Genomic DNA, 144,179 nt, shown 5'->3' with positions numbered 1-144,179 from the left:
CATTCCCTCTGGACAAGCCCTACGCATGCAACAGATTTGCTCAGGTGCGGAGTAACGTGACGGACACCAGGAAGTACTCAGGGATGCCCTCACGACAACGGGGTATGATGCTCAACTCATCGACCGCCAGTTCCGACGTGCCACAGCAAGGAAACATAATGACCTTCTCGGGAGACAGACACGTGTTGCAACTGACAGGGTACCCTTCTTTGTTCTGTCCTTCCCCGGAGCTGAAAAATTAAACCATGTTATTCGTGACCTGCAACACATTATCAATGAGGATGAGCACCTCATCATGACCTTCCCCACACTTGTCTTTAAACAACCGCCAAACCTCAAACCGATAATTGTTTGTAGCAAACTGCCCGGCTCACAGGACAACTCCATACACCCTGTCACGGTGGACGCTGCAAGACATGTCAGATTGTGGACATAGATACCACTATTACGCTTGGGAACTTCTCCCACCTTGTACATGGCAGGTACTCATATGACTCAGCCAACGTTGTCTATCTTATATGTTGCAGGCAAGGATGCCCGGAGGCATGGCACATTGGGGAAACCGAGCAAAGGCTACATCAACTGATGAATGGGCACCGCAAAACAATCAGCAGACAGGAGGGTTTCCTCCCAGTTGGGGAACAAGTCAGTGGTCCAGGACATTCAGCCTCGGAGCTTCTGGTGACCATTATCCAAGGTGGACTTCGTGACAGGCAGCAGAGAAAAGTGGCCGAGCAGAGGCTGATAGCTAAGTTCGGTACCCATAGGGAGGGCCTCAACCGGGGCCTTGGGTTCATGTCACATTACAGGTGATCAGCATTGGACTACACACACACACACACACATATACACACACACACACACACACACACACAAACACACACACACACAGATATTCCTACACACACACACACTCACATACACACGGACACAGGTACACACGACATGCACACAGACACCCACACACACCCTTATAGAAACACATACTTCCACACTCAAACATGCACCATCTCATAGACTTAAGACACTCTGCACACACTACACACACACACACGCACACATTTCCTCACACTCACAACTCCCACCCCAGACAGTCACACACACACAGACAGACAAAGACCCACATGCACACATATATATCTTGTGGGGTGAATTTGTACTTGCAGAGTTCAATTGCACTTTGTTCAAAAACTGCATGCAGTCATGTAGAACTCTGAACTCAAAAACTGCATGAATTTATGTAAAACTCTGTGATCTCACTTTCTAGACTAGAATCAATCTAAACATCGTGGCATAGACAGAGAACACAGGAGGCCAACACCTTCAACGTATTGTCTAGCTATCATCATTGTTAACAGCTAACCCGAGAATGCAACTTTAAAAAAAAGGATTTGTGATTTACACATGAAAGAAGTGAAACTTTCACTGTATTCTAACAGATGAAAGGCTTAACAGACAATCAATTTTTCAATGTATAATGTCAGTTACATCACACTGTAATTTTTTGCTACAAATTGTGTGTTACGATTGAGACCTCCAGCTCGGATATCATGGAGAAACCACACATCATCCGACTTGTCATATTTATTTGAGTCAACTTGTATTGAGTGTGTTTTATTTTTAACTGTTTTTGTATCTCTGCTCACACAATTTGGAACAAATGAATTAACAAGATTCAGCTTATCGCAGATTCAAATTTAGAAGACTCCTTATTTGCCAATCAAATCACAGCCCTATTTCGTCAGACCTGCTCATTAACCTAAAGGATTCAGGCAGACCTGTCACGTGGGACCTCTCCTTGACGAAGCCATGCTGACCCATCCCCATTTTACCACACATTTCCAAGTACTCTGCAAACTCATGTTATAAATAATGGACTCTAAAATCATACTAATGACTGATGTCAGACTAACTGCGCTGTGATTTCTCATCTTCTTCCTTCCTAACTTACACAAAGATTTTGTAATACCAATTTTCCACTTCTCTGTGTCTCTCCATGACGAGAGTTATCCTTGAAAATTCACCACCAGTGCATCTCCACAATCTCCTCCGCTGTCATTCGGAGCCTTAGGTTACCATCCTTCCATTCTGTGTGATTAATTTATCTTCCTCAATGCCTATCACTGCATTCTCCTCTAGCCCTTGACGCTGTTGAAATCCTAAATTGCTAACCGTTTCTTCCATTAGGACTAATGTAAAGTACCGATTCAGTTCATCTCCCAATTGTTTGTTCTCCCTTTCTTTGCAATCAGCCTCGTTTTCTCGCTGTCCAATGTTCATTCTTTCCTCTCTTCCTTTTATACATCACAACAAAAGTCTTCAAACCTATTTTCTTCAGCAAACGAGCTGACATGTTTTACCTTCTCCTCCTTCTTGCTTTTCAATTGTCCTCTGCTGTATCACCAAGGTTTCCCAATCTTATTTAGTCAGAGTGAGAGTATTTCACTGAAGTGACTGTCGAAAGCAAGCATATAACTATTTTGCACCATTAACTCATTTTGTCTTTCCACAGTATGTGTATGCATTTGTTTCAGATTTCTACCATCTGCAATGTTATTGCTTTTGTCCGATTGCAAAATGCAGCAAATGTGACAGGTTATTGTAAAAAACGGCTGTGGTGCTCGGGCTCAACTGGGTGTTTGGGAATCTTGCCCGGCCACTCGTAAGAGGGCAGTGTCCCTGACTACACACTCCATCTCTCTCAGTCCGTCAGTCCTTCCGCCTTTGCATGAAACCTTTATTTGTGTCATACATGCGACTCCCCACACCCCATCGCCTGGCAGTGCATGATCCCCATGCAGATACGACGACACTGGGCACTAACTGACCAGCCAGTGTTGATGGGTAAAGAACCTGCCGGTGAAATGAAGAAAAACAGCTAAAATCCAATTGAACAGCAAAGCAGAGTCAGCAGGCTGAATGGGGTCCATCTTCTCTGACGTTTTCTGGTATTTTGAATTAATTTCTGTTTATGCTTGTCTGTCTGCAAATAGATGTTCTATCTGCTTAACTTATTCAACAGGTCTGGTGGAGATGATAGCTATTAGATCCTGTGGTCATTGCTCCTCTTTCCTGTTTATTGACGCCACACTTCAGTTTTTGACATGAAATCTATCCATTTTAGAGAAATAAGATATTGCCAGAGAAAGGACATATACATTTTGGAGCATTTAGAATATGTCACGTGCCAGTGAGGTTAGGAATAGGAGGATAGTACGTACAGTAGCTCAGTGGTTAGCATTGCTGCCTCACAGCATCAGGGAACCGGATTCACCCGCATTGGGTGACTGTCTGTGTGGGGTTTTCACATTCTCCCCGTATCCGAGTGGGATTCATCCGCTGGTCCAATTTCCTCCCACAATCCAAAGATGTGAAAGTCAGGTGAATTGGATATGCATAATTGCGCACAGTGTTAGGTGCATTTATCAGAGGTAAACATAGGGGAGAGGAGTGGGTCCAAGAGGGTTAATGTTCGGACGGTCACGTGGACTTGTTGGGCCAAATTGGCTGTTTCCATTACGTAGGGAATCTAAACTAAATACATGTTCAAAGAGCTGGTAGAAGAGGTTGGGCTCCTGATATGTGATTTATTGTGGTCATAGATTGGTACGATGTACACAAGAAAGACGGGATGCAGCTGAACTGTCAGCAATCTCCCTGCCCGCAACTTTGTTATTGTTACACAGGATGCTTTAAACTAGCGTGTGGATGAGTGAGAACCACACTGGACTGTCCACTACTTAATTGACGGAGGAGAAGATGAATATCAGGACAGATAAGACCAACAACAAACAAGCAGAGTTTACTGAACACAATGGGACTGACAGTCTGAAGTGTGCTTATTTTAATGTGAGGCGTCCGGCAGGTAAGACAGATGAAAGTGGAACGTGGATGAGCTTATATATCTACAATGCAAATATTACAGAGTTGATTGAGAGAGACAGACAATAAACAGATCCCGAGAGATCCAGAGAGAGTTGCAGAATGTACAATAAGTGGCAAGAAACATCTGCTCAAAGCAAAATAATTATCCAGCACTTTATTAGAAGCAGACATTGCAATGTATAGATTGAAGGGACAAGGGAAGAATATGGAATTGTCTGTTTCCATATTTATCTGCTTTCTTCTCTTGTCATTTCCTGTCACCGGAGAATAGAAGAGAATTATTTTACTTCAGGAAACGTAAATCAGGTCAGTATTTGATGGAGTAGAGCTGAAATATGTTTATGTCAATGAAAGGAGCATTATTGGTAAGGCAGATGAACTGAGAGCATGAATCCGTAGATGGGACCATGATGTTGTGGCCATTACAGAGACTTCGTTGAGAGAGGGGCTGTATTGGCTGCTCAACCTTTCAGGATTTTTTTTTCTTGTTTTGGACGAGTGAAATAGGAAGGTAAAAGTGATGGCAGAGTTGCATTACGAATCGGCTAAACATGTTACATCTGCACCCAGAGAGGATAAAATTGAGGGTTCGTACACAGCAGCAGTACGGTTAGAGCTCAAAAATAAGACGGATGCAATTATTGTGTTCCGATCCTAATGTAGGGTCCTCCAACAGCCACCGAAATATTGAGGGACAATTGGCTATATGAATTATGGAAAGTTACATTAAAAACAGAATTGCCACAGTGGATGAGTTTAACAAACGAATGTAGATTGAAACTCCCTTAAACCAAAAGGCTCACACGGGGCAGGATTTATTAACGCATCCAATCCGCGTTCATGGAACAGGATGTGGATATTGCCACACGAAGAGGGGCTTCACTGGTTCTCGTATTGGCTAATGAGGTTACCCAGGTGACTGACCTTTCAGTAGAAGAGAATTTTGGTAACAGTGATCACAACTCCAGAAGTATTCAGATAGCTGCGGACATGGATGCGTCAGAAAATTTTGGGAAGTTTCTGAATTAGTGGAAGGCAAACGACGTCAGTATCAGGCAGGAGCTCGGGAGTGTTAATTGGGAGGAGCTGCTATCAGGCAAATCTACATTTGATATTTGAGGAGTATTTGTTAAATCCTGATTGCAATAATATCTGGTGAACATTTTTCTGACTTTTCCAGCTTTATTCTATTTTGTTTGAACACGAAAACAAGGGCGCTGCATATCAGAGAACAAGAAATGATAAAGGCAGATTATGCATTCTGTCCTTCACTCGTCAGTTTGTCTCTTCAGGCACCTTTATCTTATTGTGCGTCACAGAATTTCATAAATGTTACAGCACAGTTGGAGGAAATTCAGCCCATCGTGCGTCGACGAGCTCTCCAACTGCACTATTTTAAAAACGAGCAAGTGGAAATCGAGTGAGAGTCAGTGAGACAGTGAGACAGACTGAGCGAAAGAAAGTAAAGGTAGATTAACAAAGTGGAGAGAAAAGGGAGTGACAGGCTGGGCGAGAGGAAGTGGTGTTAGACAAGAGTGAAGCTAGACAGATCAGGAGACAGCAGGAGAATATTGAGATATTGTTTTGTAATTCTCATGGACTGCCATTCTTTTGTCTACTGACACACTCTGTGAGCAATACACTTATATTTGCTGTCATCCCACATCGTTTATCTCCAATAATATCACAGAGCTGTGTTGCTGACAGCTAAACAAAATCCAGGAGGCTTATGGATTGGTTCTAGGCATAAGCTGGATTAATTAAAATAGACTGGGCCAATAGCAGCAGGAACTGTATACCCCGCCACAGATGGTGTGTGAGAGACTGCAGCAGAGGCCTCACTGAGGCGGATCACTGACAGAGAAGAAATCACGATCTCAGCTGTGTATCAATTAATAATTGATAGAGTTTGCACACCACTTCCATGATTTTGTAAGACATTTTTCGATCTATATAGCTCAACATCATGAGTGCATTGCAACTATCTTATCGCTTTGTCCTTACCATGTTTTCTTGTGCACAGGGAGTCATTTCGTCCTTATACTTTGTGTTCAAGAAACACATTTCATTACAGGAGAAGAAGTGAACTGTTTCGATGGGACAGTCTTCATTTGAACGATGCTTGGTGACTCCCATAGCTAGGGCTGCAGGCAGGACTTTAAACTAAATAGCAATGGTTGGGCTGAGAATTCTAATATTGGGGAAAATAGAAAAACCGAATGAAGTAGTGGGGAAGAAACATGCAGAGATGAGGAGAGGATTTTTTTTAAATCTCCAGCACAGACACAAATAGGGCTGAATGTTTTGAAAGGGAAATTAATTAAATTTTAATTATTAATAAAAATTCCGTTAGGGCGGCACGGTGGTACAGTAGTTAGCACTGCTGTCTCACAGCGCCAGAGAACAGGGTTTAATTCCTGCCTCAGGTGTCTGTGTGGAGTTTGCACATTCTCCTTGTGCCTGCGTGGGTTTCCTCCGGGTGCTGCGGTTTCCTCCCACAGTCCAAAAAAATGTGCAGTTTAGTTGAATTGACCGTAGTGTTAAGTGAAGGAGTAAATGTAGGGGAATGTGTCTGGGTGGGTGTGGAATTGTTGGGCCGAAGGGCCTGTTTCCACACTGTAAGTAATCTAATGTAATAATCTAATAAACGTAAAGGATACTGGATAAATAAATGACAATGAGGAGACGGGTCCTAAATACAGGACTGAAGGTGTTATATCTAAATGCACACCGCATTAGGAATACGTTAAATGAGCTTATGGTGCAGATCAAAACTAGTATGTATAAGGCGGAGGGAATAATGGAAACGTGGACGCAAGTGAATTAGGACCGGGAGCTGAATATTCAAGAATATGCATCCCATCGAAAAGATGGGCAGATGGGCAAAGGGGGGCATGGATGACTTATTAGCAAGAACGGAAATGATATCAATAATTAAAAGTGAAGTAGGGTCAGATCGTGTAGAAACTGTGTGGGTAGATTTGAGGAAATGCAAAAGGAAAAAAGAAATAAAAATATACTTAGACTTAGACTTACAGTGTGGAAACAGGCCCTTCGGCCCAACAAGTCCACACCGACCCGCCGAAGCGAAACCCACCCATACCCCTACATTTACCCCTTACCTAACACTACGGGCAATTTAGCATGGCCAATTCACCTGACCCGCACATCTTTGGACTGTGGGAGGAAACCGGAGCACCCGGAGGAAACCCACGCAGACACAGGGAGAACGTGCAAACTCCACACAGTCGGTCGCCGGAGTCGGGAATTGAACCTGGGTCTCAGGCGCTGTGAGGCAGCAGTGCTAACCACTGTGCCACCGTGCCGCCCACTAAGTTATGTATAGGCCTGCAAATAGTAGTCTGGAGCTCGGGCGCAAGATACACCATGAGGTAGAAATGAAGTTCAGCAAAGACAAAGTTACAATCGTCATGTGAGATTTCAATGTGCACGTCGACTGGGAAAAACAGATTGGCAGTATTTTGCATGAAAAGGAGTGTGTGGAATATCTACAAAATGGTTTTCTGAAATAATTTGTGATGGAGCTTAGCCAGTGAACATGCAATACTGCAATTAATGTTCTACAAGGAGGTAGACTTGGTAAGGAAGCTTAAAGTGAAGGAACACAAAGGAAGCAGTGATCATAACATGATTGAAATTGAGAGAGAGAAGATCGAATCAGAGGTAATCTTATTCCATCTGAATAAATGCAATGACAAAGATACGAGGGAGGACCTGAGTAGAATTGACTTGAAGATGGGCCCAGCAGAAAAGACAGTGGAGCAGCATTTGGGAGGGTATTCTGGAACAAAATCAGGAGACACAGCAGAGAATGATCCTGAAGAAAATGAAGCATGGTATACGGAGAATGAAGTAACCACGACTGACGAAGGAACTCAAGGATAGCGTAAGTCAAGGATAGGTCGTTTCAAGGGGAGGTCATGCTTGGCAAATCTGTTAGAATTGTTTGAAGGAGTAACAAGGAGATTAAATAAGGAAGAACCAACGGATGCTATCTCCTTGGACCTCAAGAATGCCTTCGACAGCATTTCACACAGGAGGTTACTGACTGAGATAAGGGTCTAAGGTGTGAGATGCAAGGTGCGAGCATGGATAGAAACTTAGTTGCCTGGCAGAAAGCACAGAGTAGAGACAAAAAAAGGTCTTTCTCAGGATGGCAGCCAGTGACATGTGGTGATCTGCAACGTTCAGTGATGGAACCAAACTTTTCACATTGTATATTAATGATTAAGAGAAAGAAACTGGGGGCATTCTTTCGAATGTTGCAGATGATATAAAGACAGGTACAGGGACCTGTAGCATTGAAGAGGCAGGGAGGCTGCTGCAGAATTCTAACGGTTAAGGAGAGTAGGCAGACAAGTAGCAGATGAATTACAATTGTTAGGTCACGCAATTTAGTAGAAAGAATAGGGGCACAGAGTATTTTCTAAATGTGAAGCAATTTCAGTAGTCTGAAGTCAAGAAGACTTGCGAGTTGTACTCCAGGATTCCCTCAAGGTAAACTTACTGGTTGATCCAGTACTTTGGAAGGCAAATGCAATGATGGCATTCATTTGGACAGGACGTGATTATAAAAGCTGGAATGTACTCCTGCATCTCGCCGAGGCTCTGGTCAGACCACAACTGGAGTAATTTGCGGAGTTTTGGGCCCATTATCTCTGGAAGGATGTACTGACCTGAAGAGTGTTCGGAGAAGTTACACGAGAATGGTTGCAGAAATTAAAATATTAAAATACAGAGTCATAGAATCACAGAGATATACAGGATGGAAACAGATCCTTCGTCCAATCCGTCCATGCCGACCAGATATCCCAACCCAATATAGTCCCACCTGCCAGCACCAGCCCCATATCTCTTCAAACCTGTCCTATTCATGTACCCATCCAAATGCCTTTTAAATTTTGCAATTGTACCAGCCTCCACCTCTTCCTCTGTCAGCTCATGCCATGCATGTACCACCCTCTGTGTGAAAATGTTGTCCGTTATGTCTCTTTTATTAGGGCGGCACGGTGTCACAGTGGTTAGCACTGCTGCCTCACAGCGCCAGGGACCTGGGTTCAATTTCTGCCTCAGGCGACTGACTGTGTGGAGTTTGCACGTTCTCCCCGTGTCTGCGTGGGTTTCCTCCGGGTGCTCCGGTTTCCTCCCACAGTCCAAAGATGTGCGGGTCAGGTGAATTGGCCATGCTAAATTGCCCGTAGTGTTAGGTAAGGGTTATATGTAGGGGTATGGGTGGGTTGTGCTTCGGCGGGTCGGTGTGGACTTATTGGGCCGAAGGGCCTGTTTCCACACTGGAAGTAATCTAATCTATTTCTTTCCCCTTTCAGCTTAAACCTATGCTGTCTGGTCTCCCACGCAGACACAGGGAGAATATGCAAACTCACACAGTCAGTCGTCTGAGTCTGGAATGGAACCCAGGTCTATGGCGCTGTGAGACAGCAGTGCTAACCATTGTGCCACCGTGGCGCCCATTTATCCTATCCGTTTCACATATCTTTTGTAAACCTCTATTAGGTCACCCCTCAGCATCCAGGGAAAAAAGCCCCAGTCTGTTCAGCCTCTGCATATAGCTCAAATCCACCAACCCTGGCAACATCTTTCCAAATCTTTTCTGAACCCTTCCAAGTTTCACAACATCTTTCCGATAGGAAGTCGAGCAAAATTACATGCAATATTCCAACAGTGGTCTCAACCATGTCCTGTACAGCCGCAACATTACCCGAACTTTTGAAAACTCTTTAGTCTATACTTGGTGGATTTTAGAACTATGAGGGGAGATCTAATTTAAACTTACAGAATACAGAATGATCTGGACAGAGTTGAATTTTGATGAGATGTTTCCATTTGTAGGAGAAACAAGAACCCAAGGGCACAGCCTTTGAGTAAAGCCAAGACTTTTAGAACAGAAATAAGGAGACATTTCATTCGCCAGGGCGTAGCGAATGGATGGAATTCACTGCCAAAGATGTCTGTGGAGGTTAGGTCATTACATATATTTAAGACGGAGATAAATAAATTGACCCTGATTGTCAAGTGTATCGAGGGTTAGGGGGAGAAAGCGGAAGAATGTGGTTAAGAAACGTATAAGCCATGATTGAGTGGCAGAGCAGTCTCAATTGGGTGAATGGTCAAATTTTAGCTACTATGTTGTTTTGGTCTTATTAATATTGGCTCTTGCCAGTCCCTATTGCATGTGCATCCCTGAATCTGTTCTTCATGTGATTAATGAAGTATAATGTTCCAATACTGATGACTGGACTATATCATGTTCCCTGCCTCCAGTCTCAGCAGCAATTTCCCCACTTAGCTCTGTTTTCACTCTCTTCTCCAATGTCATTGTAGTCCAGTAAATGATACTTCATCACAGATCATTGTCATCGACAACATCGCCAGCGTGAAAAGTGTTAACTGGAGTTATTTGTTCAGCGACTGTGATTAACGTCAGTCTCAGTGGGTCCTCAACGTGTCAGTCGATAGTTTGCCTATTCTTTAAATGAGAGATTCATTTTAATGTGTTGTTCCATAGTACGTGCGGGAGCATCACTGACAGCACTAACAGGCATCAGCAGGTCCAGAGTGAGCGGTAGAAGAGATCAGAATCTAAGAACATTAGACTGGAATATTCCAACAATCAGAATATGAGAACAATAGGTTGGAATGTTACAACTATGGAAAGGAGTTTATCCGAGGCACTTTCCTATATTTCTGTGCCTGGCTTATCATTAGCATTGCAGATTCAGGGTGTACTTTGGATTATTCAAGGCGGTTATTATCCCATCCTAGCTGTCGTTGGTGTTCCTGGTAAGTCTCTCTTTCTGTCTCTTAAAACAATTTGAACAGAATTGCTTCTCCTGATGTGTAAATTCTGGAAAGTTTGAAGTTAATGTTTTCAGTTCCATCAAACTTCCCTTATCTTATGAATTATAGCTGGCAATTTAGTCTTTGCAAATTACTCGCTGGTATGTGAGGAGGAACCAGATTGTTGTTCAACTCCACCATCGTTTTTCTCCTGCACATATTTACAGCTCCAGATCCACCCTGAAAACCTAACCCAAGATCACCATCATGATCTCCCAATGACCTTCTTAGCCTCACTGCAACTGCTGAATAAACCATCATTTGGGCATTTGTTAAATTCGGATCAATCTTTTTCAAGCCCCGTCTAACATTACTTCCAGTACAAAATAATCGCACTTGAGGTGTATAACTTGTTCCCTTTCCAGAATCTATCAGGCGAGAGGAAAGTGCGTAGTGGTCAAGTCATTAACCCATAATCTAGAGCCACAGAATAAGTAACTGTTAGTATGAGCACATGTGCTTGCCTTTAGAGAAGCCAATGGGTCATCCTTCCCTTGTAAAGCCTCCGCGTCATTGAAAACCCGAGGAAATTTGTTTTACTCTTTGCTGTCTGCAGCACTGCTGAACCAGCCACTTATTTCAAGAGAGGCACAACATGCTGGCCTGATCAGAACTACACAGCCATATACCGAAGAGCAAAAGTTAATATAACTCCCTTCCTCTGCTCATTTTCGATATTTTTAAAGCTCAATTTCAGTAAAGACGTTGGCCATTCCATATGTTAGGTGCATTCTATCCAACTGATTTTTTTTCCCCAAGAGCTATGTTTATCTCCATAGGCATCTCAGGTGCTGGTTTTATTGATGCTAAAATACAGATGTAAGGAACATTTAAATTCCACGTTAGTCGTAGTACATAGAAAAGGAAAGGAAAAGAATTGGTGTTATCCACCATGTGATTGTGGTTGATGTCGCATTTGGAGTATTGTGGACAGATCTTTTCTACATTATAAGGAATAATCTCCGTGCTAGAGAGTGCAAAGGTGCTTCACCAGAATAACCCCTGGCGATATGGTACCCTAGGAGTGAGCGTAGATTACTCTGTAGCGCTGTGACAGAGTAACAGGTGAGTGCATTGAAACTTGAGGGTGACGGATATTCACTCATTATGTTATAAACAGATAGTGATCGGGTCATAAAGTTCATGGCATTTGTTTCATTTGATTGACATTGCTCTGGATAGTTTATGTGTCTGTGAGAAATTTTTCCCTACGCAAGCTGACTGTAAATGTCGATTGAAAGAGGACAAAGTGCAGGCTTTGAGTAAGTTCTCCCCACATTAATACAGCGCATTTTGTGTGTGAATGTTATGATGCCTGCAATATTGACACCTGCCACAATGTCTTCATTCTGAAACTATTGATGACTCCTTAAGAGATGGGGAGTTAAGGTAAAATTCAGGGACCTAGTTTGGAAGCTGAAAGATAGGACTAACAGAGTTGTTTCCCTGGTTTGATAAACCATACCACGTGCCAACGAAGCGAGGAATAAGGAGAGAGAGGAGTTGAAAATATGAAGACAGGGATAGTACAGGAGGAAGTATTTTGAATTCCGGGATAATTGGGCCTCAGTCTGGGGTAGGTGTGACCTCTACAAACAGGAAGATCTTCATCTGAACCAGAGGGGCACCAATATCTGGGGGGAAGGAATTTGCTCATGATCTTTAGATGAGTTTAAAATAAGTTTTCAAGTGAATGGGAAGAAAAATTGTAATTCGAGTGCAGCAAAGTTTGAAAGTCGGTAGGTTCGAAATAACGTTTCAGGGCCACAAGAGGGCACTCGCAAGCAAAAGTTGGTTTGAAGTTTGTCTATTGTAACATCTGGAGCATCCAGAATAATTTGGGTGAAATTGCAGCATGGGTCGTGACCAGGGGTTTAGATGCTGTGACCCTTTCAGATGCATGAGTAGAGGAGGATCAGGAATGGTTGTTGCAGATTCTGGGAGTTAGAAGTTTCAGTCAGAATAGAGAAGATGGCAAAAGAGCTGGGGGTGTGTCATTGTAAGCCAAGGACATTACTACAGCTTTGAAGAGGACGTTTGCGGAATCCTCAATTGAGGTAATATGGTTCAGTTAGAATACAGGAAAGGAGAGGTCACACGCTTGGAAGCTTTCTCTGGGTGTCCAAATAATTCCAGAGTTGTAGCGGAAAGGATATCAAAGATGATTCTTGGTAGGAGCAATAGTGGCAGTGTAGGTTTACTGGCGGGCTTCGACTTCCCAAACATTGACGAGGAATGCTATGCTTCAAGTATTTAGGATGGGTCAGATTTTACCTATGGCGTGCAGTAGGATTTTCTGAAACAGTTTATATATAGGCCCAGAATGGGGTGAGGTCACATTAGATTTGGTATTTGGTAATAAAAGGCAGGTGTTAGAATTGGACATAGGTAATCACTTTGATAATAGTGACCAGAATTCAATTAAGTTTACTTTAGAGAGGGCAAGAGCTACAGCTGGGCAATTCTGATGCGATTCGGCAAAGTTTAAGATGCATGGGATGAGAAGGAAACTGCAGGGCATGGAGACAGCAGAAATGAGGAGTTCATCCAAGGAACAGCTACTGTGTCCTTGATAAGTATGTATCTGTAATCCAGGGAGGAGCTTGTCGAGCACAGGAGCCATGGTTTACGAAGGAAGTTGAATCTGTAGTCAAGAGGAAGAAGAAACTTGTATTAAGATGAAATGTGAAGGCTCAGTTCAGGCGATTGGCAGTTACGAGGCAGCAATAGGAGACATAAAGAGATAACTAACATGAGCAAAGACAGGACATGTGACGTTGTTACCCTATAGGATCAGGAAAAGCCCGAAAGGTTTCTCTCGTGATAAATGGCATGAACGTTTGACTAGAAAAGGATTAAGGGCATTCAAAGACAGTCATCAGAAGTTGTGTGATTTATCAGAGGGGATAGGGGAATCGCTAAATGAATATTTTTCGTCAGTATTTACAATGAGAAAAGACAGTACAGTCAAGGAGAAGACTGACTACAGGCTAGCAGACGAGATGAGATGTAGGCTCACATGGATGATGTCTTCGAAATTCTGGAAACTGTGAAATAGAAACGTTCCCTGGATCTGAAGGGATTTATCCTATGACTCCTTGGGAAGCCAGGGACGGGATTGCAGACTCTTTGACATTGATCATTTTGTCGTCATTGTCTGCAGGAATAATACCAGAAAGCTGGCAGATAGAAAATTTCATTCCCTTTTCAAGAAGGGGAATAAAGACAACCCTGGTATTTATAGACCAGTGAGTTTTACATCGTTTGTACGTAAAATCTGGAAAAGTTTATAAGAGGTAGGTTTTCTAATCATCTCGATAGGAATAAGTTGATTAGGGATAGTCAACATGGTTTCGTGAAGGGTAGGTTGTACCTCACAAACCTTGTTGAGTTCTTTGAGATATTGACCAAACAGGTGGAAGAGAGCAAAGCGATTGATACGGCTCTCCATGTTAGGCTACTGCAAAAAATAAAGTGGCAAGGAATTGAGGGCGATTTAGCGGTTTGGATCAGAAATGGGCTAGCTGAAAGAAGACAGAGTGTGGTGGTTAATGGGAAATGTGCACCCTGGAGTTCAATTGGTCGTGGTCGACAGTATGGATCGGTCTTGTGTCCACTGCAGAATGTCATTTTACGGGCTGGATTACAAGGATGGGTTAGTAAATTTGCGGACAACACTAACGTCGTTACAGTGGCGACTAGTGAGAAAGGATGTCATAGTCAATGGGGGGGGGTGTGGGGGCATAGATAAGCTGAGGAGCTGGGCTGAGAGGATGCAAATGGCTTTTAATGTAGAAAAGTGTAACATGATTGACGTTGGAAATAATATTAACAAAGCAGAGCAGTGGGCAAATGGTCTCATTCTTGGTAGTGCAGATGAGCAGAAAGATCTCGGTGTCATGCGCATAGACCCACAAACGGTTGCCACCCGTTTTGATAAGGCTGTTAAAAAGGCTTACGGTATGTTAGCTTTTATTAGTAGAAGGGTCAAGCAGCGGAAACATCAGGTTACAGCTGTACAACACTGTGGTGCGGATGCACTTGGGGTATTGTGTGCAGTTTTCCTTGACCTGTTATCATACGGGTTCAGCAACCAAATTTCGGGAATTCCAGTGTAATTCCTTTCCTCACTTAACCCCACGATGTGTCTGTTCTGCTGGTGGGACAGGATACAACCAGGGATGTTGATGGGGCTTCATGAAATATTATCCATCACGACTGATTCTGTGGATATGACTATGCCAGACTGGTTCTTGACCGGGTCAATGTGATTAATAGTGGTAACAATGGAGCAGAGAATAATGGGTTAAAAAGCAGAATGAAAGGCATTATTTCTGAATGCGTTTTGTAGTCTCAGAACACACTGAGGAAATTACTGCACACATTGACGACAATTGTTATGATTTAATGACATCAGAGAGGTATGACTACAGGGTGATCAATATTGGGAACTGAATATCCAAAGCACTTTATAGTTAGGAGGGTTAATCAGAATGGAAAAGAAGATGGTGGTAGGTGTGGGGGTTGGGGGGGAATTAGCTTAATAAGGGCTGGCATCTGCATGTTCACCAAAATAATAACAACTTAACATTTTGATCTTACATCAAAATGTTAAGTTGTTATTATTATCATTTTGTGTACAAAGTGCCTGTGGCGTTGAGTTGAGGAAATATTTTCACCAAGAGGTTGAGTGGGTCACACCAGCAGGACCTAACATCACCGTGAGCAGAAGGACCTTTTTGATATGGGTCTTTATCACACTGTCACATTCTGTATCTGACATTCCCGGGAAATTTCTATACCCGACATTCCCCGGAACATGCCATAACCAAAATTCGATCCATCAGATTACTTGTGTACAGACGGACATCAGCGAATTCCACAAATGACAAGATCCCGAGAGAAGAGATCTCGTTCCAGGGTGAAGGCGATACTATTCCAAAGTCCACGCAGGCAGTAAAAGGGTTGAATACATTTTCCCTGCGTTTATGTTTCTTCAAGAGAGAGTATCGATCACAATTTAGACTACAAGACAGAAATTTCCAGACTGCATTTACCTTCAAGGAAATGTGAGAGAATCCTTCAGGGCAGCAACCTTTTCACTCTTTATATTTTGAACTGGAAAGAAGTGACTTGGGTCTGTTCCAGAGTGATCGAGTCCGTGGGAAGTTTCTAGAAAACATCTATTCTTCTCGATGTGTCTCTGTGTGTTAGTGGAAGGAGGGTTCCTTGTACTATATGAGGCATGTTTTATTCGTAATTCAGACCTTCCCACGTGTTACTTCGGCTCCTATTCTTTCCATAAATCTCTGAATACAGTGAAACATTTAAACATCTGATTGGGCTCTGAAACTGGTCACTTTGCCTCCAGGGTGATGTATAATCTTTTTGTTTTCCTTCCTCCTAGTTAACATAGTGACGATCTACGTCCTGCTTTATAAAGATTGTGGATTGTCTCCATGCATCAGACGTTACCTGGGGGCCATGGCAGTGGCGGATTTACTGGTCATTATCCTCGACCTGATTTTGAGACATATTCCTATTGTTTATCGGGAACAGTTTTATTTTCTGAAATCCATCCCTGTGTGCAATATCCACGCCGTCCTGCTTTCTACAGCCATTGATTGTTCTGTCTGGTTTACTGTTGCTTTCACCTTTGATCGGTTTGTGGCCATTTGTTGCCAGAAGCTGAAAAGTAAATATTGCCGTGAGAAAACAGCGGCTGTGGTTCTGGGAGCAGTAACTGTGCTGAGTTGTTTAAAGAACATGTTTTGGTATTTTATGCTCACAGCTCGGTATTTGCTGAGGAACTTTCCCTGGTTTTGTGATATAACAGATGCTGTTGTACTTTCCCCCTTCTGGGTCACAATCGAGTTCCTTAACCAAATTCTAACCCCGGCTGTCCCATTTCTCCTGGTTCTGCTGTTCAATGTTTTCACCGTCAGACATATTTTAGTGACCAGCCGAGCCCGCAGGAGACTGCGGGGACACACCAATGGAGACGATCAGTCTGACAAGGAAATGAGAAATCGACAGAAGTCCATCATATTACTGTTTATGATTTCGGCCAACTTCATTCTGTTATGGTCAACCATAATGGTATATTCTATATGGGGACGGATGGGGGATATTGGTTATCGGGCTGTGTTTATAGATGCCTTTGTGCAGGAATTAGGTTACATGCTGCAGCTCCTCAACTGCTGCACGAACACTGCGATTTATGCCGTGACCCAGACTAAGTTCAGACAGCAGCTCAAGGATGTGCTGAGATATCCTTTAACACACTTTCAAAAATAAATCAAATTCACTCATTAATTAATCCATCCGGTTCTCATTTTAGTTCAATGTTTCAGCAATGAAGCAACCTGTCTCTATGCTAACAGCCTGAGGGTAGTGCTGGTTGGTCCCAACCTTAACCCACCGGGGCTTTCAGGGACATATTTCAATGTTTCTTTCAACTCAGGACCAGTGAGAAAAGCCACCATCGCAATGACTGTATTCAAATCTTCAATTTGTCAAGAATAAAAATGTTCATTAAAAAGTGACGAGTGGACGATTATGTTGTTTGCCTTTGTGTTGAGGAAGTTGAGCTGTACAGAGACAGACTCAGCCCCAAATCCGGGTCCACAGGGAAGAGGAAGGGACCGGGGCCTCTTTTAGGATTTGGGCTGAAATCACTCAGTACTTGCTTTCAACTCTGAGTCCCCCAGTCGACATTTTCTGCGCAATTAATCTCTCTACCACATTTCCCCACTCGACAGTCTGTCTCTCTTCTTCTCTCTCTCTCTCCCCGTCCTTCACTCTCCCTCGGTCCCACTTAGCCACTCTTTTGAATTCTCTACCAATTGCCTCTCCCCATTTCCCCTCATTTCTCTCCCTCTCACACAGCACACTCACTCTTTCTCTCACACTCTGCCTTACACACTCCCTCTTCCCTTTCTCTCTCATTCCCCGGTTTTTCGACTTACCTCCACTCGTCTCTCTCCCAAGCATTCTCGATCACTCTACTGCTCCCTCGGCCACCCTCCTGTCTTTCGAGCTCTCCCCTATTTTCTGTCTCCTCCCGTCTCTCTATCCAGTAGTCTTTCCAGGTGGAAAGGGAAAGAGAACCCAAAGAGAATGTACCAGACAATAAGGGAGTCAGGGATGGGACTGAGGCATGGGAGAGAATCAGGGAGAAGGGGAAAGAGAACGAAAGACACACAGACAGACAGACAGACAGACAGAGTGAGAGGGACCGAGAGAGAGTCATACATAGGGAGAGGGAGGGGGATAGAGACAGTCAGACAATGGGAGAGGTAAGAGATGGTCAGACAGAGGGTGAGAGTCAGAAAGTGGGCAGGAAAGAAGAGTCAGACGGAGGAAGCGAGACCAAAAGAGTCACACAGAGGGAGAGAGAGAGAATCAGAGAACAAGCGACAGAGCGACCGAGTTCGACAAAGTCAATGGGAGAGAGAGAGGTAGAGCGAGAGAGAGAGAGAAAGAGTCATTGGAGGGACAGCTTAAATACAGAGTCAGCTAGTACAGAGAGAGAGAGAGAGACAGAAATATTCAGGGTGAGGGAAAGGGAGACAGAGAGAGAGACGGATTCAGACAAAGGGAGAGAGAAAGATTCAAGTAGACCGAGATAGTGAGAATCAGGAGGAGGGAGAGTGAGAGAGAGAGTCAAGAGACGGAGGGGACAGAGAGAGTGGGAGGGAGCGGCTGACGGAGGGAGAGCGAGATGGTGGAAGAAAGCGATTCAAACAGAGAGAGCGAGTGAGAGAGAGAAAGGCAGAAAGCGAGTCATAGAGAGAGGGAGAGAGGTAGAGAAAGTGAGTCAGAGGGAGAGGGAGAGAGAAGGAGACAATGAGGGAGCGGGAGAGAGTCAGGCAAAGTGAGAGTCACTGATAAGGAGAGAGGCTAAGTGCGAGAGTCAGGGAGAGGGAGAAAGAGAGTGAGTTATTCAGGGAGACAAGGAAAATATGGGTGACATAGGGATTGGAGAGACAGAGTGATTCAGGCGGAGGGAGACGGAGGGAGGGAGAGAGTCAGACAGAGGGAGAGTGAGTAATAAACATGAAGTCAAACAAAGGGAGAGAGAGGCAGAGAGAGATTCAGGGAGAGGGGGAGAGAGAGAAAGAGTGAGAAACTCAGAACACAGGGCGGGTGAATGTGAGAACGTGCAGGGCAGAGGGAGAAGAAGAGAGGTAGAGATAAAGAGAATCAAGGAGAGGGTGAGCGACGGACGGAGAAAGGGAGCGAGGAGAGAGAGGGAGGAAGAGAAAGAGAGAGGGACAATGCGTCTGACAGCGGGAGGGGGCAGACACGGAGAGAGAGGAGAGAGAGTCAGAGAGAGTGTATGGGAGAGAGAGGTTTGCGGAGAGGGAGAGTTCGGGAGAAAGGAAGAGCCAGTAAGATGGACAGGGAGAGAAAGAGAGAGAATCAGTGTGAGGGAGAGTGTGAGAGAGAGAAAGAGAGATTCATGGGGAGACACAGAGAGAGAACCTGTCAGAGGGAGAGGGGTGGAGAGAGAGAGAGTATTAGACGGGGGGAGGGTATGGCGAGAGAGACAGAGTTAGACACACAGAGGGAATAGATAGACAGTCAGAGAGAGGGAGCGAAGGAGACAAGGAGTAAGGGAGAGTGAGAGAGAGAAAAGGAAGAGAAAGAGAGAGTCAGGGTGTGGGAGAGAGAGAATCAGACAGAGTGAAAGGGGAGAGAGACAGACGGAAAGCGAGAGAGACAGAGAGAGACCGTTGAGAGAGGGACAGGTGGACAATCAAACAGAGGCAGAGAGGGAGAGAGAGAAAAAATGGGGAGACAGAAAGTCAAGGAGAATGAGAGAGAAAAGGGAGCAAAGCAATAGAATGAGGAAGAGGGAGAAAGACAGGCAGAGGAAAACGGAGAGAAAGAGATATAGAGAGAAAGAGAGAGAGATAGATTAGAGAGATAGAACTGGTCAGACAGAGGGAGGAAATCCAGAGTGAATGAGAGAGGGGAGAGAATGTCCGACAGTGGGAAAGGGAGTGAGACTGAGATAAAGGGAAAGAGAGAGGGTGCCAGAGAGAGGGAGAGTGAAAATCGGGAGGGGGGAGAGGAAAGAGAGACAGAGAGTCTGACAGTGGGAGAAAGAGAAAAAGAGTAGATTCAGGGTGATGAGAGGGAGAGAGACAGGAAGAGTGCCAGAGAAATGGAGACAGAATCAGAGGGCGAGGAAGGGAGAGATTATCAAGGAGAACGCGAGAGCGATTCGGGGAGAAGGAGGGAGAGTAAGAGTGAGAGTCAGAAGGAGGAAGAGGGAGAGGGAGACAGTCAGAGAGAAGGAGAGGAATGGATAGAGCGAGAAAGAGAGTCAGGCAGTGGGTGAGAGAGAGTCAGACAAAGGGAGAGAGAGACAAAGAGAGATAGGGAGAGAGACAGAGAGATAGATAGAGACAGCCAGAGAGAGAGAGGGAGCGAGCGTGTGATTGAGGGAATGGGAGACTTGGAAACAGAGAACGAGAAATTTATAGGGAGAGAGAGTGACAGAGAGGGTGAGAGAGTTAAAAAGAGAGTCTGACAGAGGGACAGGAAGAGACAGTACACAGGAGAGGAAGAGAGACAGACATTCAGACAGAGGTAGAGGAAGGGAATCTGAAGAGTGTGAAGAGTCTGAGAGAGAGAGAGTCAGAATCAGACAAGGGACAGAGAACAAGAGGGCGTCTGACAGAAGGAGTCGGAGAGACAGGAAGACTCCAACAGAGTCAGTCAGCGAAGAGAGAGAGAGAGAGATAGAGAGAAGGAGAGGGAGAGAAAGAAAAAGTGAGAGAGGCAGGTTGAGTGATGGGGTGACAGAGAGAAAGAAGTGTCTTCCACAGTGCGAGAGAGGACGAGAACGTAAGACAGAGGAATCAGGTCAGAGAGGAAGAGAGGGGGAGTCACAGAGAGGAAGAGATAAGGCGTCAGAGAAACTCAGAGAGAGGGAGAGGATGAGGGAAAGAGAGAAAGACAGTCGGAGATGGATATGGAGAGATACAGAGAATCAGCCCCATGTGGGGTGGGAGAGACAGAGAGAGAGAGAGAGGGAGACTTGAGGTGCGGGAGAGGAATAGAGAGATAAAGAGAGAGAGAGAAAGAGACAAAGGGGAGAGAGTGTTTCAGACAAAGGCAGACGGAGAGAGGGAGTCAGACAGCGAGAGTGAGACCGAGAGGAAGAGAGAGAATCAGATGGAGGGAGGGAGAGGGTGAGAGGAAAAAAGGAGTCACGGAGAGGGAGAGGTAGAGAGAAAGAATGAGACATTCGGAAGCACGGAGCCGGACAGAGGAAGGAAGTGTCAGACAGAGGGAGAGGAAGATAGAGAGAAAAAGAGCCAGCAAAAAGGTGAGAAATATTCGTACAGTTGGGGGGTGGGTGAGAGACAGACGGAGGAAGAGAGAAGGAGGACACGTTTGATAGAGTGGGACAGACAGAAATATAGTGTCAGAAATAGAGAGTGGGAGACAGTGGGAGAGAGAGAGAGACGGGGTGTGGGAGAGCGAGAGAGCGAGAGAAGAGTCAGGAAGATGGAGAGGGAGAGAAAGAGAGCTACAGTCAGAGTGAGAGTGAGATTCATGGAGAGACAGAGAGCCAGTCAGAGGGAAAGCGCAGACAGAATCAGAGATAGGAGGAGAGAGAGAGCGAGAGAGAGGGAGAGAGAGAGATAGATAGATAGATAGATAGAGAGAGAGAGAGAGAGAGAGTCAGTGGAGAGAGATAGACAGACAGACAGAGAGAAAGAGAGATTCAGACAGAAGGAGGAACCGAATGAGCAAGTTCATGAGAAAGAGACAGAGACACACAAAACAGAGAAGGTGGGGGAAGAGTGCTCATAAGAGGGAGAGAGAGAGACAGTATGATAGAGGGGGAGAAAAGGAGAGAGAGAAAACGAGTGTGTTTGAGAAAGTGCAAGAGAACAGAGAGAGAGTGTATCAGACAGCGGAATACAGATAGAGGGTCAAGAAGAGGGACAGACAGTCAGGAGAGAGAGAGGCAGCATGCCAGACAGATGGAGGAGGCGGGGAGAGAGAGAGAGAGAGAGAGAGAGAGAGAGAGAGAGAGAGAGACTGAGATATAGAAATAGGGAGACACACACAGAGAAACAGAGACACACAGAGAGGACGAGACTGACAGAGGGAGCGATACAGAGAGGAAGAGACAGATTCAGAGAGAGAGAGTGGGGGAAGAGAGAGAGAGTTAGGGAGGGGAGAGTGCGAGAGAGAGAGAGAGAAAGAGTCATGAGGATGGAGAGGGAGAGAACGAGAGCGAGTCAGTGTGATGGGGAGTGAGAGAGAGATATAAAGTGCCAGAGAGAGAGATTCATGAAGAGACAGAGAGAAATCCAGTCAAAACGAAATGGGGAGAGTGAATGTCAGACAGATGGAGAGATACAGAGATACAAAAACAGTCAGGGGAGAGAGATGGAGTGATAAACACTCACACAATGGGAGATTGTACAGTAAGAGAGATTCAGGGAGAGAAAGAGAGAGAAAAGGGGAGAGAAAAAGAGTCAGGGAGAGTTAGAGAGAGAGAAAAGGGAGAGAAAGAGAGAGTCAGGATGAGGGAGGGAGAGAGAATCAGACCGAGAGAAAGAAAGAGAGAGAGAGTCAGACAGAGGCAGAACCAGCGTGAGAGAATTAGTGTAAAAGCGAGAGAGCTTCACAGCACAGAGCCGGACAGAGAGAGAAGGGGAGAGTGCCCTACAGATGGAAAGGGAGAGAGAATCAGATAGAGGCTGAGGCAGAGAAAGAAAGAGAGAGAAAGAGAAAGAGAATTAGTGCATGTGAGAGAGTCAGAGTACAGGGAAAGAAAGAGAGAGAGAGAGTGAGAATGAGTCCATTAGAGGAAAAGCGATAGAGTCAGAGACAGATTCAGACAGAGGCAGATGGAGGAAGAGTCAGCCAGAGGAAGAAGGATACAGGGTCAAGGAGAGGGAGAGAAAGAGAGAACGTCATGGTGTGGGTGAAGGGGAGAGAGTCCGAGAGAGAGACACAAAGAGAAAGAAAGAGAGACAGGAAGAGAGGGAGAACGTATTTGACAGAGGAAGCTGGACAGACAAGAAGAAAGTGAATCAGAGAGAGAGTCTGGGAGAGAAAGCGAGAGAGAGAGATGGTGTAAGGAAGATGGAGAAGGAGAGAAAGAGAGAACGTCATGGTGAGACAGAGAGAGAGAGAGTCAGAGAGAGGGGGAGAGAGGGTCTGGTAAAGGGAAGAAAGAGAGACAAAGAGTTAGCAGACAGAGAGCGTCAGACAAACAGATAGGGAGAGATGGACAGTCAGATCGAGGGAGAGGATGAGAGAGATTGAGTCAGGCAGTGTAAGAGAGAGGAAGGGGAGAGGGAAAAAGTCAGGCAAAGCAGATTGCCTATCTGTCAGAGGCAGAGAATGCGGATAAAAAAAAGTCTTATTGGGTGGACAGCAAGGGTCAGTGTTTTTACCACAACTTTTGTCCTTATGCATTAATGATCTGGATGAAGGAACTAAGGGTAATATGTCTACGTTGCAAATAATACAAATATAGGTGATGGGGAAGATAGTATTGAGGATGCAGGGAGGCTGCAGAAAGATTTAGCTTGATTAGAAAACGACCAAAGAATTGGAAGATGGGATACAATGTGGGAATGTCTGAAGCCATGCACTTTCGTGGGAGTATAGAGGCATGGATAATTTTCGAAATGTGAAGGAATTTCGCCCGTGTGGGCGGCACGGTGGCACTGTGGTTAGCACTGCTGCCTCACAGCGCCAGAGACCCGTGTTCAATTCCCGCCTCAGGCGACCGACTGTGTGAAGTTTGCACGTTTTCGCCGTGTCTGCGTGGGTTTCCTCTGGGTGCTCCGGTTTCCTCCCAGTGCTCCGGTTTCCTCCCACAATCCAAAAATGTGCGGGTCAGGTGAATTGGCCATGCTAAATTGTCCGTAGTGTTAGGTAAGAGGTAAATGTAGGGGTATGGGTGGGTTTTCGCTTCAGCGGGTTGGTGTGGGCTTGTTGGGCCGAAGGGCCTGTTTCCACATTGTAAGTAATCTAATCTGTAAGTAATCTGAATCTGAAGTGCACAGCGAGTTTTGTCCAAGTTTTCCTTACGGTAAAGTCGCTGATTGAGATGGTAATTAGAAAGTTACATACAATGTTGTCGATGATCTCGAAAGGAATAGAATATTAAGGTAGGGATCTACTGCTGAGACTTTATTAAAAAATGTTTTAAGATACTGGGTCTGTTCTCGATGAAGTTTAAAAGAATGAAGTGGTATTTAATTGAAAATTACGGAATGCTGAACAGACTGGGCAGAATGTAATTTAGGAAGGTGAATCCATTAAAAAGACCGCCATCCAATGGTACAGCCATGGAGTAAAGGGAAGACTCTTCAGAAACAAAATGAAGAGAAATTCATTTCTTCAGAGAATAGTGATTCCATGAATTTATTATTAGTGAATGCTGTGAAGGTGAGGTCATTGAGTATATTCGAAACAGCTCGACAGGTTCTTGATTGAGAAGGGGCTCAAACATGACAGGGAGAAACTGGGAAAATGCATTTGAAAACTTATCAGACATGCTTGATAGGCCGAATGGACTAATGTCTGCTCCCCTGTCTTATGGAACTCCACAGATTTACTATCCATTGAGTGATTAAATTCCTCCTAATCTCCATCTTGAATGAGATTTTATGCCTGCTGTATACAGATTCATACACATGGTAAATCATGGAACTGGCAAGAATATTAATTACAGACAAGCAAACTGGTGGATCTGTGGTCAGTGGGGAAGGATATCAAAAGATGTCTCAGGATATACATAAGCTAGTGAGTTGTCCAGAGATATGGCAAATTATGGTTCATGCAGACAGGTGTGACATAATATATTTTGGGAGGTCAAATTCAAGAAGAGTGTTAGGTGACTGAGGAACATTGGTACACAAAGGTATTCTGGTGCAAGTCTATAGCTCTCTGAAAACAGCAACACAACTAGGAAGGAAATAAATGGCATACTTGCCTTAATTGGCTGCAGCATTGAGTATAACTGTTTGCATGTCACGTTGCCACTGTTTGAGACTCTGGTTTGGCTATATTTGGAAAAGTTTTTGCAGTTCTCATTGCTACGCGACAGGAAGGATGTGGAATCTTTGGAGTGGGTGCAAAACGGGTTTACCAGCATTTTACCTGTGATCAGCAGTGCGAAGAGAATATTATCTATGAGGAGAGGGTGAACAAACATGGATTGTTCTTTTATAATATCCGAGGCTGAGGGGCGACCAGGTTTATGTCTCTAGCATACGGAGGTGCAGAGATAATGTGGATGTCAAAATCTATATTCCAGTATCGGAGAAACAACTACAAAGGCGCATGGGATGGAGAACAGACGAGGTAAGTTTAAGCGACGTTTGCAAAGCAAGTCGTTTTTTTTAAATGGAGGTTGGGAGGTGCCTCAGAAGGTGGTCAAATAAAAAAGGACAGCAAAGTTTTTAAGTGGCGTTGAAACATGTACATGATCAGGCAGAAAATAGAGGGATATGGACATGTGCAGATGGATGTTATTGGAATAGCATTAAGGTCGGCACAGCGATGGTCGGCTGAAATGTCTAGTACTGTGCTATGTGGTTCTACTTTCTATGTTCCCTGCATCTAACATGTCAAAACCACTCGGAATCTTTGATATTTCATTTAACTTCTCTCTCATTCTTCCAAATTGTACCAACCTCAACCTTGCTTCAACCTCAGTCGACTCAATATTGTCTCAATGCCTTTTATTAACAAAGCCTGTGATTCTCAAGAGAGTCCGAGTGAACCTTCTCTTGCCGGTCTTGAATGCAAGAATGTCTTTCCTTCGGCCACTCATACCGTTCATAATATTCTACGTTTTATCTGAATAGTACTTTGCATAGTTTGAGCAAGACCTCTTTGTTTTTCCTTTTTCATCAGAACTTGACTTGCCTTCTCGGTACCTGCTGAACCTGTAAGCTACCTTTTTTATTCAGATTGATACACAAGAAATCCCAAAAGCCTTTTTGAAGTCAGTCTGAAACAAAACAGTGTTCGCATGACAGTAATCAGAAATATGTGGATTGTATTATCAAGAATAGAAACATGGAGTCCGACATTATGGACATATTCTCTTTGCCGCAAAATGGAACATGCTGTCCAAAATGTCCATCCAGGCTAATCCCATTGCCCTGCACTTTGCCAATAACCTTTCAATCATTTCATATTCATGTATTTGTTCAACCAATTCCGCTGGCAGCTCATTCCCTATTTGTACCATCCTCTGCGTAAAATCGTTGACACGTATGTGCCCTTTCATTCTTTCCCCACTAATCTTCAAACGATGCCTTTTTGACCACAATTCCCCACCCTGGGGAAACGGGACTGAGTAGATTCACCCTATCTATGCCTTGCATGATCTTGTACACTTTTGTAAGATCTCCCCTCAGTCTTCTACGCTCGAAAAAAAAGGGCGAAATTGTCCAATCTCTCCCTATTATTCAGACCGTTGTGCCTTTGCAGCATGCTTACAAATTTCTTCTGCACTCTCTCCAGAATAATTTTTTCGTTCGTATAGAAAGCTGACGAAAACTGAACAAAATACTCCAAGGGTGGCCTCAGAAACATCCTGTATAATTGCAACATAAGTCCCCTAGTTCTACACTCAATGCCCTGATCGATGAAGGCCAGTATGTCAAAAGGTGCCCTCACTGCCCGTCTATCGGTGGCTCCACTTTCAGAGAACTGTCGGCCTGAACTCTTAGGTTACCCTGATCTACTACACTCGTTTAGGCTCTACCGTTCACCATGAAGCTCCTATTTTGATTGATTTTCCAAATGCAATACTTCCCAATAATTGTCTCTATTAAATGCCATTTGCCATTTCTCATTTCACTTCCACACACGATCAAGTTCCTGCAGCAATTTCCGATTATCTTTTTCACTCTCCACGATACCATCTATTTTAGTGCCATCCTCAAACTTACTAAACATGCGTTGCGCATTCATATCCAAATCAATGATAAAGATAAGAAACAGTGTTGAGACAAGCACCGACCACTCAGACAGTCTATTATTCACAGGCCTCCCGTCCCGCAAGCATCATTACACTATTACACTCTGCTTTCTACCTTCAAGCCAATTCTGTAACCTAGTGGTCAGCTCTCCCTGAATTCCATGCGACCTAACCTTCCTACGTAGACTGTCATATGGAAACTCATCAAAGGCCTTAGTGAAGTCCATATCATTTATGCATATTGCCATACCCTTCACAACTTTTCTGGTCGCTTCATCAAATAATTCTTGCAACTTTGTGATCTCCCTTTCAGAAAGCCATGCTGACCACTATTAATCAAACCCTATCTTTCCAAATGCATGAACATCTCATTTATCAGAATCTTCTAAAGTAACTTACCTCCCACATATGTTAGGCTGACTGGTCTATTCATCCCAGGATTTTCTTTGCAGCCCTTCTTTAATAAGAAACATTTGCTATCCTCCGGTATTCCAGCTCTTCACCTGTGCCTGACGATGATGCAAAAATATTAACCAGAACCCTTGCAAATTATTCTCTAACTTTTTGCAACGGTCTTGGGCATATCTGGTCAGGACTAGGAGATTTACCCACTCCATGCATTCTAATACACCGAAAAATTCATCTACTGAGATATTGACTGTTCCCAAGATATAACCAGTAATTTCCCCAAGTTCCAAGGTCTTCATGTTAAGGTGCTAGCCCATCTACTGTGGTTCCACAAATGCCAGTCTGCTTTGTTCCTTGACGGTTCCTATTCTCCCTACAGTAATTCTTTTTAATTTAATATACTTGAAGAGTCTCTTTGGATTAACCTCAATCTTCACATCCAATGCTCTCTGGTGTCCCATTTTCCCTCCTCATTTCCTTCTTCAGTATACTCCTCTTTCCCATATATATCTCTATAGGTTCTCTTGATCCCAGCTGCCTGTCGCTGAGACAAATCTCTTCTTTATTGCTGGCCAAAGTCGGGATATCTCTTATCATCTTGGGTTCCTTACTCCTGCCAATCATGCCCCTCACCCTCAGAGGAACATACAGACCTTGTAGACTATCAATCTCACATGTCACAGCTTCCTATGCTGGAGGTCCTTTTGTCTGCAAATAAACTACACCACTAAAACACTGAAAACTCCTGTGTAATAAAAGTCATTTTGTCGCAATTTAGAACTTGAAATTCTGGACCTGTTATATCTCTCTCCAATCTACTTTAAAATTAATAGAACTCTGCTCGGCATGGGTGGTGCAGTCTTTAAGTCGTTATCACTAGCCTCATAGCACCAGGAACCTGGGTTCGATTCCAGAATTGGGTGGCTGTCTGTGTGGAGTTTCCATATTCTCCCCGTGTCTTCTTGGGTTTCCTTTGCGTGGTCCACCTTCCCCCACATTCCAAATATGTGCAGGTGAGGTGTATTGGTCATACTAAAGTGTCCAAGGTCTTCAGGGATGTGCAGGTTAGGTACATTAGTCACGGCTACACAGGGGAAGGGGCCTGGGTGGATTTGTTTTCGGAGCATCAGTGTTGACTTGTTCGTCTGAAGGGCCTGTTTACACACTGCAGTGATTCTATTATATACTGTGGCCACTCTTCCAAAGTGCTGCCCGTTACCTGCATCAGTTACCTTGCCCTGTTTCCCAAGAATAGATCGAGTTCTGCCCCTTTCCGAGTAGAATCCTCTATATACAGCTTGAAAAACTTTCTTGAATGTACTTAAACTCCAACCCATCGAAGCCCTGAAATGCTTTGACACTCCCAGTCTACTTTAGAAAAAATAAAACCCCCATTGGACAAGCGTATTATTACCCAAAGGCTTACCAAATTCCAGCATGTTTGTGCCTCTAATTAAGACAATAAACGATACATACAATGAGACACACACACACACACACACACACACACACGCACACACACACACACACACACACACACACACACACACACACACACACACACACACACATTATCGTACTTGGAAAGGGACGGACTGATTAAGGATATTCGGCATGACTTTGTGCTTGAGAATTAGTATCTCATAAACCAGGGGCAATCCATGGGGTTCTCGTCTCTGGCACAGAGTCTGTCCCTGTTGCTCAGAAGGGAAGGTAAGGGAGGAGTAGAGCATTAATCATTGTGGTTTCCATAGCTGGGGGCAGATAGGAGATTCTGTGGGAATGAGACAGACTTGCAGTTGATACATTGCCTCCCAGGTACCAGGGCGCATGGTATCAAGGATCATGTTTTCGGAATCCTTAAGCTGGAGGGGGAGCAGCCTCAAGTCCTGGTCAAATGCAACAAGGACATAGGGAGGAAAATGGATGGGGATGTCAGGCACAAATCAGGGAACTAATGTGTAAGCTTGAAGCTAGAGAAAGACAGAGTTATTATCTCTGCTTTAATATCCGTGCATGTACTAGGGACAAGAGGAATAGCGTGAGGGACAGAGCAGTGATTGTACAGGAGGAAGTGATTGGGACACCTGGATATTTAGGGCTCATTTTGGGATAGATGGCAGCTCTACCAATGGGACGGTCTACACCTGAACCAAAGGGTTACGATATCCTGGAGTGGAAATTCGTTCATGCTTATTGGCAGGATTTAAACTAATTGCAGCATACTAGCCTCACAGCACCAGAGACCCGGGTTCAATTCCCGACTCAGGCGACTGACTGTGTGGAGTTTGCACATTCTCCCCGTGTCTGCGTGGGTTTCCTCCGGGTGCTCCGGTTTCCTCCCACAGTCCAAAGATGTGCAGGTCAGGTGAATTGACCATGCTAAATTGCCCGTAGTGTTAGGTAAAGGGGTAAATGTATGGGTGGGTTGCGCTTCGGCGGGTCGGTGTGGACTTGTTGGGCCGAAGGGCCTGTTTCCACACTGTAAGTAATCTAATCTACTCTAATCAGCAGGGAGATGGAAATCTGAATAGTAGCTCCAGTGTACAGGAGGTTGAGAGCAGTGAAGTCATGAAGAAGGTTTCAAAGTCGCAGGAGTTTACTAGCAGGCAGGAAGATGGCTTCAAGCGTATGAATAGCACGGCGGCTCAGAGTCCAGCGTTGTTGCCTTACAACGCCAGGGACTCGCCTCAGGTCACTGTCTGTCTGGAGTTTGCACATTCTCCCGCGTCTGCGTGGATTTCCTTCGGGTGCTCCAATTTCCTCCCACAATCCAAAAGTATGCAGATCAAGTGAATTGTTCATGCTAATTTACCAATAATGTTATGTGCACTTTGCAGAGGTAATATAGAGGTATCGGTCTGGGTGGTTACTCTGCACAAGGTCCGGGTGAACTTGTTGGGCCAAATGGCCTTTTTTCCACACTTAGGTAATTTAATTTACTCAACTCCGGGAATATCTTGAATAATGTGTGCGAAGTTACAGCATCGTTTGATACCTGGGATTTCGATGTTGTGGCCATTTTGAAGACATCGATAGAGCAGGGTCATGAATGGTTGTCGCAGGCTCTGGAGTTTAGATATTATTTTATTAGATCTTATTTCAGTAAGATCAGGAAAGATGGTAAAAAAAAAGTGTGGGGATGAGGCGTTGTGAGTCAAGGGCAGTATTCCGGTAGCTGAAAGGATGTTTGATGAGGACTCGTCTTTAGAGGTAGTATGGGCTGAGGTTAGAAACAGGAAAGGAGATAGCACCCTGTTGAGAGTTTTCTATTGGACTCCGAAAGTTTCAGAGCTGCAGGGGAAAGGATTGCAAAGATGATTCTGGATAGCAGCGAAAGGAATAGCGTAGTGTTTAAGGGAGACTTTACCTTTCCAAATATTGACTGGAGATATATTTCGAGTACTTTATATGGGTCATTTTCTCGTCTATTGTGTACAGGAAAGTTTCCTTACACAGTACGTAGATAGGCAAACAAGAGGCGAAGTCACATCGGATTTGGTACTAGAAATGAAGCTGGCCAGGTCTTAGATTCGGAGGCAGGTGAGCACTTTGTTGCTAATGATCTTAATTCGGTTCTGTTTACGTTAGGGATGAAAATGGATAGGTGTATACCTCAGGGCAAGCGATTTAGATTAGGGAAATGCAATCATGTTGCGATTGGACATGATTTAGATTGCTTTAGGGTGAAGAAGAAAATTGCAAGTGATGGGTGCAATTTAATTTTGGAGCTAGTTAAAGGAACAAATGCTGCTTGTCATTGATAATCAGGGAGTAAATGTTCGCGCGAGGGATCTGTGGTTTACCAAAGAAGTTGAATCTTTTGTCAAGAAGTGACTTGTGTAAAGATGAGCCATGAAGGCTCAGTTAAAGCGCTTGACAGTTATCGTATTGGCAGGACGGATCGAAAGAGAGACCGAAGCAGAGGAAGGAGGGGACATGAGAGGTGTTTGGGAGGTAGGATCGAAGTAAACCCTGAAGCATTATATAAGTATGTAGGAAGAAAAGAATGATTAGTACAAGATTAAGGCTAGTCACGGACAGTAGTGGGATTTTTTTTACATGGAGTCCAAAGAGATACGAAAGGCGCTAAATGGATATTTTTGTCAGTATTCACACAGGAAAATGATGCGGAGAATACTGAGGGTAAGCTATTAGACTAATTGGGATTGATGTACAAAACGACGAGTTGTTAGCAATTTGGAAAGTGTGAAAGTAAGTAAGTCCCTGGGCCATTTGGGAATTATCCTAGGACTCTTCAGATTGCTAAGAAGGAGATTGGAGAGACTTTGATCTTTCTTTCTTCAATGTCTACCAGAACAGTGACAGCAGACGGGAGGATAGCAAATGTCGTCCCCTTGTTCAAGAAGGCGAGTGGAGACTTCTTTAGTAATTATAGGCGACTTAGCCTTATTTCTGTTGTGGGTAAAGTTGAGGAAAGGAATATACGTGATAGGATTTATCATCATTTCGACAGAAATAAAAGGATTATGGATAGTCGACATTGTTGGTGAAGTGTAAGTTGTGCCTAACAAAGCTTGGTCTGTTATTTGAGCAGGTGAGCAAACAGATGGATGAGGGAAAAGCTGTTGATGTGGTAAGTTTGGATTTTAGAACACAATTTGTTAAGATTCCTCACGGTAGGCTATTGCAGAAAATACGGAGGCACGGATTTGAGGGTCATTGTGCGATTTGAATCAGAAATTGGACAGCTGTTAGAAGACAGATTATTGTGATAGATGGGAAATGTTCATCCTGGAGTTCAGTGACCTGTGGTCGACCGCAGGTTTTCGAGCCATTTTGTTTGGCATTTTTACAGATGACGTGGATGAGTGTGCAGAACGTTGGGCTATTAAACTTGCGGATGACTGTACAGTCGGCGGAATTTTGGACCGTGCACAACAGTGCTGCAGGTTACAGAGGGATATGGATAAGCTGTAGAGATGGGCGGAGAGGTGGCAAATAAAGTTTAAGGTGGAAACATGTGACGTGATTCATTTTGGAAGGAGTAACAGGGATACAGAGTACTGGGCTAATGCAAACATACTTAGTAGTACAGACGAGCAGAACGATCTCGGTGTCCATGTGCATAGATCTATGAAAGTTGCCACCCAGTTTGATAGGGTTGTTAAGAAGGCTTACGGTTTGTTCGCTTTTATTGGTAGATGGACTGACGTTTGCAGTGATGAGGTCATGTTGCCACCGCTCTTGCATTTATTGCGTACCATTCTGTCACCAAATTGTGGAAAAGATGTGGAATCATTGCATGTTTGCAGAGGAGACGTTAGTTAGAATGGAGGGGAGGTCTGATGAGGAACAGTTGAAGGACTTGAGGCTGTTTTCATTTGAGAGAAGAAAGTTAAGAGTTAATAGTGCCGTACAAGACGATCAGAGAGCTAGACAGGGTGACAGTGAGAACCTTTTTCCTCGGATGGCGACGGCGAACACGAAGGGTCATAAGTTGAGGAGTGATAGATATGGGACAGATGTCAAAGGTAGTTAATTCACTCAAAGAGTAATAAAGGCGTGGAATGTCCTTCCTTCAACGGTAGTCGACTCGCTAACATTGTGGGTATTAAATTTTAATTTGATAAACAAATGGATGATAATGGAATAGTGCAGGCTAGACTGGTTTAGACTGGTTCCACTGATTGAAACAACATTGAGTGCCGAATGGCCGGAACTGCACTCTCATGTTCTGTGTTTCATGTTCTGAAATCTGATTAAGTTTTTGAGAAGGTAGCCAAAAGAATGCCTAATGCAGAGTTTTCGATTTTGTCTATGTGGATATAAGCAAGACCTTCAATGTTTACATGGCTGACTAATTATATAAATTAAATCACATGGGATCAAGTGAGAGCTCGCCAATTCAATACAACATTGGCTTGTCAGTTGGAAACAAAGTATGGTGGCAAGGCTTTATTGCACTGACTGAAGGCACCTGGCCAGTGGTGTGCCACAAGGATCGGCATTTCGTCCATTGTTGTTCAGAATTCATATAAATGACTTCGATGCGTATATAAGGCAAGGCTAGGAAGTTTGTGGGTAATGTAAATTGGTGCAATAATGTGCAGAGAAGATGGCTATCTAAGATACCAGCAGGATGTTCTTCAGCTGTGCCAATTCTGGGAAGACAGAAAATGGCAGTACTTCAATCCTTAATGATAGGGCTCTGCTTAATGTTGTCGGGCACATAGTCTCAGGGCTGCAGGTACATACTTTGTTCACAGTGGCATTATATGTAGACAGGGTGATGATCAAGGCAGTTGGCCTGCTTCCCGTCATTGGTCAGAGTGTTGGGAACAAGATTTGGAATGTCATGTAGTGACTGTACAGAACATTGGTGAGGCTACCATAAAATCATTGTTGACTATCCTGAAAATCTCAACTGGGTCACTTATGCTCTTTAGCGAAGGCCATCTGACATTCTTCGTTTCGGGCATAAGCCCTAAACGTCGAATCCCCTGCTCCTTGGATGCTGCCTGATCTGCTGCGCTTTTCCAGCAACACATTTTTAGCTCTGATCTCCAGCATCTGCAGACCTCACTTTCTCCATCTGACATTCTTACCAGGTCTTGCCTACATGTCACTGCAGGCCCACAGTAATATGATTGACACTGTACACCCTTCAGGGAAATGAGCAATGTTGCTTGCCCATTCATTAATCTCTCACATGAGGGAAGACTTGTTCGAGACATATACATTAATCAGAGGATTGGATGGGGTAGAGAATGAGACCCTTTTTCCTTGGATGATGATGGCTAGCACGAGGGACATATCGTTAAATTTAGGCTTGATAGATATTGGACAGATATCAGAGAAAATTTCTTTACTCAGCGGCTGTAAATGCTTGCCTTCAACAGGTGGTAGACTTGCAAACCTTAAGAGTGTTTATACAATTATTATGTAAACTTTTTTAAAAGTGAAAATGGAATAGCGCAGCTTAGCTGGGCTTCAGATTGATTTTGCAGGTCGGGTGCGACATTGAGGGCAGAAGTATGTGTACTGCGTTTAAACGTTCCATGCTCTATGTCCTACGTGTATTTCCATTCCCTCCTTGCAAATACTTCCAGATATTGCTTTGTGGTAATAATGCCGATTTCATGGCTAGTGAAAGCACAGTGGGACTCCTGCATCCTAACAATTCTATTGTTATTACTATACTTGTTTGAATTACTTATTTGTGTAAAAACACTTACTCGAGCATACGAATTAATAGGTCATTGTTGTGTGTCAATGTGTGCTGTGTGGATAATGTGAAGATTCATGCGGCTGAATGGGCGTCGGCATGCGAATAATCAGGGCAGATACCATATCATGTGGAAACTTGATGGTTCCCACTTTATCAGATTTATTCGTGTGTGCTGTATTTCATAAACTGTAAGAAGTTGGAAAGGTAAGATATTATAAAACCCGAGGTGTCCTGCCTGTAAGCTGTTGATGACTAATATGCAAAAGCAATAAACTATTTTGGACTCCAGTGGACTGCTAAACTTTACAGTCAGAGGATTTAAGCACAAGAGGAGTGATGAGTTCGTTCAGTTTTTATAAGAGCTTGGATAGCCTTCAGCTGTGAGACTGTGCAGTTTTCACGCTTTATCTCAGTACATATATTGTTGTCACAGAGGCAGGGCAAGGAAGGGACACTGGGCTTCGACCAGGGTCCAAGCTATCAAGAGAAATTGGACAAATTGGGCCTGTATTTCCAGTAATATTAAAGAATAGGGATTAATTTCATTGGAAGTTGCATGGTATCTGCCTATAATTTATCCCTGTCTCTCGGTATCTCATTTATAAATTACATGAATCCATCGATTCCATTCCAAACTTTATCTCACTTCAGAGGATGAAAGGTTAATGTTCCTCCAAGCACAGGGGTCGTAGCAGACTGGATACCATAAAACACAAAATCTAAAGTATGCCAGTAACTCGCTGAGTCGGCTCTGAATTCAGTTAGATTCTATTTGTCCAATAATTCTTCATTTCCCGGTTTACCTTGATTCCCTGACTGATTAAAAAATATGTCTCTCTCAGCCTTGAAGACACTTATTGATCCAGTCACAACAGCTTTCAAAATCTTTTGCAGTTGTTTCTCTCCCACTGATGTGGGACTTGGTGCTGTTTAATCCAGTCGTTTATTTCTATCACTCTCTGTGAAATGTGAACTAGTAATAGATGCCATCCTGTCCTATCGTACCTCCCTGTGACCTGAGGAAAAATCGAAACAACAAGTTTCGAACCTGTAATTTTCTCCCTTGTCACCCACATCAGTTTAGGATACAGTTCATACTGATCTGAAGACTTATCCATTGTTTCTTCTACCAAAATCTACAATTCCTACTGCCTTTCTGCATCAATCTACTCAATCGTCACATTGTCACTCTCCCTGAATTCATTATCTGCTTCGCTAACTTTAATTCCGATATGAAGTCCATGTGCTCTGGCTCCGTCCACAATTTGCTGCTTTGTCTAGAATAGGAGCTATTGTTGCTTTTGTAATCCTCTTCTTCTTGATATACTGGTAGAATGTCTTGTGATTCTTCCAATATTAACTGCTAATGTTTTGCCACGCCGCCATTTTTCTCTTTTACTGACTTTCTTATGATCAGCCCTGTACTTCTATACTGTTCTATGGCTTCCATCGACCCGCTGACTTCATGGCTTTTTCACATTTGTCTTTACTTTTTTATTCAGTTGTGAATATGTGGAGACATTCAAGATTCTCTGGTTTGTTTTCGTAAATTTAACATTAGGCATAAGCTATTGTGCTGACACACGAATGAGTTCCATTTGGATATGCACATCCCTCCACCACACCACACTGGTCTGCTGCACTTCACGCAGAAGTATTTGTTCCCAAACCAGTTTGGCCAGATGTTACATTATTTTTAACAAAAAGCTGCCTTCCAAATCTGAAAGCCTTATATTTTGCAGACTTTTAGAAATCTTTTTCATAACAAACCTCGAATTCATGATGTTATACTCACTGATCCGAAAATGCTCTCCCACGACTGCCTGGAATACCTGACTGCTATCTTCCCCACTTTGAGACACAGCACTTCACCGTCCCTTGTTGTAGCTTCGTCTTTTTTAAATTAAAAACGCTCTCAGCAATAATCGTCAGGACACCTGTTCGCAATTAAAAAACACATGACTTCCTCCATAAATGTTGGGAATTGAAATGTTTAAATAGAATGACAATTTTATTATTTTGACACACCTCAGTGGATTCATTACACATCTGCTCCGGCACTTTCTTCCAAATGGATGTGCACACTATACCCCCAGCAGTTTGCATTTCACATTTTTGTTCCTACATTCTATCCACAAATTCATTCACTGTTGAATATCAGGCTGCCAATCCATGAAACAAACCTGCAACTCTGGGACTAAATGAATGCTTGTGTACTGATGTTTTTTTAAAAAAATGATCCATAAAATACAACTTTGCTGAACTGGGCATTCACTTCCTCATATCATGTGTTTATGGTGATTAATTGCCCGTTCAGTGTGCAGAGGGGATAGCTATCAGTAACGGACAGAATTGTTTGTTCTACAAGTACTCACATCGATGTGGATGGACACTACAGGGTCCTGAGTTGTGCAAAGGCTTTGTGAGCAATGACTACTCTCCATGGGTAGTTCAAACATGCCTCTTTCCAAATGGAACTTCTCATAAGAAAATGGTTGGTGACTTACCATATTTTCCATTCCATGATCTACAGGAAATTGGGAACAGTACTTTTTCAGAAAGGCCCCACTATATATAGCCATGAAATGGATAGCAGTCAGTCAGTGGTTTGAAGAGGGTTTTATAGAGTGGACAAGTTGAGTTGAAGCGCAGACTGTTTCACACAGCTTGTGGTTTCTCATCAATTGGTGAATGTGCGGGCGAATGAGGTGTGTGATATCAGGAAGCTGGGAAGCTGTCTTCGGCCAAGAATTTGTTGTAGTGAGCATTGTTAACCCCAATTGAGTGCCATTTCAGTACTTCTGTGGTGACCAGCGTCAGACAAGTTCGTTTGTGAAACTGGTTCATGGCTTGCCGTTCGCTGCTGTTTACTTCAGATGCATTCTGCAGGACCCGTCTGAATGTAAGCCCACTCAAAAGCATGTTGGCTAGCGTATGTAATCGACTTTGACCATCCACACGGACATACAGTTTTACTTCGATACCGGTGACTGTGAAGGTGACATATAGTTTTAGAGGGTTCACCGGGAGATACAAGTTGTTGCAGAAGGCTCTCAAATTGTTAATGTCGTCATCCGGTGTCTGATCAATTGCGAACTGTATGGAATTAGAAAGGCTGGCGAATTGTCATCAACAAGAATAACCTATTCTGTATTACTCAGGACTCTATTTCCCTACGTCTGCTTCCTGAAACAGGCTCTGATTGATGATAAATTTATAAGAGCTGCTTGCTGGCCAGTAATCTCGAACGAGTTTGAACAGCATTTGCAAATGCACTGAGACCATTGATCGCCTGCTGACTCAATTTCCCCCGACCAAAGTTGAATCAAAATGATTTGCTGTGATGTAATGTCTGAACGACTGCCCTGACCCAGGTTGGAAGCTCTCCGGTCAGATTTTGGAGCAGGCCAGTCTGTCACTCAGTATCATTGACAGCTGTGAGGTACAATAGCGCTTTGCCTGCATTCAGGTCTTTAGGAATCCATTTTCAGTGTAGTTCATAATTCCAGGTGATATGTTTACTGATCCGAACAATAATCAGACTTTTACGATGTTTGTTGTGAATTAGATAATAATAACAGGTGAACTACGAATATCCAACTGAACAATAACAGCATTATCTCGCAAAACAATTAAGTTGTGCAAAAATGTAACAGTATCAACACTTGATGAAACAAAAATGAATAATAACGATTTTTATATTAGATTATTTACAGTGTGGAAACAAGCCCTTTGGCCCAACAAGTCCACACTGAACTGCACCCATTCCCATACATTTTTACCAATGCACCTAACACTACGGGAAATTTAGCATGGCAAATTCATCTCACCTGCACGTTATTGGATTTTGGGAGGAAACCGAAGCATCCAGGGAAAAACCACGCCGACACGGGGAGAATGTGCAAATTCCACACCGTCAGTCGCCTGAGGTGGGAATTGAATCGGGATTTCTGGCATTGTGAGACAGCAGTGCTAACCACTGTGCCACCGTGGCGCCCACAAAGGAAAGATGAATATACGAAATAGGAACAGGAGCAGGCCATCTGGCCTGTCGAGCCGACTATGCCATTCAATAAAATGATGGCTGATATTTTCCTGGACTGAGCTCCACTTACCCGCCCGCTTCCCATACACTGCATTTCTTTTTCTGTTCAAATATCTATTTACCTTTGCTTTAAAGACATTAAATGAGGTCGACTCAACTGCTTCTCTGGGTTTGGAATACCACAGATCCACAACATTTTGGATGAAGACGTTTCTCCTCAACTCTGTCCATATGTTTTCTCTGACTTTTGTTGTGGTTATGACCCTCATTCTTGTTTCACGCATTAATGGAGCCACCTTCCATTGTATCTTATCTGTTCCCTTCATAACTGTCTATGTTTATCTAAAATCCGCCCTCATTCTTCTAAATTGCAAAGAGTACATTCCCAATCGACTAAATAAACCAAGCCTCTCATTTCCAAAATCAACCAAGTGAATCTCCTCCTGCACTACCTCCAGTGCCAGTACACCATTCTCCAAGCAAGGATACCAAAATCTATGCAACTGCAACGTAACCTCCTCATTTTAAATTCTATCTCTCCAGCAATGAAGGTCAATATTTCATTTGTTTTCGAAATTACGTTCTGCATTGACAAATTAACATTTTGTGACTCACGCACAAGGGCACCCAGCTCATTCTGCAGAGAAGCATGCTTCATTTTTTCAATATTTAATTAATAACTCATTTTGCCGATATTCCGACCAAAATAGATGACCACACATTTACAAGCATTTTACTCAATCTGCAAGACATTGTCCGCTCACCAAGGCTACCTATATCCCGCTGCAGACTGACATGGCTTCTGCATGTTTTGCTCCACTATTTTGTTCCCCGTTGTTCACCACACATTTAATGTCCTCAAAGAATACCTGTAAATTACTTGACATGATTTGCCTTTCATGAAGCCATACTGTGTGTGCCTGATAACACAATTTCTTTCCCGGTGTCTCACTATTTCTTCCTTGAGACCGAGTCAAGCATTTTCCTCAGTACAGAAGTTAACCTAACAGACCTCCAATTCCTGGCCTTTGATTTATCTCCTTTCTTAAATAGTGGAATCACATGTGCTTTTCCAAACTTGTGGAACCTACAAGAGTCCAGCAAATATAAGTAAATTACCACATTCGCTTTTCCCTATATACCCAGCCATTTATTTTTAAACCTTGGACTGGATTCCATTAGGGCCAGCAGACCTGAGTATCTTTAGCTCCATTAGTTTTCCCAACACTGCCTCTTATGATAATGATCGTTTCTAGGTCCTTTCTAGTTTCCTTTTCGTCATTTATTGGCATGCTGTTTGTAATTTCCATGACAGATGGACACTAAATACTTGTTTCTGGATTAGTGGTGCTGGAAGAATACATCACTTCAGCCAGCATCCGAGGAACAGTAAAATCGACGTTTCGGGCTGCTCCTCGGATGCTTCCTGAACTGCTGTGCTCTTCCAGCACCACTAATCTAGAATCTGGTGTCCAGCAGCTGCAGTCATTGTTTTTACCTACTAAATACTTGTTACAAGTCTAGTTTCAAATTATTGCATATTGTCTAAGAACATGTTGCCTGACTGTTGTGGTGATCACATTTACATATTCAATGTCATTGTTCAAATGAATACATACTGGCTCCAATTATCCAAACTGGTTGGCATCTGAACAAGCACATATTTATATTGAGCAAATGAATAAACATTGAAAGAGTTAGCTTACCTGCGAAGCCGGAGCACTCGGAGGAAACCCACGCAGACACGGGGAGAACATGCAAACTCTACACAGACAGTCACCTGAGTCGGGAACTGAACCCGGGTCTCAGGCGCTATGAGGCAGCAGTGCTAACCACTGTACCACCGTGCCGCCCACGAATGATTTGTATTGTAAAATTGTTCCGATCATTAACTTCAGAATTTAAAACTTTGATGATGTTCATTGGAATGAGAAGTTACATTGTTTCAAAGAGATTTGTGACAAAAATAATGAAAGTTTTATTTTGATACTTGGGATACAAATTTAAATTATTCAGGTTCTAGAAATACTTTGACTCCATAATGAAGCTGCCTTTGCAATATTTGTATTTTAAATGGTTCTGCTGACTCAAATATGATCAATTATTTGCCAACGTTTACGATAAGAAATAATTGGCTATTTGCTTTTATTATCATCTGGGCATAACAGAGCACAGAACTTTAAAGTGCAGAAGGAGGCCATTATGCTACAGTAAATGCATCTGTCCCTGAACCTTCTCCCCACCGCATCTCATTTGCAAGCCCCTATCTCCATAGATCTTAAACTCATAAAGACCATATATATATTCAATTTTCTATTATGTTGTCTTCCAAAACTCTCCCAAATGTGGCATTTCAAATCCTAATATCTCTCTGTATAAGTAAGTTTGTCGTCATCTCACTTCCAAGTGTTTTACAGGCATCCATGAAATTGGGATTCCGTGCTAATCTGATGCTAACTAACGGACATGGAATCTTTTACCCTAACATTGATTTCATAGTTTTCAGTACCTGAATAAATCCACATCATATTCTTTTCTTCCCTAGGAAGAACAAGCCCAGTTTTCTTTATCTCAATTCCTCATTGCAGTTATAATTCCAATTATTTAGAACGTTACTGGTATTCTTCCACAAATAAATTCAATGTTTGTGTGTATGTGCAAATTTGTGCATGTGCGTGTGTGTGTGTGTGTGTGTGTGTGTGTGTGTGTATGTGTGTGTGTGCGTGAGGTGTGTGTGTGTGTGCGTGCATGTGACAGAGAGAGAGGGAGAGGGAAGAGAATATCTGTAAGTGAACTGAAATGAAAGCAGAGAGATAATTGTTACAAGACATACTTATATTCCAATATGACTGAGAAATTATACAATATTTTCCAAGTAGTCTGATAGCAAACAGATCTAAATATCTCTTTAGTTCATGTACTAGGAAAGTGATTTTGATGATGCTAATTGAATGAACTACAAGTAATTCGACATTTACTGTAATCGTTGGAGGAACAGATATTCAGGTCGATCCTGAGAATTTAACTTCAGAATTATTTGTAAGTTTGGAATTGCACATTCTCTGATTAATGAACACTCATTATTGTTGTCATAACCAAAAATTGCTGAGTAGGTCTGGCAGTATCTGTGGTGAGAAAGCAGAATCCACATTTCTTCAGAAGTGTGGTCCATGGTATTGATGTTTCTGAGCATGCTCAAGACAAACTGAAAGGAGTGTGTGCACAGCCACAGGTCGTGGGAGACTTTGGTACGTGATGAGAGGAAGATCATGACTGAGGAGTTGTATTCCGAAAACATAGAAAAGAAGAAATAAGAGGTGGAATTGCTGTATTCGTTAAGGATCATATCAAGACTGCAATAAGAAATGATATTGGCACAAAGGATGAAAACTATGAATCAGTTTGGGCCGAAGTGGAAAGTAAGGGAAGAAACCCTTGGTGGGGCTTTACCGCCAATTACACAAGCAGGAAGAGTGAAAAAGTACTGGAAAGAAAATTCAGTGTGTTAGGCCTCAGTTGAAAAGCAGGATCACCAGGGTTGGAAACTCAAATTTATACAACGCAGAAGTGAGGCCTAAATAAGAAGATAGTACCGTTTCGTATTTGGCTGGTGCAGGAGAAAAGGTTTTAGATTTTGGATCATTAGGAACTCTTCCAGAAGAAATGGGACCTGTATAAAAAGGGCAGGTGCCATCTTAAATGGAAGACTAAAAACATCCATCTGGAGATGTTTGCTAGGGTAGATCAGGTGGATTTAAATTGATAAGGCAGGAGGGCGGGAACGAAAGCAGTAGGTCAGAAAGTGGGCAGAAAGTCGAAGTTAATATGATAAACAAAAGCCAGTCTATGGACCATGGTAAGGGAAGGAATCCTAACATTTCAAAATGTGACTTGAAAGTTGCAGCAAATGATACAGTTTCAGCTCAATACTATTAGTAAAGATTATATCAGAATTAATAGAGAAAGATGGAGAGAGCGGAAAAGATAAATTAGAACAAAGTATTAAAGGAGAAAATCAGATCAATGGAATTTATTTAAACACCTTATACCTAAAGTACACAGTATTTGGACTAAAGCTGATGAGCTGAGAGCACAGAGACAAATGGGTACACCGTGGTGTGGGTTAGTGTGACGTAATGACAGGAAGATCATGACTGGGGAGTTGTATTCCAAAAATATAGACAGAAGGAACAGGAGGTGGAGTTGTTGTATTGGTTAAGGATCATATCAAGCCTGTAATAAGAAAAGATATCGGTATGAAGGATCAAAATTGTGAAGCAGGTTGGGTCGAAATAGAAATCAAGGGAAGATCCCCTTGGTGGATCTTAACCTTTATTTTACCCGTCCACGGACACTGTCGCTCGATGGGCAGAACTGGTCTTTACCCTCAGCAACTTCTCCGTCGAATCCTCCTAAATCCTTCAGACTAAATGCGTAGCCATGGGCATCCACATAGTTCCAGTTATTGATGCCTCTTCGTAGGATACGTGGAACAATCCCGCTCCTGCACCTCCCTCACACTTTGTCTCTGATACATTGATGCCAGTGTTGGTGCCACTTAGTGCTCCCTCGAGGAGGATGAACAGTTCATCAACTTCACTGAGACCTTCCTCTGAGACATCCCTCTTCCCTTCCTGAATCTCTCTGCCTCCATCTTTGAATACAGAATTACATGGGCATATATTCCAAATCCACTGACTTCCACAGCTACCATGACAACACCACGTCCCAGAGCACACACCCCTGTGTAAACGAGATTCCTTACTCCTAATTCCACCACCTTCCCAGTTTCAGCTCCCAGTAATAGCAATTCCACTCCAGAAATCCCACTTGGCCTCCTACTTCAAGGACCCTCCCACGTGATCACCAATGCCCTCCAGCATATGTCGCCCACTTCCTGTAACTCCGTCCTTGAACCACACCTCGCTATCCTCCCCTAGTCCTCAACTTCCATCCCAGTAATCTTTGGTTGCAGCGAATTATCCTCCGCCATTTCTTCCAGCTACAATAAAACTCCACCATTAGAGATATATTTCTCTCCCCATCCCTATCAGCATTGTGCAAAGACCAGATACTCCTTTAATCCCTTAGTAAGTTCATACTCCCTCCAACCAACCCTCTACACACGGCTCCTTCCCTTGCCGCCACAAGCGATGTAAAACGTGCGCCCACACCTTCATCCTCAGCTGCATCCTGTGCCCCAAAGAAGCCTTCCACATCGAGCAGAGATTTTCCTCCGCACTCACCCATCTTATGGACTGTGTACATTGCTGTCAATGTGGTTTTGTCTACCTTGGGACGACAGGACGGCGACTTGTGGAGAGTTCCATGGAACTGTTCTTGGACACATGCTCCTAGCAAAACCATTGCCTTGTAAACAACCACTTCAACTCCTCTCCCACTCAGCCCCTGTACCTACAGGACATGGGCTGCCTCCATCACTAAATCAAAGACAGCTGAAGTGTGGAGGAAGAAAGCCTCATGTTATACCTTGGGACCATCCAACCACACGGTATCAACGTTGATAAGTTACCCTTATCTCCCCTCTCCTCATCTCATCCCAGATCCACCCATCCAATTCGACAGCCCTGTTGAACTGTCTTATATATCTATCTTAATGCCCAACTATACACTCCAACGTCCCTACTGACCGATCACAATTACCCCAACTTGAAGCCAGTTATCATCTTTCCACCTACCTTCCACCCAGCCTCACCACAATCCTCGTATTTATTTCTCAGAGTCTGTCCACGTTCCTGATGAAGAGCTTATTCCAGAAATGTCGACTGTACTGCTCCACTGATGATGTCTAACGCGCTGTCCTTTCCAACGCCACACGTTCCAATTTTGGCCAGATTAGGAAAGCACGCGAGATTTGCTTTATCAAAGTGCAGTCGTGAAGCAAATTGATTTTTACAATCCGCATTGGCTTCAGACTCGCTATTACTGACACCACGTTGGCGAAGGTAATATTTTGTTATTTGTTTCGAACTTCAATCAGCTGCCAGAGCATTAGTCTCGTCTGCATTGGTAATCCAGTTACAGTTCCACAATGACACCATCTCCACATGTGGGTCTATTGGAAACTACACAGAACAGGTTATTTTTACAGCTCTGTCAAAAGGAACTCTCACCAATTTGACTATCCTGATGGGACTGAGGGGTAGTAAATGGTTAGATTGCAAATATTCTCCTTTTAGAGGACAGGACATAGTTGAGTGATTTTCCGTGTTGGCAAGTATATGTCAGATTTGGATGCGGAATGAAACAGCTTCCCCAGGGACAGAGCTTGTTGTACAGCACAAGTCTTCAGTCCTATTGCAGGACTAGTGATAGAGCCTATTGTCTCTGTCTTATCTACTGTGTTCAGCTGTTTCTTGATGTCACGTGCAGCGAATCGAATTGGTTGGAAACTGATGTGTGCGCATCTGTGGGCATTATGATGGTAGTGAGGTGGATTATCCAGTCAACATTTCCGGCTGAGGATGGCGCAGATATTACATTCTTGTCTTTTACACTAATGTCCAGGAATGTTTTATTATTTAAAATGGGGATATTTGTGAAGGTCTGTAATTTAATAGTCCATCATCAGTTATGACTGGATGTGGGAGTACTGCAGTGCTCTGATCTAACCTGTTGGTTTTTGGGTAACTTCGCCCTCCTTCTTGAATGCTAGTGCTGTTGGTTTTTGAAATGTAATCAGTCAAGTGAGGTAGATCTAACGGTCGTGGCCAGGTTTAGGTGCCCATGGTTCTGACCCCAGCATGTACACCCACTCCCGTCCCTAAAGCATCGTTTGGCTTGATGACACTGGTAGACAGAGGGACTATCCAGACAAAAAACGTAGCACTGTGGATGAATGTAATTCCGCTTGTGCTGCTGCTGTTGTCTGCAGAACCAAATGAACACATAGTTTGAGGTACAATATCCACAATTCAATTCTGCTGCCTTTCCCGCAATTCATACCGAAACACATTCACCCATCAGCCCTGGACTCACTCACCCAGCCTGGTTTCTGGTGTGGTAACACTGCCATTTTAATCGTCTCATTCTTCTGAAGTTCTTTGTATGATGTCACACCTCCAATTGTGACATTCGTCAGAACACTATAGACGTTTGGGTAACAGACGTTTTTAACCACTTGGCTGAACTGGAGAGTGGTGGCAGGAAGCAGATTGTGCGTAGATGCAGTGCAAAAGATAAACAGGTTTTTAATTGAGTTGAAAGAGAAATATACGTACGATCAGTGTGTATGAACGTGTCAAGATGAAGCATGGCCTCCCTCTATCGAATGCAATGCAAACAACGTCCAAATAAAACAAGGTCATCGGGAAAACGGGGGATGAGAATGCATGAAACATGGAGGAAAATCATTCAGGGGTAAGGCTACTGTGTTGAGGATTTAAATATTTAGTCTCTCAGGCTGTAAAATACCAAAGTATAAAGTGAGGTGTGCCTCGGACTTGCGTTGGCCTTCATTGAAACATTGCAGAAGCCCAAGACCGATATGTTGGCATGAGAGCAAGGTAGATTATTGAAATGTGAAGCAATGAGAAGGTCAGAGATATCCCTACAGACACAGTGGAAGTGTCCCTCAAAGCAGTCTCTCTTTGATCTCGGCAATGTATGGGGGGCAGCATTTTGTGAACAGCAATGATAGCAGATAAATTGGATGAGAGAAAGGGAAATGCTGCTTTTGAATACAAGGTGTGTTTTGGGTTAACAAGATTTTTTTTACAGCGCAGTACAGGACCTTCGGCCCTCCGTGTTGCTCCGCCCTGTCATACTAATCTGAAGCCCATCCTACCTACAGTATTCCATGTACGTCCATTTGCCTGTCGAATGCCGACTTAAATGCACTTAAACTTGGCGAATCTACAACAGATGCAGGCAAAGAATTCCATACCCTTACAACTCTCTGAGTGAAGAAAATAACTCTGCCATCCATTTTATACCTATCTCCCCTCACTTTAAAGTTGTATCCCCTCGTGTTTGCCGTCCCCATACTTGGAAAAAGGCTCTCCCTGTCCACCCTATCTAACCCTCTGATTATCTTGTATGTCTCTATTAAGTCACCTCCCAACCTTCTTCTCTCTAACAAGAACAGCCTCAAGGTCCTTAGCCTTTCCTCGTAAGACATTCCTTCCATATGAGGCAACATCCTTGTAAATCTCCTCTGCACCCTTTCCAATGCTTCCACATCCTTCTGACAATGCGGTGACCAGAACTGTACACAATACTCCAAGTGTGGCCATACCAGAGCTTTGTACAGCTGCAGCATAACCTTCCGCTTCCGGAACTCAATCCCTCTATTAATAAAGGCCAAAACGCTGTATGCCTTATTAAGAACCCTTTCAATCTGGGTGGCAACTTTCAGGGATTTATGTACATGAACACCGTGAGCTCTCTGGTCATCTGCACTCCCAAGAATCCTACCATTAGCCCATTACTTTGCATTCCGATTACTCCGTCCAAAGTGCATCGCCTCACACTTGTCCACATAAAACTCCATTTGCACCTCTCAGCCCAGGTCTGCATCCTCTGTCTCTCTGCACCCTACTACATTCTTCATCACTATCCACAACTCCACCGATCTTAGTGTTGTCCGCAAATTTACTAACCCACCCTTCTAAGCCCTCATCCAGATCATTAATAAAAATGACGAACAGCAGTGGACCCAACACCGATCCTTGCTGGATGCCGCTAGAAACTGGACACCAAAATGAACATGTTCCATCAACGACAACCCTTTTTTCTTTCCCCAAGCCAATTACTGATCCAAACTGCTAAGTCGCCAACAATCCCCTTCCTCCACATTTTGCATAATAAATTACTGTGGGGAACCTTATCGAACGCCTTGCTTAAATCCATATACACCACAACAATCGGTTTAGTCTCATCTACATGCTTGGTCACTTTGTGCAAAAACTCGGAGATTCGTTAGGCACTATCTACCGTTCACAAAACCGGACTGATTGTCCCTGATCAGATTATTCTTTCATAGATGGTTATAAGTCCTATCTCTTAAAACATTTTCCAACACTTTATCAACAACAGAAGTGAGACTCACTGGTCTCTAATTACCAGGGTTGTCTCTACTACCCATTTTGAACAAGCGAACGACATTTGCTATTCTCCAGTCCTCAGGCACTATTCCTGGAGATAATGATGATTTGAAGGTCAATGCCAAAGGTTCAGCAATCTCTTCCCTTGCTTCCGAGAGGGTCCTAGGACAGATCCCATCCGGCCCAGGGGACTTGTCTCTTCTCACACTGTGTGATATTTCTAATACCTCTTCCTTGTGGACCTCAATCTCTTCTAGTCTAGATGCAAGTACCTCTGTATCTTCCTCGCCAACATTTTCATTTTCTATAGTGAACGCTGTCGCAAAATATTTATTTAGTGCTTCCACTATCTCTTCTAACTCCACACACAACTTCCCGCTATCGTCCTTGATTGGTCCTAATTTATTCATTCGTCATTCTATTATTCCAGACATATCTACGAAAACCCTTACGGTTAACCCTGATCCTATCCGCCGACAACTTCTCAAGTCCCCTCCTGGCTCTTCTGGGCTCTCATTTTAGTTCTTTCCTGACATGCTTGTAACCCTCAAGAGCCCTAATTGAGTTTTCACATTTTGTCCTCACACAAGCCTTCTTCTTGTTCTGGACCAGGTATTCAACTTCCTCAGTAAACCACAGTTCACGCCTTCTATATCTTCCTCCCTGTCTGACAGGTACATTCATATCTAGTACACATAGGAGCTTTTCCTTGAATATGCTCCACATTTTTAATGTGCTCAGCCCCTGCAGTTTTCTTCCTCATTCTCCGCTTCCTAAATCTTTCCGAATTGCATTGTAATTTCCCTTCCCCCAGCTGTAATTCTTGCTCAGTGGAGTACACCTATCCCTTTCTATCACTAAAAGTAAACCTGACAGAATTGTGATCACTGTCTCCAAAGTGCTCGCCTACTTCCAAATCTAACACCTGGCCAGGCTCGTTACTCAGTACTAAATCTAAAATGGCTTCGCCCTTGTAGGCCTGTCTACATACTACGTCAGGAAGCCTTCCTGTATACACTGGACAAAACTGACCCATCTATACTACTCATACTCTCGTGATCCCAGACAATATCTGGATAGTTGAAGTTCCCCATGACAACTACACTGCCTCTCTCACTCCTATCGAGAATCATCTTCGCTATCCTTTCCTCTACATGTCTGGGACTATTCGGAGGCCTATAGAAAACTCCCAGCATGGTGACTTCTCCTTTCCTGTTTCTGAGAAACGAGTCCACGATCTTTGCATTCTTTCTTCTTATATGTAGACGGCATATTTGCACGTTTGAACCTCTGCCATAACACCTTTAATCGTGATTTGTAAATATTGATTTAGTCTATTTCATCGCAAGCTCTTCGCTCCATCCCAACTACAGTGTCTAGACAACCGTGTGTTTACCACATGTGTACTTGTCTGCTTCAAACAGATTTCCTTTGTTTTAACTGCACATACAAATCTGATGTTTGTAATAACATTTGTAAATTTAAGTCTTCTTATGCGCAGCTTAATCAAACTGTTTTCAACATACTTGCTAATATATCTCTCTCTTATATACCCACGTATTCACAAAGCCTTTTTAACAACAGATTCATCTTCCCTTCCATTTATAATTTCCTGTCTTCTGTGTCTGTCTTTCCTTGAATAGGTAGGTTATATTTGCCAGTCTTCTGGGTCCATCCCTGACACTAATGAGTCCTTAAACGCCACAAATAATGCCTCATCTGTTTCTATAGAACTAAGAGGTGAAGTCCATCTGATGTGGGTCATTAATCCAACTGAAGACTTTTCAGCTTTCACAATACGTTCTGCTAAGTGTGCGCCGCAACATTCAACTCTGCCCCTAACGATCGCGATTTTCTTGGAGAGAGAAGAGGAGAACGCCTTCAAGGTACAAGGTAAAAATTCACAGAGCACCAGATTATCGTCAACAGGTTAAGTTGGAAGCACACCAGATTTCAGAGGTTCGCTCCTTTATCAGGTGATAATTGAGGGCTCAACCCTAACACATAGAATTTGTAGCAAAAATTTACAGTGCGATATAATGCAAATTATACTTTGAAAAATTGGTTGCCTGTTCAGTCTTTCATCTTTTTGAATACCATGATGGTTTCACTTCTTTGATGTGTAACTCACAAAATGTTTTTTTTAAGTTGCATTCTCAGGTTAGCTGTTAACAATGGGTGATAACTCGACAATATGTTGAACACCGGCATCTCCAAATCATCCTTCAAGGTAGGCATCCTTTCAAGAGGATTCGCAGTAAGGTTAAAATGAACTGGGCGAAAGTAAGGACTGCAGATACTGAGTATCAGAGTCTAGATTAGAATGTTGCTGGAAAAGCACAACAGGTCAGGCAGTATCCGCAGAGAAGTGTTTGCTTTTGCCTTCCTCTCTTCCCTGTTATATGGCTAAAAACCTCTTGTAAACTTACATTATTAAAGGTTTGCCGCCATATTTCATCTTCTCTTCTCTAATACGTTTTTAGTTATCATCAGCTGCAACTTAAAGGCTTCATCACCATATTGTATGCTTTCGCTTCTGGTTTCATGCTGTCCCTGAATTGCTTTATCATCCATGGTTGCTTTGTCCTTCCGTGAAGATGTTTATTTCTCCTTAGGATGAATTTCAGCTCTGAATTGTCCGCAGAAACTCCTGCCGATGCTGATTCGCTGTCTTCCTTGCTCGGCTCTACTTCACATTAACGATTGGATTCCCCAGAGTTCAGAGCAACAGGTCCACACCGAAACGTCGAAGAACAACCCACTTAACCCATTTCCGCTGACTAATTTAAGAAACACAATGGGCGATTTCACCATTTCAGTTGACCTGCGAATCTTTAGATTGTGGCCAGAAACTGGAGCACCCGGTTTAAATATAAGCAATCATTCCTGAGTCAGAGGGGGTTATTAAAAGCAGTTACAGGGAGGTAGTCACTCCTCAGGCACAAGCAAAAGGCACATGTGTTACGGCGGGGACAGAAAGGGAACAGGCAGGCCATGCAGCGATACACTTTGGCCATTCCCCTCAACAATAATTTGACCGTTTCGGACACTGTTGTGGGGGATGACTTACCAGTGGAAAGCAGTGGGGCACAGCGCTCTGGCACAGAGTCTGTCCCTGCTGCTCACAAGGGAAGGGGGAAGAGGAGCAGAGCAGTCGTCATTAGGGACTCCATAGTTAGAGGGGCAGATAGAAGGTTCTGTGGGGACGAGAGAGACTCACGATTGTTTTGTTGCCTCCCTGGTGCCAGGGTTCATGATGTCGCTGATCGTGTTCTTAGGATTCTTAAGGGGGAGGGGGAGCAGCACCACGTCGCGTTCCACATACGCACCAATGACATAAGTAGGAAGAGTGATAGGGATTTACGGCAGAAATTCAGGGAACGAGGATGTAAGCTTCGAGCTCGTTCGCACAGCGCTGTTGTCTTTTGTTTGTTGCCCGTGATACATGCTAGAGAGGCGAGGAATAGGGAACGAGAGGAGTTGAACACGTGTCTACAGGGTTGGTGGAGGAGGGAGGGATTTGGATTGTTGGATAATTCGGGGTCTTTCTGTGGTAGGTGGGACCTCTATAAGCAGGATGGTCTTCATCTGAACCAGAGAGTTGACAATGTACTTGAGGGTGGGGGGGGGGGGGGGGGTGGGGGGGGGTGGGGCGTGAATTCGCTAAGGCTATTTGGGTGGGTTTAAACTAATCCACTAGCAGTATGGGAAAAAAATGTTGTTCGAGTATAGAAAAGGTTGAGAGCAGGGAGGTCCGAAATCAAGTTTCAAGGACGCAAGATTGCACCGGCAAGCAAGGAGTTGGTTTGAAGTGTGACTGCTTCAACGCTAGGAGCATTCGGAATAAGGTGGGTTAACTTGTAGCATGAATTGGTAGTTGGGATGATGTGACCATTTCGGACACATGGATAGAGAAGGGACAGGAATGGTTGTTGCAGGTCCCAGGATTTAGATGTTTCAGTAAGAACAGAGAAAATGTCAAAGAGAGGGAGGTGTGCCATTGTTGGTCAAGGGCAGTATTACAGTTGCAGAAAGGATGTTTGGGGACTCGGCAGCTGAAGTCGTATGGGTTGAAGTTAGAAACAGGAAAGGAGAGGCCACGCTGTTTTGAGGTTTCTATCGGCCTTCGAATATTTCCAGTGATGTGGAGGAAAGGAGAGCAAAGATTATTCTCAATACGAGTGAGAGAGACAGAGTAGTTGTCATGGCGGACTTCAGCCTTACAGATATTGTCTGGGAACACTCTACTACGAGTACTATAGATGGGTCAGTTTTTAACCAGCGTGTGCAGGAGGGCTTCCTGACACAATATGTAGACAGGACAACAAGGTCAAAGCAACATTAGATTTGGCACTGGGTAATTAGCCTGGCCAGGTTTTAGACTTGGAAGAATGTGAGCACTTCGGTGATAGCGATCACAATTCTGTTATGTTAACATTAGTGATAGAAAGGGATTGGTGCATACCACTGTGCAAGAGTTACAGCTGGGGGAAATGAGGAGGGAGATCTCGGGTGTCCTGGTACACAGATCCTTGAAAGTTACCAAGCAGGTTGGTAAGGTTGTTAGGAAGGCAAACAGTGTGTTCGCTTTCATTAATAGAGAGATCGAGTTCTGAAACCATGAGGTAATGCTCCAGCTGTACAAAACTCTGGTGCAGCCGCACTTGGAGTATTGTGTATAGTTCTGGTCACCGCACCATAAGAATGTTATGGAAGCTTTGGAAAAGATTCAGAGCAGATTTATGAGGATGTTGCCTGATATGGACGGAAGGAAGTGAGGACTGCAAATACTGGAGGTCAGAGCTGAAAACATGTTGCTGGAAACGCGCAGCAGGTCGGCGATTCTCCTGCTCATTGGATCCCTGCTGACATGCTGCGCTTTTCCAGCAACACATTTTCAGTTCATATGGAGGGAAGGTCATTCGAGGAAAGGCTGAGGGACTTGAGACTGTTTTCGTTGGAGAGAAGAAGATGAGAGGTGACGTCATAGAATCATAGAAGTGTACACCATGGAAACTGACCCTACCGTCCAACCCGTCCATGCCGACCAGATATACCAACCCCGGCCCATATCCCTCGAAACCCTTTCTATTTATATACACATCCAAATGCCTCTTAAATGTTGCAATTGTACTGGCCACCACCACATACTCTGGCAGCTCATTCCATACACATACTACATTCTGCGTGAAATAATTACCCCTTAAGTCTCTTTTATATCATTACCCTCTCAACCTAAATTTATGGGCTCTAGTTCTGGACTCCCCGACCTCAGAGAAAAGACTTTGTCTATTTATCCTATCCATGACCCTCATAATTCCAACAATGGCCTAACCAATGTCCTGTAAATCCGCAACATGACCTCCCAACTCCTGTACTCAATACTCCGACCTATAAAGGAAAGCATGCCAAACACATTCTTCACTATCCTATCAACCAGCGCCTCCACTTTCAAGGAACTATGAACCTGCACTCCAAGATCTCTTTGTTCAGCAACACTCCCTCTGACCTTACCGTTAAGTGTATAAGATTTGCTTTCCCAAATGCAGTACCTCGAATTTATCTGAATTAAACTTTCAACCCATTTGCCCTTTGGTCCAGATCCTGTTGCAATCTGAGGTAAACCTCTTCACTGCCCACTACACCTCCGATTTTGGTGTCATCTGCAAACATACCAACTGTACCTATTATGCTCGCATCCGAATCATTTATGTAAATGATGAAAAAGTAGAGTATCGATCCTTGTGGCACTCCACTGGCCACAGGCTTCCAGTCTGAAAAAACAACCCTCCACCACCACCCTCAGTCTTCTACCTGTGAGATAGTTCTGTTATCAAATGGCTCGTTCTCCCTGTATTTCATGTGATCTAAGCATGCTTATCATTCTACCATGGGGAACATTTTCGAACGCTTTACTGAAGTCCATATAGATCACATCAACTGCTCTGCCCTCATCAATTTTCTTTGTTACTTATTCAAAAAAAGATACATTAGACAATCAGAGGGTTAGATGGCGTGGACAGGGAGAGCTCTTTTCCAAGTATGGTACTGGCGAGGACGAGGGGGCATCGCTTTAAAATGAGGGGTTAAAGATATAGCACAGACGTCAGAAGTAGTTTCTTTGCTCAGGGAGTATTAAGGGTATGGAATGCTTTGCCTGCAACGGTGGTCGATTCGCCAACTTTAAGTACATTTAAGTCATCATTAGGCAAGCATATAGTAGTACAAAGAATACTGTAGGTTAGATGGGATTCAGTTTAGTATGTTAGGTCAGCGGATCATCGATGGCTGAGGGGCTTATACAGCGCTGTAATGTTCTGTGTTCTATAATCACGATTAGAATTGACAAACCAACACGGACAGTTACCCGCGTCGGTAATAGAATCTTGATCCTTGACGCCGTGCGGATGCAGTGCAAGCCACTGAGCCACCGTGCAGTTTGCACATCGAAAAGTGATTGTAATAGGTTTGAACTGAAAGAGGGAGTTTTGAGAGGTGGGACATGGAGAATGATAGGGGTTTAATTAACTAGATATAAAGAGAGAGAGAAAGAGCTTATCATTGAGAAAATGTAAAAAAAGTACAAATCGAATTTATCAACAGTAGTAAAGTACTTCCTTATTTGTTTTGTCAATTCTCATGTGATGTGGTCCTTTGTACAGTACATGTTAAACTTCTGGATCTGATGTCAGAATTTTTTTTACATCCAATACAATGACAGACATCAGCTGTTGACAAAACTCAGAAGGCCAAAATACATATTTGCGGTTGAAAGCCAATTAATTGAAATATGGTGGGATACTAGAGGTTGGAATTTAAAACAATGTCCTGGTTAACATCAAAGATTTGAGTAGGCAGTACCCGAAATGGGTGTCGGGGAGTGTAAGGGCTAGGGTAGGGTTTGGGGTTGGCGTTGACCGAAAAGGAACATGAGACTTCAGCTGAAGATGAAATAATTTTGGAATATTTTATAATTTTGCACATCATATGCATGAAATGTTGTTAAGTGTTTCTGCATTGTGCGCATATGAACACACTCAGCTATCTGAACAGACATACCGGATTTAACATTATATTAATCATTCTTACTCCATTCCGTTTCAAATTAACATGCTTTGCTTACATTGTCACTGACCAATTCTTCTTCCGAATGTATTCTGTTTCTTTCTCTACACTTTATTTTATTCCATCTATCAAGGAGATGTTGGTGACTGTGGGGGCGTGGGGGGAGATTACTTTACTCCTCTCCAGGCTTCATAGCTTCTGTCTACTATTCCTTTATATGTCTTCACCAATGACGCTCAAATGCTGTCCATGACCTTTTAATCCCAGTAAACAAGACAATTATAAATGTAACATTTACTGTTGGGCTAAGATTAAAAAGATGGAAAAATATAATACATATAAAGCTGTGTGATAAGGTATTTGCAGCTTTAGAAGAAAATGGTTGCCATGCGCTGTGGTAAAGATGCATTGCCTCATTAGAGAGTTGAGCAGAAAGTCTGGAGAAAGGCACATTTCGTGTATGCATGTTCAGGGCAGTTGTGCCAACAGACAGTTTTCCAAATTAATTCTTGTTATGGTGGAGGAGACTTCAGGTTAGTGACAACCTATCGACTGCTTCTTGCAAAGTAATTACAACGTATATTGTAGGTGGATATCATCGAACCTGTGAATACAAAGCATCACATTTCTACTTTACCTCGGACGTTGTTAGAATAAGTCGAGCTCGGCGAGAAGATCAATAGCACGTGATGTCAACATCCCACCCAGTTCAGGCATTGCTGTCACGTTAAAAGTGTTGTAAAGAAAGGGGTTAAAGGTATAGTTTTTGTCAGTGACTGTGGTTGATATCAGTCTCCATGGATCCTCACTGTGTCACTCGAGGGTTTCCCTCTTCTGTTAATAAGGTGCTGCCTTCAATATGTCATCGAACAGTGTCCACGTCAGCATCATCCTCAATGCAATTGGGATAACAAGCTCCAGAGAGACGGAGAAGTCAGAATCTGAGTACACTAGACAGGAATGTTTCAACAATGGATCCGAATCTGACAACAATAGACTGGAATGTTACAATAATAGACAAGAGTTTATCCCATGGTCTTAACTATATTTCTAAGGATTGGGCATCGTTATCATTGCGGATACAATGTGTATTAATGATTATTCAGGCAGGTTACTTTCCTATCCTCGCTCTTGCTGGTGTTCCTGGTAAATCTAACGCTGCCCATTTAATACTTTTTGCCAACAGTTGTGAGCGCTGTCGTTATTTCTGTTATCTATATTTGTCAAAGGTGTAAACTACTGTACTCATTTTGAAACGCAAACTCCTTTCCTATTCCATGAATTTCAAAACCTTCACATACAAACGCCTAAGGAGAAACAAAATTCTTCTTCATAATGATTGCCCCTTTTTTGAGCCAATGTCTATCTCAATATTCCATCTATCATCAAGCTGTCTACCCCAACTCTATAATGTCACGATTCTTCACTTCTCCATCATCTCAACCTTTCTGATTGAAATTCCCTCTGGCGGCTCTTAATGTTGCAAATCTTTTGATCGCAGTTGTATTCTTAACTCTACCTGGAGTTATGTCAGGTGCAAATTCTGGAACAACTATGATTCTAATTTAAGGTAGAGACAGATTGTGTTACGTGTATCAGCAGAACCTGTAACCTCACACTGGGGAGCTGATGGTGCAGTCAGTGACCATGAAGTAACACCTTCATGGAATAGTTTTAATTCGAGAACTTTCCAAGCAGTGTTTATTATCTACCGAGTGCAGTTCTCTGACATACACACTGAGTTATGAAGGACTTTTCTGCTCCAGAGGGGACCATAACGAAAATCTTCCAGACATACTATGGACGATAGCCTCGTGATAATGGAAAACTGTGGTTTATTATAATTAATAACGTGTATTTATAAAACAAATCTAAGTGAATTGAAGTTTGGTATGTAATGGCACCAGATGAGATCCATGCTAGAGTATTCTGGAGGTGGCAATACAGCCATTAGTTATGAGTTATGAGTTCATACAGCACGGAAACCAACACTTCTGTTCAACCAGTCCATGCTGATCACAATCTGAAACTAACCTCATCCGTCTAAACTTTTCTGTGCATGTCCGGAAACAAATGTCTTTTAATCGTTGTAATTACGTGAAAGAATGATTGATTCTAGGTCCTTAAATATAGTATTTAAGGATGATGCGTTGGATTCGGACAACGGTGGGTGGAAGTTGAGGACAAGGGGCAGTCTATTCTTATTGCATTTGGTTCTGGGGTGCTTTAAAGCATTATAACGGGGATTTGGAGTAGTAGAGGGATTTCTGCACGACGGTTGGGGGAGCATGTTCGAAATGCGTGGGATTTCGGGATGCTTGGAAGTAGATTGATGGGAGTATTTGGGGCACTGTAGACGGGTTTAACCTCCTTCTCAAGGAGTGATCTCCTTGGCAAAGACATAGACAATGTATCATGGAGAAAGTTTGAAGAAACTGAGTGTCTAATTTGTAGAGCTGTGAGAGAAGAAGAAATGATTGTGTTGATACTTGAGAATTAGCAATGATCAATTATTTCCAAAAGATACGATAAATGAGTTTAAACGTCTTTACTTTTACACAGGATTGATTAACCTGATTTATTGGAATGCGTACTTGAGTACAGTGAAAAGCTTTTTATTTTGTGACCATTGCAGGCAGAGCATTTTAAACAAGGACATAAAAACCATAGGGTGAAAAATAACTTGGGCAGAGTAAGGCATACAGGTTACACTGCACAGCAAGTGCACGAAACAAGATCAACATGAATAAGATCAGCATTATTTGAAGGCAGGGGGTTCTTTAATCAATCTCACACGGCATTAACAGTAGCTTCTGTTTCTCTGAAGAATCCCAAGTCGATTGAGAGAGAGCTCCAGGCTCTGAATCAACTTCCCCACAATAATGTGCAGTCGCATGAAACGCTGCACTGAACATCATGTCGTTCACAAAGCCCTACTGCAGCCACAATATCTTCCTTCTGAAACAGTTAACAATTCAATACTCTTTACATTCTGGAAATTCTGGTTCATACAGATTGGATTGCACCTATTGTAACCCTGAATATTTATAGCGGGAGTGAGAGGGAAATCAGAAAAAGATAAGAAAATACCGGACAACTTGATATCAGTTACGAGGAAAAATGTAGATTCTCTTAGCAAGGAATGTGATAACTAGACAATTGCAGAATCAGGACATGACTTGGCTGAATTATCTTAGATTCAGCAAAGCGAAATCATCTTTGACACAACGGTGGAATTTGTGTTCGTTGAGGACTAGACAAATCTGAAGCAGTGGGAGCATGGATTTGAAATTTGAAGTGGTTTTGATATAGTTGCTGAAAGGTGAGCGACCGTCCATGGAGAACAGGAGAGTTTACTAAATGGTTTGAGAATTAATTAGTGGAGACAATACAGAAAACATCAACGCTTTCTGGACTGAAGGCTGTTAATCATTGGGTTTCACATGTATCATTGTTTGGATCGCAGCAAATTGTAAGGCAGACAAATGATTTGGAAGAGGGAGACAAACATCATATATCTCACTGTGTATTGATTAAATGGTGCGGGGTTGGGAACTGCTGCTGTCCAAAAGGACCCGAATGACCTTGATCATGAGTCACCAAAGTAATACATACTCAGGTGTAAGCAATGGCGGCATTAAGTGATATGTTACCCTTCATTGCAAGATAATTCAAGATCATAAATAAAGTCAAATTCCTGCAGCTAAAGAGCTTTGCAGAGAGAGACCTTGGTTAGATGTGTGTGTGTGTATATATATATATATATATATATATATAAACTGTAGATGCTGGGATCCAAGGTCCACAAGCGGGAGAATGGAAGAAAGTAGCAAGCCAGCCTGCATTAGGAGCCGAAGACATCGATGTTTAGGGTGTGACCCTTCTTTAGGACTGGGCGTGGATATAAGGGGAGCTGCAGATAAAGGCATTTGCGGGACCGGGACAGGGGGATGGATGGTGGTGAAGTTGCGTCAGGTGAACACAGATAGAGAGTATGACCTGGTTCCACAATGGGAGGATTGAATCCGGTAGGTGGCTGGGAGGTGTGGAAGGGAAGGGGAGGGGCAGGGAAAGGAATTGAAATGACTTGAAATAGGAGAACTCGTTGTTTAGTTCTCCGAGCTGTTGGTTGCCCAAGCGGAATGTAAGTGTTTTTCCTCCAATTTACGGTTTGATTCATTGTGACAATGGAGAAGATCAAATATAGTCATATTGAAAGGGAGTGGAAAGGGAATTAAAAATGGGTGGTGACTGGGAGGTAAGATCGGCCCTTGCAGATCCGTCTGAGATGCTGGGTGAACCGTTTCTTCTGTTTAGGTTTGATCTCCTCGATGTTGAGAACAACCAATCGGGCGCGCTGGATCGAGTAAATTGGGTTGGAAGAGAGGCAGATGAACCTCTGTTTCACTTGGAACAACTGTTTGGGGTCCTGAACGGTGGTGAAGGAGGATGGTGTACAGGCAGGTTTTGCCACATTTCCAGTTGCAGTGCAAGGTACTCTGGTGTTTCAAGGGTGTTGTTGGGCAGAGTGGCTCAAATGAAGGACTGTCTAAGGGAACGGTTCTTGTGTAAGGAAGAGAGAGGTGCAGAGGGAAGGATGCTCACGGTGGTGGAGTCCAGTTAGACATAGTAGAAGTGTTTAAGGCTGTTTAACACTTGGATGCGGACATTGGTGAGGCGATAGGTGATGACAAGGCATGCTCTATCTTTATTGCGTTTGTTTGGGGAGTGCTTTCGTGCAGTAGAAGGGGAAATGGAGGTAATGTGTTGGAGAGATTCCTGCACGACAACGGGCGGAACATGTTTCTTCGAAATATGTTGACATCTGGGTTGTTTGGGCGTAGATTGAGAGAGCATTTGGGGCACTGTGTACAGATTTGATTTGGGTTGTAAGGAGTAATCTTGCAACAGGCACAGACTATGTACCATGGAGAGAGTTTGTAGAAACTGAGTGTTTAATCTGTAGAGATGTGAGAGAAGAAGAAATGATTGCATTGAACCTTGACAATTGGCGATGATCAGTTATTTCCAAATTACACGTTAAATGTGTGAGACATTCTATACTTTATACAGGATTGATTGATTTGATTTATTGGCACGTGTATTTAAGTGCAGTGACAAGCCTTGTTTGTGAGCAGTACAGGCAGACCATAGAAAACCAGGACGTACAATTCATAGGGTGAAAAAGATGTTGGACAGAGTAACGCATACAGTTTACACTGCACAGCAAACGTACTAAACATGGTCAACATGAACAAGATCAGCATTATTTGAAGTTAGAAAGTACATTAAGCAATCTCATACGGCATTCACAATAGCTTATGTGCCTCTGCAGAATCCCAGTTCGATTGAGAGAGAGTTCCAGGCTCGAAATGAATGCTCGCCACATTAATGTGCAGTCATTGTGAGATCCTGCACTGATCCTCATGTCATTCACAATACCCGACAGCAGCCATAATACCTTTCTTCTGAAACAGTTAACCATTCCCACCAGCTTCCCACCAGGTTGTCTTCTCAGAGCAGGAAGATGCCTAATTGCGATTGCACAATTTTGTTTCTGTCCTTTGTGTGAGAAGGCTACATTAAAGTCCCACGTGTGTAACATGTGCGATGGAGCCACGAGCAACAATGTGGAGCAGTTTATCTGTGCAGTCTCTGTTACATTTTCTTGTCATAGTGGAGCATCAAATTCCTCGTTCTGTTCCTGCATAATTGACTCGAAGATTAGAATGCCCTCCTCACTTTCCTATGTGAATGAATAAAGGGATTGAATGGATTCTTCCTCGTCTGATTGGTTTAACCATGATTCCTGTTTAACAGCTCGACGTACTGACTAGTGTGACAATGCTGCAGAATTAATCAGTTATTTTTTCCCTTATTTCTTTAAGAGAGAAATTAAATGATAGTTACCAAGCTAACTCGTGAAGGTCACTTGTGTAAACAGCTTGGGAGTCCCTGTGTTTATTTTAATGTAGCCTGAATTGGTCACCTCTCTCAAATTAGAATTTCTGGGTTTTGTTTTTTCAGTAACATCAAAAACTAATGGGCAATCAACAGAGTTGGAAAATTCAGTGATTGTCTCCTGGCTTTCTCTTAACATTATTTCTCCTCCTGGAATGGAGAGCTGCAAGGGAGAATCTGTGTCTGAATTGTCCTTTTTTTTGCAAAGGGAGAAAGTGAGGACTGCAGATGCCGAAGATTAGAGTCGAGCGTGTGGTATTCAAAAAGCACAGCATGTCAGTCAGCAACCAAGGATCCAGAGACTCAACCTTTCCGATATTATCCATTCATCAAGAAGGGCTGATGAAGGACTTGCATCCAAAATGTCAATTCTCCAGCTCCTTGGATACTGTCTGAGATGCTGTGCTGTACCAGCATCACACTCTTTGTCTGAAGGGGTGTTTTTACGGGATATTACTGCATTAGAACAGTTAATTAATAATGGTCACTATCTGTTATTGTGTTAAATTTTGGAAGAAAGTTATTCCAATTTCCTCTTTATTTGGTTGTATTTAATCTGATATGTTTAAATAAATTGTGTTTAAATTAATAGCAGTCATATTGCATCTTTAACAGACACTTTCGATCTCCATTTAAAGTAAGAAAGCATTAGGTTCTAGGCTACCACCTTAGAATTTTTTGAGGACCTCTGGTGTGAGCCATACTACTGGACTCCTTCTCTTTCTGTGTAATAAGTTGGAGGGTCTAAATGGATTCTCACTGTTCTTTTCCAATAGTTTCAATGGGCTGAATGCATTCCTTATGTTCCCAAGAAGACAGCGTCCGGTGCTGAATGAACATCTCATTTTTAACTGTGGGTTTGCTCAGTGTCTAAAAGTACTGTTACATGAATGTTATGTGCACTTTAATGGCGCAAACTTGCATATTGCCCAAGTCTTACTGCAGTTCAACACAGAATGCCTCAGGAGCGAAAGGCGATGCATTGTTCTGAATGTCATGTGATCTTCAGTGTCCATCCCCACTTCTGATCTTATAATAGAGGAAAGATATTGATGAAGCAGCTGAAGATATTTGTATTGCGGTCTCCACTCTAAGGATCACCGGACAGATATGTCCCAGTACTGAGATTATGGACATCAAGCAACCACACACACATTCCTTTGTGCTATGATTGACTTCATAATAGGGAGTTAAACTGATTTGCATTCAGTCCAATTTTGTTTTGCTCCTTGATGTCATCCTCAGTCAACCGCTGCAATGGTCACCCTTTCCTGAAACTGTACGTCACCCCTTTTGTTCATATCAACACATCATGGTGTAAGTCGAGGGAATGTTTTTTTTCAAGCAGAAATTACTGATTGTCATAAATTCGCTATTGCAGAGTGTTGGGGGAGCAAGGATACAAAAAGTATTTTATACCTGGGGTGAGCCTAACTAAACGCAGATTTCGAAATGTGGCCTCACCAACAACTTATGCAGCCACATCATGGCATCCTAACTCCTATTTGAAATTTACTGACGAATGAAGGCAAACGGATCAAATATCGCCTTCAGTATGCTCTCTACATATAACTCGACTTTCATGGATCCGTGAGCCTGCACCTGTTCTCCTTTTTCAACAACACTCCCTGGCGTCCCAGCATTAATTGTAAAAGTCCGGCTCTGTATAACATTGGCAAAATGTAACACCTCACACTTAACTAACCAAACCTCCATCTGCCACTCCTGCTCACATTGACCCATCTGATTAAGGTTCCATTGTATTCTGAAATAATCCTCCGCCCTTTCCACAGCACCACCTGCTTTTATGTTTTCTGGAAGCATACTAGCCGTGGACGGATTCACATTCAAACCATTTATATAAATGACGAAAAACAGCAGATTAATTACTGATCCTTGCGACAGACTGCTGGTCATCGGCTTCGAGTTTGAAAAATAATCTTCTACCACCGTACTCTGTGTCCTTCCTTCAATCCAATTTTGTAGTCACTTGATTAGCTAATCCTAGATATGTTTGTGATCGAACCCTCCTAACCAGTCTGCGATGCTAAACTTTATCAAACACCTTTCTGAAGTCCATATAGATATGTTCTACTGAACTACCTTCATCAATGCTCTTTGTCACCTCTTCAAAACCCACAATCATGTTATTATGGCACGATTTCCTACGCAAAAAGCAATGTTGACTATCTGTAACCAGGCATGGCCTATGAAAATCTCCCAGAATCTCCTCCAACATCGTACTGAATAGCTCACTGGGCTTTCGGATCACTGTTTCCTTTTCTTGTCCCACTGCTCCACTAGAACAAATGTAAGTACGTAGATAATATAGCCAACAATACCGTTCTCAGACTGGGTAAGAGTCAGTGTTAACAAGTCAGGTTGGTTTCTTCAATCTACTAAAATAACAGAGCTATGGTAAAAACAGAGTAACCCCCACAATGATGCAATTTGGATATTGGATGTATGTGCATCATATTGCAACAAAAAACGCACACAGATATACACACACACACACGCAAACACAAAGCTCGCACAAGCTGCTCGTAACTGGATCACATTCTGGAAAAGTTGGAATAGGCTGAGTTCCCCTTGCTTCTCGCAGTGGCGAGATTCCAATGAATCAGGAATCCTTCATGAGTGGTGAAGATGACTGAGGAGTTTTCAGCTTGCACGTGTTGCTGGAAGGAAGTACGGGGGAGGGGGGAGTGAGAAATAGGTTGTTCCTTCTCAGGAAGGTTACTTTTAAAATATCTCTGAGTTGACTCACACAACAATGTTATCCGGCCCCAATTTGGACAAAGTGAGTTCTCCTTGTACATTGTCCGAATTGTATGATTTCATCACATTCCCTTCATCACGTGGGTGCATCGTTGCTGCTGTCTTACGCAGAGCCATTTCCACAGCAAAACATGGCCGCAATTGTTTTTTACATAATTAAAAAATAAGACGATTAATGTTTTCACAATATCTGCACTATAATGGATGTGTCTTACTCTTGTATTATTTCACCGCATTTTGTTTCTCCCATATCGAGGAAATATCCATCAGATATTGACCAGCTGCACTCTCCTCGAAATCTCATGTTTTCAAGAAGAGCATCTCCCATTCTCAGGTCTTAACTCTTAATTCTTCGTAACATAATGACTTTGTCCCTCGGACGAATAACTAGAAAAGCTTTGGAAAGGTTCAAAAGCAGTTGTGTTTTATTTTCCAATTTAGGGAATTAGAACAACACGCAGTGCATCAGCTGTGTGCTCAGTAAGGCTCTGTATGGATGCATAATGCAACATGCTTAAGATCATACCTGACACCCGTTGCATTAAACATCATTTCCAATACACTTGTTGCATCTGCAGACGCACCTGAGTTGATGACTGTACACAAACACCTTTGCATTCTCTCTCAATTCCAGTAAATTATGGTCGTCTTCTCCAATCGCCAAACAAACTTCCAATGACCAACATTTTCTTTTTCGCTGAAGCTTTGCTCACTTCCCACCTCTGTATGTACTCCAATGCAGAGTCTCCGCCTCAACTTGACATGTTATTGAATGACTATCCTGGCGTATCAGCAAATTCAGCTCCAATCTAATACGTCACGTTATCCAAATCATTAATCTAGAGTGCACATTTTGGGGAACTCACACTAATTCCTGATGAATTCCGCTAGTTACAGATTTCCATCCTGAAAATAAGTAATTATCTCTACTCTGCATTTCGTTATAGCTAATCAGGGCTCCCTTTCATCTCACTCTGTGCTGCGTAGTATACTCAAAGGACTGAATACTTCATTCTATGTCTGTGCAACTACTCAGAGGGGCAGAATGGTCTTTCCCATTTTAGTGAAATTATACTGATTGGGTAAATGGGATCTTCCTCCATCTCTGTGACAGCATTAAACGGTTGAGTGAGAGAACAACACATGGGATAGGAGCATCAGTTGGCCATATGGCCCCACGAGTCTTCTGCACAACTACAGCCGGGGGAAAGGCAATAACGATGAGATTAAGCAAGGTTTAAGAAGCATAGGATGGGGAAGGAAACTGCAGGGTATGGGCATATTAGAAATGTGGAAACTATTCAAGGAAAATCTCGTGAGTGTCCTGGATAAGTATGTACCTGTCAGATAGGTAGAAAGCTGGAGAGCGAGGAAACTGTGATTGAAAAAAGAAGTGGAATCTCTGGTCAAGACGAAGAAGAATGCTTATGTTTGGATGAGATGTGAAGGCTCAGTTCGGGTGCTTGAGGGTAACAAGGTAGCCAGAAAAGACCTAAAGAGAGCTCAGAAGAGCCAAGAGGAGATAATAGAAGTTGTTCGCTGGTTGGATCACAGTAAACCCTCAGGCTTCCTATAGGTATTTAAGGAATAAAACAATGACGAGAGTACGATGAAGGCGAATCAAGGATAATTGCAGGAATTTGAACGTGGAGTCAGAGGAGGTAGAGGAAGCACGGCATGAATATCTTTCTAGAACATTTACTCTAGAAAATGACAATGTTGTCGAGTAGAATACTGAGATACAGGCTACTAGATGAAGTGGGATTGAGGTTCACAAGGAAGAGGCACTGGAAATCCGGCAGAGTTTGAAAATAGGTCAGTTCCCTGGGCCGCATGGGATTTATCCTAGGATACTCTGGGAAGCCAGGGGGGAGATTGCTGAGTCGTTGGCATTGATCTTTAAGTCGTCATTGTTTACAGGAGTAGTGCCAGAAAACTGTTGGATAGCAAATGTGGTTTCCCCGTTCAAGAAGGGTAGTAGAGGGAACCCTGGTAATTTCAACCAGTGACCCTTACTTCAGTTGTTGGTCAAGTGTTGGAAAATATTATGATAGGATTTATAATAATCGAGAAAAGAATAATTTGATTAGGGATTGCTAGCATGGTTTTGTGTAGGGTAGGTCGTGCCTCACAAAACTTATTGAGTTCTTTGAGAAGGTGACCAAACGGTAGATGAGAGTAAACCGGTTGGTGTGGTGTATATGAGTTTCAGCAAGTCCTCCTGCAAAGTTCCCCACAGTAGGCTATTTTACAAAATGCGGAGGTATGCGATTGTGGGAGATATAGCAGTTTGGATCAGTAATTGGCTTGCCGAAAGAATACAGAGGGTGGTGGTTGATGGGAAATGTTCATTTTGGAGTCCAGGTACGAGTGGTGTATCGCAAGGACCGGTATTGGGTCAACTGCTGTTCGTCACTTTTATACACGACCTGGATGAGGCGTAGAAGGGTGGGTTAGTAAATTTGCAGACGACACTTAGGTCGGTGAAGTTGTGGTTAATGACGAAGGATGTTGTAGGTTACAGAAAACCATTGAAAAGCTGCAGAACTGGGCTGAGAGGCGGTAAATGGAACTTAATGTGGACACGTGTGAGGTGATTCATTTTGTTTGGAGTAACTGGAATGCAAAGTACTGCGCTAATGGTAAGATTCTTGGCAGTGAAAATGAGTAGACAGATCTCGGGTGTCCTGGTACACAGATCCTTGAACGTTACCAAGCAGGTTGGTAAGGTTGTTAGGAAGGCAAACAGTGTTTTCGCTTTTATTAATAGAGGGCTCGAGTTCTGAAACCATGAGGTTATGCTCCAGCTGTACAAAACTCTGGTGCAGCCGCACTTGGAGTATTGTGTATAGTTCTGGTCACCGCATCATAAGAGTGATATGGAAGCTTTGGAAAAGATGCAGAGCAGATTTATGAGGATGTTGCTTCATATGGAGGGAAGGAAGTGAGGACTGCAGATACTGGAGGTCAGAGCTGAAACTATATTGCTGAAAAAGCGCAGCAAGTCGGTGATTCTCCTGCTCCTTGGATCCCTGCTGACCTGCTGCGCTTTTCCAGCAACACATTTTCAGTTCATATGGAGGGAAGGTCATTTGAGGAAAGGCAGAGGAACTTGAGATTGTTTTCGTTGGAGAGAAGAAGATGAGAGGTGACGTCATAGAGTCAAAGAACTGTACACCATGGAAACTGACCCTTCGGTCCAACCCGTCCATGCCGACCAGATATACCAACCCCGGCCCATATCCCTCCAAACCCTTTCTATTTATATACACATCCAAATGCCTCTTAAATGTTGCAATTGTACTGGCCACCACCACATACTCTGGCAGCTCATTCCATACACATACTACGTGAAATAATTACCCCTTAAGTCTCTTTTATATCATTCCCCTCTCAACCTAAATTTATGTGCTCTAGTTCTGAACTCCCCGACCACAGGGAAAAGACTTTGTCTATTTATCCTACCCATGACCATCATAATTTTGTATACCTCTATAACGTCACTCTTCAGCCTCCGACGCGACATGGAAAACAGCCCCAGCTGGTTCAGACTGTCCCTGTAGCTCAGATCATCCAACCCTGGCAACATCCTTGCGTATCTTTTGTGAATCCTTTCCTGTTTCACATCATCTTTCCGATAGGATGGAGACCAGAATTGCACGCAATATTCCAACAATGGCCTAACCAATGTCCTGTAAACCCACAACATGACCTCCCAACTCCTGTACTCAATACTCCGACCAATAAAGGAAAGCATGCCAAACACATTCTTCACTATCCTATCAACCAGCGCCTCCACTTTCAAGGAACTATGAACCTGCACTCCAAGATCTCTTTGTTCAGCAACACTCCCTCGGACCTTACTGTTAAGTGTATAAGATTTGCTTTCCCAAATGCAGTACCTCGAATTTATCTGAATTAAACTTTCAACCCATTGGCCCTTTGGTCCAGATCCTGTTGCAATCTGAGGTAAACCTCTTCACTGTCCACTACACCTCCGATTTTGTTGCCATCTGCAAACATACCAACTGTACCTATTATGCTCGCATCCGAATAATTTACGTAAATGATGAAAAAGTAGAGGACCGATCCTTGTGGCGTTCCACTGGCCACAGGCTTCCAGTCTGAAATAACAACCCTGCACCACCACCCTCAGTCTTCTACCTGTGAGATAGTTCTGTTATCAAATGGCTCGTTCTCCCTGTATTTCATGAGATCTCAGCATGCTTATCAGTCTCCCATGGGGAACATTTTCGAACGCTTTACTGAAGTCCATATAGATCACATCAACTGCTCTGCCCTCTTCGATTTTCTTTGTTACTTATTCAAAAAAAGATATATTAGACAATCAGAGGGTTAGATGGTGTGGACAGGGAGACCTCTTTTTCCAAGTATGGTACTGGCGAGGTCGAGGAGGCATCGCTTTAAAATGAGGGGTTAAAGATATAGCACAGATGTCAGAGGTAGTTTCTTTGCTCAGGGAGTAGTAAGGGTATGGAATGCTTTGCCTGCAACGGTGGTCGATTCGCCAACTTTAAGTACATGTAAGTCTTCATTGGACAAGCATATGGTAGTACAAAGAATAGTGTAGGTTAGATGGGATTCAGTTTCGTATGTTAGGTCGGCGGATCATCGATGGCTGAGGGGCTTATACAGCGCTGTAATGTTCTGTGTTGTATAATCACGATTAGAATGGACAAACCAACACGGACAGTTACTCGCGTCGGTAATAGAATCTTGGTCCTTGACGCCATGCGGATGCAGTGTAAGCCAGTGAGCCACCGTGCAGCTTGGACAGTTCCTCTCTGAAGTGTTTGTGATCATGTTGCTCAATTACAATCACATGGAAAAGTGATTGTAATAGGTATGAACTGAAAGAGGGTGTTTTGAGAGGTGGGACATGGAGAATGATAGGGGATTAATTAAGCAGATATAAAGAGTGAGAGAAAGAGCTTATCATTGAGAAAATGTAAAAAAAAGTACAAATCTAATTTATCAACAGTAGTATAGTACTTCCTTATTTGTTTTGTCAATTCTCATGTGATGTGGTCCTTTGTACAGTTCATGTTAAACTTCTGGATCTGATGTCAGAATTTTTTTAACATCCAATACAATGACAGACATCAGCTGTTGACCAAACTCAGAAGGCCAAAATACATATTTGCGTTTGAAAGCCAATTAATTGAAATATGGTGGGATACTAGAGTTATTATCAGAAGAGGGAAACCCTCGAGTGACACAGTGAGGATCCATGGAGACTGATATCAACCACAGTCACTGACAAAAACTATACCTTTAACCCCTTTCTTTACAACACTTCTCACGTGGCAACGATGGCTGGACTGGGTGGGATGTTGACATCACGTGCTATTGGTCTTCTCGCCGAGCTCGACTTATTCTAACAAAGTCCGAGGTAAAGGAGAAATGTGATGCTTTGTATTCACAGGTTCGATGATATCCACCTACAATATACGGTGTAATTACTTTGCAAGAACCAGTCGATAGGTTGTCACAAACCTGAAGTCTCCTCCACCATAACAAGAATTAATTTGGAAAACTGTCTGTGGGCACAACTGCCCTGAACATGCATAAACGAAATCTGACTTTCTCCAGACTTTCTTAGAATAAGTCGAGCTCGGCGAGAAGACCAATAGCACGTGATGTCAACATCCCAAACAGTCCAGCCACCGTTGCCACGTTAGAAGTGTTGTAAAGAAAGGGGTTAAAGGTATAGTTTTTGTCAGTGACTGTGGTTGATATCAGTCTCCATGGATCCTCACTGTGTCACTCGAGGGTTTCCCTCTTCTGTTAATAAGGTGCTGCCTTCAATATGTCATCGAATTGTGTCCACGTCAGCATCATCCTCAATGCAATTGGGATAACAAGCTCCAGAGAGACGGAGAAGTCAGAATCTGAGTACACTAGACAGGAATGTTTCAACAATGGATCCGAATCTGACAACAATAGACTGGAATGTTACAATAATAGACAAGAGTTTATCCCATGGTCTTAACTATATTTCTAAGGATTGGGCATCGTTATCATTGCGGATACAATGTGTATTAATGATTATTCAGGCAGGTTACTTTCCTATCCTTGCTATTGCTGGTGTTCCTGGTAAGTCTAACGCTGCCCATTTAATACTTTTTGCCAACAGTTGTGAGCGCTGTCGTTATTTCTGTTATCTATATTTGTCAAAGGTGTAAACGACTGTACTCACTTTGAAACGCAAACTCCTTTCCTATTCCATGAATTTCAGACCCTTCACAGACAAACGCCTGAGGAGAAACAAAATTCTTCTTCATAATGATTGCCCCTTTTTTGAGCCAATGTCTATCTCAATATTCCATCTATCATCAAGTTCTCTACCCCAACTCTATAATGTCACGATTCTTCACTTCTCCATCATCTCAAATTTCCGATTGCAATTCTCTCTGGCGGCTCTTAATGTTGCAAATCTTTTGATCGCAATTGTATTCTTAACTCTACCTGGAGTTATGTCAGGTGCAAATTCTGGAACAACTATGTTTCTAAGTTAAGGTAGAGACAACATGTGTTACCTGTATCAGCAGAACCTGTAACCTCACACTGGGGAGCTGATGGTGCAGTCAGTGACCATGAAGTAACACCTTCATGGAATAGTTTTAATTCGAGAACTTTCCAAGCAGTGTTTATTATCTACCGAGTGCAGTTCTCTGACATACACACTGAGTTATGAAGGACTTTTCTGCTCCAGAGGGGACCATAACGAAAATCTTCCAGACATACTATGGACGATAGCCTCGTGATAATGGAAAACTGTGGTTTATTATAATTAAATACGTGTATTTATAAAACAAATCTAAGTGAATTGAAGTTTGGTATGTAATGGCACCAGATGAGATCCATGCTAGAGTATTCTGGAGGTGGCAATACAGCCATTAGTTATGAGTTATGAGTTCATACAGCACGGAAACCAACACTTCTGTTCAACCAGTCAATGCTGATCACAATCTGAAACTAACCTCATCCGTCTAAACTTTTCTGTGCATGTCCGGAAACAAATGTCTTTTAATCGTTGTAATTACGTGAAAGAATGATTGATTCTAGGTTCATAAATATAGCATTTAAGGATGATGCGTTGGATTCGGACAACGGTGGGTGGTAGTTGAGGACAAGGGGCAGTCTATTCTTATTGCATTTGGTTCTGGGGTGCTTTAGAGCATTATAACGGGGATTTGGAGTAGTAGAGGGATTTCTGCACGACGGTTGGGGGAGCATGTTCGAAATGCGTGGGATTTCGGGATGCTCGGAAGTAGATTGATGGGAGTATTTGGGGCACTGTAGACGGGTTTGGCCTCCTTCTCAAGGAGTGATCTCCTTGGCAAAGACATAGACAATGTATCATGGAGAAAGTTTGAAGAAACTGAGTGTCTAATTTGTAGAGCTTTGAGAGAAGAAGAAATGATTGTGTTGATACTTGAGAATTAGCAATGATCAATTATTTCCAAAAGGTACGATAAATGAGTTTAAACGACTTTACTTTTACACAGGATTGATTAACCTGATTTATTGGAATGCGTACTTGAGTACAGTGAAAAGCTTTTTATTTTGTGACCATTGCAGGCAGAGCATTTTAAACAAGGACATAAAAACCATAGGGTGAAAAATAACTTGGGCAGAGTAAGGCATACAGGTTACACTGCACAGCAAGTGCACGAAACAAGATCAACATGAATAAGATCAGCATTATTTGAAGGCAGGGGGTTCTTTAATCAATCTCACACGGCATTAACAGTAGCTTCTGTTTCTCTGAAGAATCCCAAGTCGATTGAGAGAGAGCTCCAGGCTCTGAATCAACTTCCCCACAATAATGTGCAGTCGCATGAAACGCTGCACTGAACATCATGTCGTTCACAAAGCCCTACTGCAGCCACAATATCTTCCTTCTGAAACAGTTAACAATTCAATACTCTTTACATTCTGGAAATTCTGGTTCATACAGATTGGATTGCACCTATTGTAACCCTGAATATTTATAGCGGGAGTGAGAGGGAAATCAGAAAAAGATAAGAAAATACCGGACAACTTGATATCAATTACGAGGCAAAATGTAGATTCTTTTAACAAGGAATGTGATAACTAGACAATTGCAGAATCAGGACATGACTTGGCTGAATTATCTTAGATTCAGCAAAGCGAAATCATCTTTGACAAAACGGTGGAATTTGTGTTCGTTGAGGACCAGACAAATCTGAAGCAGTGGGAGCATGGATTTGAAATTTGAAGTGGTTTTGATATAGTTGCTGAAAGGTGAGCGACCGTCCATGGAGAACAGGAGAGTTTACTAAATGGTTTGAGAATTAGTTAGTGGAGACAATACAGAAAACATCAACGTTTTCTGGACTGAAGGCTGTTAATCATTGGGTTTCACATGTATCATTGTTTGGATCGCAGCAAATTGTAAGGCAGACAAATGATTTGGAAGAGGGAGACAAACATCATATATCTCACTGTGTATTGATTAAATGGTGCGGGGTTGGGAACTGCTGCTGTCCAAAAGGACCCGAATGACCTTGATCATGAGTCACCAAAGTAATACATACTCAGGTGTAAGCAATGGCGGCATTAAGTGATATGTTACCCTTCTTTGCAAGATAATTCAAGATCATAAATAAAGTCAAATTCCTGCAGCTAAAGAGCTTTGCAGAGAGAGAGCTTGGTTAGATGTGTGTGTGTATATATATATATATATATATATATATATTTAAACTGTAGATGCTGGGATCCGAGGTCCACAAGCGGGAGAATGGAAGAAAGTAGCAAGCCAGGCTGCATTAGGAGCCGAAGACATCGATGTTTAGGGTGTGACCCTTCTTTAGGACTGGGCGTGGATGTAAGGGGAGCTGCAGATAAAGGCATTTGCGGGACCGGGACAGGGGGATGGATGGTGGTGAAGTTGCGTCAGGTGAACACAGATAGAGAGTATGACCTGGTTCCACAATGGGAGGATTGAATCCGGTAGGTGGCTGGGAGGTGTGGAAGGGAAGGGGAGGGGCAGGGAAAGGAATTGAAATGACTTGAAATAGGAGAACTCGTTGTTTAGTTCTCCGAGCTGTTGGTTGCCCAAGCGGAATGTAAGTGTTTTTCCTCCAATTTACGGTTTGATTCATTGTGACAATGGAGAAGATCAAATATAGTCATATTGAAAGGGAGTGGAAAGGGAATTAAAAATGGGTGGTGACTGGGAGGTAAGATCGGCCCTTGCAGATCCGTCTGAGATGCTGGGTGAACCGTTTCTTCTGTTTAGGTTTGATCTCCTCGATGTTGAGAACAACCAATCGGGCGCGCTGGATCGAGTAAATTGGGTTGGAAGAGAGGCAGATGAACCTCTGTTTCACTTGGAACAACTGTTTGGGGTCCTGAACGGTGGTGAAGGAGGATGGTGTACAGGCAGGTTTTGCCACATTTCCAGTTGCAGTGCAAGGTACTCTGGTGTTTCAAGGGTGTTGTTGGGCAGAGTGGCTCAAATGAAGGACTGTCTAAGGGAACGGTTCTTGTGTAAGGAAGAGAGAGGTGCAGAGGGAAGGATGCTCACGGTGGTGGAGTCCAGTTAGACATGGTAGAAGTGTTTAAGGCTGTTTAACACTTGGATGCGGACATTGGTGAGGCGATAGGTGATGACAAGGCATGCTCTATCTTTATTGCGTTTGTTTGGGGAGTGCTTTCGAGCAGTAGAAGGGGCAATGGAGATAATGTGTTGGAGAGATTCCTGCACGACAACGGGCGGAACATGTTTCTTCGAAATATGTTGACATCTGGGTTGTTTGGGCGTAGATTGAGAGAGCATTTGGGGCACTGTGTACAGATTTGATTTGGGTTGTAAGGAGTAATCTTGCAACAGGCACAGACTATGTACCATGGAGAGAGTTTGTAGAAACTGAGTGTTTAATCTGTAGAGATGTGAGAGAAGAAGAAATGATTGCATTGAACCTTGACAATTGGCGATGATCAGTTATTTCCAAATTACACGTTAAATGTGTGAGACATTCTATACTTTATACAGGATTGATTGATTTGATTTATTGGCACGTGTATTTAAGTGCAGTGACAAGCCTTGTTTGTGAGCAGTACAGGCAGACCATAGAAAACCAGGACGTACAATTCATAGGGTGAAAAAGATGTTGGACAGAGTAACGCATACAGTTTACACTGCACAGCAAACGTACTAAACATGGTCAACATGAACAAGATCAGCATTATTTGAAGTTAGAAAGTACATTAAGCAATCTCATACGGCATTCACAATAGCTTATGTGCCTCTGCAGAACCCCAGTTCGATTGAGAGAGAGTTCCAGGCTCGAAATGAATGCTCGCCACATTAATGTGCAGTCATTGTGAGATCCTGCACTGATCCTCATGTCATTCACAATACCCGACAGCAGCCATAATACCTTTCTTCTGAAACAGTTAACCATTCCCACCAGCTTCCCACCAGGTTGTCTTCTCAGAGATGGAAGATGCCTAATTGCGATTGCACAATTTTGTTTCTGTCCTTTGTGTGAGAAGGCTACATTAAAGTCCCACGTGTGTAACATGTGCTATGGAGCCACGAGCAACAATGTGGAGCAGTTTATCTGTGCAGTCTCTGTTACATTTTCTTGTCATAGTGGAGCATCAAATTCCTCTTTCTGTTCCTGCATAATTGACTCGAAGATTAGAATGCCCTCCTCACTTTCGTATGTAAATGATTAAAGGGATTGAATGGATTCTTCCTCGTCTAATTGGTTTAACCATGATTCCTGTTTAACAGCTCGACCTACTGACTAGTGTGACAATGCTGCAGAATTAATCAGTTATTTTTTCCCTTATTTCTTTTAGAGAGAAATTGAATGATAGTTACCAAGCTAACTAGTGAAGGTCACTTGTGTAAATAGCTTGGGAGTCCCTGTGTTTATTTTAATGTAGCCTGAATTGGTCACCTCTCTCAAATTAGAATTTCTGGGTTTTGTTTTTTCAGTAACATCAAAAACTAATGGGCAATCAACAGAGTTGGAAAATTCAGTGATTGTCTCCTGGCTTTCTCTTAACATTATTTCTCCTCCTGGAATGGAGAGCTGCAAGGGAGAATCTGTGTCTGAATTGTCCTTTTTTTTGCAAAGGGAGAAAGTGAGGACTGCAGATGCTGAAGATTAGAGTCGAGCGTGTGGTACTCAATAAGCACAGCATGTCAGTCAGCAACCGAGGAGCCAGAGACACAACCTTTCCGACATTATCCATTCATCAAGAAGGGCTGATGAAGGACTTACATCCAAAATGTCAATTCTCCAGCTCCTTGGATACTGTCTGAGATGCTGTGCTGTACCAGCATCGCACTCTTTGTCTGAAGGGGTGTTTTTACGGGATATTACTGCATGAGAACAGTTAATTAATAATGGTCACTATCTGTTACTGTGTTAAGTTTTGCAAGAAAGTTATTCCAATTGCCTCTTTATTTGGTTGTATTTAATCTAATGTGTTTAAATAATTTGTGTTTAAATTAATAGCAGTCACATTGCATCTTTAACGGACACTTTCGATCTCCATTTAAAGTAAGAAAGCAGTAGGATCCAAGCTACCACCTTAGAATTTTTTGAGGACCTCTGGTGTGAGCCATACTACTGGATTCCTTCTCTTTCTGTGTAATAAGTTGGAGGGTCTAAATGGATTCTCACTGTTCCTTTCCAATAGTTTCAATGGGCTGAGTGCATTCCTTATGTTCCCAAGAAGACAGCGTCCGGTGCTGAATGAACATCTCAATTTTAACTGTGGGTTTGCTCAGTGTCTAAAAGTACTGTTACGTGAATGCTTTGTGCACTTTAATGGCGCAAGCTTGCATATTGCCCAAGTCTTACTGCAGGTCAACACAGAATGCCTCAGGAGTGAAAGGTGATGCATTGTTCTGAATGTCATGTGATCTTCAGTGACCATCCCCACTTCTGATCTTACAATAGAGGAAAGATATTGATGAAGCAGCTGAAGATGTTTGTATTGAGGTCTCCACTCTAAGGATCACCGGACAGATATGTCCCACTACTGAGATTATGGACATCAAGCAACCACAGACACATTCCTTTGTGCTATGATTGACTTCATAATAGGGAGTTAAACTGATTTGCATTCAGTCCAATTTTGTTTTGCTCCTTGATGTCATCCTCGGTCAACCGCTGCAATGGTCACTCTTTCCTGAACCTGTGCGTCACCTCTTTTGTTCATATCAACAGATCATGGGGTTAGTCCAGGGAATTTTTTTTTCAAGCAGAAATTACTGATTGTCATAAATTCGCTATTGCAGAGTGTTGGGGGAGCAAGATTACAAAAAGTATTTTGTAGCTGGGGTGAGACTAACTAAACGCAGCTTTCGAAATGTGGCCTCACCAACAACTTATGCAGCCACATCATGGCATACTAACTCCTATATGCAATGTACTGACGAATGAAGGCAAACGGAACAAATGTCGCCTTCAGTATGCTCTCTACATGTAACTCGACTTTCATGGATCCGTGAGCCTGCACCTGTTCTCTTTTTTCAACAACACTCCCTGGCGTCCCAGCATTAATTGTAAATGTCCGGCTCGGCATAACATTGGCAAAATGTAACACCTCACACTTAACTAAACAAACCTCCATCTGCCACTCCTTCTCACATTGACCCATCTGATTAAGGTTCCATTGTATTCTGAAATAATCCTCCTCCCTTTCCACAGCACCATCTGCTTTTATGTTTTCTGGAAGCAAACTAGCCGTGGACGGATTCACATTCAAACCATTTATATAAATGATGAAAAACAGCAGATTAATTACTGATCCTTGCGACACACTGCTGGTCATCAGCATCGAGTTTGAAAAATAATCTTCTACCACCGTACTCTGTGTCCTTCCTTTTGTAGTCACTTGATTAGCTAATCCTAGGTATGTTTGTGATTGAAACCTCCTAACCAGTCTGCGTTGCTAAACTTTATCAAACACCTTTCTGAAGTCCATATAGATAAAGTCTACTGAACTACCTTCATCAATGCTCTTTGTCACCTCTTCAAAAAACACAATCATGTTAGTGTGGCACGATTTCCTACGCACAAAGCAATGTTGACTATCCGTAACCAGGCATGGCCTATGAAAATCTCCAAGAATCTCCTCCAACATCGTACTGAATAGCTCACTGGTCAATAGCTTCCTGGGCTTTCGGATCACTGTTTCCTTTTCTTGTCCCACTGCTCCACTAGTGGTTGATGATATAGCCAACGATCCCGTTCTCAGACTGGGTAAGAGTCAGTGTTAACAAGTCAGGTTGGCTTCTTTAATCTACTAAAATAACAGAGCTATGGGAAAAACAGAGTAACCCCCAAAAATGATGCAATTTGGATATTGGATTGTATGTGCATCCTATTGCAACAAAAAACGCACACAGATACACACACACACAAACACACACACACACACAAACACAGAAACACGCACGCAAACACAAAGTTCGCACAAGCTGCTCGTAACTGGATCACATTCTGGAAAAGTTGGAATAGGCTGAGTTCCCCTTGCTTCTCGCAGTGGCGCGATTCCAATGAATCAGGAATCCTTCATGAGTGGTGAAGATGACTGAGGAGTTTTCAGCTCGCACGTGTTACTGGAAGGAAGTACGGGGGAGGGGGGAGTGAGAAATAGGTTGTTCCTTCTCAGGAAGGTTACTTTTAAAATATCTCTGAGTTGACTCACACAACAATGTTATCCGGCCCCAATTTGGACAAAGTGAGTTCTCCTTGTACATTGTCCGAATTGTATGATTTCATCACATTCCCTTCATCACGTGGGTGCATCGTTGCTGCTGTCATACACAGAGCCGTTTCTACAGCAACACATGGCCCCAATTGTTTTTTACGTAATTCAAAAATAAGACGATTAATGTTTTCACAATATCTGCAATATAATGGATGTGTCTTACTCTTTTATTATTTCACCGCATTTTTTTTCCCATATCGAGGAATTATCCGTCAGATATTGACCAGCTGCACTGTCCTCGAAATCTCATGTTTTCAAGAAGAGCATCTCCCATTCTCAGGTCTGAACTCTTAATTCTTCGTAACATAATGACTTTGTCCCTCGGACGAATAAAAAGAAAAGCTTTAGAAAGGTTCAAAAGCAGTTGTGTTTTATTTTCCAATTGAGGGAATGAGAACAACACGCAGTGCATCAGCTGTGTGCTCAGTAAGGCTCTGTATGGATGCATAATGCAACATGTTTAAGATCATACCTGACACCCGTTGCATTAAACATCATTTCCAATACACTTGTTGCATCTGCAGACTAACCTGAGTTGATGACTGTACACAAACACCTTTGCATTCTCTCTCAATTCCAGTAAATTATGATTGTTTTCTCCAATCCCCAAAGAAACTTCCAATGACCAACATTTTCTTTTTCGCTGAAGCTTTGCTCACTTCCCTCCTCTGTATGTACTCCAATGCAGAGTCTCCGACTCAACTTGACATGTTATTGAATGACTATCCTGGCGTATCAGCAAATTCAGACCCAATCTAATACGTCTCGTTATCCAAATCATTAATCTAGAGTGCACATTTTGGGGAACTCACACTAATTCCTGATGAATTCCACTAGTTACAGTTTTCCATCCTGAAAATAAGTAATTATCTCTACTCTGTATTTCGGGATAGCTAATCAGGGCTCCCTTTCATCTCACTCTGTGCTGCGTAGTATACTCAAAAGACTGAATACTTCATTCTATGTCTGTGCAACTACTCAGAGGGGCAGAATGGTCTTTCCCATTTTAGTGAAATTATACTGATTGGGTAAATGGGATCTTCCTCCATCTCTGTGACAGCATTAAACGGTTGAGGAAGAGAACAACACATGGGATAGGAGCATCAGTTGGCCAGATGGCCCGACGAGTCTTCTGCACAACTACAGCTGGGGGAAAGGCAATAACGATGCGATTAAGCAAGGTTTAAGAAGCATAGGATGGGGAAGGAAACTGCAGGGGATGGGCATATTAGAAATGTGGAAATTATTCAAGGAAAAGCTCGTGAGTGTCCTGGATAAGTATGTACCTGTCAGGTAGGGAGAAAGCTGGAGAGCGAGGAAACCGTGATTGACAAAAGAAGTGGAATCTCTGGTCAAGACGAAGAAGAATGCTTATGTTTGGATGAGATGTGAAGGCTCAGTTCGGGTGCTTGAAAGTAACAAGGTAGCCAGAAAAGACCTAAAGAGAGCTCAGAAGAGCCAAGAGGAGATAATAGAAGTTGTTCGCTGATTGGATCACAGTAAACCCTCAGGCTTTTTATCGGTATTTAAGGAATAAAACAATGACGAGAGTACGATTAACGCCAATCAAGGATAATTGCAGGAACTTGAACGTGCAGTCAGGGGAGGTAGAGGAAGCACGGCATGAATATCTTTCTAGAACATTTACTCTAGAAAATGACAATGTTGTCGAGTCGAATACTGAGATACAGGCTACTAGATGAAGTGGGATTGAGGTTCACAAGGAAGAGGCATTGGAAATCCGGCAGAGTTTGAAAATAGGTCAGTTCCCTGGGCCGCATGGGATTTATCCTAGGATACTCTGGGAAGCCAGGGAGGAGATTGCTGAGTCGTTGGCATTGATCTTTAAGTCGTCAGTGTTTACAGGAATAGTGCCAGAAAACTGGTGGTTAGCAAATGTGGTTCCCCTTTCAAGAAGGGGAGTAGAGGGAACCCTGGTAATTTCAACCAGTGACCCTTACTTCAGTTGTTGGTCAAGTGTTGGAAAATATTATGATAGGATTTATGATCATCGAGAAAAGAATAATTTAATTAGGGATTGCTAGCATGGTCTTGTGTAGGGTAGGTCGTACCTCACAAAACTTATTGAGTTCTTTGAGAAGGTGACCAAACAGTAGATGAGAGTAAACCGGTTGGTGTGCTGTATATGAATTTCAGCAAGTCCTCCTGTAAGGTTCCCCACAGTAGGCTATTTTACAAAATGCGGAGATATGTGATTGTGGGAAGTATAGCAGTTTGGATCAGTAATTGGCTTGCCGAAAGAATACAGAGAGTGGTGGTTGATGGGAAATGTTCATTCTGGAGTCCAGGTACGAGTGGTGTATCGCAAGGACCGGTATTGGGTCAACTGCTGTTCGTCATTTTTATACACGACCTGGATGAGGGCGTAGAAGGGTGGGTTAGTAAATTTGCAGACGACACTTAGGTCGGTGAAGTTGTGGTTCATGACGAAGGATGTTGTAGGTTACAGAAAACCATTGAAAAGCTGCAGAACTGGGCTGAGAGGCGGTAAATAGAATTTAATATGGATAAGTGTGAGGTGATTCATTTTGTTCGGAGTAACTGAAATGCAAAGTTCTGCGCTAATGGTAAGATTCTTGGCAGTGAAAATGAGTAAACAGATCTCGGGTGTCCTGGTACACAGATCCTTGAAAGTTACCAAGCAGGTTGGTAAGGTTGTTAGGAAGGCAAACAATATTCTCGCTTTTATTAATAGAGGGATCGAGTTCTGAAAGCATGAGGTTATGCTCCAGCTGTACAAAACTCTGGTGCAGCCGCACTTGGAGTATTGCGTATAGTTCTGGTCACCGCATCATAAGAATGATATGGAAGCTTTGGAGATGATGCAGAGCAGATTTATGAGGATGTTGCCTTATATGGAGGGAAGGAAGTGAGGACTGCAGATACTGGAGGTCAGAGCTGAAAACATGTTGCTGGAAAAGCGCAGCAGGTCGGCGATTCTCCTGCTCCTTGGATGCCTGCTGACCTGCTGCGCTTTTCCAGCAACACATTTTCAGTTCATATGGAGGGAAGGTCATTCGAGGAAAGACTGAGTGACTTGAGACTGTTTTCGTTGGAGAGAAGAGGATGAGAGGTGACGTCATAGTGTCATAGAAGTGTACACCATGGAAACTGACCCTTCAGTCCAACCCGTCCATGCCGACCAGATATACCAACCCCGGCCCATATCCCTCCAAACCCTATCTATTTATATACACATCCGAATGTCTCTTAAATGCTGCAATTGTACTGACCACCACCACATACTCTGGCAGTTCATTCCATACACATACTACACTCTGCGTGAAATAATTAAACCTTAAGTCTCTTTTAATTCATTCCCCTCTCAACCTAAAATTATGTGCTCTAGTTCTGGGCTCCCCGACCTCAGGGAAAAGGCTTTGTCTATTTATCCTATCCATGACCATCATAATTTTGTAAACCTCTATAACGTCACCCTTCAGCCTCCGACGCGACATGGAAAACAGCCCCAGCTGGTTCAGACTGTCCCTGTAGCTTAGATCATCCAACCCTGGCAACATCCTTGTGTATCTTTTGTGAATCCTTTCCAGTTTCACATCATCTTTCCGATAGGATGGAGACCAGAATTGCAAGCAATATTCCAACAATGGCCTAACCAATGTCCTGTAAATCCGCAACATGACCTCCCAACTCCTGTACTCAATACTCCGACCAATAAAGGAAAGCATGCCAAACACATTCTTCACTATCATATCAACCAGCGCCTCCACTTTCAAGGAACTATGAACCTGCACTCCAAGATCTCTTTGTTCAGCAACACTCCCTCTGAATTTACCGTTAAGTGTATAAGATTTGCTTTCCCAAATGCAGTACCTCGAATTTATCTAAATTAAACTTTCAACCCATTAGCCCTTTGGTCCAGATCCTGTTGCAATCTGAGGTAAACCTCTTCACTGTCCACTACACCTCCGATTTTGGTGTCATCTGCAAACATACCAACTGTACCTATTATGCTCGCATCCGAATCATTTACGTAAATGATGAAAAAGTAGAGGACCGATCCTTGTGGCAATCCACTGGCCACAGGCTTCCAGTCTGAAAAAAAACAACCCTCCAACACCACCCTCAGTCTTCTGTCTGTGAGATAGTTCTGTTATCAAATGGCTCGTTCTCCCTGTATTTCATGAGATCTACGCATGCCTATCAGTCTCCCATGGGGAACATGTTCGAACGCTTTACTGAAGTCCATATAGATCACATCAACTGCTCTGCCCTCATCAATTTTCTTTGTTACTTATTCAAAAAAAGATATATTAGACAATCAGAGGGTTAGATGGTGTGGACAGGGAGAGCTCTTTTCCAAGTATGGTACTGGCGAGGACGAGGGGGCATCGCTTTAAAATGAGGGGTTGAAGATATAGCACAGATGTCAGAGGTAGTTTGTTTGCTCAGGGTAATGGTATGGAATGCTTTGCCTGCAACGGTGGTCGATTCGCCAACTTTAAGTACTTTTAAGTCTTCATTGGACAAGCATATTGTAGTACAAAGAATAGTGTAGGTTAGATGGGATTCAGTTTAGTATGTTAGGTCGGCGGATCATCGATGGCTGAGGGGCTTATACAGCGCTGTAATGTTCTGTGTTCTATAATCACGATTAGAATGGACAAACCAACACGGACAGTTACCCGCGTCGGTAATAGAATCTTGGTCCTTGACGCCGTGCGGATGCAGTGCAAGCCATTGAGCCACCGTGCAGTTTGGACAGTTCCTCTCTGAAGTGTTTGTGATCATGTTGCTCAATTACAATCACATGGAAAAGTGATTGTAATAGGTATGAACTGAAAGAGGGTGTTTTGAGTGGTGGGACATGGAGAATGATAGGGGGTTAATTAACTTGATATAAAGAGAGAGAGAAAGAGCTTATCGTTGAGAAAAAGTACAAATCTAATTTATCAACAGTAGTATAGTAATTCCTTATTTGTTTTGTCAATTCTCATGTGATGTGGTCCTTTGTACAGTACATGTTAAACTTCTGGATCTGATGTCAGAATTTTTTTTACATCCAATACAATGACAGACATCAGCTGTTGACAAAACTCAGAAGGCCAAAATACATATTTGCGGTTGAAAGTCAATTAATTGAAATATGGTGGGATACTAGAAGTTGGAATTTAAAACACATGTCCTGGTTAACAGCAGAGATTTGAGTAGGCAGTACCCGAAATGGGTGTCGGGGAGTGTAAGGGCTAGGGTAGGGTTTGGGGTTGACGTTGACCGAAGAGGAGCATGAGACCTCAGCTGAAGATGAAATTATTTTGGAATATTTTATAATTTTGCACATCATATGCATCAAATGTTGTTAAGTGTTTCTGCATTGTGCGCATATGAACACACTCAGCTATCTTCACAGACATACCGGATTTAACATTATATTAATCATTCTTACTCCATTCCGTTTCAAATTAACATGCGTTGCTTACATTGTCACTGACCAATTCTTCTTCCGAATGTATTCTGTTTCTTTCTCTACACTTTATTTTATTCCATCTATCAAGGAGATGTTGGTGACTGTGGGGGCGTGGGGGGATATCACTTTACTCCTCTCCAGGCTTCATACCTTCTGTCTACTATTCCTTTATATGTCTCCACCAATGGCGCACAAATGCTGTCCATGACCTTTTAATCCCAGTAAACAAGACAATTGTAAATGTAACATTTACTGTTGGGCTAAGATTAAAAAGATGGAAAAATATAATACATATAAATCTGTGTGATAAGGTATTTGCAGCTTTAGAAGAAAATGGTTGCCATGCGCTGTGGTAAAGATGCATTGCCTCGTTAGAGAGTTGAGCAGAAAGTCTGGAGAAAGGCAGATTTCGTTTATGCATGTTCAGGGCAGTTGTGCCCACAGACAGTTTTCCAAATTAATTCTTGTTATGGTGGAGGAGACTTCAGGTTAGTGACAACCTATCGACTGGTTCTTGCAAAGTAATTACACCGTATATTGTAGGTGAATATCATCGAACCTGTGAATACAAAGCATCACATTTCTCCTTTACCTCGGACTTTGTTAGAATAAGTCGAGCTCGGCGAGAAGACCAATAGCACGTGATGTCATCATCCCACCCAGTCCAGCCATCGTTGCCACGTTAGAAGTGTTGTAAAGAAAGGGGTTAAAGGTATAGTTTTTGTCAGTGACTGTGGTTGATATCAGTCTCCATGGATCCTCACTGTGTCACTCGAGGGTTTCCCTCTTCTGTTAATAAGGTGCTGCCTTCAATATGTCACCCAATAGTGTCCACGTCAGCATCATCCTCAATGCAATTGGGATAACAAGCTCCAGAGAGACGGAGAAGTCAGAATCTGAGTACACTAGACAGGAATGTTTCAACAATGGATCCGAATCTGACAACAATAGACTGGAATGTTACAATAATAGACAAGAGTTTATCCCATGGTCTTAACTATATTTCTAAGGATTGGGCATCGTTATCATTGCGGATACAATGTGTATTAATGATTATTCAGGCAGGTTACTTTCCTATCCTCGCTATTGCTGGTGTTCCTGGTAAATCTAACGCTGCTCATTTAATACTTTTTGCCAACAGTTGTGAGCGCTGTCGTTATTTCTGTTATCTATATTTGTCAAAGGTGTAAACTACTGTACTCATTTTGAAACGCAAACTCCTTTCCTATTCCATGAATTTCAAAACCTTCACATACAAACGCCTGAGGAGAAACAAAATTCTTCTTCATAATGATTGGCCCTTTTTTGAGCCAATGTCTATCTCAATATTCCATCTATCATCAAGTTCTCTACCCCAACTCTATAATGTCACGATTCTTCACTTCTCCATCATCTCAACATTTCCGATTGCAATTCTCTCTGGCGGCTCTTAATGTTGCAAATCTTTTGATCGCAATTGTATTCTTAACTCTACCTGGAGTTATGTCAGGTGCAAATTCTGGAACAACTATGTTTCTAAGTTAAGGTAGAGACAACATGTGTTACCTGTATCAGCAGAACCTGTAACCTCACACTGGGGAGCTGATGGTGCAGTCAGTGACCATGAAGTAACACCTTCATGGAATAGTTTTAATTCGAGAACTTTCCAAGCAGTGTTTATTATCTACCGAGTGCAGTTCTCTGACATACACACTGAGTTATGAAGGACTTTTCTGCTCCAGAGGGGACCGTAACGAAAATCTTCCAGACATACTATGGACGATAGCCTCGTGATAATGGAAAACTGTGGTTTATTATAATTAATAACGTGTATTTATAAAACAAATCTAAGTGAATTGAAGTTTGGTATGTAATGGCACCAGATGAGATCCATGCTAGAGTATTCTGGAGGTGGCAATACAGCCATTAGTTATGAGTTATGAGTTCATACAGCACGGAAACCAACACTTCTGTTCAACCAGTCCATGCTGATCACAATCTGAAACTAACCTCATCCGTCTAAACTTTTCTGTGCATGTCCGGAAACAAATGTCTTTTAATCGTTGTAATTACGTGAAAGAATGATTGATTCTAGGTTCATAAATATAGCATTTAAGGATGATGCGTTGGATTCGGACAACGGTGGGTGGTAGTTGAGGACAAGGGGCAGTCTATTCTTATTGCATTTGGTTCTGGGGTGCTTTAGAGCATTATAACGGGGATTTGGAGTAGTAGAGGGATTTCTGCACGACGGTTGGGGGAGCATGTTCGAAATGCGTGGGATTTCGGGATGCTTGGAAGTAGATTGATGGGAGTATTTGGGGCACTGTAGACGGGTTTGGCCTCCTTCTCAAGGAGTGATCTCCTTGCCAAAGACATAGACAATGTATCATGGAGAAAGTTTGAAGAAACTGAGTGTCTAATTTGTAGAGCTGTGAGAGAAGAAGAAATGATTGTGTTGATACTTGAGAATTAGCAATGATCAATTATTTCCAAAAGATACGATAAATGAGTTTAAACGTCTTTACTTTTACACAGGATTGATTAACCTGATTTATTGGAATGCGTACTTGAGTACAGTGAAAAGCTTTTTATTTTGTGACCATTGCAGGCAGAGCATTTTAAACAAGGACATAAAAACCATAGGGTGAAAAATAACTTGGGCAGAGTAAGGCATACAGGTTACACTGCACAGCAAGTGCACGAAACAAGATCAACATGAATAAGATCAGCATTATTTGAAGGCAGGGGGTTCTTTAATCAATCTCACACGGCATTAACAGTAGCTTCTGTTTCTCGGAAGAATTTGGGCGGAAATGTGGCAAATGGAATTCAATGTAGCTAAGTGCGAAGTCGTTCACTTTGGTAGGAATAACAAGATGATGGATTACTGGGCTAATGGTAGGCTACTTGGTAGTGTGGATGAGCAGAGGGATCTTGGTGTCCATGTACACAGATCTCTGAAAGTTGCCACCCAGGTAAATAGTGCTGTGAGGAAGGCATATGCTGTACTGGGCTTTATTGGCAGAGGAATTGAGTTCCGGAGTCCTGAGGTCATGTTGCAGTTGTATAAGACTCTGGTGAGGCCTCATCTGGAGTATTGTGTGCAGTTTTGGTCGCCATACTATAGGAAGGATGTGGAAGCTTTAGAACGAGTGCAGAGGAGGTTTACCAGGATGTTGCCTGGAATGGTAGGAAAATCTTACGAGGAAAGGCTGAGGCACTTGGGGCTGTTCTCATTGGAGAAGAGAAGGTTTAGGGGAGATCTGATAGAAGTGTATAAGATGATTAGGGGTTTAGATAGGGTAGATACTAAGAACCTTTTACCGCTAATGGAGTCAGGTGTTACTAGGGGACATAGCTTTAAATTAAGGGGTGGTAGGTATAGGACAGATGTTAGGGTAGATTCTTCACACAGCGGGTTGTGAGTTCATGGAATGCCCTGCCCGTATCAGTGGTGAACTCTCCTTCTTTATGGTCATTTAAGCGGGCATTGGATAGGCATTTTAAAGTTATTGGGCTAGTGTAGGTTAGGTAGGATTCGGTCGGCGCAACATCGAGGGCCGAAGGGCCTGTACTGCGCTGTATCCTTCTATGTTCTATGTTCTATAATCCCAAGTCGATTGAGAGAGAGCTCCAGGCTCTGAATCAACTTCCCCACAATAATGTGCAGTCGCATGAAACCCTGCACTGAACATCATGTCGTTCACAAAGCCCTACTGTAGCCACAATATCTTCCTTCTGAAACAGTTAACAATTCAATACTCTTTACATTCTGGAAATTCTGGTTCATACAGATTGGATTGCACCTATTGTAACCCTGAATATTTATAGCGGGAGTGAGAGGGAAAGCAGAAAAAGATAAGAAAATACCGGACAACTTGATATCAGTTACGAGGAAAAATGTAGATTCTTTAAACAAGGAATGTGATAACTAGACAATTGCAGAATCAGGGCATGACTTGGCTGAATTATCTTCGATTCAGCAAAGCGAAATCATCTTTGACAAAACGGTGGAAGTTGTGTTCGTTGAGGACTAGACAAATCTGAAGCAGTGGGAGCATGGATTTGAAATTTGAAGTGGTTTTGATATAGTTGCTGAAAGGTGAGCGACCGTCCATGGAGAACAGGAGAGTTTACTAAATGGTTTGAGAATTAGTTAGTGGAGACAATACAGAAAACATCAACGTTTTCTGGACTGAAGGCTGTTAATCATTGGGTTTCACATGTATCATTGTTTGGATCGCAGCAAATTGTAAGGCAGACAAATGATTTGGAAGAGGGAGACAAACATCATATATCTCACTGTGTATTGATTAAATGGTGCGGGGTTGGGAACTGCTGCTGTCCAAAAGGACCCGAATGACCTTGATCATGAGACACCAAAGTAATACATACTCAGGTGGAAGCAATGGCGGCATTAAGTGATATGTTACACTTCATTGCAAGATAATTCAAGATCATAAATAAAGTCAAATTCCTGCAACTAAAGAGCTTTGCAGAGAGAGAGCTTGGTTAGATGTGTGTGTGTGTATATATATATATATATATATATATATATATAAACTGTAGATGCTGGGATCCAAGGTCCACAAGCGGGAGAATGGAAGAAAGTAGCAAGCCAGGCTGCATTAGGAGCCAAAGACATCGATGTTTAGGGTGTGACCCTTCTTTAGGACTGGGCGTGGATGTAAGGGGAGCTGCAGATAAAGGCATTTGCGGGACCGGGGCAGGGGGATGGATGGTGGTGAAGTTGCGTCAGGTGAACACAGATAGAGAGTATGACCTGGTTCCACAATGGGAGGATTGAATCCGGTAGGTGGCTGGGAGGTGTGGAAGGGAAGGGGAGGGGCAGGGAAAGGAGTTGAAATGACTTGAAATAGGAGAACTCGTTGTTTAGTTCTCCGAGCTGTTGGTTGCCCAAGCGGAATGTAAGTGTTTTTCCTCCAATTTACGGTTTGATTCATTGTGACAATGGAGAAGATCAAATATAGTCATATTGAAAGGGAGTGGAAAGGGAATTAAAAATGGGTGGTGACTGGGAGGTAAGATCGGCCCTTGCAGATCCGTCTGAGATGCTGGGTGAAACGTTTCTTCTGTTTAGGTTTGATCTCCTCGATGTTGAGAACAACTAATCGGGGGCGCTGGATCGAGTAAATTGGGTTGGAAGAGAGGCAGATGAACCTCTGTTTCACTTGGAACAACTGTTTGGGGCCCTGAACGGTGGTGAAGGAGGATGGTGTACAGGCAGGTTTTGCCACATTTCCGGTTGCAGTGCAAGGTACGCTGGTGTTTCAAGGGTGTTGTTGGGCAGAGTGGCGCAAATCAAGGACTGTCTAAGGGAACGGTTCTTGTGTAAGGAAGAGAGAGGTGCAGAGGGAAAGATGCTCACAGTGGTGGAGTCCAGTTAGACATGGTAGAAGTGTTTAAGGCTGTTTAACACTTGGATGGGGACATTGGTGAGGCGATAGGTGATGACAAGGCATGCTCTATCTTTATTGCGTTTGTTTGGGGCGTGCTTTCGAGCAGTAGAAGGGGCACTGGAGATCATGTGTTGGAGAGATTCCTGCACGACAACGGGCGGAACATGTTTCTTCGAAATATGTTGACATCTGGGTTGTTTGGGCGTAGATTGAGAGAGCATTTGGGGCACTGTGTACAGATTTGATTTGGGTTGTAAGGAGTGATCTTGCAACAGGCACAGACTATGTACCATGGAGAGAGTTTGTAGAAACTGAGTGTTTAATCTGTAGAGATGTGAGAGAAGAAGAAATGATTGCATTGAACCTTGACAATTGGCGATGATCAGTTATTTCCAAATTACACTTTAAATGTGTGAGACATTCTATACTTTATACAGGATTGATTGATTTGATTTATTGGCACGTGTATTTAAGTGCAGTGACAAGCCTTGTTTGTGAGCAGTACAGGCAGACCATAGAAAACCAGGACGTACAATTCATAGGGTGAAAAAGATGTTGGACAGAGTAACGCATACAGTTTACACTGCACAGCAAACGTACTAAACATGGTCAACATGAACAAGATCAGCATTATTGGAAGTTAGAGAGTACATTAAGCAATCTCATACGGCATTCACAACAGCTTATGTGCCTCTGCAGAACCCCAGTTCGATTGAGAGAGAGTTCCAGGCTCAAAATGAATGCTCGCCACATTAATGTGCAGTCAGTGTGAGATCCTCGACTGATCCTCATGTCATTCACAATACCCGACAGCAGCCATAATACCTTTCTTCTGAAACAGTTAACCATTCCCACCAGCTTCCCACCAGGTTGTCTTCTCAGAGATGGAAGATGCCTCATTGCGATTGCACAATTTTGTTTCTGTCCTTTGTGTGAGAAGGCTACATTAAAGTCCCACGTGTGTAACATGTGCTATGGAGCCACGAACAACAATGTGGAGCAGTTTATCTGTGCAGTCTCTGTTACATTTTCTTGTCATAGTGGAGCATCAAATTCCTCTTTCTGTTCCTGCATAATTGACTCGAAGATTAGAATGCCCTCCTCACTTTCCTATGTAAATGATTAAAGGGATTGAATGGTTAATCGCCTAATTGGTTTAACCATGATTCCTGTTTAACAGCTCGACCTACTGACTAGTGTGACAATGCTGCAGAATTAATCAGTTATTTTTTCCCTTACTTCTTTAAGAGAGAAATTGAATGATAGTTACCAAGCTAACTCGTGAAGGTCACTTGTGTAAACAGCTTGGGAGTCCTTGCGTTTATTTTAATGTAGCCTGAATTGGTCACCTCTCTCAAATTAGAATTTCTGGGTTTTGGTTTTTCAGTAACATCAAAAACTAATGGGCAATCAACAGAGTTGGAAAATTCAGTGATTGTCTCCTGGCTTTCTCTCAACATTATTTCTCCTCCTGGAATGGAGAGCTGCAAGGGAGAATCTGTGTCTGAATTGTCCTTTTTTTTGCAAAGGGAGAAAGTGAGGACTGCAGATGCTGAAGATTAGAGTCGAGCGTGTGGTACTCAATAAGCACAGCATGTCAGTCAGCAACCGAGGATCAAGAGACTCAACCTTTCCGATATTATCCATTCATCAAGAAGGGCTGATGAAGGACTTACATCCATAATGTCAATTCTTCAGCTCCTTGGATACTGTCTGAGATGCTGTGCTGTACCAGCATCGCGCTCTTTGTCTGAAGGGGTGGTTTTACGGGATATTACTGAATTAGAACAGTTAATTAATAATGGTCACTATCTGTTATTGTGTTAATTTGTGCAAGAAAGTTATTCCAATTGCCTCTTTATTTGGTTGTATTTAATCTAATGTGTTTAAATAATTTGTGTTTAAATTAATAGCAGTCACATTGCATCTTTAACGGACACTTTCGATCTCCATTTAAAGTAAGAAAGCAGTAGGATCCAAGCTACCACCTTAGAATTTTTTGAGGACCTCTGGTGTGAGCCATACTACTGGATTCCTTCTCTTTCTGTGTAATAAGTTGGAGGGTCTAAATGGATTCTCACTGTTCCTTTCCAATAGTTTCAATGGGCTGAATGCATTCCTTATGTTCCCAAGAAGACAGCGTCCGGTGCTGAATGAACATCTCAATTTTAACTGTGGGTTTGCTCAGTGTCTAAAAGTACTGTTACATGAATGCTTTGTGCACTTTAATGGCGCAAGCTTGCATATTGCCCAAGTCTTACTGCAGGTCAACACAGAATGCCTCAGGAGTGAAAGGTGATGCATTGTTCTGAATGTCATGTGATCTTCAGTGACCATCCCCACTTCTGATCTTATAATAGAGGAAAGATATTGATGAAGCAGCTGAAGATGTTTGTATTGAGGTCTCCACTCTAAGGATCACCGGACAGATATGTCCCAGTACTGAGATTATGGACATCAAGCAACCACAGACACATTCCTTTGTGCTATGATTGACTTCATAATAGGGAGTTAAACTGATTTGCATTCAGTCCAATTTTGTTTTGCTCCTTGATGTCATCCTCGGTCAACCGCTGCAATGGTCACTCTTTCCTGAACCTGTGCGTCACCTCTTTTGTTCATATCAACAGATCATGGGGTTAGTCCAGGGAATTTTTTTTTCAAGCAGAAATTACTGATTGTCATAAATTCGCTATTGCAGAGTGTTGGGGGAGCAAGGATACAAAAAAGTATTTTGTAGCTGGGGTGAGACTAACTAAACGCAGCTTTCGAAATGTGGACTCACCAACAACTTATGCAGCCACATCATGGCATACTAACTCCTATATGCAATGTACTGACGAATGAAGGCAAACGGAACAAATGTCGCCTTCAGTATGCTCTCTACATGTAACTCGACTTTCATGGATCCGTGAGCCTGCACCTGATCTCTTTTTTCAACAACACTCCCTGGCGTCCCAGTATTAATTGTAAATGTCCGGCTCGGCATAACATTGGCAAAATGTAACACCTCACACTTAACTAAACAAACCTCCATCTGCCACTCCTTCTCACATTGACCCATCTGATTAAGGTTCCATTGTATTCTGAAATAATCCTCCTCCCTTTCCACAGCACCACCTGCTTTTATGTTTTCTGGAAGCATACTAGCCGTGGACGGATTCACATTCAAACCATTTATATAAATGATGAAAAACAGCAGATTAATTACTGATCCTTGCGACACACTGCTGGTCATCGGCTTCGAGTTTGAAAAATAATCTTCTACCACCGTGCTCTGTGTCCTTCCTTTTGTAGTCACTTGATTAGCTAATCCTAGGTATGTTTGTGATTGAACCCTCCTAACCAGTCTGCGTTGCTAAACTTTATCAAACACCTTTCTGAAGTCCATATAGATAAAGTCTACTGAACTACCTTCATCAATGCTCTTTGTCACCTCTTCAAAAAACACAATCATGTTAGTGTGGCACGATTTCCTACGCACAAAGCAATGTTGACTATTCGTAACCAGGCATGGCCTATGAAAATCTCCCAGAATCTCCTCCAACATCGTACTGAATAGCTCACTGGTCAATAGCTTCCTGGGCTTTCGGATCACTGTTTCCTTTTCTTGTCCCACTGCTCCACTAGAGCAAATTTAAGTAGGTTGATGATATAGCCAACGATCCCGTTCTCAGACTGGGTAAGAGTCAGTGTTAACAAGTCAGGTTGGTTTCTTTAATCTACTAAAATAACAGAGCTATGGGAAAAACAGAGTAACCCCAACAATGATGCAATTTGGATATTGGATGTATGTGCATCCTATTGCAACAAAAAACGCACACAGATACACACACACACACACACACACACACACACACAAACACACACACACACACAAACACAGAAACACGCACGCAAACACAAAGTTCGCACAAGCCGCTCGTAACTGGATCACATTCTGGAAAAGTTGGAATAGGCTGAGTTCCCCTTGCTTCTCGCAGTGGCGCGATTCCAATGAATCAGGAATCCTTCATGAGTGGTGAAGATGACTGAGGAGTTTTCAGCTCGCACGTGTTACTGGAAGGAAGTACGGGGGAGGGGGGAGTGAGAAATAGGTTGTTCCTTCTCAGGAAGGTTACTTTTAAAATATCTCTGATTTGACTCACACAACAATGTTATCCGGCCCCAATTTGGACAAAGTGAGTTCTCCTTGTACATTGTCCGAATTGTATGATTTCATCACATTCCCTTCATCACGTGGGTGCATCGTTGCTGCTTTCATACACAGAGCGGTTTCTACAGCAACACATGGCCCCAATTGTTTTTTACATAATTTAAAAAAAAGACGATTAATGTTTTCACAATATCTGCAATATAATGGATGTGTCTTACTCTTTTATTATTTCACCGCATTTTTTTTCCCATATCGAGGAATTATCCGTCAGATATTGACCAGCTGCACTCTCCTCGAAATCTCATGTTTTCAAGAAGAGCATCTCCCATTCTCAGGTCTGAACTCGTAATTCTTCGTAACATAATGACTTTGTCCCTCAGACGAATAAAAAGAAAAGCTTTGGAAAGGTTCAAAAGCAGTTGTGTTTTATTTTCCAATTGAGGGAATGAGAACAACACGCAGTGCATCAGCTGTGTGCTCAGTAAGGCTCTGTATGGATGCATAATGCAACATGTTTAAGATCATACCTGACACCCGTTGCATTAAACATCATTTCCAATACACTTGTTGCATCTGCAGACTAACCTGAGTTGATGACTGTACACAAACACCTTTGCATTCTCTCTCAATTCCAGTAAATTATGATTGTTTTCTCCAATCCCCAAACAAACTTCCAATGACCAACATTTTCTTTTTCGCTGATGCTTTGCTCACTTCCCTCCTCTGTATGTACTCCAATGCAGAGTCTCCGCCTCAACTTGACATGTTATTGAATGACTATCCTGGTGTATCAGCAAATTCAGACCCAATCTAATACGTCTCGTTATCCAAATCATTAATCTAGAGTGCACATTTTGGGGAACTCACACTAATTCCTGATGAATTCCACTAGTTACAGTTTTCCATCCTTAAAATAAGTAGTTATCTCTACTCTGTGCTTCGTGATAGCTAATCAGGGCTCCCTTTCATCTCACTCTGTGCTGCGTAGTATACTCAAAAGACTGAATACTTCATTCTATGTCTGTGCAACTACTCAGAGGGGCAGAATGGTCTTTCCCATTTTAGTGAAATTATACTGATTGGGTAAATGGGATCTTCCTCTATCTCTGTGACAGCATTAAACGGTTGAGTAAGAGAACAACACATGGGATAGGAGCATCAGTTGGCCATATGGCCCGACGAGTCTTCTGCACAACTACAGCTGGGGGAAAGGCAATAACGATGCGATTAAGCAAGGTTTAAGAAGCATAGGATGGGGAAGGAAACTGCAGGGGATGGGCATATTAGAAATGTGAAAATTATTCAAGGAAAAGCTCGTGAGTGTCCTGGATAAGTATGTACCTGTCAGGTAGGGAGAAAGCTGGAGAGCGAGGAAACCGTGATTGACAAAAGAAGTGGAATCTCTGGTCAAGACGAAGAAGAATGCTTATGTTTGGATGAGATGTGAAGGCTCAGTTCGGGTGCTTGAAAGTAACAAGGTAGCCAGAAAAGACCTAAAGAGAGCTCAGAAGAGCCAAGAGGAGATAATGGAAGTTGTTGGCTGATTGGATCACAGTAAACCCTCAGGCTTTTTATAGGTATTTAAGGAATAAAACAATGACGAGAGTACGATTAATGCCAATCAAGGATAATTGCAGGAACTTGAACGTGCAGTCAGAGGAGGTAGAGGAAGCACGGCATGAATATCTTTCTAGAACATTTACTCTAGAAAATGACAATGTTGTCGAGTCGAATACTGAGATACAGGCTACTAGATGAAGTGGGATTGAGGTTCACAAGGAAGAGGCATTGGAAATCCGGCAGAGTTTGAAAATAGGTCAGTTCCCTGGGCCGCATGGGATTTATCCTAGGATACTCTGGGAAGCCAGGGAGGAGATTGCTGAGTCGTTGGCATTGATCTTTAAGTCGTCAGTGTTTACAGGAATAGTGCCAGAAAACTGGTGGTTAGCAAATGTGGTTCCCCTTTCAAGAAGGGGAGTAGAGGGAACCCTGGTAATTTCAACCAGTGACCCTTACTTCAGTTGTTGGTCAAGTGTTGGAAAATATTATGATAGGATTTATGATCATCGAGAAAAGAATAATTTGATTAGGGATTGCTAGCATGGTTTTGTGTAGGGTAGGTCGTACCTCACAAAACTTATTGAGTTCTTTGAGAAGGTGACCAAACAGTAGATGAGAGTAAACCGGTTGGTGTGCTGTATATGAATTTCAGCAAGTCCTCCTGTAAGGTTCCCCACAGTAGGCTATTTTACAAAATGCGGAGGTATGTGATTGTGGGAAGTATAGCAGTTTGGATCAGTAAGTGGCTTGCCGAAAGAATACAGAGAGTGGTGGTTGATGGGAAATGTTCATTCTGGAGTCCAGGTACGAGTGGTGTATCGCAAGGACCGGTATTGGGTCAACTGCTGTTCGTCATTTTTATACACGACCTGGATGAGGGCGTAGAAGGGTGGGTTAGTAAATTTGCAGACGACACTTAGGTCGGTGAAGTTGTGGTTAATGACGAAGGATGTTGTAGGTTACAGAAAACCATTGAAAAACTGCAGAACTGGGCTGAGAGGCGGTAAATGGAATTTAATGTGGACAAGTGTGAGGTGATTCATTTTGTTCGGAGTAACTGGAATGCAATGTACTGCGCTAATGGTAAGATTCTTGGCAGTGAAAATGAGTAAACAGATCTCGGGTGTCCTGGTACACAGATCCTTGAAAGTTACCAAGCAGATTGGTAAGTTTGTTAGGAAGCCAAACAGTGTTCTCGCTTTTATTAATAGAGGGATCGAGTTCTGAAAGCATGAGGTTATGCTCCAGCTGTACAAAACTCTGGTGCAGCCGCACTTGGAGTATTGCGTATAGTTCTGGTCACCGCATCATAAGAATGTTATGGAAGCTTTGGAGAAGATGCAGAGCAGATTTATGAGGATGTTGCCTCATATGGAGGGAAGGAAGTGAGGACTGCAGATACTGGAGGTCAGAGCTGAAAATATGTTGCTGGAAAAGCGCAGCAGGTCGGCGATTCTCCTGCTCCTTGGATGCCTGCTGACCTGCTGCGCTTTTCCAGCAACACATTTTCAGTTCATATGGAGGGAAGGTCATTTGAGGAAAGGCTGAGGGACTTGAGACTGTTTTCGTTGGAGAGAAGAAGATGAGAGGTGACGTCATAGAGTCATAGAAGTGTGCACCATGGAAACTGACCCTTCGGTCCAACCCGTCCATGCCGACCAGATATACCAACCACGGCCCATATCCCTCCAAACCCTTTCTATTTATATACACATCCAAATGTTGCTTAAATGTTGCAATTGTACTGGCCACCACCACATACTCTGGCAGCTCAATCCATACACCTACTACACTCTGCGTGAAATAATTACCCCTTAAGTCTCTTTTATATCATTCCCCTCTCAACCTAAACTTAAGTGCTCTAGTTCTGGACTCCCCGACCTCAGGGAAAAGGCTTTGTCTATTAATCCTATCCATGACCATCATAATTTTGTAAACCTCTATAACGTCACCCTTCAGCCTCCGACGCGACATGGAAAACAGCCCCAGCTGGTTCAGACTGTCCCTGTAGCTTAGATCATCCAACACTGGCAACATCCTTGTGTATCTTTTGTGAATCCTTTCCAGTTTCACATCATCTTTCCGATAGGAAGGAGACCAGAATTGCACGCAATATTCCAACAATGGCCTAACCAATGTCCTGTAAATCCGCAACATGACCTCCCAACTCCTGTACTCAATACTCCGACCTATAAAGGAAAGCATGCCAAACACATTCTTCACTATCATATCAACCAGCGCCTCCACTTTCAAGGAACTATGAACCTGCACTCCAAGATCTCTTTGTTCAGCAACACTCCCTCGGACCTTACCGTTAAGTGTATAAGATTTGCTTTCCCAAATGCAGTACCTCGAATTTATCTAAATTAAACTTTCAACCCATTAGCCCTTTGGTCCAGATCCTGTTGCAATCTGAGGTAAACCTCTTCACTGTCCACTACACCTCCGATTTTGGTGTCATCTGCAAACATACCAACTGTACCTATTATGCTCGCATCCGAATCATTTACGTAAATCTTGAAAAAGTAGAGGACCGATCCTTGTGGCAATCCACTGGCCACAGGCTTCCAGTCTGAAAAAACAACCCTCCACCACCACCCTCAGTCTTCTGTCTGTGAGATAGTTCTGTTATCAAATGGCTCGTTCTCCCTGTATTTCATGAGATCTAAGCATGCTTATCAGTCTCCCATGGGGAACATTTTCGAACGTTTTACTGAAGTCCATATAGATCACATCTGCCCTCATCAATTTTCTTTGTTACTTATTCAAAAAAAGATATATTAGATAATCAGAGGGTTAGATGGTGTGGACAGGGAGAGCTCTTTTCCAAGTATGGTACTGGCGAGGACGAGGGGGCATCGCTTTAAAATGAGTGGTTAAAGATATAGCACAGATGTCAGAGGTAGTTTCTTTGCTCAGGGAGTATTAAGGGTATGGAATGCTTTGCCTGCAACGGTGGTCGATTCGCCAACTTTAAGTACATTTAAGTCTTCATTGGACAAGCATATGGTAGTACAAAGAATAGTGTAGGTTAGATGGGATTCAGTTTAGTATGTTAAGTCGGCGGATCATCGATGGCTGAGGGGCTTATACAGCGCTGTAATGTTCTGTGTTCTATAATCACGATTAGAATGGACAAACCAACACGGACAGTTACCCGCGTCGGTAATAGAATCTTGGTCCTTGACGCCGTGCGGATGCAGTGCAAGCCACTGAGCCACCGTGCAGTTTGGACAGTTCCTTTCTGAAGTGTTTGTGATCATGTTGCTCAATTACAATCACATCGAAAAGTGATTGTAATAGGTATGAACTGAAAGAGGGTGTTTTGAGTGGTGGGACATGGAGAATGATAGGGGGTTAATTAACTAGATATAAAGAGAGAGAGAAAGAGCTTATCGTTGAGAAAAAGTACAAATCTAATTTATCAACAGGCGTATAGTACTTCCTTATTTGTTTTGTCAATTCTCATGTGATGTGGTCCTTTGTACAGTACATGTTAAACTTCTGGATCTGATGTCAGAATTTTTTTTACATCCAATACAATGACAGACATCAGCTGTTGACAAAACTCAGAAGGCCAAAATACATATTTGCGGTTGAAAGCCAATTAACTGAAATATGGTGGGATACTAGAAGTTGGAATTTAAAACACATGTCCTGGTTAACAGCAGAGATTTGAGTAGGCAGTACCCGAAATGGGTGTCGGGGAGTGTAAGGGCTAGGGTAGGGTTTGGGGTTGACGTTGACCGAAGAGGAACATGAGACCTCAGCTGAAGATGAAATTATTTTGGAATACTTTATAATTTTGCACATCATATGCATCAAATGTTGTTAAGTGTTTGTGCATTGTGCGCATATGAACACACTCAGCTATCTTCACAGACATACCGGATTTAACATTATATTAATCATTCTTACTCCATTCCGTTTCAAATTAACATGCGTTGCTTACATTGTCACTGACCAATTCTTCTTCCGAATGTATTCTGTTTCCTCCTCTACACTTTATTTTATTCCATCTATCAAGGAGATGTTGGTGACTGTGGGGGCGTGGGGGGATATTACTTTACTCCTCTCCAGGCTTCATACCTTCTGTCTCCTATTCCTTTATATTTCTCCACCAATGACGCACAAATGCTGTCCATGACCTTTTAATCCCAGTAAACAAGACAATTGTAAATGTAACATTTACTGTTGGGCTAAGATTAAAAAGATGGAAAAATATAATACATATAAAACTGTGTGATAAGGTATTTGCAGCTTTAGAAGAAAGTGGTTGCCATGCGCTGTGGTAAAGATGCATTGCCTCGTTAGAGAGTTGAGCAGAAAGTCTGGAGAAAGGCAGATTTCGTTTATGCATGTTCAGGGCAGTTGTGCCCACAGACAGTTTTCCACATTAATTCTTGTTATGGTGGAGGAGACTTCAGGTTAGTGGCAACCTATGGACTGGTTCTTGCAAAGTAATTACACCGTATATTGTAGGTGGATATCATCGAACCTGTGACTACAAAGCATCACATTTCTCCTTTACCTCGGACGTTGTTAGAATAAGTCGAGCTCGGCGAGAAGACCAATAGCACGTGATGTCAACATCCCACCCAGTTCTGCCATTGTTGTCACGTTAAAAGTGTTGTAAAGAAAGGGGTTAAAGATATTGTTTTTGTCAGTGACTGTGGTTGATATCAGTCTCCATGGATCCTCACTGTGTCACTCGAGGGTTTCTATCTCCTCTTAATAAGGTGCTGCCTTCAATATGTCATCGAATTGTGTCCACGTCAGCATCATCCTCAATGCAATTGGGATAACAAGCTCCAGAGAGACGGAGAAGTCAGAATCTGAGTACACTAGACAGGAATGTTTCAACAATGGATCAGAATCTGACAACAATAGACTGGAATGTTACAATAATAGACAAGAGTTTATCCCATGGTCTTAACTATATTTCTAAGGATTGGGCATCGTTATCATTGCGGATACAATGTGTATTAATGATTATTCAGGCAGGTTACTTTCCTATCCTCGCTATTGCTGGTGTTCCTGGTAAGTCTAAAGCTGCCCATTTAATACTTTTTGCCAACAGATTATGAGCGCTGTCGTTATTTCTGTTATCTATATGTGTCAAAGGTGTAAACTACTGTACTCACTTTGAAATGTTAACTCCTTTCCTATTCCATGAATTTCAAACCCTTCACATACAAACGCCTGAGGAGAAACACAATTCTTCTTCATAATGATTGCCCCTTTTTTGAGCTAATGTCTATCTCAATATTCCATCTATCATCAAGCTGTCTACCCCAACTCTATAATGTCACGATTCTTCACTTCTCATCATCTCAATCTTTCCGATTGCAATTCCCTCTGGCGGCTCTTAATGTTGCAAATCTTTTGATCGCAATTGTATTCTTAACTCTACCTGGAGTTATGGCAACAACTATGTTTCTAATTTAAGGTAGAGACAGCATGTGTGACCTGTATCAGCAGAACCTGTAACCTCACACTGGGGAGCTGATGGTGCAGTCAGTGACCATGAAGTAACACCTTCATGGAATAGTTTTAATTCGAGTACTTTCCAAGCAGTGTTTATTATCTACCGAGTGCAGTTCTCTGACATACACACTGAGTTATGAAGGGCTTTTCTGCTCCAGAGGGGACCATAACGAAAATCTTCCAGACATACTATGGACGATAGCCTCGTGATAATGGGAAACTGTGGTTTATTATAATTAATAACGTGTATTTATAAAACAAATCTAAGTGAATTGAAGTTTGGTGTGTTGTGGCACCAGATGACCTCCACGCTAGAGTATTCTGGAGGTGGCAATACAGCCATTAGTTATGAGTTGTGAGTTCATACAGCACGGAAACCAACACTTCTGTTCAACCAGTCCATGCTGGTCACAATCTGAAACTAACCTAATCCGTCTAAACTTTTCTGTGCATGTACAGAAATAAATGTCTTTTAGTCGTTGTAATTACGTGAAAGAATGATTGATTCTAGGTCCTTAAATATAGTATTTAAGGATAATGCATTGGATTCGGACAACGGTGGGTGGTAGTTGAGAACAAGGGGCAGTCTATTCTTATTGCATTTGGTTCTGGGGTGCTTTAGAGCAGTATAACGGGGATTTGGAGTAATAGAGGGATTTCTGCACGACGGTTGGGGGAGCATGTTCGAAATGCGTGGGATTTCGGGATGCTTGGAAGTAGATTGATGGGAGTATTTGTGGCACTGTAGACGGGTTTGACCTCCTTCTCAAGGAGTGATCTCCTTGCCAAAGACATAGACAATGTATCATGAAGAGAGTTTGAAGAAACTGAGTGTCTAATTTGTAGAGCTGTGAGAGAAGAAGAAATGATTGTGTTGATACTTGAGAATTAGCAATGATGAATTATTTCCAAAAGATACGATAAATGAGTTTAAACGTCTTTACTTTTACACAGGATTGATTAACCTGATTTATTGGAACGCGTACTTAAGTACAGTGAAAAGCTTTTTATTTTGTGACCATTGCAGGCAGAGCATTTTAAACAAGGACATAAAAATCATAGGATGAAAAATAACTTGGACAGAGTAAAGCATGCAGGTTACATTGCACAGCAAGTGCACGAAACAAGATCAACATGAATAAGATCAGCATTATTTGAAGGCAGGGGGTTCTTTGATCAATCTCACACGGCATTAACAGTAGCTTCTGTTCCTCTGAAGAATCCTAAGTCGATTGAGAGAGAGCGCCAGGCTCTGAATCAACTTCCCCACAATAATGTGCAGTCGTATGAAACCCTGCACTGAGCATCATGTCGTTCACAAAGCCCTACTGCAGCCACAATATCTTCTTTCTGAAACAGTTAACAATTCAATACTCTTTACATTCTGGAAATTCTGGTTCATACAGATTGGATTGTAACCCTGAATATTTATAGCGGGAGTGAGAGGGAAAGCAGAAAAAGATAAGAAAATACCGGACAACTTGATATCAATTACGAGGAAAAATGTAGATTATTTTAACAAGGAATGTGATAACTAGACAATTGCAGAATCAGGACATGACTTGGCTGAATTATCTTAGATTCAGCAAAGCGAAATCATCTTTGACAAAACGGTTGAATTTGTGTTCGTTGAGGACTAGACAAATCTGAAGCAGTGGGAGCATGGATTTGAAATTTGAAGTGGTTTTGATATAGTTGCTGAAAGGTGAACGACCGTACATGGAGAGCAGGAGAGTTTACTAAATGGTTTGAGAATTAGTTAGTGGAGACAATACAGAAAACATCAACGTTTTCTGGACTGAAGGCTGTTAATCATTGGGTTTCACATGTATCATTGTTTGGATCGCAGCAAATTGTAAGGCAGACAAATGATTTGGAAGAGGGAGACAAACATCAAGTATCTCACTGTGTATTGATTAAATGGTGCGGGGTTGGGAACTGCTGCTGTCCAGAACGACCGGAATGACCTTGATCATGAGACACCAAAGTAATACATACTCAGGTGTAAGCAATGGCGGCATTAAGTGATATGTTACCCTTCATTGCAAGATAATTCAAGAACATAAATAAAGTCAAATTCCTGCAACTAAAGAGATTTGCAGGGAGAGAGCTTGGTTTTAAATTTATATATATATATATATACACACACACACACACACACACACACACACACACACATAAACTGTAGATGCTGGAATCCAAGGTCAACAAGCGGGGAGAATGGAAGAAAACAACAAGCCAGGCTGCATTAGGAGCCGAAGACGTCGATGTTTAGGGTGTGACCCTTCTTTAGGACTGGGCGTGGATGTAAGGGGAGCTGCAGATAAAGGCATTTGCGGGACTGGGGTAGGGGGATGGATGGTGGTGAAGTTGCGTCAGGTGAACACAGATAGAGAGTATTACCTGGTTTCACAATGGGAGTATTGAACCCGGCAGGTGGCTGGGAGGTGTGGAAGGGAAGGGGAAGGGCAGGGAAAGGAATTGAAATGACTTGATATAGGAGAACTCATTGTTTAGTTCTCCGAGCTGTTGTTTGCCGAAGCGGAATTTAAGTGTTTTTCCTCGAATTTACAGTTTGATTCATTGTGACAATGGAGAAGATCAAATATAGTCATATTGAAAGGGAGTGGAAAGGGAATTAAAAATGGGTGGTGACTGGGAGGTAAGATCGGCCCTTGCAGGTCCGTCTGAGATGCTGGGTGAACCGTTTCTTCTGTTTAGGTTTGATCTCCTCGATGTTGAGAACAACCAATCGGGCGCGCTGGATCGATTAAATTGGGTTGGAAGAGAGGCAGATGAACCTCTGTTTCACTTGGAACAACAGTTTGGGGTCCTGAACGGTGGTGAAGGAGGATGGTGTACAGACAGGTTTTGCCACATTTCTGGTTGCAGTGCAAGGTACTCTGGTGTTTCAAGGGTGTTGTTGGGCAGAGTGGCTCAAATGAAGGACTGTCTAAGGGAACGGTTCTTGTGTAACGAAGAGAGAGGTGCAGAGGGAAAGATGCTCTCGGTGGTGGAGTTCAGTTGGACATGGTAGAAGTGTTTCAGGCTGTTTAACATTTGGATGAGGACATTGGTGAGGTGGTAGGTGATGACAAAGCATGCTCTATCTTTATTGCGTTTGTTTGGGGAGTGCTTTCGAGCAGTAGAAGGGGCAATAGAGATCATGTGTTGGAGAGATTCCTGCACGACAACGGGCGAAACATGTTTCTTCGAAATGTGTTGACATCTGGGTTGTTTGGGCGTTGATTGAGAGAGTATTTGGGGCACTGTGTACAGATTTGATTTGGGTTGTAAGGAGTGATCTTGCAACAGGCACAGACTATGTACCATGGAGAGAGTTTATAGAAACTGAGTGTTTAATCTGTAGAGATGTGAGAGAAGAAGAAATGATTGCATTGAACCTTGACAATTGGCGATGATCAGTTATTTCCAAATTACACGTTAAATGTGTGAGACATTCTATACTTTATACAGGATTGATTGATTTGATTTATTGGCACGTGTATTTAAGTGCAGTGACAAGACTTGGTTGTGAGCAGTACAGGCAGACCATAGAAAACCAGGACGTACAATTCATAGGGTGAAAAAGATGTTGGACAGAGTAACGCATACAGTTTACACTGCACAGCAAACGTACTAAACATGGTCAACATGAACAAGATCAGCATTATTTGAAGTTAGAGAGTACATTAAGCAATCTCATACGGCATTCACAATAGCTTATGTGCCTCTGCAGAACCCCAGTTCGATTGAGAGAGAGTTCCAGGCTCTAAATGAATGCTCGCCACATTAACGTGCAGTCAGTGTGAGATCCTCCACTGATCCTCATGTCATTCACAATACCCGACAGCAGCCATAATACCTTTCTTCTGAAACAGTTAACCATTCCCACCAGCTTCCCACCAGGTTGTCTTCTCAGAGGTGGAAGATGCCTACTTGCGATTACACAATTTTGTTTCTGTCCTTTTTGTGAGAAGGCTACATTAAAGTCCCACGTGTGTAACATGTGCTATGGAGCCACGAACAACAATGTGGAGCAGTTTATCTGTGCAGTCTCTGTTACATTTTCTTGTCATAGTGGAGCATCAAATTCCTCGTTCTGTTCCTGCATAATTGACTCGAAGATTAGAATGCCCTCCTCACTTTCCTATGTAAATGATTAAAGGGATTGAATCGATTCTTCCTCGTCTGACTGGTTTAATCAGACCAATTAACAGCTCGACGTACTGACTAGTGTGACAATGCTGCAGAATTAATCAGTTATTTTTTCCCTTACTTCTTTAAGAGAGAAATTGAATGATAGTTACCAAGCTAACTCGTGAAGGTCACTTGTGTAAACAGCTTGGGAGTCCCTGTGTTTATTTTAACGTAGCCTGAATTGGTCACCTCTCTCAAATTAGAATTTCTGGGTTTTGGTTTTTCAGTAACATCAAAAACTAATGGGCAATCAACAGAGTTGGAAAATTCAGTGATTGTCTCCTGGCTTTCTCTTAACATTATTTCTCCTCCTGGAATGGAGAGCTGCAAGGGAGAATCTGTGTCTGAATTGTCCTTTTTTTTGCAAAGGGAGAAAGTGAGGACTGCAGATGCTGAAGATTAGAGTCGAGCGTGTGGTACTCAAAAAGCACAGCATGTCAGTCAGCAACCGAGGAGCCAGAGACACAATCTTTCCGATATTATCCATTCATCAAGAAGGGCTGATGAAGGACTTACATCCAAAATGTCAATTCTCCAGCTCCTTGGACACTGTCTGAGATGCTGTGCTGTACCAGCATCACACTCTTTGTCTGAAGGGGTGTTTTAACGGGATATCACTGCATTAGAACAGTTAATTGATAATGGTCACTATCTGTTATTGTGTTAAGTTTTGCAAGAAAGTTATTCCAATTGCCTCTTTATTTGGTTGTATTTAATCTAATGTGTTTAAATAAATTGTGTTTAAATTGGTAGCAGTCACATTGCATCTTTAACAGACACTTTCGATCTCCATTTAAAGTAAGAAAGCATTAGGATCTAGGCTACCACCTTAGAATTTTTTGAGGACCTCTGGTGTGAGCCATACTGCTGGACTCCTTCTCTTCCTGTGTAATAAGCTGGAGGGTCTAAATGGATTCTCACTGTTCTTTTCCAATAGTTTCAATGGGCTGAATGCATTCCTTATGTTCCCAAGAAGACAGCGTCCGGTGCTGAATGAACATCTCATTTTTAACTGTGGCTTTGCTCAGTGTCTAAAAGTACTGTTACATGAATGTTATGTGCACTTTAACAGCGCAAGATTGCATATTGCCCAAGTCTCACTGCAGGTCAACACAGAATGCCTCAGGAGCGAAAGGCGATGCATTGTTCTGAATGTCATGTGATCTTCAGTGACCATCCCCACTTCTGATCTTATATTCGAGGAAAGATATTGATGAAGCAGCTAAAGATGTTTGCATTGAGGTCTCCACTCTAAGGATCACCGGACAGATATGTCCCAGTACTGAGATTATGGACATCAAGCAACCACAGACACATTCCTTTGTGCTATGATTGACTTCATAATAGGGAGTTAAACTGATTTGCATTCAGTCCAATTTTGTTTTGCTCCTTGATGTCATCCTCAGTCAACCGCTGCAATGGTCACTCTTTCCTGAACCTGTGCGTCACCTCTTTCGTTCATATCAACAGATCATGGTGTAAGTCTAGGGAATGTTATTTTTTCAAGCAGAAATTACTGATTGTCAAAAATTCGCTATTGCACAGTGTTGGGGGAGCAAGGATACAAAAAGTATTTTATAGCTGGGGTGAGACTAACTAAACGCAGATTTCGAAATGTGGCCTCACCAACAACTTATGCAGCCACATCATGGCATCCTATCTCCTATATGCAATGTACTGACGAATGAAGGTAAACGGAACAAATGTCGCCTTCAGTATGCTCTCTACATGTAACTCGATTTTCAAAGATCCGTGAGCCTGCACCTGTTCTCTTTTTTCAACAACACTCCCTGGCGTCCCAGCATTAATTGTAAAAGTCCGGCTCTGCATAACATTGGCAAAATGTAACACCTCACACTTAACTAAACAAACCTCCATCTGCCACTCCTGCTCACATTGACCCATCTGATTAAGGTTCCATTGTATTCTGAAATAATCCTCCTCCCTTTCCACAGCACCACCTGCTTTTATGTTTTCTGGAAGCATACTAGCCGTGGACGGATTCACATTCAAACCATTTATATAAATGACGAAAAACAGCAGATTAATTACTGATCCTTGCGACAGACTGCTGGTCATCGGCTTCGAGTTTGAAAAATAATCTTCTACCACCGTACTCTGTGTCCTTCCTTCAATCCAATTTTGTAGTCACTTGATTAGCTAATCCTAGATATGTTTGTGATACAACCCTACTAACCAGTCTGCGATGCTGAACTTTATCAAACACCTTTCTGAAGTCCATATAGATAAAGTCTACTGAACTACCTTCATCAATGCTCTTTGTCACCTCTTCAAAAAACACAATCATGTTAGTATGGCACGATTTCCTACGCAGAAAGCAATGTTGACTATCCGTAACCAGGCATGGCCTATGAAAATCTCCCAGAATCTCCTCCAACATCGTACTGAATAGCTCACTGGTCAATAGTTTCCTGAGCTTTCGGATCACTGTTTCCTTTTCTTGTCCCACTGCTCCACTAGAGCAAATTTAAGTAGGTTGATGATATAGCCAACGATATCGTTCTCAGACTGGGTAAGAGTCAGTGTTAACAAGTCAGGTTAGTTTCTTTAATCTACTAAAATAACAGAGCTATGGGAAAAACAGAGTAACCCCAACAATGATGCAATTTGGATATTGGATGTATGTGCATCATATTGCAACAAAAAACACACACAGATACGCACGCACACACACATGTATACACACACACACACACACACACACACACACACACACACACACACAGACACACGCACGCAAACACAAAGCTCGCACAAGCTGCTCGTAACTGGATCACATTCTGGAAAAGTTGGAATAGGCTGAGTTCCCCTTGCTTCTGGCAGTGGCGAGATTCCAATGAATCAGGAATCCTTCATGAGTGGTGAAGATGACTGAGGAGTTTTCAGCTCGCACGTGTTACTGGAAGGAAGTACGGTGGAGGGGGAAGTGGGAAATAGGTTGTTCCTTCTCAGGAAGGTTACTTTTAAAATATCTCTGAGTTGACTCACACAACAATGTTATCCGGCCCCAATTTGGACAAAGTGAGTTCTCCTTGTACATTGTCCGAATTGTATGATTTCATCACATTCCCTTCATCACGTGGGTGCATCGTTGCTGCTGTCATACACAGAGCCGTTTCCACAGCAACACATGGCCCCAGTTGTTCTTTACATAATTTTAAAAAAATACGATTAATGTTTTCACAATATCTACACTATAATGGATGTTCCTTACTCTTTTAATATTTTACCGCATTTGTTTCTCCCATATCGAGGAAATATCCATCAGATATTGACCAGCTGCACTCTCCTCGAAATCTCGTGTTTTCAAGAAGAGCATCTCCCATTCTCAGGTCTTAACTCTTAATTCTTCGTAACATAATGACTTTGTCCCTCAGACGAATAAAAAGAAAAGCTTTGGAAAGGTTCAAAAGCAGTTGTGTTTTATTTTCCAATTTAGGGAATTAGAACAACTCGCAGTGCATCAGCTGTGTGCTCCGTAAGGCTCTGTATGGATGCACAATGCAACATGCTTAAGATCATACCTGACACCCGTTGCATTAAACATCATTTCCAATACACTTGTTGCATCTGCAGACTAACCTGAATTGATGACTGTACACAAACCCCTTTGCATTCTCTCTCAATTCCAGTAAATTATGATTGTTTTCTCCAATCCCCAAACAAACTTCCAATGACCAACATTTTCGTTTTTGCTGAAGCTTTGCTCACTTCCCTCCTCTGTATGTACTCCAATGCAGAGTCTCCGCCTCAACTTGACATGTTATTGAATGACTATCCTGGCGTATCAGCAAATTCAGCTCCAATCTAATACGTCACGTTATCCAAATCATTAATCTAGAGTGTACATTTTGGGGAACTCACACTAATTCCTGATGAATTCCACTAGTTACAGTTTGCCATCCTGAAAATAAGTAATTATCTCTACTCCGTAATTCGTGATAGCGAATCAGGGCTCCCTTTCATCTCACTCTGTGCTACGTAGTATACTCAAAGGACTGAATACTTCATTCTATGTCTGTGCAACTACTCAGAGGGGCAGAATGGTCTTTCCCATTTTAGTGAAATTATACTGGTTGGGTAAATGGGATCTTCCTCTGTCTCTGTGATAGCATTAAACGGTTGAGTGAGAGAACAACACATGAGATAGGAGCATCAGTTGGCCATATGGCCCCACGAGTCTTCTGCACAACTACAGCTGGGGGAAAGGCAATAACGATGAGATTAAGCAAGGTTTAGGCAGCATAGGATGGGGAAGGAAACTGCAGGGGATGGGCATATTAGAAATGTGGAAACTATTCAAGGAAAAGCTCGTGAGTGTCCTGGATAAGTATGTACCTGTCAGATAGGGAGAAAGCTGGAGAGCGAGGAAACCGTGATTGACAAAAGAAGTGAAATCTCTGGTCAAGACGAAGAAGAATGCTTATGTTTGGATGAGATTTGAAGGCTCAGTTCGGGTGCTTGAGGGTAACAAGGTAGCCAGAAAAGACCTAAAGAGAGCTCAGAAGAGCCAAGAGGAGATAATAGAAATTGTTAGCTGGTTGGATCACAGTAAACCCTCAGGCTTCCTATAGGTATTTAAGGAATAAAACAATGACGAGAGTACGATGAAGGCGAATCAAGGATAATTGCAGGAATTGAACATGGGGTCAGAGGAGGTAGAGGAAGCACGGCATGAATATCTTTCTAGAACATTTACTCTAGAAAATGACAATGTTGTCGAGTAGAATACTGAGATACAGGCTACTAGATGAAGTGGGATTGAGGTTCACAAGGAAGAGGCAATGGAAATCCGGCAGAGTTTGAAAATAGGTCAGTTCCCTGGGCCGCATGGGATTTATCCTAGGATACTCTGGGAAGCCAGGGAGGAGATTGCTGAGTCGTTGTCATTGATCTTCAAGTCATCATTGTTTACAGGAATAGTGCCAGAAAACTGGTGGATCGCAAATGTGGTTCCCCGTTCAAGAAGGGGAGTAGAGGGAACCCTGGTAATTTCAACCAGTGACCCTTACTTCAGTTGTTGGTCAAGTGTTGGAAAATATTATGATAGGATTTATAATCATCGAGAAAAGAATAATTTAATTAGGGATTGCTAGCATGGTTTTGTGTAGGGTAGGTCGTGCCTCACAAAACTTATTGAGTTCTTTGAGAAGGTGACCAAACGGTAGATGACAGTAAACCAGTTGGTGTGGTGTATGTGAATTTCAGCAAGTCCTCGTGTAAGGTTCCACACAGTAGAGTATTTTACAAAATGCGGAGGTATGTGATTGTGGGAGATATAGCAGTTTGGATCAGCAATTGGCTTGCCGAAAATATACAGTGTGTGGTGGATGATGGGAAATGTTCATTCTGGATTCCAGGTACGTGTGGTGTATCGCAAGGGCCGGTATTGGGTCAACTGCTGTTCGTCATTTTTATACACGACCTGGATGATGGCGTAGAAGGGTGGGTTAGTAAATTTGCAGACGACACTTAGGTCGGTGAAGTTGTGGTTAATGACGAAGGATGTTGTAGGTTACAGAAAACCATTGAAAAGCTGCAGAACTGAGCTGAGAGGCGGTAAATGGAATTTAATGTTGACAAGTGTGAGGTGATTCATTTTGTTCGGAGTAACTGGAATGCAATGTACTGCGCTAATGGTAAGATTCTTGGCAGTGAAAATGAGTAGACAGATCTCGGGTGTCCTGGTACACAGATCCTTTAAGTTACCAAGCAGGTTGGTAAGGTTGTTAGGAAGGCAGCAGTGTTTTCGCTTTTATTAATAGAGGGATCGAGTTCTGAAACCATGAGGTTATGCTCCAGCTGTACAAAACTCTGGTGCAGCCGCACTTGGAGTATTGCGTATAGTTCTGGTCACTGCATCATAAGAATGTTATGGAAGCTTTGGAAAAGATGCAGAGCAGATTTATGAGGATGTTGCCTTATATGGAGGGAAGGAAGTGAGGACTGCAGATACTGGAGGTCAGAGCTGAAAATATGTTGCTGGAAAAGCGCAGCAGGTCGGCGATTCTCCTGCTCCTTGGATGCCTGCTGACCTGCTGCGCTTTTACAGCAACACATTTTCAGTTCATATGGAGGGAAGGTCATTCGAGGAAAGGCTGAGGGACTTGAGACTGTTTTCGTTGGAGAGAAGAAGATGAGAGCTGACGTCATAGAGTCATAGAAGTGTACACCATGGAAACTGACCCTTCGGTCCAACCCGTCCATGCCGACCAGATATACCAACCACGGCCCATATCCCTCCAAACCCTTTCTATTTATATACACATCCAAATGTCTCTTAAATGTTGCAATTGTACTGGCCACCACCACATACTCTGGCAGCTCATTACATACACCTACTACACTCTGCGTGAAATAATTACCCCTTAAGTCTCTTTTATATCATTCCCCTCTCAACCTAAACTTAAGTGCTCTAGTTCTGGACTCCCCGACCTCAGGGAAAAGGCTTTGTCTATTAATCCTATCCATGACCATCATAATTTTGTAAACCTCTATAACGTCACCCTTCAGCCTCCGACGCGACATGGAAAACAGCCCCAGCTGGTTCAGACTGTCCCTGTAGCTTAGATCATCCAACACTGGCAACATCCTTGTGTATCTTTTGTGAATCCTTTCCGGTTTCACATCATCTTTCCGATAGGAAGGAGACCAGAATTGCACGCAATATTCCAACAATGGCCTAACCAATGTCCTGTAAATCCGCAACATGACCTCCCAACTCCTGTACTCAATACTCCGACCTATAAAGGAAAGCATGCCAAACACATTCTTCACTATCATATCAACCAGCGCCTCCACTTTCAAGGAACTATGAACCTGCACTCCAAGATCTCTTTGTTCAGCAACACTCCCTCGGACCTTACCGTTAAGTGTATAAGATTTGCTTTCCCAAATGCAGTACCTCGAATTTATCTAAATTAAACTTTCAACCCATTAGCCCTTTGGTCCAGATCCTGTTGCAATCTGAGGTAAACCTCTTCACTGTCCACTACACCTCCGATTTTGGTGTCATCTGCAAACATACCAACTGTACCTATTATGCTCGCATCCGAATCATTTACGTAAATCTTGAAAAAGTAGAGGACCGATCCTTGTGGCAATCCACTGGCCACAGGCTTCCAGTCTGAAAAAACAACCCTCCACCACCACCCTCAGTCTTCTGTCTGTGAGATAGTTCTGTTATCAAATGGCTCGTTCTCCCTGTATTTCATGAGATCTAAGCATGCTTATCAGTCTCCCATGGGGAACATTTTCGAACGTTTTACTGAAGTCCATATAGATCACATCAACTGCTCTGCCCTCATCAATTTTCTTTGTTACTTATTCAAAAAAAGATATATTAGATAATCAGAGGGTTAGATGGTGTGGACAGGGAGAGCTCTTTTCCAAGTATGGTACTGGCGAGGACGAGGGGGCATCGCTTTAAAATGAGTGGTTAAAGATATAGCACAGATGTCAGAGGTAGTTTCTTTGCTCAGGGAGTATTAAGGGTATGGAATGCTTTGCCTGCAACGGTGGTCGATTCGCCAACTTTAAGTACATTTAAGTCTTCATTGGACAAGCATATGGTAGTACAAAGAATAGTGTAGGTTAGATGGGATTCAGTTTAGTATGTTAAGTCGGCGGATCATCGATGGCTGAGGGGCTTATACAGCGCTGTAATGTTCTGTGTTCTATAATCACGATTAGAATGGACAAACCAACACGGACAGTTACCCGCGTCGGTAATAGAATCTTGGTCCTTGACGCCGTGCGGATGCAGTGCAAGCCACTGAGCCACCGTGCAGTTTGGACAGTTCCTTTCTGAAGTGTTTGTGATCATGTTGCTCAATTACAATCACATCGAAAAGTGATTGTAATAGGTATGAACTGAAAGAGGGTGTTTTGAGTGGTGGGACATGGAGAATGATAGGGGGTTAATTAACTAGATATAAAGAGAGAGAGAAAGAGCTTATCGTTGAGAAAAAGTACAAATCTAATTTATCAACAGGCGTATAGTACTTCCTTATTTGTTTTGTCAATTCTCATGTGATGTGGTCCTTTGTACAGTACATGTTAAACTTCTGGATCTGATGTCAGAATTTTTTTTACATCCAATACAATGACAGACATCAGCTGTTGACAAAACTCAGAAGGCCAAAATACATATTTGCGGTTGAAAGCCAATTAACTGAAATATGGTGGGATACTAGAAGTTGGAATTTAAAACACATGTCCTGGTTAACAGCAGAGATTTGAGTAGGCAGTACCCGAAATGGGTGTCGGGGAGTGTAAGGGCTAGGGTAGGGTTTGGGGTTGACGTTGACCGAAGAGGAACATGAGACCTCAGCTGAAGATGAAATTATTTTGGAATACTTTATAATTTTGCACATCATATGCATCAAATGTTGTTAAGTGTTTGTGCATTGTGCGCATATGAACACACTCAGCTATCTTCACAGACATACCGGATTTAACATTATATTAATCATTCTTACTCCATTCCGTTTCAAATTAACATGCGTTGCTTACATTGTCACTGACCAATTCTTCTTCCGAATGTATTCTGTTTCCTCCTCTACACTTTATTTTATTCCATCTATCAAGGAGATGTTGGTGACTGTGGGGGCGTGGGGGGATATTACTTTACTCCTCTCCAGGCTTCATACCTTCTGTCTCCTATTCCTTTATATTTCTCCACCAATGACGCACAAATGCTGTCCATGACCTTTTAATCCCAGTAAACAAGACAATTGTAAATGTAACATTTACTGTTGGGCTAAGATTAAAAAGATGGAAAAATATAATACATATAAAACTGTGTGATAAGGTATTTGCAGCTTTAGAAGAAAGTGGTTGCCATGCGCTGTGGTAAAGATGCATTGCCTCGTTAGAGAGTTGAGCAGAAAGTCTGGAGAAAGGCAGATTTCGTTTATGCATGTTCAGGGCAGTTGTGCCCACAGACAGTTTTCCACATTAATTCTTGTTATGGTGGAGGAGACTTCAGGTTAGTGGCAACCTATGGACTGGTTCTTGCAAAGTAATTACACCGTATATTGTAGGTGGATATCATCGAACCTGTGACTACAAAGCATCACATTTCTCCTTTACCTCGGACGTTGTTAGAATAAGTCGAGCTCGGCGAGAAGACCAATAGCACGTGATGTCAACATCCCACCCAGTTCTGCCATTGTTGTCACGTTAAAAGTGTTGTAAAGAAAGGGGTTAAAGATATTGTTTTTGTCAGTGACTGTGGTTGATATCAGTCTCCATGGATCCTCACTGTGTCACTCGAGGGTTTCTATCTCCTCTTAATAAGGTGCTGCCTTCAATATGTCATCGAATTGTGTCCACGTCAGCATCATCCTCAATGCAATTGGGATAACAAGCTCCAGAGAGACGGAGAAGTCAGAATCTGAGTACACTAGACAGGAATGTTTCAACAATGGATCAGAATCTGACAACAATAGACTGGAATGTTACAATAATAGACAAGAGTTTATCCCATGGTCTTAACTATATTTCTAAGGATTGGGCATCGTTATCATTGCGGATACAATGTGTATTAATGATTATTCAGGCAGGTTACTTTCCTATCCTCGCTATTGCTGGTGTTCCTGGTAAGTCTAAAGCTGCCCATTTAATACTTTTTGCCAACAGATTATGAGCGCTGTCGTTATTTCTGTTATCTATATGTGTCAAAGGTGTAAACTACTGTACTCACTTTGAAATGTTAACTCCTTTCCTATTCCATGAATTTCAAACCCTTCACATACAAACGCCTGAGGAGAAACACAATTCTTCTTCATAATGATTGCCCCTTTTTTGAGCTAATGTCTATCTCAATATTCCATCTATCATCAAGCTGTCTACCCCAACTCTATAATGTCACGATTCTTCACTTCTCATCATCTCAATCTTTCCGATTGCAATTCCCTCTGGCGGCTCTTAATGTTGCAAATCTTTTGATCGCAATTGTATTCTTAACTCTACCTGGAGTTATGGCAACAACTATGTTTCTAATTTAAGGTAGAGACAGCATGTGTGACCTGTATCAGCAGAACCTGTAACCTCACACTGGGGAGCTGATGGTGCAGTCAGTGACCATGAAGTAACACCTTCATGGAATAGTTTTAATTCGAGTACTTTCCAAGCAGTGTTTATTATCTACCGAGTGCAGTTCTCTGACTTCCACACTGAGTTATGAAGGGCTTTTCTGCTCCAGAGGGGACCATAACGAAAATCTTCCAGACATACTATGGACGATAGCCTCGTGATAATGGGAAACTGTGGTTTATTATAATTAATAACGTGTATTTATAAAACAAATCTAAGTGAATTGAAGTTTGGTGTGTTGTGGCACCAGATGACCTCCAAGCTAGAGTATTCTGGAGGTGGCAATACAGCCATTAGTTATGAGTTGTGAGTTCATACAGCACGGAAACCAACACTTCTGTTCAACCAGTCCATGCTGGTCACAATCTGAAACTAACCTAATCCGTCTAAACTTTTCTGTGCATGTACAGAAATAAATGTCTTTTAGTCGTTGTAATTACGTGAAAGAATGATTGATTCTAGGTCCTTAAATATAGTATTTAAGGATAATGCATTGGATTCGGACAACGGTGGGTGGTAGTTGAGAACAAGGGGCAGTCTATTCTTATTGCATTTGGTTCTGGGGTGCTTTAGAGCAGTATAACGGGGATTTGGAGTAATAGAGGGATTTCTGCACGACGGTTGGGGGAGCATGTTCGAAATGCGTGGGATTTCGGGATGCTTGGAAGTAGATTGATGGGAGTATTTGTGGCACTGTAGACGGGTTTGACCTCCTTCTCAAGGAGTGATCTCCTTGCCAAAGACATAGACAATGTATCATGAAGAGAGTTTGAAGAAACTGAGTGTCTAATTTGTAGAGCTGTGAGAGAAGAAGAAATGATTGTGTTGATACTTGAGAATTAGCAATGATGAATTATTTCCAAAAGATACGATAAATGAGTTTAAACGTCTTTACTTTTACACAGGATTGATTAACCTGATTTATTGGAACGCGTACTTAAGTACAGTGAAAAGCTTTTTATTTTGTGACCATTGCAGGCAGAGCATTTTAAACAAGGACATAAAAATCATAGGATGAAAAATAACTTGGACAGAGTAAAGCATGCAGGTTACATTGCACAGCAAGTGCACGAAACAAGATCAACATGAATAAGATCAGCATTATTTGAAGGCAGGGGATTCTTTGATCAATCTCACACGGCATTAACAGTAGCTTCTGTTCCTCTGAAGAATCCTAAGTCGATTGAGAGAGAGCGCCAGGCTCTGAATCAACTTCCCCACAATTATGTGCAGTCGTATGAAACCCTGCACTGAGCATCATGTCGTTCACAAAGCCCTACTGCAGCCACAATATCTTCTTTCTGAAACAGTTAACAATTCAATACTCTTTACATTCTGGAAATTCTGGTTCATACAGATTGGATTGTAACCCTGAATATTTATAGCGGGAGTGAGAGGGAAAGCAGAAAAAGATAAGAAAATACCGGACAACTTGATATCAATTACGAGGAAAAATGTAGATTATTTTAACAAGGAATGTGATAACTAGACAATTGCAGAATCAGGACATGACTTGGCTGAATTATCTTAGATTCAGCAAAGCGAAATCATCTTTGACAAAACGGTTGAATTTGTGTTCGTTGAGGACTAGACAAATCTGAAGCAGTGGGAGCATGGATTTGAAATTTGAAGTGGTTTTGATATAGTTGCTGAAAGGTGAGCGACCGTACATGGAGAGCAGGAGAGTTTACTAAATGGTTTGAGAATTAGTTAGTGGAGACAATACAGAAAACATCAACGTTTTCTGGACTGAAGGCTGTTAATCATTGGGTTTCACATGTATCATTGTTTGGATCGCAGCAAATTGTAAGGCAGACAAATGATTTGGAAGAGGGAGACAAACATCATATATCTCACTGTGTATTGATTAAATGGTGCGGGGTTGGGAACTGCTGCTGTCCAAAACGACCGGAATGACCTTGATCATGAGACACCAAAGTAATACATACTCAGGTGGAAGCAATGGCGGCATTAAGTGATATGTTACCCTTCATTGCAAGATAATTCAAGAACATAAATAAAGTCAAATTCCTGCAACTAAAGAGATTTGCAGGGAGAGAGCTTGGTTTTAAATTTATATATATATATATATATACACACACACACACACACACACACACACACACACACACACACACACACACACACATAAACTGTAGATGGGGGAATCCAAGGTCAACAAGCGGGGAGAATGGAAGAAAACAACAAGCCAGGCTGCATTAGGAGCCGAAGACGTCGATGTTTAGGGTGTGACCCTTCTTTAGGACTGGGCGTGGATGTAAGGGGAGCTGCAGATAAAGGCATTTGCGGGACTGGGGTAGGGGGATGGATGGTGGTGAAGTTGCGTCAGGTGAACACAGATAGAGAGTATTACCTGGTTTCACAATGGGAGTATTGAACCCGGCAGGTGGCTGGGAGGTGTGGAAGGGAAGGGGAAGGGCAGGGAAAGGAATTGAAATGACTTGATATAGGAGAACTCATTGTTTAGTTCTCCGAGCTGTTGTTTGCCGAAGCGGAATTTAAGTGTTTTTCCTCGAATTTACAGTTTGATTCATTGTGACAATGGAGAAGATCAAATATAGTCATATTGAAAGGGAGTGGAAAGGGAATTAAAAATGGGTGGTGACTGGGAGGTAAGATCGGCCCTTGCAGGTCCGTCTGAGATGCTGGGTGAACCGTTTCTTCTGTTTAGGTTTGATCTCCTCGATGTTGAGAACAACCAATCGGGCGCGCTGGATCGATTAAATTGGGTTGGAAGAGAGGCAGATGAACCTCTGTTTCACTTGGAACAACAGTTTGGGGTCCTGAACGGTGGTGAAGGAGGATGGTGTACAGACAGGTTTTGCCACATTTCTGGTTGCAGTGCAAGGTACTCTGGTGTTTCAAGGGTGTTGTTGGGCAGAGTGGCTCAAATGAAGGACTGTCTAAGGGAACGGTTCTTGTGTAACGAAGAGAGAGGTGCAGAGGGAAAGATGCTCTCGGTGGTGGAGTTCAGTTGGACATGGTAGAAGTGTTTCAGGCTGTTTAACATTTGGATGAGGACATTGGTGAGGTGGTAGGTGATGACAAAGCATGCTCTATCTTTATTGCGTTTGTTTGGGGAGTGCTTTCGAGCAGTAGAAGGGGCAATAGAGATCATGTGTTGGAGAGATTCCTGCACGACAACGGGCGAAACATGTTTCTTCGAAATGTGTTGACATCTGGGTTGTTTGGGCGTTGATTGAGAGAGTATTTGGGGCACTGTGTACAGATTTGATTTGGGTTGTAAGGAGTGATCTTGCAACAGGCACAGACTATGTACCATGGAGAGAGTTTATAGAAACTGAGTGTTTAATCTGTAGAGATGTGAGAGAAGAAGAAATGATTGCATTGAACCTTGACAATTGGCGATGATCAGTTATTTCCAAATTACACGTTAAATGTGTGAGACATTCTATACTTTATACAGGATTGATTGATTTGATTTATTGGCACGTGTATTTAAGTGCAGTGACAAGACTTGGTTGTGAGCAGTACAGGCAGACCATAGAAAACCAGGACGTACAATTCATAGGGTGAAAAAGATGTTGGACAGAGTAACGCATACAGTTTACACTGCACAGCAAACGTACTAAACATGGTCAACATGAACAAGATCAGCATTATTTGAAGTTAGAGAGTACATTAAGCAATCTCATACGGCATTCACAATAGCTTATGTGCCTCTGCAGAACCCCAGTTCGATTGAGAGAGAGTTCCAGGCTCTAAATGAATGCTCGCCACATTAACGTGCAGTCAGTGTGAGATCCTCCACTGATCCTCATGTCATTCACAATACCCGACAGCAGCCATAATACCTTTCTTCTGAAACAGTTAACCATTCCCACCAGCTTCCCACCAGGTTGTCTTCTCAGAGGTGGAAGATGCCTACTTGCGATTACACAATTTTGTTTCTGTCCTTTTTGTGAGAAGGCTACATTAAAGTCCCACGTGTGTAACATGTGCTATGGAGCCACGAACAACAATGTGGAGCAGTTTATCTGTGCAGTCTCTGTTACATTTTCTTGTCATAGTGGAGCATCAAATTCCTCGTTCTGTTCCTGCATAATTGACTCGAAGATTAGAATGCCCTCCTCACTTTCCTATGTAAATGATTAAAGGGATTGAATCGATTCTTCCTCGTCTGACTGGTTTAATCAGACCAATTAACAGCTCGACGTACTGACTAGTGTGACAATGCTGCAGAATTAATCAGTTATTTTTTCCCTTACTTCTTTAAGAGAGAAATTGAATGATAGTTACCAAGCTAACTCGTGAAGGTCACTTGTGTAAACAGCTTGGGAGTCCCTGTGTTTATTTTAACGTAGCCTGAATTGGTCACCTCTCTCAAATTAGAATTTCTGGGTTTTGGTTTTTCAGTAACATCAAAAACTAATGGGCAATCAACAGAGTTGGAAAATTCAGTGATTGTCTCCTGGCTTTCTCTTAACATTATTTCTCCTCCTGGAATGGAGAGCTGCAAGGGAGAATCTGTGTCTGAATTGTCCTTTTTTTTGCAAAGGGAGAAAGTGAGGACTGCAGATGCTGAAGATTAGAGTCGAGCGTGTGGTACTCAAAAAGCACAGCATGTCAGTCAGCAACCGAGGAGCCAGAGACACAATCTTTCCGATATTATCCATTCATCAAGAAGGGCTGATGAAGGACTTACATCCAAAATGTCAATTCTCCAGCTCCTTGGACACTGTCTGAGATGCTGTGCTGTACCAGCATCACACTCTTTGTCTGAAGGGGTGTTTTAACGGGATATCACTGCATTAGAACAGTTAATTGATAATGGTCACTATCTGTTATTGTGTTAAGTTTTGCAAGAAAGTTATTCCAATTGCCTCTTTATTTGGTTGTATTTAATCTAATGTGTTTAAATAAATTGTGTTTAAATTGGTAGCAGTCACATTGCATCTTTAACAGACACTTTCGATCTCCATTTAAAGTAAGAAAGCATTAGGATCTAGGCTACCACCTTAGAATTTTTTGAGGACCTCTGGTGTGAGCCATACTACTGGACTCCTTCTCTTCCTGTGTAATAAGCTGGAGGGTCTAAATGGATTCTCACTGTTCTTTTCCAATAGTTTCAATGGGCTGAATGCATTCCTTATGTTCCCAAGAAGACAGTGTCCGGTGCTGAATGAACATCTCATTTTTAACTGTGGCTTTGCTCAGTGTCTAAAAGTACTGTTACATGAATGTTATGTGCACTTTAACAGCGCAAGATTGCATATTGCCCAAGTCTCACTGCAGGTCAACACAGAATGCCTCAGGAGCGAAAGGCGATGCATTGTTCTGAATGTCATGTGATCTTCAGTGACCATCCCCACTTCTGATCTTATATTCGAGGAAAGATATTGATGAAGCAGCTAAAGATGTTTGCATTGAGGTCTCCACTCTAAGGATCACCGGACAGATATGTCCCAGTACTGAGATTATGGACATCAAGCAACCACAGACACATTCCTTTGTGCTATGATTGACTTCATAATAGGGAGTTAAACTGATTTGCATTCAGTCCAATTTTGTTTTGCTCCTTGATGTCATCCTCAGTCAACCGCTGCAATGGTCACTCTTTCCTGAACCTGTGCGTCACCTCTTTCGTTCATATCAACAGATCATGGTGTAAGTCTAGGGAATGTTATTTTTTCAAGCAGAAATTACTGATTGTCAAAAATTCGCTATTGCACAGTGTTGGGGGAGCAAGGATACAAAAAGTATTTTATAGCTGGGGTGAGACTAACTAAACGCAGATTTCGAAATGTGGCCTCACCAACAACTTATGCAGCCACATCATGGCATACTATCTCCTATATGCAATGTACTGACGAATGAAGGTAAACGGAACAAATGTCGCCTTCAGTATGCTCTCTACATGTAACTCGATTTTCAAAGATCCGTGAGCCTGCACCTGTTCTCTTTTTTCAACAACACTCCCTGGCGTCCCAGCATTAATTGTAAAAGTCCGGCTCTGCATAACATTGGCAAAATGTAACACCTCACACTTAACTAAACAAACCTCCATCTGCCACTCCTGCTCACATTGACCCATCTGATTAAGGTTCCATTGTATTCTGAAATAATCCTCCGCCCTTTCCACAGCACCACCTGCTTTTATGTTTTCTGGAAGCATACTAGCCGTGGACGGATTCACATTCAAACCATTTATATAAATGACGAAAAACAGCAGATTAATTACTGATCCTTGCGACAGACTGCTGGTCATCGGCTTCGAGTTTGAAAAATAATCTTCTACCACCGTACTCTGTGTCCTTCCTTCAATCCAATTTTGTAGCCACTTGATTAGCTAATCCTAGATATGTTTGTGATACAACCCTACTAACCAGTCTGCGATGCTGAACTTTATCAAACACCTTTCTGAAGTCCATATAGATAAAGTCTACTGAACTACCTTCATCAATGCTCTTTGTCACCTCTTCAAAAAACACAATCATGTTAGTATGGCACGATTTCCTACGCAGAAAGCAATGTTGACTATCCGTAACCAGGCATGGCCTATGAAAATCTCCCAGAATCTCCTCCAACATCGTACTGAATAGCTCACTGGTCAATAGTTTCCTGAGCTTTCGGATCACTGTTTCCTTTTCTTGTCCCACTGCTCCACTAGAACAAATTTAAGTAGGTTGATGATATAGCCAACGATATCGTTCTCAGACTGGGTAAGAGTCAGTGTTAACAAGTCAGGTTGGTTTCTTTAATCTACTAAAATAACAGAGCTATGGGAAAAACAGAGTAACCCCAACAATGATGCAATTTGGATATTGGATGTATGTGCATCATATTGCAACAAAAAACACACACAGATACGCACGCACACACACATGTACACACACACACACACACACACACACACACACACACAGACACACGCACGCAAACACAAAGTTCGCACAAGCTGCTCGTAACTGGATCACATTCTGGAAAAGTTGGAATAGGCTGAGTTCCCCTTGCTTCTGGCAGTGGCGAGATTCCAATGAATCAGGAATCCTTCATGAGTGGTGAAGATGACTGAGGAGTTTTCAGCTCGCACGTGTTACTGGAAGGAAGTACGGTGGAGGGGGAAGTGGGAAATAGGTTGTTCCTTCTCAGGAAGGTTATTTTTAAAATATCTCTGAGTTGACTCACACAACAATGTTATCCGGCCCCAATTTGGACAAAGTGAGTTCTCCTTGTACATTGTCCGAATTGAATGATTTCATCACGTTCCCTTCATCACGTGGGTGCATCGTTGCTGCTGTCATACACAGAGCCGTTTCCACAGCAACACATGGCCCCAATTGTTCTTTACATAATTTAAAAAAAATACGATTAATGTTTTCACAATATCTACACTATAATGGATGTTCCTTACTCTTTTAATATTTTACCGCATTTGTTTCTCCCATATCGAGGAAATATCCATCAGATATTGACCAGCTGCACTCTCCTCGAAATCTCGTGTTTTCAAGAAGAGCATCTCCCATTCTCAGGTCTTAACTCTTAATTCTTCGTAACATAATGACTTTGTCCCTCAGACGAATAAAAAGAAAAGCTTTGGAAAGGTTCAAAAGCAGTTGTGTTTTATTTTCCAATTTAGGGAATTAGAACAACTCGCAGTGCATCAGCTGTGTGCTCCGTAAGGCTCTGTATGGATGCACAATGCAACATGCTTAAGATCATACCTGACACCCGTTGCATTAAACATCATTTCCAATACACTTGTTGCATCTGCAGACTAACCTGAATTGATGACTGTACACAAACCCCTTTGCATTCTCTCTCAATTCCAGTAAATTATGATTGTTTTCTCCAATCCCCAAACAAACTTCCAATGAACAACATTTTCGTTTTTGCTGAAGCTTTGCTCACTTCCCTCCTCTGTATGTACTCCAATGCAGAGTCTCCGCCTCAACTTGACATGTTATTGAATGACTATCCTGGCGTATCAGCAAATTCAGCTCCAATCTAATACGTCACGTTATCCAAATCATTAATCTAGAGTGTACATTTTGGGGAACTCACACTAATTCCTGATGAATTCCACTAGTTACAGTTTGCCATCCTGAAAATAAGTAATTATCTCTACTCCGTAATTCGTGATAGCGAATCAGGGCTCCCTTTCATCTCACTCTGTGCTACGTAGTATACTCAAAGGACTGAATACTTCATTCTATGTCTGTGCAACTACTCAGAGGGGCAGAATGGTCTTTCCCATTTTAGTGAAATTATACTGGTTGGGTAAATGGGATCTTCCTCTGTCTCTGTGATAGCATTAAACGGTTGAGTGAGAGAACAACACATGAGATAGGAGCATCAGTTGGCCATACGGCCCCACGAGTCTTCTGCACAACTACAGCTGGGGGAAAGGCAATAACGATGAAATTAAGCAAGGTTTAGGCAGCATAGGATGGGGAAGGAAACTGCAGGGGATGGGCATATTAGAAATGTGGAAACTATTCAAGGGAAAGCTCGTGAGTGTCCTGGATAAGTATGTACCTGTCAGATAGGGAGAAAGCTGGAGAGCGAGGAAACCGTGATTGACAAAAGAAGTGGAATCTCTGGTCAAGACGAAGAAGAATGCTTATGTTTGGATGAGATTTGAAGGCTCAGTTCGGGTGCTTGAGGGTAACAAGGTAGCCAGAAAAGACCTAAAGAGAGCTCAGAAGAGCCAAGAGGAGATAATAGAAATTGTTAGCTGGTTGGATCACAGTAAACCCTCAGGCTTCCTATAGGTATTTAAGGAATAAAACAATGACGAGAGTACGATGAAGGCGAATCAAGGATAATTGCAGGAATTTGAACATGGGGTCAGAGGAGGTAGAGGAAGCACGGCATGAATATCTTTCTAGAACATTTACTCTAGAAAATGACAATGTTGTCGAGTAGAATACTGAGATACAGGCTACTAGATGAAGTGGGATTGAGGTTCACAAGGAAGAGGCAATGGAAATCCGGCAGAGTTCCCTGGGCCGCATGGGATTTATCCTAGGATACTCTGGGAAGCCAGGGAGGAGATTGCTGAGTCGTTGTCATTGATCTTCAAGTCATCATTGTTTACAGGAATAGTGCCAGAAAACTGGTGGATCGCAAATGTGGTTCCCCGTTCAAGAAGGGGAGTAGAGGGAACCCTGGTAATTTCAACCAGTGACCCTTACTTCAGTTGTTGGTCAAGTGTTGGAAAATATTATGATAGGATTTATAATCATCGAGAAAAGAATAATTTGATTAGGGATTGCTAGCATGGTTTTGTGTAGGGTAGGTCGTGCCTCACAAAACTTATTGAATTCTTTGAGAAGGTGACCAAACGGTAGATGACAGTAAACCAGTTGGTGTGGTGTATGTGAATTTCAGCAAGTCCTCGTGTAAGGTTCCACACAGTAGAGTATTTTACAAAATGCGGAGTTATGTGATTGTGGGAGATATAGCAGTTTGGATCAGCAATTGGCTTGCCGAAAATATACAGTGTGTGGTGGATGATGGGAAATGTTCATTCTGGATTCCAGGTACGTGTGGTGTATCGCAAGGGCCGGTATTGGGTCAACTGCTGTTCGTCATTTTTATACACGACCTGGATGAGGCGTAGAAGGGTGGGTTAGTAAATTTGCAGACGACACTTAGGTCGGTGAAGTTGTGGTTCATGACGAAGGATGTTGTAGGTTACAGAAAACCATTGAAAAGCTGCAGAACTGAGCTGAGAGGCGGTAAATGGAATTTAATGTGGACAAGTGTGAGGTGATTCATTTTGTTCGGAGTAACTGGAATGCAATGTACTGCGCTAATGGTAAGATTCTTGGCAGTGAAAATGAGTAGACAGATCTCGGGTGTCCTGGTACACAGATCCTTTAAGTTACCAAGCAGGTTGGTAAGGTTGTTAGGAAGGCAGCAGTGTTTTCGCTTTTATTAATAGAGGGATCGAGTTCTGAAACCATGAGGTTATGCTCCAGCTGTACAAAACTCTGGTGCAGCCGCACTTGGAGTATTGCGTATAGTTCTGGTCACTGCATCATAAGAATGTTATGGAAGCTTTGGAAAAGATGCAGAGCAGATTTATGAGGATGTTGCCTTATATGGAGGGAAGGAAGTGAGGACTGCAGATACTGGAGGTCAGAGCTGAAAATATGTTGCTGGAAAAGCGCAGCAGGTCGGCGATTCTCCTGCTCCTTGGATGCCTGCTGACCTGCTGCGCTTTTACAGCAACACATTTTCAGTTCATATGGAGGGAAGGTCATTCGAGGAAAGGCTGAGGGACTTGAGACTGTTTTCGTTGGAGAGAAGAAGATGAGAGCTGACGTCATACAGTCATAGAAGTGTACACCATGGAAACTGACCCTTCGGTCCAACCCGTCCATGCCGACCAGATATACCAACCACGGCCCATATCCCTCCAAACCCTTTCTATTTATATACACATCCAAATGTCTCTTAAATGTTGCAATTGTACTGGCCACCACCACATACTCTGGCAGCTCATTCCATACACATACTACACTCTGCGTGAAATAATTACCCCTTAAGTCTCTTTTATATCATTCCCCTCTCAACCTAAACTTAAGTGCTCTAGTTCTGGACTCCCCGACCTCAGGGAAAAGGCTTTGTCTATTAATCCTATCCATGACCATCATAATTTTGTAAACCTCTATAACGTCACCCTTCAGCCTCCGACGCGACATGGAAAACAGCCCCAGCTGGTTCAGACTGTCCCTGTAGCTTAGATCATCCAACACTGGCAACATCCTTGTGTATCTTTTGTGAATCCTTTCCGGTTTCACATCATCTTTCCGATAGGAAGGAGACCAGAATTGCACGCAATATTCCAACAATGGCCTAACCAATGTCCTGTAAATCCGCAACATGACCTCCCAACTCCTGTACTCAATACTCCGACCTATAAAGGAAAGCATGCCAAACACATTCTTCACTATCATATCAACCAGCGCCTCCACTTTCAAGGAACTATGAACCTGCACTCCAAGATCTCTTTGTTCAGCAACACTCCCTCGGACCTTACCGTTAAGTGTATAAGATTTGCTTTCCCAAATGCAGTACCTCGAATTTATCTAAATTAAACTTTCAACCCATTAGCCCTTTGGTCCAGATCCTGTTGCAATCTGAGGTAAACCTCTTCACTGTCCACTACACCTCCGATTTTGGTGTCATCTGCAAACATACCAACTGTGCCTATTATGCTCGCATCCGAATCATTTACGTAAATGTTGAAAAAGTGGAGGACCAATCCATGTGACACTCCACTAGCCACAGGCTTCCAGTCTGAAAAAACAACCCTCCACCACCACCCTCAGTCTTTTACCTGTGAGATAGTTCTGTTATCAAATGGCTCGTTCTCCCTGTATTTCATGAGATCTAAGCATGCTTATCAGTCTCCCATGGGGAACATTTTCGAACGCTTGACTGAAGTCCAAATAGATCACGTCAACTGCTCTGCCCTCATCAATTTTCTTTGTTACTTATTGAAAAAAGATATCTTAGACAATCGGAGGGTTAGATGGTGTGGACAGAGAGAGCTCTTTTCCAAGTATGGTACTGGCGAGGTCGAGGGGGCATCGCTTTAAAATGAGGGGTTAAAGATATAGCACAGATGTCAGAGGTAGTTTCTTTGCTCAGGGAATAGTAAGGGTATGGAATGCTTTGCCTGCAACTGTGGTCGATTCGCCAACTTTAAGTACATTTAAGTCATCATTGGACAAGCATATGGTAGTACAAAGAATAGTGTAGGTTAGATGGGATTCAGTTTAGTATGTTAGGTCGGCGGATCATCGATGGCTGAGGGGCTTATACAGCGCTGTAATGTTCTGTGTTCTATAATCACGATTAGAATGGACAAACCAACACGGACAGTTACCCGCGTCGGTAATAGAATCTTGGTCCTTGACGCCGTGCGGATGCAGTGCAAGCCACTGAGCCACCGTGCAGTTTGGACAGTTCCTCTCTGAAGTGTTTGTGATCATGTTGCTCAATTACAATCACATCGAAAAGTGATTGTAATAGGTATGAACTGAAAGAGGAAGTTTTGAGTGGTGGGATATGGAGAATGATAGGGGGTTAATTAACTAGATATAAAGAGAGAGAGAGAAAGAGCTTATCGTTGAGAAAAAGTACAAATCTAATTTATCAACAGTAGTATAGTACTTCCTTATTTGTTTTGTCAATTCTCATGTGATGTGGTCCTTTGTACAGTACATGTTAAACTTCTGGATCTGATGTCAGAATTTTTTTTACATCCAATACAATGACAGACATCAGCTGTTGACAAAACTCAGAAGGCCAAAATACATATTTGCGGTTGAAAGCCAATTAATTGAAATATGGTGGGATACTAGAGGTTGGAATTTAAAACACATGTCCTGGTTAATAGCAGAGATTTGAGTAGGCAGTACCCGAAATGGGTGTCGGGGAGTGTAAGGGCTAGGGTAGGGTTTGGGGTTGGCGTTGACCGAAGAGGAACATGATACCTCAGCTGAAGATGAAATAATTTTGGAATACTTTATAATTTTGCACATCATATGCATCAAATGTTGATAAGTGTTTGTGCATTGTGCGCATATGAACACACTCAGCTATCTGCACAGACATACCGGATTTAACATTATATTAATCATTCTTACTCCATTCCGTTTCAAATTAACATGCGTTGCTTACATTGTCACTGACCAATTCTTCTTCCGAATGTATTCTGTTTCTTTCTCTACACTTTATTTTATTCCATCTATCAAGGAGATGTTGGTGACTGTGGGGGCGTGGGGGGATATCACTTTACTCCTCTCCAGGCTTCATACCTTCTGTCTCCTATTCCTTTATATTTCTCCACCAATGGCGCACAAATGCTGTCCATGACCTTTTAATCCCAGTAAACAAGACAATTGTAAATGTAACATTTACTGTTGGGCTACGATTAAAAAGATGGAAAAATATAATACATATAAAACTGTGTGATAAGGTATTTGCAGCTTGAGAAGAAAATGGTTGCCATGCGCTGTGGTAAAGATGCGTTGCCTCATTAGAGAGTTGAGCAGAAAGTCTGGAGAAAGGCAGATTTCGTGTATGCATGTTCAGGGCAGTTGTGACCACAGACAGTTTTCCAAATTAATTCTTGTTATGGTGGAGGAGACTTCTGGTTAGTGACATCCTATCGACTGGTTCTTGCAAAGTAATTACACCGTACATTGTAGGTGGATATCATCAAACCTGTGAATACAAAGCATCACATTTCTCCTTTACCTCGGACGTTGTCAGAATAAGTTGAAAATGTGTTGCTCGTTAAAGCACAGCAGGTCAGGCAGCATCCAAGGAATAGGAAATATGACGTTTCGGGCATAAGCCCTTCATCAGGAATGAGGAAAGTGTGTCCAGCAGGCTAAGATAAAAGGTAGGGAGGAGGGGCAGATGCTGGAGATCACAGTTGAAAATGTGTTGCTGGTTAAAGCACAGCAGGTCAGGCAGCATCCAAGGAATAGGAAATTCGACGTTTCGGGCATAAGCCCTTCATCAGGAATAAGGAAAGTGTGTCCAGCAGGCTAAGATAAAAGGTAGGGAGGAGACCTCTTTTTTTACTCGTTGTTAGAATAAGTCGAGCTCGGCGAGAAGACCAATAGGACGTGATGTCAACATCCCAACCAGTCCAGCCATCGTGGTCACGTTAAAAGTGTTGTAAAGAAAGGGGTTAAAGGTATTGTTTTTGTCAGTTACTGTGGTTGATATCAGTCTCCATGGATCCTCACTGTGTCACTCGAGGGTTTCCCTCTTCTGTTAATAAGGTGCTGCCTTCAATATGTCATCGAATAGTGTCCACGTCAGCATCATCCTCAATGCAATTGGGATAACAAGCTCCAGAGAGACGGAGAAGTCAGAATCTGAGTACACTAGACAGGAATGTTTCAACAATGGATCAGAATCTGACAACAATAGACTGGAATGTTATAATAATAGACAAGAGTTTATCCCATGGTCTTAACTATATTTCTAAGGATTGGGCATCGTTATCATTGCGGATACAATGTGTATTAATGATTATTCAGGCAGGTTACTTTCCTATCCTCGCTATTGCTGGTGTTCCTGGTAAGTCTAACTCTGCCCATTTAATACTTTTTGCCAACAGTTGTGAGCGCTGTCGTTATTTCTGTTATCTATATTTGTCAAAGGTGTAAACTACTGTACTCACTTTGAAACGCAAACTCCTTTCCTATTCCATGAATTTCAAACCCTTCACATACAAACGCCTGAGGAGAAACAAAATTCTTCTTCATAATGATTGCCCCTTTTTTGAGCCAATGTTTATCTCAATATTCCATCTGTCATCAAGCTGTCTACCCCAACTCTATAATGTCACGATTCTTCACTTCTCCATCATCTCAACCTTTCTGATTGCAATTCTCTCTGGCGGCTCTTAATGTTGCAAATCTTTTGATCACAATTGTATTCTTAACTCTACCTGGAGTTATGTCAGGTGCAAATTCTGGAACAACTATGATTCTAATTTAAGGTAGAGACAGCATGTGTTACCTGTATCAGCAGAACCTGTAACCTCACACTGGGGAGCTGATGGTGCAGTCAGTGACCATGAAGTAACACCTTCATGGAATAGTTTTAATTCGAGAACTTTCCAAGCAGTGTTTATTATCTACCGAGTGCAGTTCTCTGACATACACACTGAGTTATGAAGGACTTTTCTGCTCCAGAGGGGACCGTAACGAAAATCTTCCAGACATACTATGGACGATAGCCTCGTGATAATGGAAAACTGTGGTTTATTAGAATTAATAACATGTATTTATAAAACAAATCTAAGTGAATTGAAGTTTGGTATGTAGTGGCACCAGATGAGATGCATGCTAGAGTATTCTGGAGGTGGCAATACAGCCATTAGTTATGAGGTATGAGTTCATACAGCACGGAAACCAACCCTTCTGTTCAACCAGTCCATGCTGGTCACAATCTGAAACTAACCTAATCCGTCTAAACTTTTCTGTGCATGTACGGAAATAAATGTTTTTTAATCATTGTAATTACGTGAAAGAATGATTGATTCTAGGTCCTTAAATATAGTATTTAAGGATGATGCATTGGATTCGGACAACGGTGGGTGTTAGTTGAGGACAAGGGGCAGTCTATTCTTATTGCATTTGGTTATGGGGTGCTTTAGAGCAGTATAACGGGGATTTGGAGTAGTAGAGGGATTTCTGCACGACGGTTGGGGGAGCACGTTCGAAATGCGTGGGATTTCGGGATGCTTGGAAGTAGATTGATGGGAGTATTTGTGGCACTGTAGACGGGTTTGACCCTCTTCTCAAGGAGTGATCTCCTTGGCAAAGACATAGACAATGTATCATGGAGAGAGTTTGAAGAAACTGAGTGTCTAATTTGTAGAGCTGTGAGAGAAGAAGAAATGATTGTGTTGATACTTGAGAATAAGCGATGCTCAATTATTTCCAAAAGATACGATTAATGAGTTTAAACGTCTTTACTTTTACACAGGATTGATTAACCTGATTTATTGGAACGCGTACTTAAGTACAGTGAAAAGCTTTTTATTTTGTGACCATTGCAGGCAGAGCATTTTAAACAAGGACATAAAAATCATAGGGTGAAAAATAACTTGGGCAGAGTAAGGCATACAGGTTACACTGCACAGCAAGTGCACGAAACAAGATCAACATGAATAAAATCAGCATTATTTGAAGGCAGGGGGTTCTTTAATCAATCTCACACGGCATTAACAGTAGCTTCTGTTCCTCTGAAGAACCCCAAGTCGATTGAGAGAGAGCTCCAGGCTCTGAATCAACTTCCCCACAATAACGTGCAGTCGTATGAAACCCTGCACTGAACATCATGTCGTTCACAAAGCCCTACTGCAGCCCCAATATCTTCCTTCTGAAACAGTTAACAATTCAATACTCTTTACATTCTGGAAATTCTGGTTCATACAGATTGGATTGCACCTATTGTAACCCTGAATATTTATAGCGGGAGTGAGAGGGAAAGCAGAAAAAGATAAGAAAATACCGGACAACATGATATCAGTTACGAGGAAAAATGTAGATTCTTTAAACAAGGAATGTGATAACTAGACAATTGCAGAATCAGGACATGACTTGGCTGAATTATCTTAGATTCAGCAAAGCGAAATCATCTTTGACAAAACTGTGGAATTTGTGTTCGTTGAGGACTAGACAAATCTGAAGCAGTGGGAGCATGGATTTGAAATTTGAAGTGGTTTTGATATAGTTGCTGAAAAGTGAGCGACCGTCCATGGAGAACAGGAGAGTTTACTAAATGGTTTGAGAATTAGTTAGTGGAGACAATACAGAAAACATCAACGTTTTCTGGACTGAAGGCTGTTAATCATTGGGTTTCACATGTATCATTGTTTGGATCGCAGCAAATTGTAAGGCAGACAAATGAGACAAACATCATATATCTCACTGTGTATTGATTAAATAGTGCGGGGTTGGGAACTGCTGTTGTCCAAAAGGACCGGAATGACCTTGATCATGAGTCACCAAAGTAATACAAACTCAGGTGTAAGCAATGGCGGCATTAGGTGATATGTTACGCTTCATTGCAAGATAATTCAAGAACATAAATAAAGTCAAATTCCTGCAACTAAAGAGCTTTGCAGAGAGAGAGAGCTTGGTTAGATGTGTGTATATATATATAAACTGTAGATGCTGGGATCCAAGGTCCACAAGCGGGAGAATGGAAGAAAGCAGCAAGCCAGACATCGATATTTAGGGTGTGACCCTTCTTTAGGACTGTGCGTGGATGTAATGGGAGCTGCAGATAAAGGCATTTGCGTGATCGAGGTAGGGGGATGGATGGTGGTGAAGTTGCGTCAGGTGAACACAGATAGAGAGTATAACCTGGTTCCACAACGGGAGGATTGAATCCGGTAGGTGGCTGGGAGGTGTGGAAGGGAAGGGGAGGGGCAGGGAAAGGAATTGAAATGACTTGAAATAGGAGAACTCATTGTCTAGTTCTCAGAGCTGTTGTTTGCCGAAGCGGAATTTAAGTGTTTTTCCTCCAATTTACGGTTTGATTCATTGTGACAATGGAGAAGATCAAATATAGTCATATTGAAAGGGAGTGGAAAGGGAATTAAAAATGGGTGGTGACTGGGAGGTAAGATCGGCCCTTGCAGGTCCGTCTGAGATGCTGGGTGAACCGTTTCTTCTGTTTTGGTTTGATCTCCTCGATGTTGAGAACAACCAATCGGGCGCGCTGGATCGATTAAATTGGGTTGGAAGAGAGGCAGATGAACCTCTGTTTCACTTGGAACAACTGTTTGGGGTCCTGAACGGTGGTGAAGGAGGATGGTGTACAGGCAGGTTTTGCCACTTTTCCGGTTGCAGTGCAAGGAACTCTGGTGTTTCAAGGGTGTTGTTGGGCAGAGTGGCGCAAATCAAGGACTGTCTAAGGGAACGGTTCTTGTGTAAGGAAGAGAGAGGTGCAGAGGGAAAGATGCTCTCGGTGGTGGAGTCCAGTTAGACATGGTAGAAGTGTTTAAGGCTGTTTAACACTTGGATGCGGACATTTGTGAGGTGGTAGGTGATGACAAGGCATGCTCTATCTTTATTGCGTTTGTTTGGGGCGTGCTTTCGAGCAGTAGAAGGGGAAATAGAGATCATGTGTTGGAGAGATTCCTGCACGACAACGGGCGAAACATGTTTCTTCGAAATGTGGTGACATCTGGGTTGTTTGGGCGTAGATTGAGAGAGTATTTGGGGCACTGTGATTTGATTTGGGTTGTAAGGAGTGATCTTGCAACAGGCACAGACTATGTACCATGGAGAGAGTTTGTCGAAACTGAGTGTTTAATCTGTAGAGATGTGAGAGAAGAAGAAATGATTGCATTGAACCTTGACAATTGGTGATGATCAGTTATTTCCAAATTAGAACGTTAAATGTGTGAGACATTCTATACTTTATACAGGATTGATTGATTTGATCTATTGGCACGTGTATTTAAGTGCAGTGACAAGCCTTGTTTGTGAGCAGTACAGGCAGACCATAGAAAACCAGGACGCACAATTCATAGGGTGAAAAAGATGTTGGACAGAGTAACGCATACAGTTTACACTGCACAGCAAACGTACTAAACATGGTCAACATGAACAAGATCAGCATTATTTGAAGTTAGAGAGTACATGAAGCAATCTCATACGGCATTCACAATTGCTTATGTGCCTCTGCAGAACCCCAGTTCGATTGAGAGAGAGTTGCAGGCTCTAAATTAAGACTCGCCACATTAATGTGCAGTCAGTGTGAGATCCTCCACTGATCCTCATGTCATTCACAATCCCTGACAGCAGCCATAATACCTTTCTTCTGAAACAGTTAACCATTCCCACCAGCTTCCCACCAGGTTGTCTTCTCAGAGATGGAAGATGCCTAATTGCGATTGCACAATTTTGTTTCTGTCCTTTGTGTGAGAAGGCTACATTAAAGTCCCACGTGTGTAACATGTGCTATGGAGCCACGAGCAACAATGTGGAGCCGTTTATCTGTGCAGTCTCTGTTACATTTTCTTGTCATAGTGGAGCATCAAATTCCTCGTTCTGTTCCTGCATAATTGACTCGAAGATTAGAATGCCCTCCTCACGTTCCTATGTGAATGATTAAAGGGAGTGAATGGATTCTTCCTCGTCTGATTGGTTTAACCATGATTCCTGTTTAACAGCTCGACGTACTGACTAGTGTGACAATGCTGCAGAATTAATCAGTTATTTTTTCCCTTATTTCTTTAAGAGAGAAATTAAATGATAGTTACCAAGCTAACTCGTGAAGGTCACTTGTGTAAACAGCTTGGGAGTCCTTGTGTTGATTTTAATGTAGCCTGAATTGGTCACCTCTCTCAAATTAGAATTTCTGGGTTTTGGTTTTTCAGTAACGTCAAAAACTAATGGGCTATCAACAGAGTTGGAAAATTCAGTGATTGTCTCCTGGCTTACTCTTAACATTATTTCTCCTCCTGGAATGCAGAGCTGCAAGGGAGAATCTGTGTCTGAATTGTCCTTTTTTTTGCAAAGGGAGAAAGTGAGGACTGCAGATGCTGAAGATTAGAGTCGAGCGTGTGGTACTCAAAAAGCACAGCATGTCAGTCAGCAACCGAGGAGCCAGAGACACAACCTTTCCGATATTATCCATTCATCAAGAAGGGCTGATGAAGGACTTGCATTCAAAATGTCAATTCTCCAGCTGCTTGGATACTGTCTGAGATGCTGTGCTGTACCAGCATCACACTCTTTGTCTGAAGGGGTGTTTTTACGGGATATTACTGCATTAGAACAGTTAATTAATAATTGTCACTATCTGTTATTGTGTTAAGTTTTGCAAGAAAGTTATTCCAATTGCCTCTTTATTTGGTTGTATTTAATCTAATGTGTTTAAATAAATTGTGTTTTAATTAATAGCAGTCACATTGCACCTTTCACAGACACTTTCGATCTCCATTTAAAGTAAGAAAGCATTAGGATCTAGGCTCCACCTTAGAATTTTTTGAGGACCTCTGGTGTGAGCCATACTACTGGACTCCTTCTCTTCCTGTGTAATATGCTGGAGGGTCTAAATGGATTCTCACTGTTCTTTTCCAATAGTTTCAATGGGCTGAATGCATTCCCTATGTTCCCAAGAAAACAGCGTCCGGTGCTGAATGAACATCTCATTTTTAACTGTGGCTTTGCTCAGTGTCTAAAAGTACTGTTACATGAATGTTATGTGCACTTTAATAGCGCAAGATTGCATATTGCCCAAGTCTTACTGCAGGTCAACACAGAATACCTCAGGAGAGAAAGGCGATGCATTGTTCTGAATGTCATGTGATCTTCAGTGACCATCCCCACTTCTGATCTTATAATAGAGGAAAGATATTGATGAAGCAGCTGAAGATATTTGTATTGCGGTCTCCACTCTAAGGATCACCGGGCAGATATGTCCCAGTACTGAGATTATGGACATCAAGCAACCACAGACACCTTCCTTTGTGCTATGATTGACTTCATAATAGGGAGTTAAACTGATTTGCATTCAGTCCAATTTGGTTTTGCTCCTTGATGTCATCCTCAGTCAACCGCTGCAATGGTCACTCTTTCCTGAACCTGTGCGTCACCTCTTTTGTTCATTTCAACAGATCATGGTGTAGGTCCAGGGATTTTTTTTTCATGCAGAAATTACTGATTGTCATAAATTCGCTTTTGCAGAGTGTTGGGGATGCAAGGATACAAAAAGTATTTTATAGCTGGGGTGAGACTAACTAAACGCAGCTTTCGAAATGTGGCCTCACCAACAACTTATGCAGCCACATCATGGCATCCTAACTCCTATATGCAATGTACTGACGAATAAAGGCAAACGGAACAAATGTCGCCTTCATTATACTCTCTACATGTAACTCGACTTTCATGGATACGTGAGCCTGCACTTGTTCTCTTTTTTCAACAACACTCCCTGGCGTCCCAGCATTAATTGTAAAAGTCCGGCTCTGCATAACATTGGCAAAATGTAACACCTCACACATAACTAAACAAACCTCCATCTGCCACTCCTTTTCGCATTGACCCATCTGAATAAGGTTCCATTGTATTCTGAAATAATCCTCCTCCCTTTCCACAGCACCACTGCTTTTATGTTTTCTGGAAGCATACTAGCCGTGGACGGATTCACATTCAAACCATTTATATAAATGACGAAAATCAGCAGATTAATCACTGATCCTTGCGACAGACTGCTGGTCATCGGCTTCGAGTTTGAAAAATAATCTTCTACCACCGCAATCTGTGTCCTTCCTTCACTCCAATTTTATAGTCACTCGATTAGCTAATCCTAGATATGTTTGTGATCGAACCCTACTAACCAGTCTGCGATGCTAAACTTTATCAAACACCTTTCTGAAGTCCATATAGGTAAAGTCTACTGAACTACCTTCATCAATGCTCTTTGTCACCTCTTCAAAAAACACAATCATGCTAGTGTGGCACGATTTCCTACGCACAAAGCAATGTTGACTATGCGTAACCAGGCATGGCCTATGAAAATCTCCCAGAATGTCCTCCGACATCGTACTAAATAGCTCACTGGTCAATAGTTTCCTGGGCTTTCGGATCACTGTTTCCTTTTCTTGTCCCACTGCTCCACTAGAACAAAATTAAGTAGGTTGATGATATAGCCAACGATCCCGTTCTCAGACTGGGTAAGAGTCAGTGTTAACAAGTCAGGTTGGTTTCTTTAATCTACTAAAATAACAGAGCTATGGAAAAAACAGAGTAACCCCAACAATGATGCAATTTGAATGTTGGATGTATGTGCATCATATTGCAACAAAAATCGCACACAGACACACACAGATACACACACACACACAGACACACACACACACGCACGCAAACACAAAGCTCGCACAAGCTGCTCGTAACTGGATCACATTCTGGAAAAATTGGAATAGGCTGAGTTCCCCTTGCTTCTCGCAGTGTCGAGATTCCAATGAATCAGGAATTCTTCATGAGTGGTGAAGATGACTGAGGAGTTTTCAGCTCGCACGTGTTACTGGAAGGAATTACGGGTTAGGGGGAAGTGGGAAATAGGTTGTTCCTTCTCAGGAAGGTTACTTTTAAAATATCTCTGAGTTGACTCACACAACAATGTTATCCGGCCCCAATTTGGACAAAGTGAGTTCTCCTTGTACATTGTCCGAATTGTATGATTTCATCACATTCCCTTCATCACGTGGGTGCATCGTTGCTGCTGTCATACACAGAGCCGTTTCCACAGCAACACATGGCACAAATTGTTTTTTTTACATAATTTAAAAAAAAGACGATTAATGTTTTCACAATATCTGCACTATAATGAATGTGTCTTACGCTTTTATTATTTCACCGCTTCTTTTTTCTCCCATATCGAGGAAATATTCATCAGATATTGACCGGATGAACTCTCCTCGAAATCTCATATTTTCAGGTCGTAAGTTAAGAACATTCTCAGGTCTTAACTCTTAATTCTTCGTAACATAATGACTTTTTCCCTCGGACGAATAAAAAGAAAAGCTTTGGAAAGGTTCAAAAGCAGTTGTGTTTTATTTTCCAATTTAGGGAATTAGAACAACACGCAGTGCATCAGCTGTGTGCTCAGTAAGGCTCTGTATGGATGCATAATGCAACATGCTTAAGATCATACCTTACACCCGTTGCATTAAACATCATTTCCAATACACTTGCTGCATCTGCAGACTAACCTGAGTTGATGACTGTACACAAACCCCTTTGCATTCTCTCTCAATTCCAGTAAATTATGATTGTTTTCTCCAATCCCCAAACAAACTTCCAATGACCAACATTTTCTTTTTCGCTGAAGCTTTGCTCACTTCCCTCCTCTGTATGTACTCCAATGCAGAGTCTCCGACTCAACTTGACATGTTATTGAATGACTATCCTGGCGTATCAGCAAATTCAGCTCCAATCTAATACGTCACGTTATCCAAATCATTAATCTAGAGTGCACATTTTGGGGAAATCACACTAATTCCTGATGAATTCCACTAGTTACAGTTTTCCATCCTGAAAATAAGTAATTATCTCTACTCTGTATTTCGTGATAGCGAATCAGGGCTCCCTTTCATCTCACTCTGTGCTGCGTAGTATACTCAAAGGACTGAATACTTCATTCTATGTCTGTGCAACTACTCAGAGGGGCAGAATGGTCTTTCCCATTTTAGTGAAATTATACTGATTGGGTAAATGGGATCTTCCTCTATCTCTGTGACAGCATTAAACGGTTGAGTGAGAGACCAACACATTGGATAGGAGCATCAGTTGGCCATATGGCCCCACAAGACTTCTGCACAACTTGGGAAGATCATGATTGTTATGTTTGGAGCTGAGAAATCCTGTCCTATGTGTCCCCAATAAACACTGATGCGGGTATCCATCAATGATCAGTCAAACTCAGTCTTGAAATCCTTCAGTTGAATGTCTTGCACATTGTTTAATGATTAACACTGCTGGCTTAAAACGCCAGGGACCTGGGCTCGATTACAGCTTTTGATTACTGCCTACGTGGTGTCTGCACATTCCCCTCGTGTCTGCATGTGTTTCCTCCCACAGTTCTAAAATGTCAGGCTCCGTGGATTGGCCATGGTAGATTGGACATAGCCTTGAGGAATATATCGGCTAGCTAGATGAGCCATGGGAAACATGAGTTTGCAGGTATACAGTAGAGACGTGCGTCTGGTTGGGATGCCCTTCAGAGGGTCGGTGAGAACTCGATGGACCGAATGTCCTACTTCTACAGTATAGGGAATCTTTGTTTCTATGATACAGTCGTCACTGTTCCCCTGTAGATGAGAAGAAAATAGATAGCATTTCCGTAAGGAGAAAGAACTGTTGTTTACGCAATCTTAAATGGGAGACCTCTTATTAACCACTCAACAACTGGCTTCCTGTTTCACAAATAAGGACAAAACACAGAGGAACAGGTGTAGACCAGTCAGCTTCATCAAATCTACGGCCACAGTCCCATTGACTCTGTTCAGTGAAGTATTTATCAAACGCAGCCACCTCTGTCTCTTGGAAAGATATTTCCGATACCTTGAGTTCACAGTAAGTAAGAAATTGGAGCAAACTTAGGCCAGTCCGCCCATCGACTCTGCTGTTCGATCATGGATGTCATTTCCCAACAATTTTCCTGCGTTCTCACTCTTTCCTTGAATCCCTTTATTAATCAAAACTTGTCATCTCTCTCTTGAACACAGAACGGTGTCTGCGTCTCGGAATGCATGCATGTGTGTGTGTGTGTGTGTGTGTTTCAAAGGTTTTGGTGCTGAATCCACGGTTGTTTGTCTTTTATATCAGTGGTTATGATGAAAATGACAGAAGGCATGGTTAACAATTTTTGGATAATACCACGACCGGTTGTGTCGTGGACAGTGAAGAAGGTTATGTAAGATTACAAAAGGATCTTGATCAATAAGATCTATGAATCTTATCATTGCAGAGCATGTCAACAGACCCTTCGGTCCAAATTGTCTCTCACAACCAGATATCTTTATTTAAGATAGTTTCACTTGCCAGCACTTCGCCCATACTCTTCTTAATCATCCTATTTGTAATCCCAAACAGATGCATTTTAAATTTTATCATTGTACCAATATTCACCACTGCCTGTTGCAGCTCATTCCATGCACACTTCACCCTCTGTGTGAAAAAGTTGCCCCTGACTTCACTTTTAAATCTTCCCCATCTCAGACAAAACATATTCCATCTCGTTTTGAATTCCCCTAAAGGTGGGAAAAAAACTTTGACGATTCACCCTAGTAAAGTCCATCAACGATTTTGTACACTTCCACAAGAGTCAAATTTGAATCTAATCGACATGAATGATTGTGCTTTCGGTCACCCCAGGCATCAGTTCTGAAATTCAATACTGACACCTCTTCCTTCTTCATGAAGTCACAATTTTATAATTGCTCCAATCAACTTGTTCAGGCAACTTACGAGCACCTCTGTGGGATTTGAAACTTGACAGTTAGGGGCAGAGGTAGAGAGAGACTCTACCACCACTTGGTAATAGCCCCTGAAGCTGCATCAATATTCTCCTGTGAGTTTGATCATCACCTTCTTCTGACCAGCTGTGGCACACCTCTGCAACAGACTGGACTAGAATCCAGACATTCTGGTCCAGAGATAGGAATACCACCACGTAGGTTCATGTTTTGGAATCGAATCCAGGCCCCTGGATCAAGGCGGAATTCCTAACCATGCCCAGATTTTAGGTTAACAATCGCACAACACCAGGTTATAGTCCAAACACCAGCAGCTCCTAATCAGATTTTAGGTCACATTTTCAGTGCCAACGTTCAGCTCATTAGAGATTCATTATAATCTGGTTTACGATACACCGGCGATATTTGTCATTGTCAAACAGATGCAAGATATTTGTCTCAACATCAGGAAGAGTAGCCCATCCAGACCCATTCTCCTGCTGTGGAACTCTACATTTTCGCTGATTAATGATTCTAACCTACACATCCCTGAACACTATGGGCAATTTAGCATCACTAATTCACCTAACCTGCACATGTTTGGACGGTGGGAGAAAGCTGGAACACCCAAAGGAACCCCAAGCAGACACAGGGAGAATGTGGAAAACGTGCACAATCAGTTGGCTGAAGCTGGGTCCCTTACGCTGAGGCAGCAGTGTTAACCACTGAACAATTGTGCACCCCTCCCCCACCACTGTTATGTCGAAGAATGATTTGAATGAGAATGTACAAGGCATCATCAGTAAGTTTGCAAATGGCACTAAAATAAGTGATATCGTGGACAGTGAGTAAGGTCGTCAGAAATTGTAACAGGACGTTGATCAGCTGGGGGATTGGATGAGAAATGGCAATTGGAGTGTAATATTCATAGGTGTGACGTCTTCCATTTTGAAAAGTCAAATCAAGATCAGACTTTCATGGTGAATACTAGGGTCTTAAGTAGTGTAGTGGGACAGGTTGACCTTCGAGTTCAAGTTCATCCTTCACTGGAAGTGGAGCCAAAGGTTTACAGGTCAGTGTAGAAGAATTGTGGCACACTGGCCTTCATCAGTCAGTGTACGCAGTAGAGAAGTTGGCAAATTATGTTGCAATTGTACAGGACGTTCGTGATATGGAACTTGGAACATTGTGTTGAATTTTAGTCATCTTGCTGTGGGAAGGATGTTACTAAACTGGAAAATATGCAGAAGAAATTTACCCGAATTTTGCCGAGACTCAAGTGTCTACGTCACTGGGAGGCGATGGGCAAAATAGGACTTCTTTCTTTCGAGCTGAGGAGGCAGAGAGGGCATTTTATAGAAGTTAATAAGATCATCAGAGGCATGATAAAGTGAATGCAGTCAGACGTTTTCTCAGATTTGTGACATCGAGGACTCAGCGAAGGAAAACAAATGGAAACTGAGTGGCAACATTGTTACACCGAGGGTGGTACGCATATGGAATGAAATGCCGGCAGAAGTGACCGAATTGGGGACATTACCAACATTTAAATGAGGTTTGGATAACTTCATAGATAGAAAAAGATGAGAAGGATTGTGCCAAGTACAGGGAAATGGGGTTAGCCGGGACACACATTTTAGTCTACATGGAGTAGTTTGGGCCAAATGACCATTGCCCTATTGGAGGACTCGATATTTATCTGGCTTTTTTGTTTTGGTAAAACAACCAAGGGCAAAACTTCTATAATTAAAATTCGGACCAGTGGTCACGTTGTAGAACAGAGAGACCTGGGGATTCGGCAATAATTCTTTGAAATTGCGTCAGATGCAGGCAAGTTTGGAAAGAAGATGTTTCGCTTGCTTGTCTTCATTACTCGGCCCTTTGAGTGGACAGGTTGGAATGACATTTTGACTTTGTATAGGACATTGTGAGGCCTCTTCTTGCGAACTGTGGTCTGGTCTGGGCGCCCAGTTATAGGAAGGATATAATCAATCTGGAGAGACTTCAGAAGAGATTTACCAGACTGTTGCAGGCACACCTGTTGCATTATAAAATTAGGCAAATAGGCTGGGACATTCTTCACTGGAGCATAGGAAGTTGAGGAATACACTTATCAAAGAGATTAAAATCTTGAGGAATACAGATAAGGTGAATGGCAAGTGCATTTTTCTTGGAATAAAGGTTTCAAAACTAGATGGAATTTTCTTTTTAACCGTGACAGGAGAAAGATTTTAAAAAGGCGTGTGGAACATTGTTTTACACCGAGAGTGGTTCCTGCGTGGAATGAAATTTCAGAGGAAATGATGAATGCGAGTACAGTTACAATGCTTAAATAATATTTGAATAAGTACACCAATAAGAGAAAGTTTAGAAAAATATGGGCCAAGCCCGGCAGGCAGGTGAGACTAATTTTGTTTGAGCTCATAGTCAGCATGGACAGCTTGGGTCGAAGGGTCTGTTTTGGAAATATCTAACTCGATGACTCTATGTGTGCTTGTGTCTCTATGTATGTATGTGCGTGTTCCTGTATCTGTTTATGTCCATTTCTGTATTTCTATAATTACATCTCTTTATGTCTCTGTGTGTGTGTCAATTCCTGTGTACGTACTATGTGTTACAAAGTTAGTATTTATAAAATGCAGGTGGTGAGACATATTGCATGGCACATTTAAATATGGTGTTTATTTCGGTGTATAGAGATGGAAAATGTATGTCTGTGAGCAGCATGTTGGGGCTTTGCAATTTCACGCAGAACACCTGAATTGAACGTTTATACTTAAAGGTTGCAGATTTAGCACGACAAAGCAGCGGTTTTTGCCAAGACAGCAGGATTGTGAATTTACCCAATCAATTTGAACTAGTTACTTAAATACCAAATACCCCTTAAATATAAATGTGGTGGCATTGACAACACAGGAGCAATCCTATTAGAATGTATTTTGATATGGCAACACGGGTCGGAAAGCAGTGAGCAATTGAACAAAGAGTCCAGAAAATGCTGCCATCCAACAGAGCTAACTGCCCTCGGCTCTCGAGAAAGACTCACTGTCTCTCAAAACATCATCTATGCACCGCAGAAAGCACCATTTGATGACAGAAGAGGCAACGGTGAAAGCATTCCTGACAGAAGAATTAACGAAGAAGGCACAGTACGTTCGAGAAGACATGTAACTTGTTTACAATTTTGAGAGACTTAATTCTTCTTTTTGGATATAAGTGGGTCTTGTATTCATTGGATCAGCACATCATTAGAATCTTGTTTTATTCGGGAATAGTTAGGAATTAGAAGGGATTTACTATGTTTTTTAATAGTTTATTTATTTTTGTTCATTGTCAGAGTTATATAAATAAATTGTCACTTTCGGTTTAAAAGTGAGGGTCGCGATTTATTGCATTTAACAATTAAAATTTGCTGAAAAGCGGGTTAAATCACTTTTCATACTCCTTTTTACAGATTGTAACTTCTCTTTGGGTGTTTCGGTTTTAGTTCTCAGATGAGGTCAAACTCAATTTTATAAATTTTTTAATGTTTTCTCGTATTGGTGTTGAATTTATGTTGTTTGTCCGAAGATGCATTTATGTGGAATAGGGACTGTTTCGATTTGAGGGTAAATCATCCAAATACAGGTCATAACCTCCCTCACTGCCTCCCCCTCTGTTTGTTACTCTTTTGTTTGAAGTGATGCAATGCCACCTCCTGCTGGGCTATTTTAGCACTTTTCAATTCTTCACATCTGTGAGATGTTCAAGTATGTTCAAGAAGAGCATTCGTAAACTGTTCAAGTTACAGAAAGTGCAACAATATTCATCTCATCTCCTTACAAAATGAGTAGTCTTGAGGGGCTTGGATATAATTTAAATGGACATACTCGCTAGTGTGCACACTGTGTGTTCGGAGTACTACCTGTAGACGAAACATTTCCATATTGCAGAGTGCGCACGGATATTTCTTCACATGAGCATGTTCTGATTTGAGGGCAACAGTCCAATTGTGATCAGGTGTGTGTGTGTGTGTGTGTGTGTGTGTGTGTGTGTGTGTGTGTGTGTGTGTGTGTATGCACTTATGTGTGCTTTTGCATCTGTGTTGATGCTACTGTCAGTTTCAATGGTGCTGTGAGCTGCTGTCCCCCCCATCTATCTTTCTCTGAATAGGTCCATTGTATTTCTTACTCCACAACTGCCTGCACAGCATCACTTGAAACATCACAGACACGGCCAGGACTGCCACCTGCACAGATGCATACACACAATAATACAGATATACTGATGGCCGCATTAATACAATAACACTAACGCTGACATGCAGAGTCTGTCAGCAAATCTGTAATTCCGCAGCGAGTTTGTTAATATGCAACTCACACTGTCTTGCGTATTTCAATATTTCTGTTCCTATGTTAGCAGGTTGTCATTATTCGACTGGCTTCAGTGGAGTATGTGTCAATTTTATGATCACTCCTTGGGAAAAGTGTCAGCACTTCACGTCCTCACACCAGTGAGCGTGTCAGTACTTTTGTTGTTTCTGTCTGGAGTTTGACTTTGACAATTTTAATACTTGTAGATAAAAAAAACCTGAAAGAATTGTTACGCTAGTAGTGCACAGTGTGGACTATCAACAGGACAGCGACAAGCATATGACAATTGAGGATTATTGCAGAGCAGGGTGAGGTAATGCACTTTGGTGAGAAGAGCATTGATAGAATACATGTAAAACAGGCTTTATTGTTAGAAAGGGGGCGCAGGCATACAGCGCCCTGGGTGTTTCTGAGCACATGTTACTGAAGATGACAGAACAAGTGAGGAGAGCAGTAAACATCATTGATTACTTTCAGTATTTGAGGTGTTTGAAGGAAAGGCATTGGAGGGAGCCTCCACGCCCCTTTCCTTGGAGGTGGTGTGAACGAACTGTTGTGAGCACACGCTTCTGCCCACCGAGACCATGGAGATTCCATTTATATTCGCTTCCCACTTGTGCGAGAAAGAAATGGAAACTGATAGTGGATGTAAAGTGAGAATTATTCTTCGGCGAACATTGCTCCTTACTCGACTTGTGGGACGTGGATTATTCCGAATCTCCACATGAGATTCCCCATTCTGCCTGCTCGTGCCTGTGTCCTCTACGCATGTCTCTTTTTAGATTAGTTTGCTTACACTGTAGAAACAGGCCCTTCGACACAACAAGTCCACACTGATCTTCCGAAGAGCAACAGGCACAGACACTTCACCTAATACTATGGGCAAATTAGTATGGTCAGTTCACCTAACCTGCACATCATTGGACTGTGGGTGGAAACTGGAGAACCCGGAGGAAACCCAAGCAGACACGGGGAGAATGTGCAATCTCCACATAAACAGTTGCTCGAGGCAGGAATTGAATCCAGGTTTCTGGCGCTGTGAGGCAGCAGTGCTAACCACTGTGACACAGGGCAGCACGGGGGGGAGTGGGGTGGGGGAGAAGGGGGTGAGTGAACTGATGTCGGGCTTTCCACCATCCGGCTTGACGCTTTCTGAGCTTTTTCTCAGGGAATTGGGAAAAGGGAGGGAAGGTATGAGGGTGGAAATAGGTGCTCCTGCTGTTAGTGCTGGTATAGGCTGGTGGGAAATTATGAAGTATCCGCAGTCAGTCAGTCCACAGCGTTGAAGCTATGCCTTTATGTTTGTGCAGGTGAGGGGGAGGGGGTAGGTACTGCATGCAGTAGAGAATAGTGGAGCGTGAGCCTTGTTCTGCTATAATAGATATATAGTGCACGTGCTATAATAGATATATAGTGAGCGTGATGGAGCAGAGAGTATCTAGTGACAGTTACCGTGGCAAAACTGGGAAGGTTACTGAAGCTTGTTCTGTATTGCTGGATATTTCTTCCAGCCGTGGATATTGCACTGAGCTGAGAGTTGAAGTCAGACCATGGGCACCGTGCCACTGTCAACAAATCCTGGTGTAATTGTCCCTTATCTGCCATGCTCCAGATAAACTGTGCAGGGCAGCTCCAATCTGAGAAATATCAAACTTTTGCCCATTCGCCTTTTAAAGATGGCTCCAGTGCCAGGGATTACGCAATATCCAAGGTTATCTGAACAATGATGCGCAGCTTCCGCCATGATGGCTGGGAGAATCGGGCTGGCACCATGCGGTAGGGTAGGTAGTTAATGAGGTGAGTTCGATAAGATAGCACCAGGAAACTAGTTCAGACTCGTGCAGATGTTCCCTCTGTCATATTGAATGAAAATGTCACTGAGGCAATTT

Source organism: Hemiscyllium ocellatum, chromosome 51, assembly GCF_020745735.1.
Source record: "Hemiscyllium ocellatum isolate sHemOce1 chromosome 51, sHemOce1.pat.X.cur, whole genome shotgun sequence".
Taxonomy (NCBI): Eukaryota; Metazoa; Chordata; class Chondrichthyes; order Orectolobiformes; family Hemiscylliidae; genus Hemiscyllium; species Hemiscyllium ocellatum.
Note: the sequence above shows the minus strand (reverse complement) of the source record.